Here is a 144,179-nt window from a genome sequence, read left to right on the forward strand (position 1 = left end):
AAGGCTTCTATTAAATGTTCAAAGAAACCAGTCAGTACCTCTTAATTCACCATAGAGGGGATACAGTAATAAAACAATTTACTTTTTTCAGAATTTCTGCTAAGTATTAAAAGTGTGAAGACCTATTCAATTAGTATTTGCTTTACCAATAACCCGTAGTACAAGCACACGTATAAGCAGATAATTATGAGAGTCAAGAGTTATGTTAAAATTAAAGATACTGACAGTTATTACTTGCTCACAAAGCATTGTAGTTGCTGTACAGTTTATGCTGTATGTGGTGTACCCAATGTGATTCCTGGAGGACATAATATTCTGTTATCCTATGGGAGTGCACTGGTACCACACCTATTGAAAGTACGTTTTGCTGTGGAATAGTTGTATCAGATGTCTGTACCAGAAAACAAATCTCCACTGTGACACCCTCATGTTCTTGGTATGATATTAGCTATTATTACAGGAATACTCTTCACATGGAGGAGGAAGCATAGTGAGATTTTCTTTTTCATCATTTCCAACATTGTACACAACTTTCTTGCACTTTTATGTTATCACATTTTTTTCCCTTCATAATCGAAAAGAGAGAGGGAAAAAAAAATGTAAGCGAGCTTCATAAAAACTGAAAACTCTACTTGCATCATTTGTTATTTTCAAAATGTTACTCTCTATCCAAATACTGTTCTATTTCTTCCAACCAATTTTGAATTTCTCAGGTTATTACATATTATTTACTGTACCTTGTCCACCAATACTTCTGTTGTTACCAGATAGTTTGTAATGTGGCACTACCTTTGTGCCACTGCTATTGGCTAGTGTACTCTTGCAGATACGAAAATCGACTGGACTAGAATGTCCTGTCAGTATAGGACAAATTCAGACAATATGGAACTTTTTACACTAAATTTGCAATATAATGTCACCCTTGTCTCACACAGATTGTAACAGCCATTGGGGTGCCTGTCTGGCCAGCTTCTGTAGCTTTCACTTTCAGGTTTGTTTTTTGCTTGGGCCGTATACTGACAACTAGTCATTCCAGTGATTGACACCACGTCAAAGACTGGAACCAAGATTCACAGAAATAGAATTCTATGGTTGTTATTCAAAGTGTAATTAATTTTGCTCACTGACATGTTTTGAATTCAATTTTAAAATTGTTTGGGTGTCAGACTGGAAAATTAGAGTTTTAAGACACCCCAACCTTAAAATTAACAGCTGTGATCGAGGTTATTTTCAACAGGTCCCTTCACTGCCTAGATCATCATGGATCAGTCCAATATAATATTATTACTAGACTTAACTTCCAAATGATACAAGTCATGCATTTACGAGAAGCCTTAACGTTGGGCTTTGTGTTTGTCTCATTTAAATGTATTTCTTGTCTCGTATCAAAGAGTGAAGCACTGTTAAAAACTGGTGCTTCTACCATATCACTCAGTTTAAATACACCGTGTCATGTACAGGCGATAATAAAATCATGGCATTTAAATTGCTGATCAAACAGAGAGCCAAATTCGTAAGTGCATGTTGCAATTACAGTGTCAGTATATATGTAGATCGGTAATGCATCACTTCAGATAAAGAAAAAATAACGATTTTTTCCGTTTATACGTAAGTAATACTTTAATAGTTCAGTTGTAATTTCTGTTGTCAGTAAAGATACCCCTAAGCAAACGATGTCAACTTTTTTTCAAGAGACGTCTTCACTGTTGTCCACACTTGATTTTCCGAATTATACCATCTTCGGCAAGTAAGGTAATTTGTTGACCTCCATTGAATCTTAAATAGTGTTTTAAAACGGGCAAATAAGTAAAGCACTCATAAAATAGTAAACAATTTATAGATCAGCTTGTCAAGCTTTCAAAACACACTCGAATTTAGGAATTTCATAGCAGAACTGTCACCGTTTTTTCTCGCTAGATTAGAAACACTTCTTTATGTTGATGTGTAGACATCTAGAACATCCAATATAAAATACTTATGAGGGCGCAGAACGAAAAACATTTTCATCCGTGTTTTGACACTTCGTTTTTTTGCCAAATTCAGATATGGCGGACACTCAATGATAGGATCTCTTGGCGGCACGCGCTAGAGCCATCTATCGGTAGGTCCGGTAGTTGAGCATCCCTCATTTCGCTAGCTTTAGACGCCTGTTCTACCTTCGACCATAGATACTAATAGACTGGGCAAGCAGTGCAGCGGCTACACATCTGGCGTGGCTGCAACATAGAATCACGTGACTGTTGGCAGAACGTCGGCGGGAGTTCAGGGCAGCATTCTGATTCCTGATTTCACTTCCAGTATTTCTCAGTGGATTTCCTGCTAACTTCACCACATTAAATGTAGCTTATGTAAACACAGCTAGAAGTGATAAATTATTGCGTAACCACTGTACAAATTTAGTTTTACAGCCATTACTTCACAATGAACTTTGTGATCTGCTGAAACACTTTCGATGTTCGGCAATATATTCGCCGCGAATATTTCAGTGTTACCAATTATGAGATGCATTCTCTACTAACAATACGCGTTATGCACTGCATAAAATGTAAATATTGCGTGTGTGTGTTTTAGTGCCTTGGTTGTAGAAAGTGTTATAGACTTCATGAATCGGCATAAACAACGAAACCTGTAACGTAAACAAACGTGTTCACATCGAATGTAACGAACTCAATTGTGTCGTTCACCCACAAAACGTAAAGCAGTTTCATTTGAAAGCTCTTTTTTGGTTTAAACAGTTTGTTTCGTAGATGTATCAAATAAGATATCTACAAAATCAGTACCTACTTACATGAATACTTGTTCCACAGATCATGAATACGATACTTCGCAACGATGTGTCAGTTTAATGAAAGGTAGACCTATCATTACATGACAATTCTTCCAATCACTTATTTATACCTAAAAAATCGTCTACTGAGTAGGAGCTGTCATTCATAGATTCTTTTAGTTTGATTTTAAATGCTGGTTGGCTATCTGTCAGGCTGTTATTGCTTTTTGGTAAATGACCAAAGATTTTTGTAGCAGCATATTATTTATCCCATACATTACAGCTTATTATCTGGAAACTAACATAGGCCATACAACTACCTTTTTGCAAATGGTATTCAGTATTTGTTTCTGATATTCGTATGTTTTGTAACTGGTAAGTACAAAATAAAACTAAACCCTGATGAGAAATCAAACCCCTAACTTGTTTTTGCAAATTGTTCTTTAAAATAATACCAGCATAATTCACCCCTTTTTGTACCAAAGTCAGATTTAATCCAGGATAGTAAAAATCATCATTTCCTCTTATGTAGTAGCAATGCACATTGCCATTGCTTTTAGAGTAGGAAGGGTTATTGGTAATAAATATCACACACACACACATATATAGGTGTGTCTGTGTATGTGCGGGTGTGTGTGTGTGTGTGTGTGCGCGCGAGTGTATACCTGTCCTTTTTTCCCCCCTATGGTAAGTCTTTCCGCTCCCAGGATTGGAATGACTCCTTACCCTCTCCCTTAAAACCCACATCCTTTCGTCTTTTCCTCTCTTTCCCTCTTTCGTGACGAAGCAACCGTTGGTTGCGAAAGCTTGAATTTTGTGTGTATGTTTGTGTGTCTATCGACATGCCAGCGCTTTCGTTTGGTAAGTCACATCATCTTTATATATATATATATATATATATATATATATATATAGGCAACAGATGCGTGTGTGCGCAGTAGGCTTGAAATCTTTTCGTTTCACTGCCTGTATCAACATCTGCCTGCGCCCTTCATCCTTTGGAAACCTATACGAAAGAGAAAAAGCAGCTTTGTAGCTTACCATTTCGAGAAATATATACGATTGCAATGTGCGCCTGGAAACACACACAGCACTTCAAACCGCCAATTTACGTAACTGTGGCGTAACTGTACCATCAGTTTTCCCTACACACCCAAAACATATGCAAAAGGGATGTTAATTCAAAGAATTAAATTCTTAGTTTTCAAGTTCACATTTCAGTATAATACGTACGTATTGTCGATAATCGAAGTGTTGAGTAACTCACTTTGTCTTCATCATGTACCAAATTAAATGCTAACACTACATTAACTGGCGTAAAGTATAGGCCTAAACAGTACACTGTGTAGATTTGCCATTCTATGTACCGTATTTCAGTAAATATTGGTGGTAATGAACAATGTTTCCCAGTAGAGTAACGTAACTGAAATGTCCCAGTACGTATTACAAACAAAATGTATTTATGGGGCTTTGGAGGGAGGGTATAGCTAACTTAGTTTTCAGTTTCTATTATTTAGCTCTCACTCCGAAAGTAATGGAATACACGTGTGAAATAAATTATATCAGTTATGTGAATATTTAAGGCAGTAGTTTGTGAACATCTCACTTTGTCTGGTCTACTGTGTTGTACAACATTTTTATTGCACTGTCTTTGCTAGTTAATGGCAGTTATGTTTTAGGAGTAATTGATACAGCTCTAGTTTTACTTATATATGTTGATTTTGGGAGTATTCCTTCAGGTCATTCGAATACATTAATTTCACTTTCCACCTGATTAGGTCCTTACACATAGCTTTTGCCTAGGAATGATTCCATGCTGTATATAGAATTTAAGAGGGGAGGTGCTGGAACACTGAAGTGTTTCTGCAGCTGCACAGTATGTTATAAAGAGATAATCTGGTTCTACACATTGTCATGTAGAAACAAATTTATGAAACTCCTTTTTGATGAGCATCAGCCTCTGCACACAAGAGAATATTTGAGAAGAAAATTCAGGTTCACTGTTTAGATTATGAGACTGCTGAAGCTAAGTCACAGAATTTAACACTTGGGCTGTGTTAAATATAACTCTGTATTTGGGTTAAGCACAGCAAATGAACATTTATTTTGTATGATGCACTATTCATTGACATTCTCCATTGAAAGATATCATTGATTAAAAAGCTTTGGTAGTACCTTCCTGTTAACATTATCCACAACTGTGGAACATTGAATATGCACCAACCACTAATGCAAAATTAGATATAACACACAATTTTATATCATTAACTGTTGGACCGGTAACTTGTTAACTGACAGCACCCATAGCGATACAGTGTGATAGTTAAACAAGACACCCCAGCAGAAATATTTTACATGTTCAAAGTTTATATTTTTTCAATATGTGTGTATTAATTGTAGCTTCGAACATGGGAGGCATTTCAAGTTGTCTGCTGAACACAACAACGGTTTTTGTTAGAGTAATGAGTATTTTATGAACAAGATAAATAGTTGCTGGAAAAATAGAATTTATATTTCTGGAAAGGACTAAGAATAGGAGTAATTAGTGGGCTGTAACATGCTGTTCATGACAAAGACTGTAACACCTTCAACCATCTGTTAAAAACAGTTCTTAATGTTTTCCATCCGTTTATTTCATTTAGGGAGACAAGAAGAGAAAACCACCATTGCAGAAGGAGAGCTCTTCCTTTCCATCTTCAGTTTTGGCTGCCGTCAGCAGAGTGCAGGATGAAGTAGTTCCTGCTCTTGTTCCTGAGTACACTGCAGGACCACCAGAACGTAGTCAGACATCCTCTGAAAGTGAGGAACTGAAGACGAAGTGTGAACACCTCATAAGAAAAACTGATCAGTACAAAAAACAAATTAAAGCTCTTCAGCAGTCTAAGCGACGACTTAAGAAGAAAGTGGCTTCTTTGAGTGCTATCATTAAGGTACTGAAGGACATGCATCTTGTGGATGAAAGTTCACTAAATATACTAGAAAGCATACCTGGAATGCAGAGAGACTTGCTGCAGCGACAAACTGCGAAAGCTGGGGCACAGGCTGTACCTAGGTCATACAGCCCAGAACTGCGCTCCTTTGCCTTAACACTGCATTTTTATTCCCACAGGGCGTATAATTATGTTAGGTGCTGTTTTAATACATGTTTGCCACACCCCAGAACATTAACAAAGTGGTACCAGTGTGTGGGTAGGTGTAGGTGGGTAGGTGTAGACAGGACACAACAAACTTTCGATAGGAAATTGAAAAAGAATGTAGGAAAGTCATCGAAAAGGAAGAAAGTTTTGTTGTTAACCAGTTCTCATGCCAGACGTGTAGGCCAACTTCTGCAGGAGGAATTAGGACCAGAATACCAGGTCACAAATTTTTTCAAACCAAGTCCTAGTCTGGATCAGGTGACAGAGGATTTAGGTTCACTCTGTAAAGGATTTACCAGGGAAGACACCGTGGTTATTGTGGGAGGGCCAGGGAACAGCATCGACAGAGATCCTGGGTGCAGTATAGAGTGTGACCTGGTAAAGATTGCGTCGGCATCGAGACACACCAATGTTGAATTTGTATCTGTCCTGAGACGCCATGACCGGCCTCATTTGAACTCTTCTGTTGGGAGAGTTAATTTGGAGTTGGAACGGCTGCTTGGGTCGGGTGCGGGGGCTCATATTGGTGTGGTTCCTGTTGATTATCTCAGTAGGTGGGACTATACCAGGCACGGCCTACATCTCAACAGGAAAGGGAAGGGGAAACTGGCTGGGGTAATAGCAGGAAATTTAAGGGGGGAGGCACTGCCATGAATGGTAAAATACCAGTGGTTACAGGTGTTGGAGCAGCACCTTTTTTAGGATCGGTAAGACAGAAAGATGTCAAGTTCTACGAGAGGTCAGGATTGAAACAAATCTTCAGTTTAGGAAAGAAATTAAACAGCACAATTCTAGCACATTGGATCACCAATCACAGCTACCAATTATAAATTTTCACCAATCATCAGAAATTTTATCTCCACCGAGTTGTATCTCAGTCCTAGGTAATTGCATTGATGAATTAAAGTCACCCAACCCAGTTGACATAATCTGCCTCTCTGAACACCATGTGACCACTGGTATAGGAACTAGGCCTGAGCACAATGAGAAACTCAGACAGGAGAGTACTGCAAATGTTAGAATAAGGAAAGGTTCTCATAAAAGTATAATTAAAAATAATGTAAGTATATTTCATCAAAATATTGGGAGTTTAAAGAATAAAGTAGATGAGCTTCTGGTTTGTTTAGAAGATTTAGAAGCTGAGAATGAAATAGATATACTATGCCCGTCTGAGCGTCACATTGTTACTGATATGGATAAGGTAAATGTAAGTGGTATAAGCTCTCTGCACATGTAATGAGAGAAAATATGGAGAAAGGAGGAGTTGCCATATATGTCAAAAGTTATCATTGTGCAAAAAGTATAGAAACAAAAAAGTTTTGTGTAGAGAAACATATAGAAGCATGTGCCTGTGAGCTTAAATTAAATAAAGGCACATTTATAATTGTAACTGTATATAGGTCCCCATCAGGAAATTTTCATCTATTTCTGAAAAATTTGGACTCCTTGTTGTGCTATCTGTCAGACAGGGGGAAGCAAATTATTATTTGTGGGGACTTCAATGTAGATTCTCTGAAAGAGGGTAATAGGAAAAATGACCTTGAAGTATTACTTGGTTCTTTCAATTTGACACCCGTTATTGATTTTCCTACTCGGGTGGTAGAGGATAGCAGCTCACTGATAGATAACTTCTTTATAGACCAAGATAAGTTTAACCAGATAAATGCTCAGCCTGTTGAGAATGGTCTTTTTGATCATGGTGCACAGCTAGTTACAATATATGACATAGCTCCATTCAGCAATACTAAAGTCCTCCAAAGTAGTACGTTTAGTCAACGATTTAACAATTGCAAATTTCAAGGAAAGCCTACAGCAGTTAGACTGGGATGAGGTGTACCGTGAACCTGATGCCAATTTAAAATATAATTTATTTCATGACATTTTTGTAAATGCATTTGAAAACTGCTTCCCCAAGAAAATAGTTAAATATACTCGTAAAAACCTTGTAACAAACCATGGCTTACTAAGGGTATAAAAATATCTTGTAACCGGAAAAGGGAAATGTATCTGACAGCAAGAAAGAGTAGTGACCCAGAAACTATCAAAAATTATAAAAACTACTGTGTTATATTAAGAAAAGTTATTAAAAAATCCAGGAGTATGTGTATCATGTCTGAAATCAGCAACTCTGATAATAAAATTAAAACAATTTGGAATATTATTAAAAGAGAAACAGGTCAACCAAGAGCAGAGGAAGACAGTATGACCATCAAATTGAATGAAAGCTTTACGAACAAAAAGTCAGAAGTTGAAAATATTTTTAATAATCATTTTCTAAATGTTGTGGATATAGTAGGATCCAGGTGTTCATTAGAAGATGCTAGGCTGTTAATGGAAGAGGCCATACCTATGCAATTTGATACAATTGAAATCTCACCCACTTCTCCCTCTGAAATTAGGAAAATAATAAACTTGCTTAAAAGCAAAAACTCACATGGAATTGATGGCATTTCCAGCAAAATACTAAAAGCTTGTTCTCAACAGATAAGTAAGATTCTCAGCCACCTGTGTAATAGCTCTCTGGAACAGGGCATTTTCCCTGATAGACTGAAATATGCTATTATACCTTTGCCTAAAAAGGGGGATAGATCTGATGTCAACAATTACCGTCCAATCTCCCTTCTAACAGCTTTATCCAAAATTTTTGAGAAAGTAATGTATTCAAGAGTAGCTTCACATATCTGTAAAAATGAAGTACTAACAAAGTGTCAGTTTGGTTTCCAGAAAGGTTTTTCAACAGAAAATGCCATATATGCTTTCACCAGTCAAATTTTGAATGATCTGAATAACCGACCACCACCCATTGGGATTTTTTGTGATCTCTCAAAGGCTTTTGATTGTGTAAATCATGAAATTCTGCTAGACAAGCTCAAGTATTGTGGCATGAGTGGGACAGTGCACAAATGGTTTAATTCGTACCTAACTGGAAGAGTGCAGAAAGTTGAAATAAGTAGTTCTCTTAACATGCAAAAATCAGCACATTCCTCAAACTGGGGAACTATCAAGAATGGGGTTCCACAAGGGTCAGTCTTGGGTCCTTTGTTGTTCTTATTATACACTCCTGGAAATTGAAATAAGAACACCGTGAATTCATTGTCCCAGGAAGGGGAAACTTTATTGACACATTCCTGGGGTCAGATACATCACATGATCACACTGACAGAACCACAGGCACATAGACACAGGCAACAGAGCATGCACAATGTTGGCACTAGTACAGTGTATATCCACCTTTCGCAGCAATGCAGGCTGCTATTCTCCCATGGAGATGATCGTAGAGATGCTGGATGTAGTCCTGTGGAACGGCTTGCCATGCCATTTCCACCTGGCGCCTCAGTTGGACCAGCGTTTGTGCTGGACGTGCAGACCGCGTGAGACGACGCTTCATCCAGTCCCAAACATGCTCAATGGGGGACAGATCCGGAGATCTTGCTGGCCAGGGTAGTTGACTTACACCTTCTAGAGCACGTTGGGTGGCACGGGATACATGCGGACGTGCATTGTCCTATTGGAACAGCAAGTTCCCTTGCCGGTCTAGGAATGGTAGAACGATGGGTTCGATGGGTTCGATGACGGTTTGGATGTACCGTGCACTATTCAGTGTCCCCTCGACGATCACCAGTGGTGTACGGCCAGTGTAGGAGATCGCTCCCCACACCATGATGCCGGGTGTTGGCCCTGTGTGCCTCGGTCGTATGCAGTCCTGATTGTGGCGCTCACCTGCACGGCGCCAAACACGCATACGACCATCATTGGCACCAAGGCAGAAGCGACTCTCATCGCTGAAGACGACACGTCTCCATTCGTCCCTCCATTCACGCCTGTCGCGACACCACTGGAGGCGGGCTGCACGATGTTGGGGCGTGAGTGGAAGACGGCCTAACGCTGTGCGGGACCGTAGCCCAGCTTCATGGAGACGGTTGCGAATGGTCCTCGCCGATACCCCAGGAGCAACAGTGTCCCTAATTTGCTGGGAAGTGGCGGTGCGGTCCCCTACGGCACTGCGTAGGATCCTACGGTCTTGGCGTGCATCCGTGCGTCGCTGCGGTCCGGTCCCAGGTCGACGGGCACGTGCACCTTCCGCCGACCACTGGCGACAACATCGATGTACTGTGGAGACCTCACGCCCCACGTGTTGAGCAATTCGGCGGTACGTCCACCCGGCCTCCCGCATGCCCACTATACGCCCTCGCTCAAAGTCCGTCAACTGCACATACGGTTCACGTCCACGCTGTCGCGGCATGCTACCAGTGTTAAAGACTGCGATGGAGCTCCGTATGCCACGGCAAACTGGCTGCCACTGACGGCGGCGGTGCACAAATGCTGCGCAGCTAGCGCCATTCGACGGCCAACACCGCGGTTCCTGGTGTGTCCGCTGTGCCGTGCGTGTGATCATTACTTGTACAGCCCTCTCGCAGTGTCCAGAGCAAGTATGGTGGGTCTGACACACCGGTGTCAATGTGTTATTTTTTCCATTTCCAGGAGTGTATATTAATGACTTGCCATTCTATATTCATGAAGAGGCAAAGTTAGTTCTCTTTGCTGATGATACAAGTATAGTAATCACACCTGAGAAACAAGAATTAACTGATGAAATTGTCAATACTGTCTTTCAGAAAATTACCAAGTGGTTCCTTGAAAACGGACTCTCACTGAATTTTGATAAGACACAGTACATACAGTTCTGTACAGTGAATGGTATGACGCCATTAATAAATATAGACCTTAATCAGAAGCATATAGCTAAGGTAGAATATTCCAAATTTTTAGGTATGTCCATCGATGAGAGATTAAATTGGAAGAAACACATTGATGATCTGCTGAAACGTTTGAGTTCAGCTACTTATGCAATAAGGGTCATTGCAAATTTTGGTGATAAACATCTTAGTAAATTAGCTTACTACACCTATTTTCACTCATTGCTTTCATATGGCATCATATTTTGGGGTAATTCATCACTGAGGAATAAAGCATTTATTGCACAAAAGCATGTAATCAGAATAATAGCTGGAGTCCACCCAAGATCATCCTGCAGACATTTATTTAAGGATCTAGGGATATTCACAGTAGCTTCTCAGTATATATACTCTGTTATGAAATTTGTTATTAACAACCAAACCCAATTCAAAAGTAATAGCAGTGTGCATAACTACAATACTAGGAGAAAGGACGATCTTCACTATTCAAGATTAAATCTAACTTTGGCACAGAAAGGGGTGAATTATACTGGCACTAAAGTCTTTGGTCACTTACCAAATAGTATCAAAAGTCTGACAGATAACCAACAAGTATTTAAGAAGAAATTAAAAGAATTCCTGAATGACAACTCCTTCTACTCCATAGAGGAATTTTTAGATATAAATTAAGAAAAAAAAGAAAAAAAAAACAAAAATATTAAAAAAATAAAAAAAATAAAAATAAAAAATTAAGAAAAACAAAAAACACAAAAAAATAAAGTTGCTATATTAACTTAAGTATGTTGTTAAATTAACCTAATTATGTCATGTACTGGAAAATTCGACTCGTTCCACATCATTACGAAATATCGTATTCATGATCCATGGAACTAGTATTAATCTAATCTAATCTGGGTGGAGCACCTGGCTTCACATCCGAGGCGTTTAAGGTAATCACATCAGAAGCTAGTCACCGTGAAACAAAGTTTCCAACTATATGTAGCTTGGTAGTTGATGAAATTGCCATCAGGCAACATGTAGAATTTGATGGTACATGCTATTACGGTTATGTTGACATGGGGTCATCTGTAGACACAGATAATTTGCCCATTGCCAAAGAAGCATTTGTGCTCATGCTTGTGGCTATTAATGCTTCTTGGAAGTTCCCAGTTGGGTATTTCCTGACTGCTGGTATAACTGGTGAGCAAAAAGCCGAGATAGTTAAACAGTGCATTGATCTTGCCAATTCAAGTGGTGTGAAAGTTGTTTCGCTCACATGTAATGGTTCAGCTAGCAATTTGTCAATGGCTAGATGTTTAGGCTGCAATCTCAATTGTGAAACTTTGAAAAGTACTTTTTCAGTTGAAGGGAATGATCATGAAATGTCATTTTTCCTAGACCCTCCACATATGTTGAAACTTGTGCGCAACGCTTTAGGAGATAAAAAATTTCTTTGGGATGAGCAAGGTGGTGTCATTTCTTGGCACTTTTTGGAACTGTTACATAAATTACAGGTCAAGGAAGGGCTCCACATAGGCAACAAGATCACTGCCAGTCACCTTAATTTTTTTTAAAAATAAAATGAAGGTGAAACTGGCTACTCAGCTGCTTAGCAATTCTGTGGCAGATGCCATACAGTACTGTTGTGATATGAAACTCCCAGGTTTTGAACAGGCATCTACAACAGTAAAATTTATACACATTTTCAACTGTCTCTTTGATGTCTGCAATTCCAGAACACTTTTACAAAGTGGTTTCAAGCAGGCATTAAATATAGCAAATTTTAGTGCTGTAGAGGGATTTCTTTTAAAGGCACAGAGGTACATCAAGGAACTCACTGTTGGTCCAAATCCTCAAGCAATGAGAGTTGTTGACTCAAATAGAAAGACAGGGTTTGTTGGATTCCTGGTGTGTATATCCTGTGTTTTACACATATATAGCAAAGTAGTGGGGACACAAACTCATGCTCCTCTATTGAAGTTTCTGCCTCTTTACAAATGTTCTCAGGACCACTTGGAAATGTTTTTTAGTGCCATCCGAAGTCGTGGTGGTTGGAATAACAACCCCACTGCTCGCCAGTTTGTTGCAGCATACGAGAGGCTACTAATTCATAGTGAGATCCGTGGATCAGAAAGAGGGAATTGTATAACTTTGGAAGATATTCCCATTCTTACTTTCAGCAGTTCCAATGTTGAAGATCACATAAATAACACTTCGGAACGGTGGCAGTTACTAAGCACGGAAAATAGTGCAGCGACAACTGACAACGACCACGATTACTTTATGTGTGTGATGTGTGTCTGAGGTGCTTAGTGAATTCATATTCAAGCCAGTGTTTAAGGAGTTAGCAGACCACATGAAAAATCAGCATCCCTTGGACAATCATATGATACTGCTGATTAAAGCAATTGCCACACGATACCTGCTGACACGGCAAAAACATGCAGTCAAGAGAATAAGTGATGTACTGCATAAAAATAAAATCAGGACAACCTATACAAAACTGGTACTCTTTTAAGGTCAGTAACTGATATTTGTACACAGATGTCTAGTGTGTGAGGCATCTTGTACAAAGCACTCATTATATTGAGGCAAACTGGGAATGTAACCTTATTGTAATTAATAAATGATGCACATTCTTCCTTTTCCGTTATGTCTATGTTGTTATAACCAGCTACAAAATGTTTGTGATGTCTGTATCTTAAAACTATTAGTACTAGCATATTCAGTGTATCTATGAAAATTGGTTCTTGGTGTGTGATGGAGTCAGACAATTATAATTTTATGTGTGTGTGTGTGTAATACCTTTCAAATATATCTTCCTCAAACCAACATTTGGAACTACATTATATGTAGAGTGTTTCCAAGTGATTGATACTCCACCAAACCAGTATGCAGTACTGGTTCTGCAATAGCTTGTGATCTGTGTGCTTCCAAATGGGACATACATTTCTTTTTGAAATATTTAGCCATTGTTTGGCAGAGTATGCTGTAATATGTTCTAGCCAGTGTTGTCAATGAAGTTTCCACGAGTGACAACATATTAATGAGAAATAGAATTGCCTCATTTTTGTCACATTGAAATACATTCCTATCATTGTATGGTATGTTATGGTTTTTGCTTGTGTGTCATTACAAATTATATTTTTTGGTGATCTAGGCCAATAGTGGTTTACTCTCAAAAAATGAGAGGTAGTAGTGTTCGCAGGTGGGCGTTATTGGTTTTTCACTGCTTCATTGGGCACTAAATTTTCTAGCAGTCTCTCCCCTAATCCATTGAAATGTAACCCATGTGTTGTACAGAAACTACAGCCCACAACGTTTATATCTGTAGTAAGACGTATTTTATAAATGATTGCATATTTTCTTATGTTTATTTGCTTGACTACTTTCCTGGTTTATGCAAGACCACTGTGATAAATCATATGTATGAGGAATGGTAAATAGTATTACATTTGTATCAGTCAGGAGACTGAGACATTTCTTTCATTCTCAACAAGCAATGATGTGGACTTTGTTACAATTTCATATAATATTTTTTTTACATAGAACTGTGTTATTTTTAAATTCCACAATCTTTTGAAAAAGGCAGTTAACTGAAAAGTCACATTGTAATAATTTTTCTGTGTACCTGTAACAAGCAGTTCAACAAAGTGGATAACAACAGATCAAGAAAAGCTTTTTTGCTGGAATAAAATTCTGAATATAGTACCTAATATTTATGCTTTATTTCATTCCCAGTTCCCATACTTTTTATGAATGAATAAGGAATATATAGCCTATATTTTTTATTAGGATAATGATTCCAAAAGCAAATCCTAGTTTCAATGTTAGTAAAACTTTGTCATTGGCAAGCAATGAAGCTTCTGCTTATTGATTGAGACATTCCACACTTCTCAAACTATGATGTAAAGTTTTGCTCCATGATCTGTCTCAATCCCTTCATCATTTCATTTTGTACCACTGTAAATACCTGTCAGCTTGACAAGAGAGGCTTGCATTTAAAAGAATGAAAGTTATAAAATAGGGAATGACATAAACAAAGCTCAATGAAGAATGGTTTATGCCTAAGCTACCTAAAAACACTGGGACATTGTTGCCCTGTTAACAAATCTCTTCCATACCAAAATAAGAAATTGGAACCTAAGGTAAGTAAGCAATAAGTAGAACTCCTTACTAATATTAAAATGAGTCCCATAGCAGGTGAAAATTGGAACACTGTTATACTGCCTTGGCTAACAGACATGTCATTTAAGTGCTGCTGCTGCAGTTGATTTGTTAGTTACTAAAAAAGTGCCCCAGCCTCATATTAGAGCTGCAGCATATCACTTAAGAGAAGAAATGTGGGTATGTATTGAAGTGTGTATGAACTGTATGGCAAAGAGTTTTGTTTTCTTCCTCAGGGTCAATGTTATCCAAACTGAAAGTACCTGTTTTGTGTATAACAAACACCTAATTTATATTTCTTGGGATTCTCCGCAATTATATTCCACTTGACAACGGAATGAAGGTGTGCACAATGTGACAGGTTGTTGGCTAAACATTAACTCACATTGAGTTATTTTATCAGACTTATTTATCTGCTGCTTCATTGTTTAAATAATTAACAACAAAGACAGATCATTTGGTTACCTCTTCAGATATAGATGGTGGTCAGAACCGCAATCAGTCTGTTACACATTAGTAAATAGCTGCTACAATACATCATTCTGAACTCAAACAACTGAAAAGTTTTGGTTTGTATGTCACGAAAATCGGAAAAGACGTCGTCACTTTTCGTAAATCTGGCATTGCTTCGTCCAATCAGATGATCGTAAGAATAAGTAAAGAAAGAACCCTAGTTTGTGATACACGTTGATTACTGAATTAACAAAATTGTATCGTTTACATTGAAGACTAGCTATTCGTAATATTACATTAAAAACTATTTTTAATCAGAAGAAACGCGGAATTTCGCCTTTACGAGGTTTTATTTTAAACAAAAACCTTGAAACCACCAATCTGATGACGTTACATGCGTATATGGTGCAATTAGCGACTTTAATACACGCAGCGCTATAGCACACTGGCAATGTTTTGGTCAGAGTGTCATGGCAGCGAGCCACGCCCCCATGGCTTCAAAACGTAGTACGGCTGGGATACGTAGGGGAGTGTCTCCCGACAGTACGCACTTGGCTGTTTTGACGTTTACTGACCGGAAGTTGGTCTCACGTGACGAGGCATCCTGTTCGAAGACGCCATTCATGTTGATGTTTATTGTGCTGATAACCAATGTTTACACAGACACAGTAAAATTGGCTTCACTTCTATAAAGAGTGATAACCACTTAGTTCTAAGACACAGGCACTGCTTGCGATTATGGGAGTAACTTTCTGAGCAGTATGTGATCCGTTTACACTTAATTCTTCTTTCTGTTTGTCACAGAAAAATTATTTCACTGGAATAAAAAAACGATAGATCACAGTATTTTTGGGCCATGTAGTATTATCCATTACGTTATAGCTACGCTCAGAGTCAACACTTTCAAGCTTTTCAGCTGTCAAGTTGTAATGTTTAGGGAAGTTTTTTTTGTTTTGCTGGAAGCTAATGACTGTTCATGTGTAGCCATGATCTTTTTTCACCATACAGCATTCCTTATGCAGGTTCTCAACAGGGCTGGAACTATACTGTGGCTACTTAAAAGCCGCTTTTCGTCGTCCAAAATATTAAAAATACTTCATATTCCCCGGTTTGGTCCCCCTGCATGTGAATGCGAAATAAACCGAGGTAGCAAACTTACGAACATATTTAACGCACATTTCGTTATAACAACTAAGATCCACAGAAAAAAAAACCGACACTAATCGACTGAATATTTCGGCGTATCTGTACGCACATATATCAATTACGTAAATTTCAATATGGGCCTACTGCGGAACTTTTATACTATTCTGTTTATTGAACATGAAGGACTAAAACATAAGATAGAAATTACTTCAAGCTTAACTAATTCCTTCAGTCTTCACGGTTGCAACTGCATGAAAACCGTCCTCGCAGCCAAGTCACATGACTTCCGGCAGCCAAACGTCAAAACAGCCAAGTGCGTACTGTCGGGAGACACTCCCGGATACGTAGCGCCATCTCCCCTTATTCGTACCTCCATGGTCATGACCAGTCTTCCAATATCTATGGTCGAAGCCCTCTACCTAAAGGTGCGTTTACACTGCGATTTGTATCGGCACATGTATGAGATACATGTATATACGACTTTGCGACATGTATCGCGACTTGTATGAGTTGACAAGTATCAACCTCATACATGTATGAGCGTGCATTTACACTGGTTGATATGTATCACTGTGCGATAGCTTCCGACGACGATTTGGAAGTTTTCACATTTTTATGTGCTGATACACTTGCTCTTTTGGAAAATGATAGGAAGAAAAGGCGGAGGAAGCGTAGATGGTGGCACAGAGAGTTTCTCGCGAATTAACGCCATATTTTAGAAATTATGTTAGGATGAGTATGGAGGATTTCCGCGGTTTGTTATCACTTGTGGCTCTTCTTGTGTCCAAAACCAACACAAACTTTCGGGAAGCGATTCCACCAGAGGATCAGTTGGCAGTAACACTCCGTTTTTTAGCCACTGGGGATTCCTCGTAAAACGAAGATTTCATGACAAAACATTTGCATTGTCGCGCGATTGCTAATGCCGACGTCTCACACACGATTGTCGGCATCCGTTGTCAACATTATCACGCGAGGCCGCCGGAATAACAGCAAAACATTGATATACGTGCCAGATGCATGAAAAAATTATTTAATGTATGACATACTCTGATATATATAAAACTTTTACCTTCACTTCTTGGGATAAAACTTGCACAATGGCCTCGCAAACACGAAGAATAATGTTGCATATGGCACTTTTTGATATTTTATGCAGATACATTAACGTCGAAACGACAGTTGGCACCTTCAAAACTCAAACAGCCGCCAAAGAGCCTGGTACTACGCATACGCTAATCGTCGAAATAAGCGGCAGTCGACAAGACGACAGGAAATGATAGTACTGCGAGTGCGCGAGTTCTTCAAATGTCGCTCATACATGTCGCGTATATGGCCAAAAAGCGATATACAAAATGTATACGCGACATGTATGAGCTCGAGGGCCCGCATACAAATTCCGTGAATTTTTGTATGAGGTGATGTATCGCGACATGTCAAATTGACATGTCGCTCATACATGTCGCGATACATGTATCCCAGTGTAAACGTACCTTAATATTTCCTAACACCCACACATGAAATATCGCTGCTGTCACAAATCCGCCAACAGCCCTACTACCCATCCCAACTGTCGCAAGCTGTCTTTCCCACGCTGTTTGCCGTGAGTCTTTCTTGCCTTTCTGTCCTTAAAATGTACTACCCTGCGATTGCCTTTCTGTCTGCTATCTCCTCGATGGGATCGTGTTAGTGGGTGCTGCTTACATCTAATACTTTCCCCTCTTCGGGGAAGTGTGAGGGGGAGTTTGTAGCCTTTCGGCTTTTACTCCCCTGTGTACTTGTGTGTGTGATTATTTCTGTACTTTTTTGATGTCTGTGATTTGTGATGTTTGTTCTGTGTGGGTCTGGTACTTGCCTGAGGTTTGGCGAGATAATTGTAGCATTTTGGGTAGGAGTAGGATTTGGGAATGGGTATTGGGATTTTTCTCTTCGACTTAGTCGTCGAAGATCGTCATGGGGCGATTGTGTTTATCGCGGGACATGTCATACCGACCTAGGGAGTGGATGAGAGCATTTCCCGACCTGGAAGTACCTTCATAGAAGGCCCTTGCCAGGTCTTGAAAACGCTCTCTCAGTAGTGGGATTTCCGCAGCGGCATGCAAATCGTCGATAGGGAATCCAAGGGGTAAACGCAGTGCCCTCCTGAGGGCGCGGTTCTGCAGCCTCTGGAGTTTGTCCAGGTGCTGCTTCGCCGCGTATCCCCAGACAGGGCACGCGTATTCCATGACTGGCCGGATCAGGGCCTGGTACACGTTCACTCCTACCGAGCAGGAAAGGGAGCTGGATGAGTTGAGGATTGGGTACAGGATGGACATTCTGGCACAGACCTTCCTATGGACCTCGTCTATGTGGGGTTTCCACGTAAGACGAGAGTCCAAGGTTACGCCAAGGTACTTGGCGGTTCTGCGCCAGGGGAGTTGGGTTCCGTTTAGGTGAAGGTGGAGGGGGGGCCGTTGAGGAGGTTCGCGCCTTCCGAGCCTACGGGTGATCAGCATCGCCTGCGTCTTTTCAGAATTGATGGTGATTCGCCAGCGACGGGCCCAAGTTTCTGTGTCATCTAAAACCCTTTGTAGCCTACGGATGACCAGGTCCTTGTTCGCGTTTCTTGTGTAGAAGGCTGTATCGTCAGCGTACTGTGCAGTGTGCACCAGGGGGGCCGTTGGAGTGTCCGCAGTGTACAGACTGTACAAAACGGGCCCCAGGACCGATCCCTGTGGCACCCCAGCACGAATACGCCTTCTGGTGGAGGTGGACGTTTCTACTTTGACAGAGAAAGTTCTGTTCGAGAGATAGCTTTTAATCTGTTTAACTATACTCCCGGGGAACCCTTGGGTGTACAACTTGTAGAGTAGCCCTCTATGCCATACTGAGTCAAAGGCCTTGGCTACGTCAAGTAGCACTATCCCGCAGTAGCCTCTGTGGTTGAAGCCCTCTGTGGCTGCTTCAACCACTCTCATGATCTGTTGTGGGGCAGAGTGGTTCTGCCGGAATCCGAATTGGAAATCCGGCAGAATTTGCTCTCTGGTGATGTGTTCTTGTATGGGTCTTAGCAGGAGGCGCTCGTAGATCTTGCTGAGAGTTGGCAAGAGGCTAATCGGCCTGTAGTGCTGCGGGAACAGAGGGTCTTTCCCTGGTTTGTGTATTGCGACCACTTCCGCGTGTTTCCAGCAAGCTGGGAACTCGCGGGTACGAGTAATCTCGTTGAAGACGTTCGCGAGGTGTTCGATCGCCGTGGGTGGGAGGTTTTTGACCAACTGGTTGGTGACATTGTCATGTCCTGGCGCCTTTTTGGAGGGGAGGTACCTAATTTCTTTTGCCACGTCTTCGGGGGCAAAAACTGTGGGTTCGTCTTCTGGGTCCTCCTCAGCATTGAGGAAGACAGCCAGTTGACGACGGACCACTCTTTCATGCTCATCATCCTGTGGTTCAGCCGCTTGGAACTGCTTCTCGAAAGTGTCGGCGAGGGCGTTGGCCTTTTCAGCATGGCTGTAGGCCATACCCCGCTCGCCATGCAGTGGCGGCATCCTAGCGCGTCTTCTTGTGAATTGTTTGGTTGCTTGCCAAAGTGTGTGATCGTCTACTTTGAGGGCTGAGAGGCGGTTTTGCCATTGCTGGTTTCTGTGCTCATTGAGCGCTACCTTCAATTCTCTCTGTAGACGATTGAGCAGCCTCCTTGTGGCCTGGTTTCTGGTTATCTTCCACTCTTTTGCCACTCTGTTCTTATGTCGAATTTGAGCTAGCAAGTGTTCCGGGAGCTGTATTTGCGGCGGCGGGCCATCCCTTTGTGGAGGGGTGGCTTCTTCCGCTGCCTGCAAGATGGTGCCTGTTAGGTCTTGTAGCGCTTGTTCTACTGTTTCGGCAGTAGGTGGCGGGGCGCGAGCGATATCAGAGGCGACAGTTTCTCGGTATCGCTCCCAGTTTGTACGTTTGTAAGACGTCTGGTACCGTGGGAGTGCTACCCATTCTCCCACGTCGACCTCTAGGATCACTGGGTTGTGGTCGGAGGACATTCTGTTGATCGTCCTCGCGGTCACAAACCCCGTAATCCTCCTAGTGAGAGCTATGTCCAACACGTCGGGCCTGCTTCCATTTTTTGGAAAATGTGTGGGCTCGACTGGACCCCAGGTTTCGAAGTGGTGGTTGCGTGCTAGTTGTTGCAATCTGGCGCCTGCTCTGGAGGTTACTCTAGAATTCCAATCAGGATGTTTGGCATTGAAGTCGCCCCCTATTATGAGTTTGCCTTCAATTTGCCCTAGAGTAGCTATGTCTCCCTCATCTATCTGGTCTTGTGGGGGTCGGTAGATTGCAACGATTGTTAGGGGTCCAGTGGCAGTGGCTACTTCCACCGCCACTGCTTCGATTTTATTGGTAGCTGGTAAGAATACCTGGTGGTGGGGGATCCCTCTTTTTATGTATATGGCCACTCCTCCGCCTTGGGTTGGCCTGTCTTTGCGATAGCTAACATAGTTGGGGACTGTCGCTTTTATTCCCGGTTTTAAGTGGGTTTCCCCCATCATGCATATGTCGATGGAGAACTCCTTCATGAGTTCTCTGAACTCGACCTCTTGGTTAACAATGCCGTCTGCGTTAAAGACGCACATTGTCAGGCCATGGATGTTTGGTCGTCTATCCATGATGGGGTTTTGAAACTACTGAGGAAGTCGCAGAGGGGAGCGACTGCTGGACTGTTGCCTGGAGGGCAACGAGGATCTGTGTGTTCTGCTTCTGGGCTTCCCTGAATTCCTTCATCATTTCCATGACGAGGTTCATGGTCTGCACCATTACGCCTAACAACTGATCCATGGGGGGGGAGTGTGTGTGGGGTTCCCTAGAGCTTCCTCCGTCTTGGTGGACCTGGCCGTTGGTGCTGTGTATATCCCGGTGTTGTTCTGTTTGTTGTGTCTGGTGTTGTGGTGATTGGGCCACGCTTTCATGGTTCCTCAGGGGAGAAACCACTTCCGCATATGTCGCCCTCGGTGTGTCCGGCCTTGGTTTTACCCAGGCCTTGTCTGTGTGTGTTGTTGTATTTTGTTTTCTTGTGTGAGTGGTTGGGTTTGTGGTGTTCTGTTTGCGTGTGTGGGGGGCGGCCTTTGCGCCCTTTGCCTGCTGTGAGTGTCTTTTGTGGACCTCACAACCTTGGTAACCCGCTGTGTGGTTTTTGCCACACAGCGCGCACCTTATTTGTGGGTCCGTGTGCTGGAGTGTGCATGTCCTGGTGTCGTGGGCCTCAGCGCACTTCCTGCATCTCACTGGCATGTTGCAGTGCGCAGCGATGTGGTTCAGGCCCTGACACCTGAAGCACTGCACCGTCTTGTTTTTACGGCGCAGCGGCTCCGTGGTGACAGGGACTGCCAGGACCATCGTGATCTCCCTCTTGTTTTGAGGTACGTCAGGGAGTGTTACCTGGTACAGCGGCCACTTACTGTTTATGCTGCCCATTTGCTGTACTACCTTGACGACATACCCCCGGGCAGTCAAGTCTGTTTTGATTGCCTGGGGGGATACTCGTCTTGGTAGGTCTCTGATTACTATGTTTCTGTTTCGTGTCTTGGTTGTTGGGAAGGTGTAGTGAGGTATGCTTCTTGTGCTGAACAGTGCTTTGACTGTGTTGTAGTGTTCAAGTGTGTGTACTGTGACTTTTATTTTGTCTCCTCCGGCGGGTTTTGCCTGGAAACTGCCTCCCCCGATTTCTGTCTTGAGCAACTCAAAGAGCTCCTCGTAGTTTTGAGGAAACTCTGCGACAATCGGGGGGAGGTGGTGGGCGACTTGACTCTGTGTTTGCGTTGTGTTTTCTGTTAACGCTGGCTCCTCAGCAATCACCTGGAATCTGTTTGGGGTGGGTTCCACTCCCCGGGCTGGCGGAGGCCTCGGCTGGCGAAACATTTTCCTCGCCAGCACGAAACCATCCGAATCCTGCCCAGTTACACGGTTCCCTTCCAGTTCCGGTGTTTCCTGGTCCCCTCCCAGAACGACGACAGGTGCTGTCGGGGGCGCAGGCTCCTCGGAGGGTGTGGACGTGGTTAGGGTGGGGGTGGTGGATTGCTTCTTCCCCTTGGAGTGCTTCTCCTTCCTATCCTTCTTAACACGCCGCTGCTTTGTTGTGGTGGACTTGTGTGGGGGGGATTTAAGGTATTTGGAACGGGTGGAGGACTGAGACGAGGGGGTGGGTTTGGGGAGGATTTTGGTCGGCAGACGGGGCATCTGCTTGCCATTCTTCATGGATGTGAGGAATTCGGGAAGTGTGCCGGTGGCGTGGGCAAGCAGGAGCGGAGATAGGACGAGGTTAGGAGGGGCAGGATTGCAAGTACTGACTATATATTTTGATGTTGGTGTGTTGTGTAAGACTGCTGTGTTTCTTGCCATGTCCGGGGCGGGAAGTGGGGCTGCTGCCAGGGGGGTGCCAGTTACAGCCTTCGTTGACACCGTTAGGTGGCCCGGCTGCATTGCTGGCCCTACTTTCCTAGTGGACGCGGAGGTCTGATCGGCGGCGGCGGAAATCTTCTCTGCGGTTCCGCGGCCGGCTGCCAGGTCCTGGCCCACGTTTTCCCTAACCTTGGGGGGGGCAGAGCATGGCTCTGCGGCAGCTGGGGCGCTCGAAACGGCCGGAGACGCGGCCCGCGGCAACAACAAGACGCGCCTTTTGTCGACAGCGGAAGACCGCTTCGACCCCAAGGCATCACCTGCACCAGACATATCCGCAGCGGCGAAAAGCACGACAATGCTGCTCTAATTACTACCTGAGGTTGCTTTGCCCTCAGATGATGTTGAGCGCCAAACTGTGTTTTAACAAAAACTCAGTTGGCCGCTCCTGCGTCCTTGGTATGCGTAAGTTTCAAAGCTTTACGCACCCTCGAGACGTAACCCGCAAGCAGGTCCCTATGGCTCGGTGTAGTATCGTATGCGCTCCTGCAGCTCCGCACGCGATCACTGCACAGTACGACTGTCACCGAGCGACTTGTTAGTGGGTGATCGCACCCAGATGTACGGACAGTATCACATTCCTGTATCCTGTGACTCTTTGATTAGCTTACTAACTCAGTTTATTCGTAGATGTGGCAGTAGAACTTTTTGCATTGGTCACCAAGTGAGTACGGGCGCTAAAAAAAAAAAAAAAAATATAAAACTTTTCGGAGCTGCCAGCAATATCTGCGTGTAAAGGTGTATAACAACATCTTTGATGCTCGTGGTCTGTAAACAAATGCGGAGAGCTGAAATTGCATGTGGTGTTTTGATCTGTGTTGGAAGTCAGAATAGAGTCAAGATTGTTTGATGATATAGTGCAGTAAGATTTGATGCAGTTATGGTACTGTCATGTAGTGTACGGCTGCGACCGGTGTTGTCGGTACGTGTCATGCTAGGGGAATTCCAAATGTAGCAAAATCAATCTTTTAAGTGCAACGTACTTGTGATTTCAGGCTGCTGTTGGCCGAGCTGTCAGACTCGCACCGCAACATCAAATTACAACATTGCAGATCAGATGGAAGTCGTACACACCCATGAACACCGTAATAATGTTCGTGCCTCAACAAGAGGTAAGACCATTAATTGTGAATCCAGTTTTTGGATTGTGGTTCTTTCTTTCTGTTCTTACGTGGTGCCTCTGTCTCTCATTTCACCAAATATCTAACAAACTTTTCGTGTATTTCTCCAGTTGCATGCCCAGCAAAGTCGATCTATGATATAGAAATGTTTCGGAGAAGGCATGCAGCATGCATTGATGAGTTGCAGGTGTATCGCCATACGATAACTTTGTGTAACGCGGCGGACTTGGGTATGATTTTCTTATGAAGTAGTCTGCACAATTCGGTCGTGAAATCAGGGTTTGCAACACACAGTGCACACAAATGTATACTAGATAAAAACATCTCTCGGCGGATATTAACGAGCGATATTTTGACTGGCAGACATTAATGTAGAGCGGTCGGAAATATCTCAAGATGAAAACGTTCTTTATATTTCAACAGTGTTGTTACGTATAATTTATTATAGCACACATAGATATGTTTGCTGTACTGGAAAGTACGGAGGTTTTCTCTGTGTCCTAGTTCCAGCAGCATATTCATATAAACTGAAATGAGTGTATGTACACTACCTGATCATAGCCTTCGAGATACACCTATGTAATGTGGAGTTTACCGATAGATGTCATGAGAGGCAAACCTGCCAATATAAAAGGAGATGGAGAGTATTGTGTTGTCATGAGAAAAGCAGTAACAGTGTAGTGGAACAGTCAGGAGAGCTCAGTGACATGGACTATTCAATGTATGTCACCTGAGTAACAAATCAGTTAAGGACATTTCAACCCTTTGAAAGTTGTCCAAGTCAACTTGTTGGTGATGTGACTGTGAAGTGGAAACATGAGGGAACAGCAGCAGCTAAACAAATAGCAGGCAGAGCTGTTGTAAAAAATCACAAAAATCGGGAAGGATTCACTCGTGAGTTCTAAAGTGGTGCTGGCAGTACAGTTGGCACAATTGCTGTGTGTAGAAAGTAAAAAAGAAGGGGATACAATGGTAGAGCAGCTACTCATAAACCACTCATTTCTATCGCCAGTGCTAGGCGACACTTGATCTTTTGTAAAAATGGATGCCACTGGATGGTGAATGACTGGATCTGCGTGGTTTGCAGTGATGAGTCAGGTATACCTTGTGGCAGTTTAGTGGGAGTGTTTTGGTTTGGTGAATGCCTTGATAAACATGTATGGCACTTTAGTGCCAACAGTGAAGTGTAGAGGAGATGTTGTTAAGGTAAGGGGTGGTGCTCATTATTTGGGTGTAGTCCCTCTTTGTGCTTAAGAAAACACTAAATGTGGAAGGACAGGAACACATTTAACAGCAATGTGTACTGTTACACTAGAGCAGGGGTGCTGAATCTCTTTAAGGCTTGAGATCTACTACAAGTAATTTGGTCCGTTTACAGATCTACTGGCTTCAAAACTCATAAAGGCTTAAGCATATAACAACACTGTAGCCAAAATTAACCATTTTAGTTACACAAAACACATAATAGACAATTTTCCAACTATTAAAACTTGTAGACATACTACTAAATTTTCAAGATATTACACATGTGAAAAAAATTAAAATGTATGTCGTAAATCTTGAAAACAGTGTTGTGATGTACTTGGCTTTGCATATCATTGGCAAGTTTATTAGAATCTGGTGAATAATTTGTCAGAGCCAACCCTACACAGTCCGAAAGAAGAGGATGTCAGTCAGTTTAATTCCATAGTTACAGTTTACTATGTTCATCATTGAAAACACTGCCTTACATAGACAAATTGATCCAAAAAATGATAAAACATAGAATACCATTTTTATAATGTGAGAGTATCTTTTTACACTCACCAATTTCTCAAAGTTATCTTCATTGTGTTCTGACTTTATGAAAATGTCACTCTGAAATCGTGTTATTTCCTCCTTTCAGGTTCAGTCACACTGGGGGGGGGGGGGGGGGGGAAGGAAGGAAGGAAGGAAGGAATACTAATTTTACTTACAATATCATCCACATCCCTTTTTGGAAAGGTTGAGCTATGGAAGCTAGAACAGGTTCCATTGCATCGAAATCTGAAAATTGGTTTTCCTCAGTGCTGTCAGGTTGTCCATATAATTCTTTGCAGCTTCTTGATCCAATGAAGGTTTGTGACTGTTTTTGAGAAAAGCATTTCACATTTAATTTCTATAACAATGCAGGAGGAATGACTGTTGCTTGTGAAATGCAGATGGAGGAAAAAAGAGGTGGAATCAATGTTGTCATATCTATCGCCTACAGAGGCTGTGCGGACACTCATTGTCAACAAACTGGTATTTTACAAAGCAGTTCATTTCAACAGATTTTGGACAAAGGTTTTGAATGATTGGCTCTTAATGCCATGGTAATGGACTGGTCAATTGTGATTGTGATCAATGGGTCGAGCGCCCTAGCAGTAGAGGAACAGTTGAGAGAGATTGATTCTTTGTATCAGCATGTAAATGCACTGTGTCATAAAGCAGCGTCTTTGCGACACTGGTTTGTGGACAATAACATTCCTAAAATGCTCTAGTCTCCCGAGAGTCCCAACTTGAACTGAGTGGAATACTTTTGGGATGAATCACAACATCGACTTTGCTCCAGACCCCATCGTCCTACAACATTACCCTCTCTGGATTCAACTCTTGAGAAAGGATGGGTTGCCATTCCTCCAGACACATTCAGACACCCCTTTGAAAGTGTCCTCCATATAGTTCAAGCCATCATAAAGCTGAAGGGTGGACACGTCCCATGTGTACTAATGGGTGTCCCAGTACTTTTGAACAGATGGTGTATGAGTTTCTGGCAGTCATTTTTTCTTCAGAGGTATCTTTTTAATTCTCTAATGATCTTCTTCAGTAGCAACAAAATGTTCTGAACAGAACTAGTTGCCCCACTAGTTTATAATATGTGATATAATTCTGTAAAAAGTGTAAAATAAATTATTACAACATACACTTCATGCACTCACTTCCTTACAAACCATTTCAAATAAATTGCTTGATACGGTTTGCCACTAGGCAATGGCCTCCATACCTGGGAGAAAGGGCAGGCACAACCCCTCCTCCCTCCCCCATTTCTGCCCCCTCTGAGGGTTTTTTTAAGTCTCCTTTTGTATTCCAAAATGTTAAAAATACTCTATACCTCCAGGTCTTGCTCACCCCCCCCCCCTCCCCTCCCCCAGTGTACCATATGGACACCCTTGCTACTAGGTATTAGATTTCACAGCTTGTCCACATGGTAACTTAGCTTCTAAATATACACCCAAAGGAAGTTGTGTTTTTAAACTAAAATCTGTGTTTTGTGTTTTATTTCATTCAAGCAAAAAATCTGTTTCCTCTATACCAGTAAGATGCTTACAGTGGTGGATTAAAGAAATGTTATGGGGGGGGGGGGGTGCCTTGGAGAGAAAGAGAACCTGGGGTGTCCCCAGAAAACAAAGAAAAGAAGGTCTTTAAAATGTAGTATTTCAAGCTTTTTGAGACTTAAAAAACATATCAAAGACGTAGGAAAGATGTGCTTTATTTTGGGGATACATACGTCTAAAATTTTTTCAAAAGTTGGACATCAGAGTCGTTACATAGGCATTTACATTTACATAATTGTTAACAGGAAAGTATCAAGTTACATTAGCATTTTGTAAACACAAATACTTCACTTTAAATCAATATTAGTAAAGCTGTAAATAAATCCATAATTCTTTTTACGTTTTCAATTTTTAAACTGTTTAGGGTGATACCCATTCTGAAATAAATAATAGTATGAGTAATAGTCATTACAAACTTATATAAGAGATATAAAACAATAATTTTGAATATAATATGATATATTTCTGTGTAGTGAGTGGTTTAAATTTTGGTAGAAGTTACGTTAACAATTTTTGTATTAGCTCTCCATTTGTAAAGTACATATTTGATCCGTTTTATGCATATTAGCAGGTGGTTTATTGTTCTTACAGTTCTTATGAAAGCGCAAAATCTAATATAGTTTTGTAATTATTAATTACTCTATCTTTCCTCATCAGCTGGCTTGACAACATCTAGACCTCAGAAAGCATACATCTTCTCCTCGTTCCACCCTTTGCAATAAATCTGTCTATGTCTAGAATGAAATTTTCACTCTACAGCAGAGTGTGCGCTGATATGAAACTTCCTGGCAGATTAAAACTGTGTGCTGGACCGAGACTCGAACTTGGGACCTTTGCCTTTCGCGGGCAAGTGCTCTACCAACTGAGCTACCCATGCACGACTCACGCCCCTTCCTCACAGCACACTTGCCCGCGAAAGGCAAAGGTCCCGAGTTCGAGTCTCGGTCCGGCACACAGTTTTAATCTGCCAGGAAGTTTCATATCAGCACACACTCCGCTGTAGAGTGAAAATTTCATTCTAGAAACAACACCCAGCCTGTGGCTAAGCCATGTCTCTGCAATATCCTTTCTTCCAGGAGTGCTAGTTCTGCAAGGTTCGCAGGAGAGCTTCTGTGAAGTTTGGAAGGTAGGAGATGAGGTACTGGCGGAATTAAAGCTGTGAGGACGGGGCGTGAGTCGTGCTTGGGTAGCTCAGTTGGTAGAGCACTTGCCCGTGAAAGGCAAAGGTCCTGAGTTCAAGTCTCGGTCCAGTACACAGTTTTAATCTGCCACGAAGTTTCAAATCTGTCTATGATTTTTTCTTTGTTAATAACAATGTCCCTACATACGTACAGTAAAGCAAGCCCAGTTAAGTGGTTTTGCCCACAATGATTTCTTAACCAAGTCTTAATCAATTTCCATGTAGAGAAAGATCTTTTGGTTGTTGAAGTTGAGACAGGAAGACAAGAACGGATCAACATTGAAGTTGTGATCAAGGGGAAAATGTCTGTAGTACAAAACTGCAAACTCTCAACTGCAGAGCTTGGTAGAAGTGTTTTCTTTGCATCTTCCCTTTTCCATTTTGTCATCCACAACTTGACTTCTGTACCTCAAATTAGAGATACAGTCACTTTCAACCTTTCCAAACAGTTTATAATACTTTCTAGCCAGTGTTTCGGTATCACTAATCACTGACTCCATGGATCTTGTCGACAAAGAACAGACTTTGGTAGAAGCGTGTTCAGGTTGAAGAGAATTAGAATGTTTTTAGAGAATGTGCTTTCAAGATCATTGCTAATTGTGTTGAGAATGGTGATGAAGACATTAACCCTAAAATAACTTTCTGGACTCGATGGAGCAGCATTAGATCTGTTAATTTGGCAAGATGTATGTCTGGGTGTTTGGATGGTGCTTCCAACAATATCTGCGATTCTCTTGGCTTCATCATAAAGGAGACTGAACTCTGCAACTGCATTAGCTCGCTTTGTTTTAAAGACTGGTAAAGTGTCGTTTATGGTATCAGCTGCTTCTGTAACATCAATAGTTTCTTTTTGGTAAAATCTACTGAGAGGTAATGTTTGACAGAGCACATCAGCAAGGCACACTAGAGTTAAGATAAATTCTCCATTACTGATAGCATATAAAAGCATCGTAGCTGTTACACTAGAAGTATCACTTGAAAAATGTGACCATTGTGACATTTCCTCAAGGCGCTACAAGATTTTTTCAATTTTTTTAAGAAACGACACTGCAGATAACTGCCTTTCTAACCATCTTGCTTCACACATAGAGACAAGCTGACTGCTTGTATGCTTAACGAGTACAGCATTTCTTTTTGGAGAGGCTGTAAAAAATGAAACAGCCACCTTAACGATACCAATTGAATTTCTCACTTGTTGCACACCAGAACACATATAAACAGATAAATTCAAAGAATGTTTGAAACTTGGGGCTCTTTCAGCTGTAATACATTCTTTCTTTATTGTGGCAACTGCTCCGACAATCTCGGAACTCGTGACTGAGCAGCCATCGGTTGCAGTACAAGTACATTTACCAAGATCGAGAGTAAGATGTCTCGTAGTGTTAATCACAGTTTTACCTAAATGTATTCCAGTCATTCTGGTATCTTTATTCTCTTCATCTGCTCTACCTTTGTTACATTTATTAGAGAAGCGTCTTCAAAAGACTCAAGTTGGTCATTTTCATCGTCAGATGTTGAGGAGAAATCTTCGTTTTTATTACTTTTGAATCCAGCTTTGAAGTTTTATTTCTACAGATTTGTCTGTGGCTCCCGTGGATTGATGAAACCTATGAAATCTTCTCTGATCACATCTTTATAAACATATCTTTAAAAAATTGACATCTGATTTTTTTTTTTTTTTGATTCTGTTTGCTACCTGAGAAATAATTTCTTCACCACAGCATTCAATCAACTCATTTTGAACAGTTTTACTTAAAAATGTGCATCTTTTATTACCAGAGCTATACTGTGCTTCTAATTCAATTTCCCCACATTCTTTGGTGCGAAATTTCATCAACTCTTTAAAGTTGTCTTTATTTGATAGTTCGGAATCATTAGAAAAAACAGAGCCACCATCTACATGTCTTCTAAAAGGCATGTTCTACCTTCCAAGAAATATGACGTTTTGCAAAGGAAATGACAACAGTTTTTATTTTTTTTTCCATTCTCTTTAGTCGGTAGGTGTCAACTTGATTTTCAACTGATTTATTTGGATTGTGGTAAGAAACCAAAAAGTCATTGGCGCGTCCTAAAGCTTGCGGATGATATACTGCTCTACTTTGGTTTTCCAGGTCACCATCTTTACATAATAACTTATCAAATTTTGTCAGAGGTACAGCCACTAATGTGTTTAACTTCATTCCCACATGATACCCACCCTTAAGAGCAGGTACAAAGAAATGACACACTTTGCAAAATAGACCTTCTTTGGATGGAGACAAAACTAACCATGCTTTATATTTATCTAAGTGCTCACTTTTCAGAAACCTTCTTTCAGTCTTCCCACCCTTATTATGAGTAGAATGTGGGTAACTGTATTCAGCAGGAGGTTCCCAGTGGTTTTGCAGTATAGTGGCAAGCACACTATCAGGTGGTTTAGTCGCAATATGTCGACCGATGTCATTTTCGTAATGTACCTCTGAAACGGAAGTGTTATCTGCAGGTGATGAAGTTGAAGCGCAGCTCATCTGATCACCTGGATCATTCAAAGTGGCAAGCATTGGCGGTGTTGAGTCCTCAATCTCATTATGCTCATCTGAATAGATTGCACCAATGCATTGCACCAAAGTCATAAGTGATATGTCTTGAACCCTCCTGCCTCACAAACGTACATGGCTGCTCACTCTGCTAATAGACTTTTAGCCTAAATGCGCATCAAAGACTTAATACTATCTACATATACGTCCATACTCTGCGAGTCACTGTGTGGTGTGTGGCAGAGGGTACTCCGGGGTACCATACGTTAAGGTTTCTTCCTATTCCATTCCCGGATGGAAAGAATGACCGTTTAAATGCCTCTGTATGAGCTCTTAGTCTCTTACTTACCTAATTTTGTCTTTGCGAGATATATATGTAGGGGGATATGCATCGCATCTGCCAAGATTTTGCGTCTGGAATTTTTCAAGATGGTTCTGGCGTGATATAAGTCTTTCTTCGGGTGTTTGCCAATTCTGACCTCTCCACACGTCACTAACGCTCTCTCGCCAGTCAAACAAGCCTGTTACCATCCGTGCTGGCTTTCTTTGTGGTTGCTATATGTCTCCCATTAGTCCCGCCTGATAGGAGCCTCGCACATTTGCTCCGTATTACTGGCCGAAATGTCTGTGGGTCTGTTCTACTTCCCTTTTTGTGTGTCAGTGTGACTTGTGCTCCTTTCCATTCACTGGGGATAACGCCTTGTTCAAGAGACTTGTGGTAAATTATGGTCAAGAAAGGGGCTAAATCAGTCACAAATTCTGTGACAGGAATTCCATCAGGGCCTGGAGCTTTGTTGTGTTTTATAGATTTAAGCTGTTTTTCGACATTATTTTAATCTAGCTCTTGCTGAGATCTTTAATTCTGTACTGAGTAATTTTATATAGAACCTAAGGTTCGTGCAACGTACCGCAAAAGAGTACACTGGCTGGCTGGTGTGAAATGTTTGGCCAGCTTGATTGACTATAATCTACATTGCTTCTTCCACTTGTTACCTAAAGTAGCAAAATAAATATTAAAACACAGCAAGAGTATTTATCCATTAATTAAAAAGATTCTCATCAGTTGCATAAGTGGTTGCAAATTTGTGATAATTTTTTTATAGATTGTAGTGATGGAATAAAGCTTTGTGTCAGACGTCACATCTGACACAGCTTTACATCATAATTTAGTAGATGTGGAAGTCCTCAAAGACCCTTCTGTTTGTGAATTTCTAGTTAGTTGACTGAAATAAGGGTGATTATTTAGAAAATTGCAAGAAGCACATCTAAGCTGTGGTAATAACTGTTGTCTTGTAGCGGAACCATTTGACAGATTCGAAGGTGTATTTACCATTTTAAAAATACATACACGCTGCATATAAAAAGATACACTTGTGTTCATTTCCATTTGACACTGACATTTCAGGTTCTACTGCATCAAAGTACCTTACCTGTTAGTAGTCAAACATTTTGGTTTTAGATCACGGTGCACAGGAAATGAGCATGTTTTCGAAAAAAATAAATTACCACATTTAAGTGATATATTATAATTAGGCCTAAAGGTCACACATTGGATGATTTCACATGGAAGGTGAGATTTAAACGTGTCCTGATAGGTAAATTGCCATGATACTGACAGAATGATGAAGCAAAAATCCAGTTCTGTTTCTGTGTAAATTTGCTACCATGAGTTGTTTCTTTTCGTTTGTTAATTGTACAATTTCATTTTATAGATTAATATGGAAATTGTAGTGTATTGTATTTATAGCTATCGGCAATAAAAAAGTTAAGCAGGCAGTTCTTTGCAGGGCCTGCAACTTGGCATGCAAGCACAATGCCAGTTGTTTGCTACTTTAGGAACAACTTGCGGAAACAACAACCTTTCATAATAATACATTGTTGAGACTTCATATTCAAATATGACAATCCGATGTATCCTCAGAAATGGTCAATCTGCCTGCAAATCTCAAATGAGACTGACCACTGGCAATTTTATCATCAGAATGCCCCCTCCCCCAGCTGAAAATAACTTCCGAGGCAAAGGTACTTGCCGTAGATGTCATTGATACCAAGTTTAACAGTTTGTAAAAAATACAAGGAAACAGAAAAGATAAGGCTATTCTTTGCAATATCGTACAATTTCCACAAAAGGACTCCTTAAAACAAGTACTTCTGCCCATGAAAATATATTACTTGTCACTGTCTCGAACATAAAATTAATTTGGTTTGATTCGTTGATCACAATGATGGGTGGCCATAAAAATACTTTATGCCCAATAAGTTAAGTAACATACATAGAAAAACTGTCTACTTTCCAATTTAAGTAGACAGCCGCAGCATATGAAAACAAGTTAACAACTATTGAAGAAAATATAAAAAATGCTTCTTCCTATAAAAATTGTAGTGTAATCTCAAATAGCTTGACTTTAAGAACTCAGTTGCAAAATTAAGTAATACATATACATGAACAAGCAACTTTTGCCCATATAACACCTCACGAACCATAATCTTACGCTGTAATAAACTCACCTGTTGTCTTCTGTTTTTTAGAGAAAAAAGATGTTATCTTTGAAGCTTGTTTCATGGTACACAGATGACAGAAATGAAACAGTCTACACCAGTAAAAGGAACTGTTCATATAAGCTATTCAGCCCAAGATGAAATGTCTAAGAGCACAACACTGACGATAAGGGATGCACGCCAGGTAGCAACGGACGGGCTTAGTGCAGTGCACGCCACTGGTCGGGGGTACGGAAGTCAAGAAATCCTAGCGGGCAATTCCCAGAGAAGCGGGGCAGTATAGCTGTGCTGCAGATGGCTAGGCTGTTCTGGCTGGGGGTTAGAATCCACCCATGGGCATGGATGTTGGTGTTACCCTGTGATTCTACTTTGAATAATAAAGTTGTATAGGTTAAGTCACAAGCAGTACATGGACACAAACTTTGACCTGAAATAGATCCTAGAAATGATCAGAAATATAGAGATTAGAGAAAAGCAGATAAGAACAACAAACTGTTACACTCTATATCTGGCTAAAATGGGGTACCACTTGAAAGGCCAAATTTTAATTTTAAATAAAAAACGTTCCCAGAGTGTACAGCAGGGTGAAAACATAACATGATGAAACTCTAGCTACTCCAAAAAATACAAACTTTTTTCACTTAGGTAAAGCAAAGTAAAGGGGGCACTCCCGCCCTGCGTCCCCCTTTAATCCACCAGTGGATGCTTAGGCTATTATATCATCATCACAGTTCTTGCTGATGGAGTTTGCTTGTGACAGTGGCTTAATGTCACAGTGAGCCTTCTTGCTGACCACTTCATTACCTGATATAACAGTTCATGTTCGTGTTGTAATATGATGAATATTTTTACCAGTCTTTGGAGTCTGTGCTGTGGTAGGAAGCTTGAGCTGCTATGTATTCTTCAGGCACTTCCTTTGGTCTCCTTGTCACACATCCCATTTACATCAACAAGCACAAGTTCTTGCTTTGGCAGACATGCTAAGTGCTCAGCTACAGATGATAATGTTCTGGTGTAGTGTTGAGAAATTATTGAAAGATTTAAAGAATTAAGTGAATGTGGGCTAGACCGAGCGAGGTGGCACAGTGGTTAGACACTGGACTCGCATTCGGGAGGACGACGGTTCAATCCCGCGTCCGGCCATCCTGATTTAGGTTTTCCGTGATTTCCCTAAATCGCTCCAGGCAAATGCCAGGATGGTTCCTCTGAAAGGGCACGGCCGACTTCCTTCCCCATCCTTCCCTAATCCGATGAGACCGATGACCGCGCTGTCTGGTCTCCTTCCCCAAACAACCAACCAACCAACTGAATGTGGGCTAAAAGAATTTCGGGGCAGTTTTTTGTTAAAAATCTTCATTGACTCAGGCGGAAGGTAGACTCGAGGTATAGGTGCTAATGTACTGGTTAAACCTGGCAAGAAGTGGACTACTTTGTATAGAATGTGTTACATAAACATTGTGAATGATCATCTGCTATATGATTTTCTTCTATACTACTACTTGTGCATGACAGGATATGTTCTTTAAAGTCTAGACTGATTCAGTATTTCTGTACTGCTCATAAGTTGGCAACTAATCAATTTGTGAATCCATGGTAGTTTGATGTAACAAGTGACAGATTAGAAAATAGACATTTCACTTCAGAGGTGGAGTGAACTGCTGCTTCATGATAGAAGAAAGTTTTACATATCAGTTATGGCTTGTCAGCCCAGAAGTTTTAAATGAAGTTAATACTGGCCATGAAAGCCTAAATTGTATGATCAAAAAGATAGTGTTTTAATACTTAACTTTGAATGGAGGTTGTGAAAATAGATTGATTTCTAGCAGATCATGATGTCTGGGTTATGATGGAAGGTGTTAATTTTGTTGGGAGTTCTTATTTCAACTGTATCTTACTTGACATACATTTACTTCATTTACTGTGATAAGTATTTGGTCAATTTTTGGGGATACAGTAGCTGCTGCTTTTTTCCCAAATACGTAGTGGAATTTGCTTCTATGTGACAATATTCCTTTACTTTTTGCTAAGAAACATACTGTCTGCTTGCTGCTCTCTCATTGGCTGCATATAACCAGCAGTTGATACATCCCCCTTGGGCCCATCATATCTAACAGCGAGCACTGACAGTGTTGCTACATAAAACACTCAATGCAACAGTAGCCCTAATCTAGACTTGTAACATATACTTCTGTCTTCTGAATGAGAAAATTATTGTTTGTTTGCAAGACAAGCACCTCACCAAGTATTGATACTAATGTATTTGATATTGTAGGCATGGATTGTTGAAAGAATGGGGAAGTTTCATAGGATCTTGGAGCCTGGACTGAATATCTTATTACCAATTGTGGATAAAGTTAAATATGTTCAGAGTCTAAAAGAAATAGCAATTGATGTCCCCAAGCAAAGTGCAATCACTTCAGGTAAGCTACTTTCAATTGCGAATACATGACAACAGCAATGAATCTACTTTGTTATACACATTTGCATGAAGTTTTGGCATTAGAACTGCAGTTTTCTTTCACCTTTTGGTATTTGATTGTAATATGTTTGAAGTAAGAAATATTAAAATTTTTGATAACTACTGTGCAGGTATTTGTTTGGCACACTTTTACTTGTTCAAATGACTATCATAGCAATAGAAATAGAAATATAATTAACTTAAGGGGTAGGACATCAAACGAGCCAACTTGGGCAGGAGGGACACCACAGGACATTTTAATTTCGACTGTCTATACTTTTACAAATAAGTTCATAAAACTTTGTCAGCATGACCAGGAAGGATTCAGGATTCACACTCATAGCAGTGGAAGTTCAAAAACATAACAAAATATTTTTTTACATGTGAAATTTCATCATTTTTTTCACTTACTATTGGTTGCATTTGTTGCTATAGGTACATTTTTCTTCATAAGTAAGAGCGTTTCTGTGATTAATTTTGCACAGCATACAAACCATACTTACAGGTCTATGAAACTATAGAATTTTCCAAATCTATTGAAAACTGTAGTAAAAATTGGGATAATTGACTATAAAATTTGAGTTTTTTCTAAACGTGAAGATTGAAATGTAACAGCTCATTCATTTTTTTCATAAATTAAATAAATTGAAGAGTCTCATACACCTGTAAGTATGGTTTGTATGCTGTGCAAAATTCATCGAAGACTTTATATTACTTGAAGAAAAGTGTATCTATAGCAACAAATGCAGCCAATAGTAAGTGAAAAAATGATGAAATTTCACAAGTAAAAAAAAATATTTTGTTATGTTTTTGAACTTCCACTGCTATGAGTGTTAATCCTGAATTCTCCCTGGTCATGCTGACAAAGTTTTATGAATTTATTTGTAAAAGTATAGACAGTGGAAATTAAAATGTCCTGTCGTCCCTCTCCTGCTCCAAGTCAGCACATTTGATGTCCTACCCCCCATAAATTAAGATGAGGCAGAATTGCTGATTCAACCTCTCCACCTTTCTTCCCTGAGGGACATAGAAATTACGAAACTTAGATATAGTACTTTCTAATGTTAAATATTTCTGTTGGCAGTACTTGGTATTTCACCTTTTGACAGCCAGTTGCGGCAGTCCTAAGTTAATTTGTATATTTTCATATACATACTGCATATTTGATCCCTTTTTGTGTGCTTCTTCCAGACAATGTGACATTAAATATTGATGGCGTGCTTTACTTAAGAATTATTGATGCCTACCTGGCAAGTTATGGTGTTGAAGATCCAGAATTTGCAATTACCCAGCTAGCTCAGACAACAATGAGGTGTGTTTGCATCAGTTCCTGTATCTTTCATGTACACATATTCATAGAACTTCTCTGTTGTAATTCTGATAGTTAACAGTTATTTACTTTCCATGACGTGGACTATTTAATGATATATAATGTGGAATATATAAGATGTATTTGAAATAACATCTGCTTCCATAACCCATAAAAATTCAGTAAATTACAAATAATCTCTAGACTAAGTATTGTGTTCTTGTTGCTAAGCATCTTGCACTAATGTCTTGAGGGTCTGTTGATGATGACGATGATGATGATAACTCTTCTCTTCTGAGCAGGGTCCCCCCAGGCGTTTCACCACTCTTTGGCAGGTTTGTGCTTGGCTAACACAGGGACCGAGCCTTTGTGGCATCTTTTCCCTTCTGTGCTGCATGTGTATCCTCTTGCTATTCGTTTTCCTTTTCCTCTCCCTTGGGGAACATGTCTAAGATACTTTTGGCAATTTGTTCTGCATTTTCAGTAGCCGACATCAGAACAGTCTCACCACAGTTTTTCATTCCTTTTTTCTTTCCTCATTCACCTTTTCCTATCCTTCCTTCACTTCGGTGTTTGAGGTTCCTCTTTTTCTTCTTCTTCCCTGTGTGCTCCTGAAGGCTGGTCCATGCTTTTGACACATAATGGGTGACTGCGTAATGCATAATTCCCAGCCCCAGGTCAACAGGTAGGGTTCACACATGCCGCCTGGTACAGGCCAGGCCCACAGAGGGGTGATTGCCTGAGGTGCTACCTTCCCAAACTGCCGATTGGTCCCTCTGTCAGATGCTTGGGTGGCATGACCTGAGGTGTGAATAGTCACCTAAGGTGGGTGAGCCTCCCTCTGAGGGGGGGGGGGGGAGGGGGGGCCGTCAAAAGGAGTGCATCATTGGAGATACATGCAATCATGGGGGATTTGCTCACAATGAGCCAAACATTTTCTTCAGAGTCAATGTGTACCAAACATAAACGGAATGAAGGTCCGGATTCAAAGACCCTCCCAGCTGCACCATGGTTCCTCGTAGTTTCGTATACTGAAGATGAAGATGGTCTGTCCTTTGCAATGGTAAATCCGTTACTTATTCAGAAAGGTGTTGATGTGATTGCTGGCCCTCTGAAATCCTGCTCTCGTTTACGCCGTTTCACTTTGCTTATTCTCAAGCACAGCAACTGCTTACTGCTTTGCTCCTCCACGGCTATCCTGTTCATGTTGAGGTCCATAGAACTCTGAGTACTTCCTGTGGTGTTATTTACACTAGGCTGCTTGATGGTCTGACTGAAGCAGAAATCCAAACGTACCTCTCTGATCATTGTGTCATTGCAGTGCATTGGGCGATGAAAAAGGTAGATGTATTCTTAGTGCCCACTCACACTTTTTTTCTGCTTTTGATAGAGTGGTACTTCCTTCCAGGATAAAAGCAGTTTATGAAGTTATCACAGTTCGACCGTACATTGTGAACTCGATGCACTGCTATCAGTATCATCATTTGAACCGCGCTAGAGTGCCCTGTCGACAACCAACCGAATGTGTAACTGTGCTAGAGATGCTCACAAGGACGATTTTCTGTCTCTTGCTCCCCGCTGTGTCAATTGCAATAGTGACCATCCTGCCTCCTCTTGTGATTGTCCCATGTATTTCAATGAACAGGCTGCCCAGGAGATCCGGGTAAAGGAAAAAGTGCCTTACCTGGTCGCTCACAAATTATTGTCTGGTTGCCAATCGTGCATTCTGCAATCTGGCACTTGCAGTATGGTTCTTGCTACATCTTGCTCCATGAAGGACATGACCACACAAATATGTGACCTCAAATTCAGCACCATGGTTGAAAAAACACTCAGTGTCATGGTAACAGCCCCGTCTCCTCCCCCAGCTGTGCGGCAAACCACCTAACTCTCATCTCACTGGGTGAAGTCACCTGCAGGGTGGAAAGGACAAAAGGAATACTCCCATGAAGACTTCCTATGTCCCTCCAGCTAACCAACATCCGAGTCTTCCTCTGCCAACTGGAAAGGCTCCAGGAAGTCAAACAAAGGCAATTGGTCTTCTCTTTCGCGGACTTGGAGATCCTCTTCGACTGTGTCGCCATGTGGTACACTCCCCTGGCCTAGCTCTGTGTTGCCGGTGTGCACCACCAACTGTTTGGCTGTCCTGGGCTCCATAGACCAGCAGAAGGGGAATTCAAACACCTCTGTAGATCCCAAGGGGTGAGATCCAGCTTCTGTGCCCTATAGCAGGGAGTCTTCGAAGTGTGGCACATGGCAGCCACCAAGGTGACGCCCCTCAATTTTTTCCCTCCTCCTCTTTCACTGTCATGACTCTCCTCCAATGGAACGTTTGCAGCCTTCGATCCAACAAAGAAGACTTATGGGTGCTCTTAGAATCACAACATCCATTTGTTCTCTGCCTCCAGGGAACAAAATTGCATCCTCACGACCACTCTGAACTCTCACATTTCTTCCTGGTCCACTTTGACCCCCCACCACCACTTGGATTTTCTACTTGGATTTTATTTACTAGTTCTTTTAACAGTTCCACTCCATGTTCCATTGTGTGGGCCAACCCCCAATGGCTCTCTGGGGCCAAGGTCCATGCCCAGTTTCTAGCCTGACAGCAACAGAAGATGTCATAGGGGGGTCCTGTTGCTATTTCCAACACCTCGGGCCGCCATTTTGCCGAGATTTTGAGCTCCTCTCACTATCACCCTGCCGTCCTCTATCGGAAACAAGCAGAGGAGGCTCGGATGATACCCTTCTCTTCTCAGAATAATGAGTGCTACAATACAACATTTACTATGAGGGACCTAGATCATGCTTTCACTTCATCCCCATCCTCTGCCTCAGGGCCAGACGATGCGCACATTCAGACGTTGCAACACCTTTCTCTTGAGGGGAAGCACTTTTTCCTTCATTTGTACAACCGCATCTGGGCAGAGGACATATTTCCCAGAAACCACCTTCCTTCTAGTTATTGCCCCATTTCTCTCAACAGCTGTGTTTGCAAGGTGATGGTACGTAAGATTCATGCCTGGCTGATATGGTGACTCGAGTCTCCCAATTTACTAAGCATTGCATGATGTGGATTTCAAGTGTGCTGTTGTGCAGTTGACCATCTGATCGCTTTATCAACCTATGTCATGAATGGTTTTCTGTGGAAGTCCCAAACTGGGTCCGTGTTTTTTGATTTGGAGAAAGCCTACAACCGTCCTGAGCGTCATCATCTCTGCTATCGCCATTAACCCTAGAGTGGCCTGTCTCCCGCCGTGTGTCTCTGGCTCCCTTTTTGTCGATGATTTTGCCATCTATTGCAGTTCTCCACGGACTTGTCTCATTGAGGGGCATCTTCAGCCATGTCTCGATCCTCTTTACTCATGGAGCATCTACAAAGGCTTTTGTTTTTCCATTGACATAACCATTTGTATGAATTTATGGCAGCGCAATTGGTTTCTTCCACTGTTGTTACGTCTTGGGCCTATTGCTCTTCCGTTTGTTGAAACTACGAAATTCCTGGGGCTCAGACTCAGTAAGGAACTTTCTTGGTCCTGTCACATGTCTTATCTGGCAGCACACTATATGCGGTCCCTCATTGTCCTATTTGTTCTCGGTGGCACTTCCTGGGAGCAGATCGAACCACCCTCCTCCGTTTGTGTCAGTCCCTTGTCCGTTTGAAACTAGACTACGGGTGTTTTGTTTATGCATCTGGATGTCCATCCCTCATACGTTGTCTCAATTCTATCCACCATCATGGCATCCGTTTGGCCATTGGTGCCTTTTACACTAGCCCGGTTGACACTCTGTATGTAGAAGCTGCCAAACTACCACTGTCACACTGGCATGATGTTCTCCTCAACAGATATGTGTACCGTTTGTGTGCCATGCATGGCAACGCATCCTATGCTTCCTTCGATGACTCCTTTGCACCAGTATGGTGCATGTACCTCTTCTCTGTTACCTCCTGGAGTTCACTTTCGGCTCTTGCACCGGCAGCTTAACTTCACACTACCTGCAACTTTCCCAATGAGTGTGAACGCTTCACCAATTTGGCTTCATGCAGTGGCCCATGTTCACCTTGGCCTTCATTCGCTTCTAGGGACACTACTCCAGCCTCACTCTATCGCCTTCAGTTTCACGAACTTCACATAGAACTTGGTGATAGTATCTTTGTGTACACTGATGGCTCTCTGACTGACCATGGTGTCAGGTGTGCCTTCGTCCTTGGCTTCGGCTTCCGGAACATTGATCAATATTTACAGCAGTGCTCTTTGGCCTCCATCAGTCCTTCTAGTAGATCTGAATACACAGACTTTTTACTTGTGTCATCTACTGCAACTTTCTCAGTGCCCTTCAGAGTTCCTGTGTGCTGTACCCAGTCCATCACTAAGTGCAGAGGGTCCAAGAAAGCTTCCACTTGCCCGCTGTTAAGGGACCTCTATGATGTTCCCACTTACATCGATCTGATGGGAAATGAGGCCGCTGACACTGCAGTCAAGGCTGCAGTCCTCCTACCTTAGACCACTAGCTCTTCCATCCCTTTGGATGATCTCTGAGTTGCTGTCTGTTGGCAGGTGATGTCACTTTGGCATTGCCACTGGTCTTCTCTTCATAGAAACAAGATTCACGGAATTAAACCTCTCCCAGCAGCTTGGCTGACCTCATCTCAGCCCTCTTGCCAAGAGAGGTTGCGTATTGGTTAATGTCTTGTCATTTTAGTCATCACTATTTGTTAAGTGGTGATCCTCCCGTCACTTTTTGCTCATTGTCATCAGCCTTTGACGGTTCGCTATTTGTTGACTGAATGCCCTTGTTTTAACTACTTATGTTCTAATGTATGTTTGCTGTTGGAGTTATCAGTTGTTTTACCTAATGACGCTCGGGCTGTCAACCATGTTTTACTTTTTATCATTGTAGCAATATGGTGAAGGACATTTAATCTTTGGTTCAGGACCTTAGTTTCTCTATGGCGTATTTTATAGACCTTTCTCCATGTCCCTGTTTTTAGCTGTCTTCTCATCTGTCGATTGGGATTAACGTGTAGTCGCTTTTAACTCCTCTCTTTGTCTTCGTGTTCTACAGTTTTGACGTGGGCGCATGTGACGCTAGTTGTTTTTGCGCCCCAAAACAAAACTGGGCAGGGTCTCAAACCTGGACTACTGTGCTTCTCTGTTTAGTAACAGATTCATTCTCCAAACAACCCTTAAATGTGGATAAGCCATTCTTTACCATATCCTTTCTCCGATGGGTGATGGTCTGGAAAGAATTCAGAAGAGGCATCTTGGTGTTTGTCTTGTGTCGGAAACCACTGTGATGAATTCCAGGCTTATGAGACCAAGTCCAGTTCTTTCCCTCTGCCCATCAGTTAATGCTCCATTTGTAATAATTTCCCTGTTACAAGTCATTATACTGTTAAAGACAAATTCACGGTACTTACTTTGAGGGGTGCGACTCGATTCATAGTAAAACACAAAAACTGGTAATAATTCTTTTCACTGAAATCCATCTCCATAGCTCAGTGGTTAACACGTCTGACTGCTATGTGGAGCGGTCGGGTTCGTTTGTTGTTACTGCAAGGGATTTTTACTTGGTGGAAGGACTATAGTGCGATGCTCTCAGCCTAATGAGACCAAATGAAGAGCTACTTGAATGTGAAGTAGCAGCTCCAAGGTCAAGAAGGCTGATGATGTCCAGGTGAAGAGAGTGCTGACCCCATGCCCCCCCACCACCCACCCCCCATACCGCATCCAGATTACACCATTGGTCGAGGATGACATGGCAGTTGGTTGGTTCCAATTGGTCCGTCTGGGCCATGCCAGGATGTGGTCCTTTGCTTTTCACTAAAGAAATAACCTGTAGTTCCAAAAGCTATGTGTATCTACTTCATCTCATGTTACTGTTACACTTTGTACAATATGGATATCATTTAGTTGGAAAACGATAAGACATGATAAAATTTGCACTTGTCAGTGAACATGTGATAACATACATTAGTTTATTTGGTGGAATATCAGTGTGATCATTAGACAGCATAGCAAGAACTTGCTTGTCCCCTGTGAAACATGGTGCTGTCATTCTTTACTAACTACTACTTCTTGTCTCTCTTTGTCTGCCTGTTTCTCTCTATCTTGCTCTGTTTTCAGTATTTTTTAGCTGTGCTGTTTCTTCTGGAACCATAGCCTTAATTGAAAAAATTGAATATATTATGTATTAATCTTAGCTAAGTGTAAACAGGATATATAAAAGCAGCAGCTTGTAACAGTTGGTTATAAATTTTGTGCCTTAGAAATGATGGGATGAGGAAGATGGGGAGCTCAAAGATAATAAGATGACAGAGGAAAAGACATTTGAAAGTCATACTAAAAGATGTATAATTATTATAATTTGTAAAGTTCTGGGTGGACTACAAATACTAGAAGGGGTAGGGTACTATGTAGCTGAGGCATTTTTGAGTGATCAACAGGAATGTACAAAAGATTTAAATCCTTGTCCAACAGTACTGACTGTGATTTTTTTCTCAGTAGTTGTGCAGCTTCTCTTCTGTCTCTGGCTTCTTTCTGTAATCTGATTTTGTTACAAGTATTTAAGTAAGGAACAGAAACTGTAGACGTTACATTGTGATATTTTTACATTTATTGGCTTAGTAATTTAGTGATCATCAGCATGTATTCAACAATTTAAGCAGTAAGTATATCACATACTGTAGCCCGTTTCATGTAAGGTGGTGCTACCGCGCATAGAGGCAGAGCGATAGGGAGGTGTGGAGGGGATGAGGTTTGCGTGTGCGTGGAAGCAGTGTGTGTTGCCGAACTGTGTTGCTGTGGACAACAGTCACGTTCATTCACTTTAGGTACATTGTATTATACGTTTAGTCCGCCCTTATGGTCTCGCGGTAGCATTCTCGCTTCCCGAGCACAGGGTCCCAGGTTCGATTCCCGGCGGGGTCAGGGATTTTCCCTGCCTCGAGATGACTGGGGTGTCGTCTTCATCATCATCATCATTCATCCCCATTATGGTCGGAGGAAGGCAACGGCAAACCACCTCCATTAGGACCTTGCCTAGTAAGGCGGTGTGGGTCTCCCGCATCGTTCCCCTACGCTCTGTAAAGAAGCATGAGACTTCATTTCCATTTTTTTCATTATACGTTTAAATCTATCATTTAAAAAAGCACACATTAAATGTGAACTATCTTCACTACTCAACAGTGTGGTTCAGAATCATTGTTAAGCATGTTTGTTAACTCCATTGCTGCCACTAAACTTGTCTGTCTCAAAAGTAAAAACAACTTATTCTGATCAAAGTGAGGTCTTTTCAATGGTGCCAATAAAAATCAGATTTGAGTTATCCATTTCGGCATATGACCTCTTGAAAATGAGCCAAAATTGACTAATTACATTTTTGAGCAGACTTTAACCTTAGATAACTCAGTTGTTTGAGCAATCTGGGTGCCACTTGTAGAGCTTTTCGCCATGCTGACACACTGTAAATGAGTAAAGAATCCGCTTCAGAAAGTTATTCTTTCAGTAGATACAAGCTGATAAAGCACAGTCAAAATTTGTTACAAGAAGAATTATGAACCACTTTTACAGCACATTATGATGAATTGCCATAATTTGACCTTTAGTTGTAGAACTAAGCTATTGTAGCCTGAAAGTTGAAGACTCACAAAGTTTCAGCATGACAAGTACTTTAGATCCTGAGGAATGATAACACAAAGTTGATGATTTATTCCTTTATATTGCGATGTCAAAAAACTAGCCTTTACAGAAACGTTGCTAGTGCCCCAACCTTGCTATTTATGGAGCTGTAATATGGGAGTGCTTCATGTAAGTTATGCATGTACATCCTGTAAAAATTTCGTCAGTATTGGAGAGGGTCAAGTGGGGACTCTTAGGCCACTTGACATGGAATGACCCAGTGGCAAATTATTTGCTGTACACTTTCATTATCATGTTCTGACTGATAAATAATATGATGTTGGTTTTGGTAACATAGTCACTGCAAATAGTAAACTGTTCAGGCAAATAATATACGAGGGTTATTCCAAAAGTAAGGTCCGATTCGCCGTAACTATTGAAATTTGGCGCCAATGACAAAACACGCATGCGCGCCGACTCCCGGCAAGCCTTGCGCGTCAAACGCCGCCATTCGCTTTGTTACTGTTGCTGAGTGTAGTTCACAGTGTCACTTTACAATGTTTAAGACAATTGATCAGCCCGCCGATTGTGAAGTAAGGGCAGTGATACATTTTTTGTCTGCAAGAAACAATTCAGCGGCGGAAATCCGTCGGCAGATTACTGAAGTGTACGGTCCTAACATAATGAGCGACAGTAAAGTGCGCAAGTGGGTGCGAGCTTTTAATGAAGGACGGGATAATGTGCACAATGAACCACGGTGTGGCCGACCATCAGTGATTTCAGACGATTTGGTCAATGCGGTTGACAAAAAAATTCGTGAAGATCGCCGATTCACTATTACAGACGTAGACATGCATTTTCCGAATGTGAGTAGAACAACTTTGTACAGAATTGTGTCTGAACATTTGAAGTTTCACAAATTGTGTGCCCGTTGGGTTCCCAGGCTGCTTACTGAGCCCCAACGAATGAAAAGAATGGCTTTTGCTCTTGATTTTTTGGAGCGATATGATAAGGAAGGTGACAGTCTTTTAGACAATGTTGTCACAGGGGATGAGACATGGGTTTCTCACATCACTCCAGAGTCTAAACGTCAGTCAATGCAATGGCGTCACACGTCATCGCCAGTCAAGGTCAAGGCAAAGCAGACAATCTCAACACGTAAGGTTATGGCGACTGTGTTCTGGGATAGACGTGGAGTATTGTTAGTCGACTTTATGGAGAGAGGAACAACGATTAATAAAGCCGCCTACTGCGCTACCCTGACTAAACTTCGACGTGCAATCCAGAATAAGCGACGTGGTCTTTTGTCGTCTGGAATCTTGTTGTTGCATGACAATGCCAGACCCCACACTGCAAATGAAACGCAAGCTCTGATCAAGAAATTTGGATGGGAACAGATGGACCATCCTCCTTACAGTCCGGACCTGGCGCCAAGTGATTTCCACCTGTTCCGTTACTTAAAGGAGTTTCTCGGCGGCAAGCCCTTCGACACAGATGATGAAGTGAAAGAAGCAGTTAAGGACTGGTTATCGTCACAGGCGGCCGATTTCTATGACATGGGCATTCAAAAGCTTGTTGAACGATGTGACAAATGTTTAAATAAGTATGGAAGTTATGTAGAAAAATAGATAAAGATGTAAGGAATGTAAATAAAACAATTGTTTTGAAAAAACATTTTAGTTTTGATTTTTTTTTTATAACCGGACCTTACTTTTGGAATAACCCTCGTACTATATTATGATTGCAAGTTGATAGTTAAATGCAGACTGAACTGATCTTGTTGTTGTTGTTGTTGTTGTTGTTGTTGTTGTGGTATTCAGTCCTAAGACTGGTTTGATGCAGCTTTCCATGCTACTCTATCCTGTGCAAGCTTGTTCATCTCCCAGTACCTACTGCAGCCTACATCCTTCTGAATCTGCTTAGTGTATTCATTTCTTGGTCTCCCTCTACGATTTTTACCCTCCACGCTGCCCTCCGGTACTAAATTGGTGATCCCTTGATGCCTCAGAACATGTCCTTTTAGTCAAGTTGTGCCGCAAACTCCTCTTCTCCCCAATTCTATTCAATACCTTCTCATTAGTTATGTGATCTACCCATCTAATTTTCAGCATTCTTCTGTAGCACCACATTTCGAAAGCTTCTATTCTCTACTTGTCTAAACTATTTATCGTCCATGTTTCACTTTCATACATGGCTACACTCCATACAAATACTTTCAAAAACGACTTCCTGACACTTATATCTACACTCGATGTTAACAAATTTCTCTTCTTCAGAAACGCATTCCTTGCCATTGCCAGTCTACATTTTATATCCTCTCTACTTCGACCATCATCAGTTATTTTGCTCCCCAAATAGCAGAACTCCTTTACTACTTTAAGTGTCTCATTTCCTAATCTGATTATTCCCTCAGCGCCACCCGACTTAATTCGACTGCATTCCATTATCCTCGCTTTGATTTTGTTGATGTTCATCTGATATCCTCCTTTCAAGACACTGTCCATTCCGTTCAATTGCTCTTCCAAATCCTTTGCTGTCTCTGACAGAATTACTATGTCATCGGTGAACCTCAAAGTTTTTATTTTTCTCCATGGATTTTAATACTTACTCCGAACTTTTCTTTTGTTTCCTTTACTGCTTGCTCAATATACAGATTGAATAGCATCGGGGAGAGGCTACAACCCTGTCTCACTCCCTTCCCAACCACTGCTTCCCTTTCATGTCCCTCAACTCTTATAACTGCCATCTGGTTTCTGTACAAATTGTAAATAGCCTTTCGCTCCCTGTATTTTACCCCTGCCACCTTTAGAATTTGAAAGAGAGTATTCCAGTCAACATCTTCCAAAGGTCTCTTTAATTTTCCTGTAGGCAGTATCTATCTTACCCCTAGTGAGATAAGCCTCTACATCCTTACATTTGTCGTCTAGCCATGCCTGCTTACCTATTTTGCACTTCCTGTCGATCTCATTTTTGAGACGTTTGTATTCCTTTTTGCCTGCTTCATTTACTGCATTTTTATATTTTCTCCTTTCATCAATTGAATTCAATATATCTTCTGTTACCCAAGAATTTCTACTAGCCCTCGCCTTTTTACCTACTTGATCCTCTGCTGCCTTCACTACTTCATCCCTCAAAGTTACCCATTCTTCTTCTACTATATTTCTTTCCCCCATTCCTGTCATTTGTTCCCTTATGCTCTCCCTGAAACTCCGTACAACCTCTGGTTTAGTCAGTTTATCCAGGTCCCATCTCCTTAAATTCCCAACTTTTTGCAGTTTCTTCAGTTTTAATCTAAAGTTCATAACCAGTAGTTTGTGGTCAGAGTCCACATCTGCCCCTGGAAATGTCTTACAATTTAAAACCCGGTTCCGAAATCTCTGTCTTACCGTTATATAATCTATCTGATACCTTCTAGTATTTCCAGGATTCTTCCATGTATACAACCTTCTTTTATGATTCTTGTACCAAGTGTTAGCTATGATTAAGTTATGCTCTGTGCAAAATTCTACCAGGCGGCTTCCTCTTTCATTTCTTAGCCCCAATCCGTATTCACCTACTACATTTCCTTCTCTTCCTTTTCCTGCTATCGAATTCCAGTCACCCATGACTATTAAATTTTTGTCTCTCTTCACTATCTGAATAATTATAACCAGACGCTTGTCTGGCCTCTCAACAGATATCCCTCTGTTGTGGTTGCATCTACGGTATGGCTATCTGTATAATATGTATAATCTCATTATACATTTCATCAATTTCTTCGTTATCTGCAGAGCTAGTTGGCATATAAACGTGTACTACTGTAGTAGGTGTGGGCTTTGTGTCTATCTTAGCCACAATAATGCGTTCACTATGCTGTTTGTAGTAGCTTACCCACACTCCTATTTTTTTATTCATTATCAAACCTACTCCTGCATTGCCCCTATTAGATTTTGTATTTATAACCCTGTATTCACCTGACCAGAAATCTTGTTCCTCCTGCCACCGAACTTCAGTAATTCCCACTATATCTAACTTTAACCTATCCGTTTCCCTTTTTGAATTTTCTAACCTACCTGCCCGATTAATGGATCTGACATTCCACGCTCCAATTCGTAGAATGCCAGTTTTCTTTCTCCTGATAACGACATCCTCCTGAGTAGTCCCCGCCCAGAAATCCGAATGGGGGACTATTTTACCTCCGGAATATTTTACCCAAGAGGACGCCATCATCATTTAATCATACAGTAAAGCTGCATGCCCTCGGGAAAAATTACGGCTGTAGTTTCCCCTTGCTTTCAGCCGTTCGCAGTACCAGGACAGCAAGGCCGTTTTGATTTGTTTTACAAGGCCAGATCAGTCAATCTTCCAGACTGTTGCCCCTGCAACTACTGAAAAGGCTGCTGCCCCTCTTCAGGAACCACACGCTTGTCTGGCCTCTCAACAGATACCCCTCCGTTGTGGTTGCATCTACGGTATGGCTATCTGTATTGTTGAGGCACGCAAGCCTCCTCACCATCGGCAAGGTCCATGGAACTGATAGCAACACGATAATGTTGATAAATTGACTGTACATTATAGTGTCATATTGGTGTTAATAATGTGGATATTGGGTGCTAACTGATTTCAATACCAATTACTTTTCAATTCAAACTTGTGCATGATTCACAAGGAAATCTGCATTTCAACAGCCAACCCGGACTGACTGAAGCATTGTCCTGCAGACTTGCTTATAAATGTGTGTGAGAATAAAACTGATAAAAGGTATTTACATTTTAGTGATTAACACACAGGAGACAAAAGCAGAGGACAAAAATGTTATAACAAGCAAAAGAGCAAGCATCTTTAACTGTGACCTGCAAAAGATAAAAGTGTAACCACTATTTGATGTAAATGATTTATAGTTCCCAGTGGATTCACAGAGCCCACCAAAAGTTGCTGAAAATGTAATTTTCTAAATCTAATACTAGCATATCAACAACTTCTTCTAATAGAAGTAGATGTTTTTGGATTCAGAAAAACATGGTCTACAGGGCCATTGTACTGAAATGTGGAAGTAGCCTTTACTTAAGGTTTGAACATTCTGCAACCCGAGAAGTTTAATTACAAATGACCTGTGATGTAAAGATTTTTGGAAGAATGATGGCTTTTAAATGGCCTATACGAGCTTATAAACAAACAGTTTCTCTCCCTAGAACTTTCAACTCGGTGTGTCCCTTACTAATCATAAATATGAATATTTATTTATAAGTCTTATTTCCAGGTAAACTAGTTAGACAATTGTAATCAGTAATTGGGAAATTACACTGTGAGTCATGAAGTTTTAAGAATTACTGCTTGTATAAGAATTTAGCTATTTTGCATAAATGTAAGTATCTGTGTTCTCTACAAAATGATGTTACATAAAGAAGGAAAAAAAATGTTAATTTCGGGAGTGTTACTAGAACAAGTAGGAAGCTTCCACCTTCCTCTGCTCCACTTGCCAAGATTTTGGTGCTGCAATCAATGGACTAAAATGTGTCCTCACACTTTGGCCCACCCTGGGTGATGGATTATGTAGGCCAAAATTGGTGAGAGAATCAAGAACAATGAGGGGAAAGTGATGTGCGGAAGGGTATCTGACAGGTGGAAAGATTAGGCAGCAAGAGAACAGGATAGGAATAAGTGTGCCTGACCAGTCGCAGGTAGGGGAAGTTTCATGTAGCACATGCACGTGATGCAGTGACAGCTGAAGTAGGTTGAAGGGGGAGCACTGACCATTTATTCAGCAGCAACAAACACAGTATAATTGCTAACTAAAGCACACAAGAACTAATGATTAATTATTGGAATTAAACAGGCTTTGTTAAATCAATGAGAACCAATAAAAAGGTATTTTTGATATGTATACAAGTACATAATTTTTTTTAACCTCTTTCGGGTGAAGAGTAACACACGCAGTTCGTTGACATCAGTTTGCTTAAGATTGTACCTTAGTGCTCCATAACTGTTGCATGGATGTGTAGAAATATAATTAGTGTACTGCACTGATTACAGAAAACTACCAGTAATATGTGATTTGTGGTCAAATAAATGAAATAATGACATGCATTTCACCACAGAAATTCTCTCATGTCATTTCCAAATTACAAATCATGTTATAAAATTATGAGGAGGGAGAGCGGCTGGCTAGTACTTACCTTCATGGTGCAAAATTTCAGCTCTGCAATAGACATATTAAAAGTAGACAAGACTTTTCCTAGCTTTTTAATCAATTTGTACCAACTACTAGAGATACACTAAGTCAGAAAACACATCATATTTCTTCTCTCTTATCTCAACATCTAATAAGTTTATTATTTCCAGTGACTGGGCCACTCACTTTAAAACTGCACACTGCCAGACTATATAGCACTGGACTTTACACACATCTATCTCCCTGAGTCCAGAAGCCCTTGTACATCCTGATTGTAAATTTTGAGGTCTATGGGAGATCCCTTTCTACCTTTGTTTCTTTAGCCAGCAGCTCTTGCTCTTGTTCATCACTTAAGGCCTTTTTGTTGAATCAGACATATTTGGCATGTCTGTCCCTCCAATGAGGTTGCAGGACAAGGCACATTTGAAACAATATCCACTTTTCCCATTCATGGCTCTGATTATGGTCTAGTCTCTGCTTTCTTATATTTCTGTCATCAAGACTTCCACAGTTATATTGACATATTCATCTTATTCATATCCTGATATGTCAGGTATGTACCTACCACATCTCCAGTGTCTGTTTTGCCAGTAATTTACAGACATTTGTCTATTATCATCCAGTCCATAATATTCCTCTCTGTACGATCTGTCTTTACTGTTGTGCTCTCTTGTTTCAGAGTGAAAAGAAATATTAGAGGCACCCATACCATATTCCTGTAATTGGTCAAGAAACTTCCTTGCTTGCTAAGCTGCTTTGATGATGGCTCCGATCAGTCTCTCTTTTATACAGAGTACAGCAAAACATCATCCCTAATTTAAAGTTTAAATATAAAAGAGATGAACCAAAATAAAGAAACGATATCAAAATGAATGATAGCTATAGTGTAGAAATTTTTCATTTTTTAAGCATTGTGTCAACCATATGGTGTCCTCGACTATCAGTCATTGTTGAACGCGACTTCAGAAATTCTGCATTACTCTAATGGCCATTTCTTGAGAAGGCCATTTCTTGAGGAACAAGACCAATTCCTTCTTGCATTATATTTCTTAGGTCTCAACCAGAAGTTGCTCCCATGGAAGAAAATTGCAGGTTGTAAGCTCCAGTAGTTGTGTTATTCAGTGGACGTCACCATGTGAAGAAATTAGGCATCCAGAAAACATGTCTCAGTACTTGGAGAAACTCTGAGCTGTGTGAGTGGTGGCTCCATCCTGCTGGAACCATGACATTAAGTCATGTTAAGTGTTTATTGATGAAGACGCCTGCCGTGAAAGCCTACATGGAATGATGACATGACATTTAGTCTTGGTGCAAAAAATGTGTTGATCATGTGAGTGTATGGTTTACTGTTACAGTAGCACCATCCTCTTCAAAAAACTAAGGACTAGTTTTCCCAACTCTTCCAATCATGCACCAGGTGCAATCCTTATGTTGTGGTTTTCCCTGAAAATCATGGGAGGATCCTGTCCACTGCAGTATTGGAAATTGTCATGATTAACAGGTCCCGATAAGTGAAAGTGTGCTTCGTCACTGTAAAGGACCACAGCATCTCCAGGCACTTTTCAAGGATGTTTGCACATGGCCTCATGTAATATCATAATCATATTCAAACAATTGTACAAATGATATTATAAGTCTTGTTACAAAATTCAGTGTACACACCAGTCAGATAACTGAAGAGCTCTAGCATGTTTTTGAGCAGATCTCTTTGGAGAATGCCTTTGTGCATTAATGTTTTCTGGAGTTCGAACAATGTGTGGCTTTTTACCATCTCACCACTTGCTTTAAGGTTTGACACCTAGAAGCCAACGGTCTTCCTATCTGGAACTATCCCCTAAGGGGAAATATGGAAGTCTCCAGAAAGTGCGCTACGCAGTGACAACAGAATAACCATTTACCAGAAACAATTCCATAGCATAAGCACATTCTTCACCTGTCCATGGAATCACTTGAATTCATTGCAGATCATGATTTGCACTACGTGAATGTTAGTTCAGTATAGTCAGTATCCTATTAAATCCTTGTTATTGTTTTGACATCACTGTATTAACCGGTTATTACAGCAATGCATATAAACAAAACTTCCCACTCCATAGACATCATTCATGTTAATACAGTTTCTTTATTTTATCCGTCTGTTGTTTATTTGAACTCTAAATTAGGGAGGATGTTTTGTACACACTGTTCATATGGTGGCAAGTAGTTTATTGCCCATAATCCTAAAATACATTCTTCAAAGGAGGTGTTAAGGTATTGATTTCATTCAAGCTCTCCCCCTAGGAATTTCTTACACATGCCATCTTGTGCTTGGTTATATGGCCATTTACTGACTGAACTTACTATAGCATCTTGTTACTCTTGGACCAGTACTTATATAGAAAGACTGTTTTGAAATTTGTGTACATTGTCTATTATTTTTTAGCCCCTCTCCCAAGCCTGCAGCTTCATCTTCCAAGAATGTGGCACATATGTGATTTTTTTGTGACTCTGGCCAGCTGTTCGAAACACCTAGAAATACTACTGGGTGTAATTTTCTTTTCTTCTTCTTCTTCTTCTTCTTCTTCTCCCTTTTGTAAATATCAATGTAATTTTGCTGAGGAACCGCACTTGTGGGTCCAGCTGCATTACTTTGTTTACTACTGTGTGTTCAGTTATCTTGTTCCTGATTACAGATTGTGTCTTTGGATTTGAATTTCAAGCTTTTTGCTGCTTGCTTGGTACTTTTCTGTTCCATAATGATTACTCTCTTCTTCTGTTTCATGACCTTAGATTTTGTGTTATCTTCCAGTTCTTGGTGTCTTCTGTCTTGTTCTTTGCTTAAATTTTGGTCCACCACCTCCTGTCTCTGCCGCCTACCTCATCAGGATTTTTCTTTGCTTTGCTTTATTTCCTGAATACTTACTTCGTACTTTCCAACTACTTCCTTCTGGCATTCTTTTAGCTCATTAATGTTTTTCTTGTGACTTTGTTTTAATTTTTCCTGGCTTTGTTTTATTTCATTAACACTTTTCTCCCGACTCACCAACACCTCATCAGTTGCCTCTTCCTTTATTTGCTTCACATGTGCCTTTCTCTTCCTTTTGACCTTGTTTGTGCTGACATACTACAATTTATTGCTTTGAAAATGTCTATCAAACTCGTATCCAGTTTATTATCAATTGAAAACTCTGTCTGGCTTTTCTGGTTTCATTTCTGAGTTGAGTTTATGTATTGGAATTTCTAAGTTATTGACTGCTTCTCCCTGTCCTGTCCTGACTATTTCATGTTAATTGAGCTACAATAGTCACAATATTTTAACCCTGTACCACTGTTTAGGTAAAATTTCAGTACACACAAATCACTGACCTATATATTTTTCTACACTTTTCACTGTAACCATCCTGGAATTCCTACTGCAGCCACACAGTGCAAACCATACTTGAAAATGTTGTTGATGGTTATTAACAATTACTTATTTTTGGCTTTGAAAATTCAGCTAGCTGTTTGACAGTAGTGTCAGTGTCGTCGTAACTGCTGTCTGCGTCACTTCTGCTGTGCAGCGAGCTACGTTAATTTAAGTATTAACTGTATTTTTCTTACTTGTCACTTCTTCTTCCGTGTGTTTTTGCTTTTAGTAAGCTTTAATTGTTGAGTGCTAGCAATAGTGTTCAATAGATTTTGTGTTTGTTTTGAATACAGTCAGAAAGAGTCCCTTTAGTCAACCATAGTGCCAGTAGTGCTAGTTTTTGTTTTCAATACAGTCCCGAGACAGGTAGTGCTATTTTCATTGTTTTCTACAAGACGTGTCTAGTAACCACAGTTTAGTCAACTATCGGCCGCCTTTAGTGAATTAGCAGTCTAGTTAAAAGTTGATTAACTCTCTACAGTAAATTGATTTCTTAGGATGGATAGGATGTGTGACTGCTGTGTACGGACGCAGGAGGAGCTGGCCACTGTTCGCGAACAGCTGAACGTGTTGATGGCCGCGGTCAGCCGTCTTCAGGCTGCTGCCTTGGAGTGTAGCAGCAGTGAGGAGTCTGGTGCGTCACATGGTACACCCCAGGTGTTACATGCTTCACCCACTGTCCCTGCTGTCGAGACATCTTCGCGGGTACCAGGCGCGGTTGGGCCACCCTCTCCCCAAGGGGAGTGGCGGGTTCAGCGGTGTTCGCAGCTCACGAGGTGGAGGATCAGTGTGGAAGCTGGCCGTGTGGCATCGCCCGCTCTGCCTGTGAGTGGACATGTGGCCGCTCCTTCAGCAAGGTCCGAGCAGGCACACGGGGGGAGGGGTTTATTAGTTATTGGGAGCTCCAATGTTAGGCGGGTGATGGAGCCCCTTAGGGAAGTAGCAGAAAGGTCGGGGAAGAAGGCCAGTGTTCGCTCTGTCTGCTTGCCGGGGGATCTCATCCGAGATGTGGAGGAGGCCCTGCCGGCGGTGATTGAGAGCACTGGGTGCACCCGACTGCAAATTTTTGCTCGTGTCGGCACCAATGACTCCTGCCGTCTGGGTTCTGAGGTCATCCTCAGTTCGTACAGGCGGTTGGCGGAGTTGGTGAAGGCGGAAAGCCTCCCTTGCGGGGTGGAATCTGAACTAACTATCTGTAGTATTGTTCCCAGAACCGATTGTGGTCCTCTGGTTGGGAGCCGAGTAGAAGGCTTAAACCAGAGGCTCAGACGATTCTGCGGAGATCTGGGGTGCAAATTTCTCGACCTCCGCTGTTGGGTGGAGAAATGTAGGGTCCCCCTGAATCGGTCAGGCATGCACTACATGCAGGAAGCGGCTACAAGGGTAGGGGAGTATGTGTGGAGTGCACATGTGGGTTTTTTAGGTTAGAGAATTCCCTCCCTAGGCCCAACAAGACGCCTCTTGAGATGCGGTAAGGTAGGAGTAGGCAAAATGCAACAGGGAATAACAATATTAATGTGCTAATAGTAAACTGCAGGAGCGTCTATAGAAAGGTCCCAGAACTGCTCTCATTAATAAATGGTCACAATGCCCACATAGTACTAGGGACAGAAAGTTGGCTGAAACCAGACGTAAACAGTAATGAAATCCTAAAGTCAGATTGGAATGTATACCACAGAGACATCTGGACAGTGAAGGGGGAGGCGTGTTTATAGCGATAAGAAGTGCAATAGTATCGAAGGAAATTGACGGAGATCCGAAATATGAAATAATTTGGGTGAAGGTCACAGTTAAAGCAGGCTCAGACATGGTAATTGGGTGTATCTATAGGCCCCCTGGCTCAGCAATTGTTGTGGCTGAGCACCTGAAAGATAATTTGGAAAATATTTTGAGTAGATTCCCACACAATGTTATAGTTCTGGGTGGAGATTTTAATTTGCTGGATATAGACTGGCAGGCTCAAACGTTCATAACGGGTGGCAGGGACAAAGAATCCAGTGAAACTTTTTTAAGTGCTTTATCTGAAAACTACCTTGAGCAGTTAAACAGAGAACCGACTCGTGGCGATAACATATTAGACCTTCTGGTGACAAACAGACCCAAACTATTTGAAACAGTTGACGCAGAACAGGGAATCAGCGATCATAAAGCGGTTACTGGATCGATGATTTCAGCCGTAAATAGAAATATCAAAAATGGTAGGAAGATTTTTCTGTTTAGCAAAAGTGACAAAAAGCAGATTTCAGAGTACCTGACGGCTCAACACAAAAGTTTTGTCTCAAGTACAGATAGTGTTGAGGATCAGTAGACAAAGTTCAAAACCATCGTACAATATGCGTTAGATGAGTATGTGCCAAGCAAGATCGTAAGAGATGGAAAAGAGCCACCGTGGTACAACAACAGAGTTAGAAAACTGCTGCGGAAGCAAAGGGAACTTCACAGCAAACATAAACATAGCCAAAGCCTTGCAGACAAACAAAAATTACGTGAAGCGAAATGTAGTGTGAGGAGGGCTATGCGAGATGCGTTCAATGAATTCGAAAGTAAAGTTCTATGTACTGACTTGGCAGAAAATCCTAAGAAATTTTGGTCTTATGTGAAAGCAGTAGGAGGATCAAAACAAAATGTCCAGACACTCTGAAACAGAGGATGACAGACTAAAGGCCGAAATACTAAATGTCTTTTTCCAAAGCTATTCCACAGAGGAAGACTGCACTGTAGTTCCTTCTCTACATTGTCGCACAGATTACAAAATGGTAGATATCAAAATAGATGACAGAGGGATAGAGAAACAATTAAAATCGCTCAAAAGAGGAAAGGCCGCTGGACCTGATAGGATACCAGTTCGATTTTACACAGAGTACGCAAAGGAACTTGGCCCCCTTCTTGCAGCCGTGTACCGTAGGTCTCTAGAAGAGCGTAGCGTTCCAAAGGATTGGAAAAGGGCACGGGTCATCCCCGTTTTCAAGAAGGGATGTCGAACAGATGTGCAGAACTATAGACCTATGTCTCTAATGTCGATCAGTTGTAGAATTTTGGAACACATATTATGTTCGAGTATAATGACTTTTCTGGAGACTAGAAATCTACTCTGTAGGAATCAGCATGGGTTTCGAAAAAGACGTTCGTGTGAAACCCAGCTCGCGCTATTTGTCCACAAGACTCAGAGGGCCATAGACATGGGTTCACAGGTAGATGCCGTGTTTCTTGACTTCCGCAAGGCATTCGATGCAGTTCCCCACAGTCTTTTAATGAACAAAGTAAGAGCATATGGACTATCAGACCAATTGTGTGTTTGGACTGAAGAGTTCCTAGATAACAGAACGCAGTATGTCATTCTCAATGGAGAGAAGTCTTCCGTGTGGATGACATAGGAAGTTCACTGAGGCTTTTTGCGGATGATGCTGTGGTATATCAAGAGGTTGTAACAATGGAAAATTGTACTGAAATGCAGGAGGATCTGCAGCAAATTGACACATGGTGCAGGGAATGGCAATTGAATCTCAATGTAGACAAGTGTAATGTGCTGCGAATACATAGAAAGAAAGATCCCTTATCATGTAGCTACAATATAGCAGGTCAGCAACTGGAAGCAGTTAATGCCATAAATTATCTGGGAGTATGCATTAGGAGTGATTTAAAATGGAATGATCATATGAAGTTGATCGTCGGTAAAGCAGATGCCAGACTGAGATTCATTGGAAGAATCCTAAGGAAATACAATCCGAAAACAAAGGAAGTAGATTACAGTACGCTTGTTCGCCCGCTACTTGAATACTGCTCAGCAGTGTGGGATCCGTACCAGATAGGGTTGATAGAAGAGATATAGAAGATCCAACAGAGAGCAGCACGCTTCGTTACAGGATCATTTAGTAATCGTGAAAGCGTAACGGATATGATAGATAAACTCCAGTGGAAGACTGCAGGAGAGATGCTCAGTAGCTCGGTACGGACTTTTGTTGAAGTTTCGAGAACATACCCTCACCGAAGAGTCAAGCAGTATATTGCTCCGTCCTATGTATATCTCGCGAAGAGACCATGAGGATAAAATCAGAGAGATTAGAGCCCACACAGAGGCATACCGTCAATCCTTCTTTCCACGAACAATACGAGACTGGAATAGAAGGGAGAACCGATAGAGGTACTCAAGGCGCCCTCCGCCACACACCGTCAGGTGGCTTGTGGAGTATGGATGTAGATGTAGATGTATTTGATGAAATGTGTTGTGATGGTTAAATCCTTGGGAAACTGCTTCTTCTTGTCACTGGATCGATGCACATAATCAATCCATGTGCTGTTGATAACTGTTGCAGTTCCTATCATTGCCACTATTGTTGACTGACTCAAAATTTATTATTCTTTTTTCTTCACTGAAGGTTAAGGTCATGGCATTGTAAGCCACGTGTAAGCCTCCTATCCATTTTTACTATTATGGTTTGTTAATATTCAGGTATATGACTTAGTCACGAATAATGAGTTCCCTACTGCAGGTCACATTTTTTACTAATAGTGACCATGTGGCTTAAAAAATATGTTCACAGTTAGTTTTCCTATTTTAAACCTTACATTAGCAATTATGGGAAAAAGTGATATTAGAACACTTTTTACATTGAATTTCACCATTGTTTGAGTTCATTTTCATATAGTAATGTGACATCACACACACAAAATTTATATGACGCAACTCTATCTGTAGATACAAGTCTGTGTTGGTAGGCTTCCTATAAATGGCTTCTCCCAATGAACCATCTACAGTTCTCCTGACCAACACAACGAGGAAGGGAAGACCCCCATAATTTTCCACCCCCATAGTGAAACAAAAGTATTTGACTAAAGTGAATTCAGGTCTTCTAAAAAGTCATTCAGATTCTCGCTCTCGTGATGCCAAACAACGAAAGTGTCATCTGGGTATCTGAAAAAAACTCACAGGTTTCAAAGCCACTGACTCCAGGGCATGGTCCTCAAAGTCTTCCATAAACAAATAGACAACAATACATGAGAACAGACTTCCCATCACAACTCTGTCTGTCTACTTGCAGTATTGGTCATTGTATAAAAAGCAAGTGGGAGTCAACACGTTTAAAAAGATTCATTAATTCAGCAATAAATCTTACCTCAGTCTACTGTAACGAATCAGACAGAGGAACGTTAGTGAATAGAGATACCACATCAACACTTACTAGAATATCAGAGGCATTCAACCATCTAAGCTCAGGATCATTTTAGTTTCCGTAAAGGATGATCTTGGTTTGCGTAAGACCCCGGTCTTCATACGGTCTTTCCTGTCTCAGTTGGTGACATGCTGTCCGATCAATTTCAGCAGAAGACTGTTCCTCAGGGCAGTGTTTTGAGTGTTACCCTCTTTGCCATAGCCATCAACAGTATCACATCTATGGTAAGGAGTCCTATACAGTGCTCCTTATTTGTAGATGATTTTGCTATATTCTGTTCCTCCTCCAGTGCTGCAACGCCGAGCCTTCAGTTGCAACTTACAGTGCGGAGGTTAGAGGAGTGGGCTGAAAAGATGGGATTCCAGTTTTCTGCAGATAATTGTGTGTGTGTGTGTGTGTGTGTGTGTGTGTGTGTGTTCATTTTAATCATTCTCATTGCTTTTTTAATTTTCCTGCCTTAAATATGGGGGACACCATCCTACATTTTAGAGACACAGTGTGGTTTCTGGGCCTCATTTTTGACTCCCAATTGTCGTGGTTACCATACCTGAGAGACCTGAAAGCCAGAACCCTGAAGGCACTGATCATCATCAAGTGCCTTAGCCACAGGTCTTGGGGAGCAGATAGGGTGCATCTCCTTCAGTTTTATCAGACTTTGTGTGTTTGCGGCTGGACTATGGTTGCATGGTGTGGGGACAGCGAGGCCCTCTTACTTGCGGATCATTGACGCCGTCCATCATTAGGGGATTCGGCTGGCCATGGGTGCGTATCGGACCAGTCCCATACCTAGTATCTGTGCAGAGACGGGGGAACCGCCACTTACCACCTGGTGCCAGCTCCTCGTCGTGCGTCAAGTATGTAAGTTCCTTGCAACTCCAACTTCATCTGCACACCATACTGTTGCTAATTCACCTCTGAAATGCCTGTTTTCCAGCTGTCCACGAGCCATGACGCCATTTGAGATCCGCATGCAGCATGTGCTGGGGTGTCTCTGTGTGGAGCCAGTATGACCCCAAATTCAGGATTTTATCCATCTGCCGCCCTGATTACTGGAGAGGCCCAGAGTGTTTTTAGATTTGGTGTGGTACAGGAGAGATAGCACTCCTGATTCCATTTTTAATGCTGTTTTTACAGATGGATCTAAGCAGGGGGCTCTGTTGGTTGCTCTGTCATTTTCGCGGATTGTGTCATGAAGGCTTCCAGAAATTACCATCTTCAATGCAGAATGAGATGCAATCCTGCGAGCCCTGGAGAAAATGAGTCGTTCTCCCGGCATTAGAGTTCTTGTCTGCTCAGTTTCTCCAAGCATCCTTTACTCTTTTCAACATTTGTACCCAGCAGATACAGTAACAGTAACCCAGAATATCCAGGATGCCCTCCTACAACTACGATGACTGGGGAAGGAGTTGTCTTTCTGCTGGGTACCTGGGCACACTGGAATTGCGAGGAATGAAAGGGCGGATCGAGCAGCCAAGGAGGCATGTCGTGATCCTCTGGTATTCTGCTGTGCTATTCCCCTGCATGCTATCACCTCGCTCTTTAGATACAAAGTCATGTGTCAGTGGGAAGACGAGTGGCTGGCAGTGACCGATAACAAGCTCCATGTCATCAAGCCCACAACTCAGCTGTGGAGTACTTCCTTCCAGCTATGTTGGTGAGATGTGGTCCTTCTGACTCGTCTTTGCATAGGCAACAGCCCTACAGCACATGGATTATTACTCTGCCGAGAGGACCCTCCAATGTTTGGTGCTTGTGGCGTACAGATCACGATGTGCCACATTTTATTGGACTGCATTTTATTTGCTGACCAGCGGACTGCAGCGGATTTGCTGTCTATTTTATGTAATGATTAAATGAATGTGGTTAGGGTTTTAAAGTTTTGTGTATTGTCCAACATTTTTAACAAGATTTTAGGGAGATGTTCGTAATGTGCAAAGGGCGGCTGGCTCACCTTAGTTTTTTTTAAGTAGTCAGCCAGTCACATTTCCCTGTTCTTTTCTTTTACTTCTTCTGTGTTTTTTTTTTCCTCTGTGTTTTAATTCCCTCATTAGCTCTCTTCCCTCCTGATTAGTTTTAGTGAATGTGATGCAGAGTGACTGTGTGGTCATTTAGAGTACATGCGTGTACAGCAGTTTTAGTTCATCTTCACATTCATTTGTTTTCATAAGTGTAAGGGCATTGATGACCTTGCCATTGGGCACCCTGTCAGATCCAAACACACAGTCAGATCTATGTCAAATATTTCTTTGCCTAAAAGTGGAATGACATCTGGTGTGCTGCTGATCACAGTAGCAAACTCCACACAATCAAGGAGTCTACTGCACTTTGGCTATCTTCCTTCTCCTCCTCTCAAAAGGAGTCCACTGTTTTATGCCATCTATGCATTGGTCATACCAGGCTCGCCCATTGTTGCTTCCTGTGCAACAAACCACCCCCACAATGTGGTTGTGGAGCCAGAGTGATGGTATCCCACACATTGGTGGAATGTTGCCTTCTTTTGGCCCTTCATGCTAAATATAGTCTTCCAGATTCCTTAATATTAAAAGACGGTTCATGGAGGTTTGAACTGGTCCTCAGTTTCGTCGGTGAACGTGGTTTTTGTTTCCTGATGTAAAGTTTTGCTTTACTCCTGGAGCAGGGGCAGTGTGGTTGTGGTTGGGACCCCTCTTCATGTCTTCTTGGTCTGAGACTCCATGACTACCACTCCACAGAAAGAGTGCTCTTTCGTTTCCAGTTTTTAGATTTGGTCTCGCCTTTCATGCCTTTTACTGTGTGTGTTTTAACTTCATTATTTCATAATTTGAAGCTCCTGACTGGATCCGTCCACTTTTAGCAGACCCCCATTCTTCCGTGAGTAAATTCGGAGTCGTGGGACTGATGACATCACCGTTTGGTCCCATAAACCCTCTCAATTAACAATTAATCAATCTCACCCATTGGTTATTAATTTCACTATCAATAACTTTTGACATCGGTCATCTTTGTTTGCGATGGAACTAGTGTGTGTGTGTGTGTGTGTGTGTGTGTGTGTGTGTGTGTGTGAAAACAGAAGTTTTAAATTGCCTTGCACAGCACTTACTTTCTGTAGTTTAGCCTTGTAAATGGCAGGGTGTGCCCCTGTCAAAGTATTGGTGATTGTTGATGATGTCACATGGCTGCATTCCCTTAAGTTGAACAATGTGTAAACAGATTGTTTATTGACAGTAAAGGGTCCAAACATGCTGTGTACTGAGGGATGTAAATAGTTTCCAGCCTTGAACCCTGGAGCAGACCTCCGTTTGCCATACATAACAAGCTTGATTTCAATAGCTGCTTCGCAACCTGGACTTTCTGTATACTCCCCTCCACCATCAGCTTTTCTGAACTGTGCAGATGGGAGTTATCCTTACAACACATTCTCCTCTTCCCAAATTATCCCAGCCTGAACCTACAGTAACCTACTGTCCCCACACCCTCCACCCCCCAGTTTCCACCCACTCTGTCCTATCACCTACAACCCGCTCACATGCACTCATTCTCATTGTGCGCTGCTCTCTGCCAATGCAATCACCCTCATTTGCCATACAATTAACATAGCCACCTAAGATCCTTTAATACACCTTAACAGTTATCTCTTTTTTTTCTTTTTTTTTTCCAAGGCTATAAGACTTACTGGAAATTATAATAAGACCATCCAAATCAATGAATAAGACAAACCACACTTCATATTGCGAAGAATACAGTCTAGATGTGAATTTCACTTTATTTTCTCTTTGATACAGAACAGTGTTCAGTTAGACTTGCGTGATCACATTAGTTGGTAATTTTTAAATTGAATTCTTCTTGTTGGCTGCCCCCATGTCCGAATGGTTCATGTCACTGCCTTTGGTGTGGAAGGACCTGCGTTTGATTCCTGGTACCTTCTCAGATTTTTCTTAAGTAGAGAGTCTGTAGTCATTGCAGTCCTGTCACAATAGTTACCCTCTTTAATATCCACCATTACTTAGCAGATGAAAATTTTCCAAGATCTCAGTATGCTGTCATTGTGCTCTGTGTAGTACCTCTAATTAGTATTAGTACACTTGTAATTGTTGTTACACACTGTAATTAAGTGTGCCAAAAATTTTCTGTTATTGGAAGTCTGTAAGGCTTACTGTGATTAGACAAGTCAGATTGGTCACACGCTCAGGTAGCTAAGAAGTAGTCTGGAGCTTTTATAGTACAAAGGAAAAATGGCAGATAATGTCTTCATATCACAGATAAAGCAGAAAAGCAGCTGTGGATATGTGGTTCCTGTACCAGGCCATTCATATTAATTCATAGCAGCCAACTATTACAGATTGTGTTAAAGATTTATCACCTTAATTACGGGTTACGGGAAGCTACAAAAAATAATGGAAATAGACATTTTACAGTCAGTTGTTGAAAAAAAAAAGAAAAAAGTAGTGTTTACATTTTTCTAATCGCATGCTAGTGAAATGTTTTATAGGTTGTAGTGATTTCCTTCCTGAATACACAGGAAACCTGCCTACGAAAGTTTTGACCACCACGACTTGTTAAAGCCATGTTTAGACTTAGTTTGAAACATGTTTTGCAACATTGTCCTCAGCTAGTACTGGATTACTGATATTCGCAACATATGGTCAACATCTTGAAAGTGTTCCATGGCTGTGTCGGTACAGATCAAAGGAACATTGTTTCTGGCATGCTACCACTAAGTACAATAGCGTTTGTTTTTGCTCTGTCTGTAGTATTGTGGGTTGTCTTTACGTGCGTTCCTTTATGAAGTGGAGTGAACATGAAACAAAATTTATGAACTTGTCATGCTCTGTGAGGCAGGGAGTGCTTCTGGAATTTTTGAAGTCGTAGTTATAAAAATATTAAACAGAAGCATCTCTCCCTACAAAAAAAAAAACGTTGTGTTGCTTTGCAACAACAGCGGTGTTGTACGTAAAAATATTTACTCATTTCTCCACACTGCAACAACAACTATGACAACAGGATGCATTATCTGATTCTGGAAGAATTTGTTGTCAAGAAGTTACATGAGCTGCCACCATACAAAAGGGTTGTGACAAAAAAGATGTATGATGCTTTCTATGAGGCAAAAATGGATGTGTGTAGTAGGCAGCACTCAGTAGTAAACGTTGTTGTGACGGGGGGATCATCAGCTGGAGATTCCCTGTCACATTCATTGGAAGTGTGAGTGGTATTGAGGCTGGAGTAGTTTTCTTAATTGAAGATAGTAATTTGGGTTGATTTTAATAAGAAAATAAAAATAAATATGTGATCAGTTAAATATATCTTCTTTATTTAGGGCTGAAAATGTCTGAAATATAGTGTTTGAAAGCTAAATAAGAGTTCTAATCTTTAAAATTTTCTGGGGGGGGGGGGGGGGGGAGATGGGGCACAGATCTCCTTCCATATTTGCCATGTGATTACCGAAAGCCTCTTTTCAAGGTTTCAGCTATGTTAATTTTTCACTGAAGCTGATAGTTCCCTGTCAACAAGCCATGTCTGCAGAGGAATTGGAGAAACATATCAGCAGACTAAATATTTAATTTGTGTCAAACATGAGACACCACAAGGAGGAGAATGTAAAAAGAGCTTTTCCTTTTCTCTGTTTCCCCCACATGTTAAATTACACCTGCTATTAATTACTTTAATGTATACCTAGTGAAGTGTCTAATGGTCACTAATGCTCATTTCATCATCATCATCATCATCATCAGCAGCAGCAGCAGCTATTTGTATTGACTTCTGGAAGCAGACTTCCTCTTGCCCACCTTAAATTAGATTGTTGTCAGTCTCTTTCATCTCTTGATATCCAGCCATGACCTTCCTTGATGCATCTACCACCCATTTGCTCGACTACACATCCTTCACAGGTCCATTCCATCTTCATTACTGTCGAAATTAAGCCTTACACTCCAGATTGTTCCCTGATTTGTTTGTTTTTCCTGCCAGTTATGATAATTACCATCAAGAATATTTCCATTGCTTGTGAAAAACTCTCAATTTATGAATGGTTTTCGTATCAAAATTCAGTCTCACTGTAATAAACCAAAATTAGTAATACACATTAACTGTAAGCTTTCCTTTCTGGACCCACAGAATGTATCCTGAAAACTCTATAAAGTTTATGAAAACCATACCAGACCATGTTTACACCTCTGTGTCTTCCTTTAGCTGTGCATCAGGATATTGTAAACTGCCCAAAATTCAAAACCTTGTCAACTGGTTATTTGGCTTCATTGTTAATTCATACATTTTAAACAAGGGATGTGGCACAGTGGTATGACAATGAAATCACTTTCAGGAGAACCCCATCTTGCCGTCCAGATCTATGTTCTACACAATTATGTAAATGACAGCATGCTTCCTTTGATAAGAACACAGCCAATTTCCTTCTATATGCTTCCCCAGTCTGCGTTTGCCTTCCCTGTATAATGATGGCATCATAGACAAGACACTAAACTGTGATCTTCCTTCCTTTGCTCTAATTTATTTTCAATTTGTCGTTTACACATTTTTTTTTTTTACAATAAATTTTCAGGGTGTATTTCAAAATTTCTTTGTTAAGTTCTTCAGTTTGTTATTGACGTTTATCTGTACTATCACTAAATTAATACTTATTATTTATTTTGACCCACATTGGGTCGCTGAGAGTAGTTTTATTGGGACAGAAATTCATACGTGACTCCTCTTGCTATTCGTAATGTTTTAGTTTTGTGATTAAGTCTTGTGGAAGCTATAGTAATCAGTTTTTTGTCTTGTCTGTCTCGTGTCTTGTGAAGTAAAACAATTACAGAATTGTTAGATTATTGAATTTTCTCACTTGTATACCTTCTGTGATTTTTAAAAAAATTCCTTTTTATTTCATTCCTCGTCCATTTTTACACATTTGAATCCTCATCATCGGAGTGCACTTCTCTTTTCTCCACATCACAAATGGTTTTATACGCCTCATCTGGCATTGTGTCTGGAATTTTATTATTTTCACAATTAATTATTTATTGTCTTGATTCATGTCTTCACTGTACAAACACTTAAAGAAATTATGATTACATTTTTCCCCTGTGATGTTAGTTACTGTGCTGCCTGTCATGAGTAGTGGTGCTATCAAACATGTTTCTGTTTATACTTTTTCACCCTTGTGCTTTTCAATTGGTTTCTCTTACAAAATTTTCATTATATCTTCTCAAACCCTTTGTTACTTTTCTGAATAGTTTTGTTAAATTCAACATGTACTATAATGTTTGTTACTATCTGCTTGAGTTCTCATCTTGGTTTTGATAGCTGCCTCATTCTGCTTCAGGGTTTCTGTTCTTTTGCCCCTTTTTTGTATCTGTAGCATCTTTTGCTCTTTGTATAAGTACCTGTGATAATTAATTGCCCTTTTCATTCACAGTTGTATAATAGTCGTTATCTGAGATGATGAATTTGTTGCTTAATGCATTAACCAAATAAGTTTTATATCAATGACTGATCATTTCAGAGCATTCTCTGTGTTTAGGTTCTTATTTTCACATGTTACTTATTAGTTAACAAGCCTATAGGGTATAAATGTTTACATCAGGTAACTATTGCCAATTTATTTGGTGGTGTTACACTAGTATAAGTATAAATTTTACACTGTACTGTTTTTCATTTATCCTGTTGGTATTATCCACAGCATGAAAGTTGTTCACTACAGTATTTGTATTACTCGCAAGGGAACACTCTCAAATGTCAATAAACGATCTTGATAAACTATATAGGTGTGTAGAGAGGGCAAAATATTGCAGTACATATTTTTTTGTTTGTGCCCAGTTTTACTTTTAAGCAGTAAAACACACCCCGAAAAGTGATTTGGCATATTAGATTTGAAGGGAATATCATTGTTTGAATGATATATAAAAATGGCTCTCATATAAAAGTTTAAATGTGGTTAAAGTTTTTGAAGACTATATAATCTAATTTCGTAATAATTTGAAATTTTGCAAAATGCTCCACCACCATTAATTTTGAAAAATGAAATCTTTCATTAAAACATGAATTAAAGAAGCTTTCAAGCTATGTACTTCCATGTGTAATAACACTGGTTTCTGAAATACGATTTTTGGAAAATATACTTTACGCGTTGTGCTGTTAGAGTATTTTCAATGTACCTAATGAAAATATCCAAACATTCATTATTAGTCTAGTTATTTATTTCTCTTAGATTCGTTTTATATTTTAAATTGTTATTTTACATTCATTGTTTTGTTTTTTTGTTTCACAGTTTACCGTTTCACTCTCATTTATTTCACTAATTGAAAAAGTACACAACTCATCATTATGATAAAAAATCATTACGGTAATGATAATCTGTAAATAAATGCTCGAAACATAATGCTTTATTACACTATGCACATAAAATGAATGAAATTTCTTCACATAACACAGTATAAAACAGAATTCAGCAGGATTTCAAATTTTCGAGGGTGATCCTCTGTGTATCATAATTTGTATTGGGAATATTTTAGCATATTGGTAAGCTGTGGTGAAAAGAATTGATTACGCAATAGTGACTGCAGCTTAAATATATTGTTTCTCAACTGGAGATTGACATCAAAATCATTCAACAGAACTAGATCTGAATATTTTCTCACAAAGTTCTTCCAACAACGAAAGCCACGTATATCTGGGTCATTCCATGTCAACTCACCTAAACTTCCCTGCTTGACCATCGCAGATTTCATTGAAATTTTATGTGAACATATGCACATGTCCCCAATGTACATTGGTAAAGTTTAACGTTCATCGATTTTGCACAAAGAGAGTGTCAATTTCTGATGATGTTGAGCTGTTAAACCTTGGACAGTAGTTTTGTGATAGAAATTAAATTTGGCCATCTTGTACAACTTCATGTGTTCTCTTATGTACAGTAATGAAAATAATTTTATTATTGATATTCAGTGAGAAATTTTTGGGCAAAATCGCCTGAAAATGTTGATGCCTAAGAAAGTTTCAAAGAGAGACAGGAACTGTCGATGACATGCCTCACTCAGGTCGCCGAAGGGCTACTACTGCAGTGGATAACCGCTACTTACGGATTATGGCTTGGTGTAACCCTGACAGCAATGCCACCATGTTGAATAATGCTTTTCATGCAGCCACAGAACATTGTGTCAAGACTCAAAGTGTGCGCAATAGGCTGCATGATGCGCAACTTCACTCCCGACATCCACGGCGAGGTCCATCTTTGCAAACACGACACCATGCAGCACAGTACAGATGGGCCCAACAACATGCCGAATGGACACTCAGGATTGGCATCACGTTCTCTTCACCGATGAGTGTTGCACATGCCTTCAACCAGACAATTGTTGGAGACATGTGTTGTGGACTGGCAAGACAGCCAATCCACTATGACAGGAAGCCGAAAGGCACGCGTTAAGCTCACGCAGGCTGGCGTGAGGTCTGGAACAGGTCAAGTAATGGAGACTGGCAAATAAAGTACATAGCTTCTGGAATACTTAACTTTAATCCATAATTGGTGAACATCGGTCTGACAGTACATGCATCACAAGATAAATAGCAAATGATAATGGCGCCTTGCTAGGTCGTAGCAAATGACGTAGCTGAAGGCTATGCTAAATATTGTCTCGGCAAATGAGAGTGTAATTTGTCAGTGAACCATCGCTAGCAAAGTCGGCTGTACAACTGGGGCGAGTGCTAGGGCGTCTCTCTAGACCTGCCGTGTGGCGGCACTCGGTCTGCAATCACTGATAGTGGCTACACGCGCGTCCGACATATACTAACGGACCACGGCCGATTTAAAGGCTACCACCTAGCAAGTGTGGTGTCTGCGGTGACACCACATTCCTCCCCCGCAAATCAGCGTACGGTTGTGTTATAAGGCTTCCGCCCGCCGTGGGGAGGACCCCATGTTGACGTATGCGACGAGGTGGGGAGCCTAACAGGCGAGGCTGTGCCACCCGCACCCTGCCATTCAGTCCGAGGGGAGCTAGGAAACGCCTGAAAACCTACTCCAGGGTGCACGCCAACATGCAGTTTATGCGCCCATAGAGAGAGAGGAGGGGCCGAAGGGTCGACCTCCATCGGGTCGGGGCACCCGACGGGTGAAGATGACAGATGGTCCAGAGCGGGCAAGAGTTCCATGGCGGAGGACATCTGGTCACGGGAAGCGATCGGCGGCGCGTGACCCAGGGAGGCGCCCGGCGGCTGCAGCGAGGCGTCCACTGCGGGCGTTGCCGGCGGGAGAACAGGCGGCGGCGCGTCGCCATGGGGCAAAATGGAAGGCAGCGTAGGTAACACCTGGGGCTGAGGCGAGCCAGTAGATGGGTCCCCAGGGCGCTGACCGGACGGCACCGTCGCTGAAAGCAGACGGGGAGCGGCAGAACCCGTGCGACGACCGTGGCTGATGGAGATGCTGACGCACCTCACCAGAGGCCCCCAAAACCAGATACATAGTGCGGCCGAGGCAGCGAAGAATGCGCCCTTCGAGCCAACGCCGTGAACCTCGATAGTTACGATAGTAGACTGCACAGGAACCTGATGTGGTGGATGTAGCAAAGACATCAAGGTTCGATGAGGACGACCATGGAGCAACTCAGCCAGCGAGCGAATATCTCGGGGCTGAGAGCGATAGGAGGACAAAAAGAGCAACAACGCGTCCTCCCGAGAAAGCGACTCTTTCAACTTCAACATCTGGGACTTGAAAGTCAGGACCAATCGTTCAGCGGCACTGTTTGACTGAGGCGAAAACAGTGTGGATGTCAGATGTTGAATACCATTGGCCTTGCAGAATGGCTGAAATTCTGCGGACCTGAATTGTGGGCCACTGTCGGAAACAATAGTCTGTGGCAGACCTTAAATGCAAAAGATAGCAGATAACGCTTGGATGGTGGCAGATGACGTCGTGGAAGACATCCGGACAACAAAAGGGAAATTACTGAATGAATCGACCAGAACCAGCCATCGAGCATTCCAGAATGGACCAGCAAATTCGATGTGTAAGTGTTGACAAGGGGAAGTGGCTTTTGGCCATGCAAATAATTTCTGCGGTGGCGCGGATTGTTGTTCGGCACATGTCATGCAAGAAGAGCACATATGCGTAATCGCAGCATCAATTCCGAACCAAGTACAGTGCTGAGGAGCAAGTTGTTTCGTTCGCACTATACCCCCAATGTCCTTGGTGGAGAAGCCGTAAGACAGAGGACTGTAACGAACGTGGGACCACGACCCTGGACTGATCATTATCAGAGCGCAACAGCAAAACACCACGTCGATCAACAAGTCTCTCCTTGTGAGCGAAAAATCGGCGAACCAGTGGATCCTCGATCCGTGACTTTGACAAGGGCCATTGCGTAGCAACAAAACGCAGAATGGTAGCAAGGACAGGGTCAGCAGCTGTGGCTGTAGCTACACGACGAAAATCAATCTAAAACGATTCGACCATGTCATCGGTTTCCGAATCAATGAACATGCAAGCAAGTTCGGAGGAATCGAATGCTCTACCCTCAGCAACAGGCAAACGGGACAACGCATCGGCGTTTCCATGCTTAACACTGGACCGATACAAGATATCGTAGCGGTACTGCGAGAGGAAAATAGACCAGCGAATGAATTTCTGCACTGTACGTGGAGGTACAGGCTTGTTCGGATGAAAAAGGGATGTCAAAGGTTTGTGGTCGATGATGATAGTAAAGTGATGACCATACAAGAAATCATGAAACTTTGTAACACCAAATACGAGAGCCAATGCTTCTTTCTCGATTTGTGAATAATTTCGTTGTGCAGACGAGAGCAATTTGGACGCAAAGGCAATAGGGCGATCGCGCGAACCATCTTTGTGCGCAAGCACAGCACCGATCCCGAAATCCGATGCATCCACCTTCAACAAAAGGGACTTCCGGGGATCGAATGGCGGAAGGCAAGTATTGGAAAGCAACGCCGATTTCAACTGGCGAAAGGCGCGTTCGCATTCCGTCGTCCAGACGAACGGAACACCTTTACTGCATAAGCGATGAAGCGGAGCTGAAATGGAAGAGGTGTGGCGCACATAGCGATGATAATAATTTATTTTTCCCAGCACACTCTGTAGCTGCTTCAAATTCTGCGGCGAAGGCAAGTCTTGTATGGCACGGAGGTGCTCTGGACTGGGATGTATGCCTTGGGCATTGAGTACATGGCCCAGATAGGGTAAGTCACGAGCAAAAAACACACATTTGTCCTTCCGCAAGCAAAGACCATTTTGTCGCAAGACCTGAAATAATGTTCTGAGATTGGCTAAATGTTCTTCTGCCGTCTTTCCAGAGATCACAATATCGTCCAGATAGTTTGCTGCACTAGGGACCGACGCACAAACAGTTTGTAGATATTGCTGAAACAATGCAGGGGCGGATGCACACTCAAAGGGCAGTTGTTTGAATCGATACAAACCAAGATGCATGTTAACCACCAAAACGCGCTGGGAGTCTTCATTCACCGGTATTTGCAAGTACGCATCTGCTAGGTCCAACTTCGAAAAATATTTACCCGGGCACAATTTGTCAAAAAGATCTTCCGGGTGGGGTAAAGGAAAAGTTGCAGTCACTAGTTGGGGATTCACTGTTGCCTTGAAGTCCATGCAAAGTATCAATTTTCCGGAAGGCTTTTGCAAAATTACTAAGGGTGATGCCCAGAGAGAAGCCTGCACACGTTCAATTACACCTTGTGATTCCAAATCGTGTAATGTTCTTGCGACCTCATCACGCAATGCGTGGGGAACATTGCGCGCTCTGAAAAATTTCGGTTGCGCATTTTCTTTCAGTTCCAAATGTGCTTTATAGTTCTTAGCGCAACCGAGGCCCGGTGCAAAAATGTCTGCAAATTCTTCACATAGACGAGAAACACTGGCTGAAGGCACAGTCTGGTTCACTGATAGGACCTGATTGACTATAGACAAGTTAAACAACTGAAACAAATCGAAAACAAACAAGTTCACTGCAGAAGAAGAACGAAGGACGTAAAATGACACAAGTTTTGTTTGTCCTTTGTATGTTGCAAGAAGGCTGCACTGTCCTAACACAGGGAGCCTGTGACCTGAATATGTAGTTAGCTTAACATTTGCAGCACGCAACGGAGGTGTGCCCAGCTGTTTGTACGTGTCGTGATTGATCAGTGAAACTGCAGCTCCGGTATCGAGCTGGAATGGGATCACTTTGCCGTTAATGTCCAAATCTACAAAAAGTTTATTGTCCTGCTGACAACAAGAGCGACTTTCTCGTGCAACGTGAACTGACACTGGTACAGAATCACTTGCGACTTGACGGGATTTCCGGCGATGTCGACGCACACTATTTGTGGGACAAACACAGTCACTGTTAGAGTGGCACTGGGCGGAGTGGAATGAACTACATGAATTTCCATGGGCGAAGGTTCACGAGCCTGAGTATTCTGGGTTCGATTCCGATTCCGGCGCGAAGCAAAGGGCCTGGAATGGTTGGAGTGTCCGTTCTGAGCTTGTTCTGGCAAACACTTTCAACATGTCCTTTTTTATTACAGAAAAAGCAAATAGCTTGGTGTGACAGGCAAGTCTCACGCAAATGTCTAGTAGCACACCGCAGGCATGATTTCACTGCATTTGCTTGCCGACGCGGGACACGTGGCTGAGAGCCAGGCGGCTTTGGCGCGGCCGGGTGCGAGGACTGTTTACTGTTCCGTGCAGCTCGCCCAGGGGGCTGGTTAACCTGACACACGAGTGGCGAAGTTTCAAATGATTCCTGAGCAAAGTCAAGAGTGTCCTGCCAATCAAATGTCCATCTCTTGTTGAAGGGAGGGATTGACGAGTTTCAAAATCTGTTCCCTTATACGAACATCAGAAACGTTCTGTGCAATCGCATCACGCACCATAGTATCTGAATAAGGGAGTCCACATTGACACTCAAAAGCACAATCCCTAGTAAGGCCTTGCAAGGTTGCAACCCACTCCCGATTAGTCTGACCGGCCGTACGTTTTGTACGAAAGAACGTATACCGTTTGGCAACTACATTGACTGATTCTTTGAAATATGCATCTAATGCAGACAAAATTTCTTCGTAGGACAGAGTTGCTACGTCGCGTCGGGGAAATAATTTCACTATCACACGGTACGTGGTCACTCCGACACACGATAATAAGAAAGGCTGCCGCTCGTTACCTTGAATTCTGTAGGCGGCGAGATGGAACCCAAATTGGCGTGACCACTCCGTGCAGCTTTCCAGTGCAGCATCAAAAGGACGAAAAGGTGGTGCAACTGCATGTTGTGGCTGCGGTAGCGGTGGAGCGGCGGCCGCCGCATCGTTTTGCAGCGCATGTTGACCCTGGACGAGCTGTCCAAGGGCATCCAGTAAGGCCTGCGTCTGCTGATTCTGTAAGCGATAAAATTCAGACAGTACATCCGGAGATTGTGGCGAAGCTATGACACAAGTAAATCAGGGCAGTATAGATACGAACGTGATTTGGGCTCGTCGCCAAACTGTTGTGGACTGGCAAGACAGCCAATCCACTATGACAGGAAGCCGAAAGGCATGCGTTAAGCTCACGCAGGCTGGCGTGAGGTCTAGAACAGGTCAAGCAATGAAGACTAGCAAATAAAGTACGTAGCTTATGGAATACTTAACTTTAATCCATAATTGGTGAACATCGGTATGAGGTACATGCATCACAAGATAAATAGCAAATGATAATGGCGCCTTGCTAGGCTGTAGCAAATGACGTAGCTGAAGGCTATGCTAAATATCGTCTTGGCAAATGAGAGCGTAATTTGTCAGTGAACCATCGCTAGCAAAGTCGGCTGTACAACTGGGGCGAGTGCTAGGACATCTCTCTAGACCTGCCGTGTGGCAGCGCTCGGTCTGCAATCGCTGATAGTGGCGACACGCGGGTCTGACATATACTAATGGACCGTGGCCGATTTAAAGGCTACCACCTAGCAAGTGTGGTGTCTGGCGGTGACACCACAACATGTTTGGAGGTAACCCAGTCAGGCTGAATGGCGTGGACTCACTGTCCAGTGAGTGCAGCAGGGTGGAGGTTCCCTGCTGTTTTGGGGTGGCATTATGTGGGCCGACATATGCCGCTGGTGGTCATGGATGGTGCCGTAATGGCTGTATGATACGTGAATGCCATCCTCCGACCAATAGTGCAACCGTATCGGCAGCATATTGGTGATGCATTCGTCTTCACGGATGACAATTGATGTCCCCATCGTGCACATCTTCTGAATGACTTCCTTCAGGATAATGACATTGCTCAACTAGAGTGGTCAGCATGTTATCCAGACATAAACCCTATCGGAAATGCTTGGGATAGATTGAAAAGGACTGTTTATGTACGATGTGACCCACCAATCACTCTGAGGGAGCTACGCCAAATCGCCGCTGAGGAGTGGGACAATCTGGACCAACAGTGCCGTGATGAACTTGTGGATAGTATGCCATGAAAAATATAGGCATGCATCAATGCAAGAGGACGTGCTACTAGGTATTAGAGGTATCAGTGTGTAAAGCAATCTGGACCACCATATCTGAATGTCTCCCTGTATGGTGGCACAACATGCAATGTGTGGTTTTCATGAGCAGTAAAAAGGGCGGAAATGATGTTTATGTTGATCTCTATTCCAATTTTCTGTACAGCTTCTGGAACTCTCAGAACTGAGGTGATGCAAAACTTTTTTTGATGTGTGTATTTTACCATTACATGTCAGGCATGACTCATCCCAGTCAGCGCTCATTTCCATTCAGGTTCATACCAGCACTTGATGTACCGCTGTCATACATATACGTATTGAGAATCAAAATGATATGAAAATAGCTCTCATTTTATACTTCTGGTTTTATTTTCATTTCATTTGATAACTAAACTAGGTTTTCAAACAAGATTCACAGGTCTTTTGAGAGAACTGAAGGTACCCTAGATCATGGTAACAGAGAAAAATAGCGAAACAAATCCTGTTGCTTTAATTCGCTCATAACTTATTATGGACTTTGCTGCTCACTATGAATATAACAAACATTCCCCATGTGCTTTATGTATTTGTACCTCAGTACTTATTATTGTCTGTGTCCTATGTGATATTCATGTCTTAACTTCATTAGCTGTGAGGGTAACATTTCTGCATCGTGATACAATTAATAATAATGCTTCAGTGGAAATACGTCACCTACTAATCCCTAAATGCGTGGTCGACTCTCACATTGCCTATTACCTTCCTATTCCCTATCACCATATACAAGTTGTAGACTTCTGTGGTCGATCCAAAACTGTTTCAACATCATTTTAACTGAATACAGTTTTAACTTTGGCTTCTTATATCTCATTGAGTCACGATAGATATGAAATTTTCACAACAACTATTTAGCAAGATACAGGTAAGGCTTTCCAATATGAAATATCATTCACTTACTGCTTCCGAAATTTCTACAAAATCAGTTCAAATTTGATTTCCATAAAAATTACAAAAATAGATCACATTCAAGTTTATTTTAGGAAATTTGTTTTCCAAAATTGTTTTCAAACTAATCATAGTTAGAAAGAGCATGCAGAAAATAACATTAGATTTTCCAATGTGTGCTAACAATACCTGAAAATGGCGGACATATTTGAGGGAATGTACCATGACAACAGGATACATTGCAACAATCTGTTGTCCATATTTCGTTGCATGTGGTTTCTATTTTTAAATTGACAAGTAATGTCTCTCTATATTGTGATGCCCCATGATGACATTGTCACTACCCATTCAAGAACATGAACTGGCAACCCAATAGGGGTCATGAAAATATATCTGGGAGTGGGTTTCTTCATCCAGTTTCCCAAGCCAGTAATCTGGTTTCTTAATTTAAGCTACAAAGATACATATTTGGTTATAATAGAGGGAAACATTCCACGTAGGAAAAATATATATCTAAAAACAAAGATGATGTGACTTACCAAATGAAAGTGCTGGCAGGTCGACAGACACACAAACGAACACAAACATACACACAAAATTCAAGCTTTCGCAACAAACTGTTGCCTCACACACACACACACACACACACACACACACACACACACACACACACACACACACACATATCCATCCACACATATACAGACACAAGCAGACATATTTAAATATGTCTGCTTGTGTCTGTATATGTGTGGATGGATATGTGTGTGTGTGCGAGTTTATACCCGTCCTTTTTTCCCCCTAAGGTAAGTCTTTCCGCTCCCGGGATTGGAATGACTCCTTACCCTCTCCCTTAAAACCCACATCCTTTCGTCTTTCCCTCTCCTTCCCTCTTTCCTGATGAGGCAACAGTTTGTTGCGAAAGCTTGAATTTTGTGTGTATGTTTGTGTTCGTTTGTGTGTCTGTCGACCTGCCAGCACTTTCATTTGGTAAGTCACATCATCTTTGTTTTTAGATATAAGATACATATTTGTTTTCAAGATGCTGCTCAGTGGTTTTATTGGGCAGAGTTGCAACCTGTAATACATCCCTTCATAGCTCATTATGTCAACAAGAGAATGTTGCAAACTGTTCATTGTTGCACTATTTTATTTTATTTGTTGGTGGCCTTTGTAGGCTAATATGAGTGCCACCAAACCCATCACATGGAGAGTTTCTGTGGCTGGCGACAAAAATGTTCCATTCTGTATTAGTGTTGAAATTGTTGTGGCTACACAGATTGACAGAATTTGTACAATTTTTATATTGTGCACCTGGGATGTTGCTGAAATAATATAATTTAGGGAGTTTTGTTTGAGTCAATAAAAGTCAGTCAATTTTTGAATAAACACATGTACAGGTAATGTATCATTCTGCAAGTGATTGAAATAATGCAACAATGAACAGTTTGCAACATGTCTTGTTTACATAATAAGCTACGAAGGGATGTATTGTAGGTTGCGAATTTTCCTAATGGAACCCTTGAGCAGCATCTTAAAAACAAACTAACAATTCTTAATATATCTTTGGACCTCCCCCCAAGAACCATGGACCTTGCCGTTGGTAGGGAGGCTTGCGTGCCTCAGTGATACAGATAGCTGTACCGTAGGTGCAACCACAACGGAGGGGTATCTGTTGAGAGGCCAGACAAACGTGTGGTTCCTGAAGAGGGGCAGCAGCCTTTTCAGTAGTTGCAGGGGCAACAGTCTGGATGATTGACTGATATGGCCTTGTAACACTAACCAAAACGGCCTTGCTGTGCGAACGGCTGAAAGCAAGGGGAAACTACAGCTGTAATTTTTCCCGAAGGCATGCAGCTTTACTGTATGGTTAAATGATGATAGCGTCCTCTTGGGTAAAATATTCCGGAGGTAAAATAGTCCCCCATTCGGATCTCCAGGCGAGGACTACTCAGGAGGACGTTGTCATCAGGAGAAAGAAAACTGGTGTCCTACGGATCAGAGTGTGGAATGTCAGATCCCTTAATCGGGCAGGTAGGTTAGAAAATTTAAAAAGGGAAATGGATAGGTTAAAGTTAGATATAGTGAGAATTAGTGAAGTTTGGTGGCAGGATGGACAAGACTTTTGGTCAGGCGAATACAGGGTTATAAATACAAAATCAAATAGGGGTAGTGCAGGAGTTGGTTTAATAATGAATAAAAAAAAATAGGAGTGCGGGTAAGCTACTACTAACAGCAAAGTGAACGCCTTATTGTGGGCAAGATAGACATGAAGCCTACACCTACTACAATAGTACAAGTTTATATGCCAACTAGCTCTGCAGATGAAGAAGAAATTGAAGAAATGTATGATGAAATAAAAGAAATTATTCGGATAGTGAAGGGAGACGAAAATTTAATAGTCATGGGTGACTGAAATTCAGTAGTAGGAAAAGGGAGAGAAGGAAATGTAGTAGGTGAATATGGATTGGGGGTAAGAAATGAAAGAGGAATCCGCATGGTAGAATTTTGCACAGAGCATAACTTAATCATAGCTAACACTTGGTTCAAAAATCATAAAAGAAGGTTGTATACACGGAAGAAGCCTGGAGATACTGACAGGTTTCAGATAGATTTTCTAATGGTAAGACAGAGATTTAGGAACCAGGTTTTAAATTGTAAGATGTTTCCAGGAGCAGATGTGGACTCAGACCACAACCTATTGGTTATGAACTGTAGATTAAAACTGAAGAAACTGCAAAAAGTTGGGAATTTAAGGAGATGGGACCTGGATAAACTGACTAAACCAGAGATTGTACAGAGTTTCAGGGAGAGCATAAGGGAACAATTGACAGGAATGGGGGAAAGAAATACAGTAGAAGAAGAATGGATAGGTTTGAGAGATGAAGTAGTGAAGGCAGCAGAGGATCAAGTAGGTAAAAAGACGAGGGCTAGTAGAAATCCTTGGGTAACAGAAGACATATTGAATTTAATTGATGAAAGGAGAAAATATAAAAATGCAGTAAATGAAGCAGGCAAAAAGGAATACAAACGTCTCAAAAATGAGATCGACAGGAAGTGCAAAATGGGTAAGCAGGCATGGCTAGAGGACAAATGTAAGGATGTAGAGGCTTATCTCACTAGGGGTAAGATAGATACTGCCTACAGGAAAATTAAAGAGACCTTTGGAGAAAAGAGAACCACTTGCATGATTATCAATAGCTCAGATGGAAACCCAGTTCTAAGCAAAGAAGGGAAAGCAGAAAAGTGGAAGGAGTATATAGAGGGCCTATACAAGGGCAATGTACTTGAGGGCAATGTTCTGGAAATGGAAGAGGATGTAGATGAAGATGAAATGGGAGATCCGATACTGCATGAAGAATTTGACAGAGCACTGAAAGACCTGAGTCGAAACAAGGTCCCAGGAGTAGACAACATTCCATTAGAACTACTGATGGCCTTGGGAGAGCCGAGCCATTCCTGACAAAACTCTACCATCTGGTGAGCAAGATGTATGAGACAGGTGAAATACCCTCAGACTTCAAGAAGAATATAGTAATTCCAATCCCAAAGAAAGCAGGTGCTGACAGATGTGAAAATTACCGAACAATCAGTTTAATAAGTCACGGATGCAAAATACTAACGCGAATTCTTTACAGACGAATCGAAAAAATGCTAGAAGCCGACCTCAGGGAAGATCAGTTTGGATTCCGTAGAAATATTGGAACACGTGAGGCAATACTGACCCTACGACTTATCTTAGAAGCTAGATTAAGGAAAGGCAAACCTACATTTCTAGCATTTGTAAACTTAGAGAAAGCTTTTGACAATGTTGACTGGAATACTCTCTTTCAAATTCTGAAGGTGGCAGGGGTAAAATACAGGGAGCGAAAGGCTATTTACAATTTGTACAGAAACCAGATGGCAGTTATAAGAGTCGAGGGGCATGAAAGGGAAGCAGTGGTTGGGAAGAGAGTGAGACAGGGTTGTACCCGCTCTCCGATGTTATTCAATCTGTATATTGAGCAAGCAGTGAAGGAAACAAAAGAAAAATTCGGAGTAGGGTATTAAAATCCATGGAGAAGAAATAAAAACTTTGAGGTTTGCCAATGACATTGTAATTCTGTCAGAAAGAGCAAAGGACTTAGAAGAGCAGTTGAACGGAATGGATAGTGTCTTGAAAGGAGGATATAAGATGAACATCAACAAAGGCAAAACGGGATAATGGAATGTAGTTGAATTAAGTCGGGTGATGCTGAGGGAATTAGATTAGGAAATGAGACACTTAAAGTAGTAAAGGAGTTTTGCTATTTAGGGAGCAAAATAACTGATGATGGTCGAAGTAGAGAGGATATAAAATGTAGACTGGCAATGGCAAGGAAAGCCTTTCTGAAGAAGAGAAATTTGTTAACATCGAGTATAGATTTAAGTGCCAGGAAGACGTTTTTGAAAGTATTTGTATGGAAGTGAAACATGGCGATAACTAGTTTGGACAAGAAGAGAATAGAAGCTTGTGAAATGTGGTGCTACAGAAGAATGCTGAAGATTAGATAGGTAGATCATATAACTAATGAGGAAGTATTGAATAGGATTGGGGAGAAGAGGAATTTGTGGCACAACTTGACTAGAAGAAGGGATCGGTTGGTAGGACATGTTCTGAAGCATCAAAGGATCACCAATTTAGTATTGGAGGGCAGCGTGGAGGGTAAAAATCATAGAGGGAGACCAAGAGATGAATACACTAAACAGATACAGAAGGATGTAGCTTGCAGTAGGTACTGGGAGATGAAGAAGTTTGCACAGGATAGAGTATCATGGAGAGCTGCATCAAACCAGTCTTAGGACTGAAGACCACAACATCAATATCTTTGGAATCTGTATTGAGAAACCAGATCACAGGCTTGGAAACCTGGATGAAGAAACCCACCCTCAGCTATATTTGGAGTTGCCAGTTCATGTTCTTGAACAGGTTGTGACGATGTCCTTGTGGGCCAACACAACATAATGAGATATTACTTGTCAGTTTAAACACATGCAACGAAACATGGACAACAGGTTTCTGCAAGGTTGCCTTTTGTCATGATACATTCCCTCAAACAAGTCTGCCATTTTCAGGTATTGTTAGCACACATACTGGAAAATCGAATGCTATTTTCTGGATATTTGAAAACGTGTGCTTTCTAATTGTGATTAGTCTGAAATAATTTATGGAAAATAAATTTCCTAAAAACAAAGAGGTGTCAAGGTGCTTTGTTATCACTGTCATACCTTTAGACCATGAGATATAAGAAACAACACTTTGAAACTCTTTCAGATGCCAATTTTTTTTGGGCGATTTTTGCCTAAAATTTTCTGGCTGAATGTCATTCATAAAATTATTTTCATTATTATTCATAAGAGAACGCATAAAATTGTATAAGAGGGCCAAATTGCATTTCTTTCAATGGCATACCGTCTGAGGTATAACAGTTGAAAGTTGCCAGTAATTGATGCTCGCCCAGCCCAAAGTTGCACATGGAGTCAAACAAATAAGTATGTCTTGACCAGTATTGCTTTGAAAAACATTAAACTGTACCATTGTTCATCAGAAACATGTACGAACATTCACATAAAATTTCATCAAAATCCATGATAGTCAAGCAAGAAAATATTCCAAAATTAAATGGTCTAACGTGGAATGACTACTCCCTGACTGTACCTGTGCCATTGAATCCTTTGGAATTACCAAACGAAAAAGTTCCTTAACCTCAGGTACGCAGCTCTTATGGTTCTTTCACATTAACAGCCTTATCAGCCTTATGACTCTAGCAATAATACAGATTCCTCCCTCCCTAAGAAAGAAAAGGTCTTTCAAATAACTTTTGACGTGATCGGATGTTTGTGTACCAGATTTTGATGCTGTCGCAATGACATGTAGTGCTTGAAAAAGAGATTCTCAAATTCTCATTCCAGACTCACTGTTAGTTTCTTTTAAAACTATGAGTAGGTGGGTGGTCAGTGTGAAAAAAACCATGTTGACCCTCGTACCCAGTGAAAAGAAAGTTGTTCATCCCATTATCCCAAAGGATTTGAAGGCACAGGTGCAGACATGGTACATATAAGCTTTTTGATGTTGCGAGAACCTTGTGAGAAGATATTCAGATCTAGTTCTGTTGAAAGATTCTGATGTTGATCTTCATTTGAAAAACAGTATAATTAAGCTGCAGTCACTAGTGCATAATTAATTCTTTTTGCCACAGCTTACCAGTGTACTGAAATACGCCTGATACAAATCGGGATATTTAGAGGATGATGTACAATGGTTTGAAATTCTGCTGAATTTTGTTTTATGTTTGTTTTCCCTGTCATGTATATTATGTGAAGAAATCTTGCTCATTTTATGTGCAAGATGTATATAAACATTATGTTTTAAACATTTATTTACAGATTATCTTTATTGTAATGATTTTGTATCATAATAATGAGCTGCTTATTATTTCCAATTAACAAAATAAACTTATTTGAAACAGTAAACTAAAAAAAAAAAGAAAAGAAAAAAGAATGTAAAAATCACAATTTATAACATAATACAAATGTAACTTAAATAAATAATTGATGTTTAGATATTTTAATTAGGTATGTTGAAAATACTCCAACAGCACATTGCATGAAGCATATTTTCCAAAAATAGTATTTCAGAAAGCAGCTTTATTACACTTGGACGTATGTAGCTTCAAAGCTTCTTTTTGTAACAAAAGCTTTCATTTTCCAAAATTATTTGATGGTGGTGGGGTATTTTGCAAAATTTCAAATTACTACATAATCTGAGTATACAGTTTTCAAGAGTGTTAATTACATCTCAACTTTTATGTGAGAAACATTTTTCATATTTAATATTTTGAAGATATTCCCTCCAAACCTAATATGCCAAATTATTTTTTGGGGTATATTTTACTCTACTCCTTAAATGTGAAACTGAACATGAACAAAAAAAATATGTATTGCATTATTTTGTCCCCTCTACACACCCACCAAGATTCATCAAGATCATTTGACACTTGGGAATGTTCCCTTGTCAGCAGGACAAAATGGTAACCTGACCATTTTTGGAACAAACTTGGTCACGTGACTAGGTGCAGCCATGTCCAGTTTAAAGTAGTGCCCATTCTCATCTCACAGTGTGAATACGCAAAGTAGTGCTTAGGATATGAATACCTTCACAAGAAGCAGCAACAACTTGCTGTTAAAGTCATTAATTTTACTGGCAGTGAGAATGAGAAAGGTTTGATACTGCCAAACTGAGAGATAGGGCGACAGCAGGTGCAAGCAAATGTCGACAAGCAAAAGTTAAGTTAGCCAGCGGTGTGCAAAAATCAGAGGGGGGGGGGGGGGGGACAATGCTTAGTGGATGTGGATTCTAGTATCTGCCTCAAAACAGAATAGATAAAATGTACACAATAAATATTTCCTTGATGGTAGAGGTAAATGTGTTATTAGACAGAAATTTCTGTGGTACAGGCAAATACCATCTTGGCAAAAACTTCACAGCTTTTGTCACATAGAACTGGACTTCAAGGTTAAGACAAAAACTCTGAGAAAAACTGTTCCATCTTTGGGATTTGAACATACTTATGAAGAGAATATACTGTATACATTCAATTTTTTGCAGAAAATGAAGCATCAGAATAACAACACTTAGTAGTTTTATTTAGTAAAATTATGGATTCATACACTTTACATTCGTAAAGTTCTACATGTTGTAGAGTGGTAGTGTATGAAGATTATCATCAAACAACAGTGCCAGAAAATGTATCATTGTGGTGAGTGCTGAGTTTAATTTTGTATTTGCTTCTTTACTAAGGCTGTAACAGGAAAATGTTAGAATTTTATGTTGAAATTGACAGAGAAAAATTAAAAATCAACAGGGACAAGGAAATTCACACTTTGGCATTAATTAAGGAACACTAACCTTCTTCTCTTCATTCTGTTCACAAGGTTTTCTAAGAAAATGATTCCCTTCGTACTGCTTCCATTCTATCCACACACAAATCCTATAGAACTGGTGTGGAATCTTGCGAAGAATAAGAACTGGATTCATATAACATCAAGCATCTAGCATTCTGACTTAAAAAAATAACAGCTGCTATTTCCGCTGCTAATAAATAAACATTGTCACCATGCCTGGTGCAAGTCTTTTGGCATAATGCTACTTCTCTTACTTGTTATCAGTTTTGCAACATTCATATTTAAGCAGCTTCCCAGTTGGCCTCACAAGCCAAAAATGCTAACCACTAGATGATGTGGTTCATTTGTGTTTGCTGCTGTGACATTAGAAGACTTGAAAGGCCATGCATCTTACCAAAAAAGTGTGTGATGACTACTTGAGGAGGGATACTTTGACAGATGAGGAAAGTGAAAATGCTATAAAATCAGTCAGCATAGATCCGTACAAAGAGAGAATCATGTGCCACTGAAACAGTAGATGACTAATCAACAGACAAAGCTATGGAAAATAATGCTGGGGAAAGTAGTTTTATGGTACTGCCAGCAAAGGGTCATGAGCAGCCAAGATGAGATGTGCTGTATGTTCTGTTTTTGTTCTTGTTCTAAATAGGTACTTCATTTAGCGGTGCATACAGACGTGTAGCATATGACAGCACATTACATGTAAGAGTTCTAGAGTGTACACTAGTATTACCTTTCCTCTGCACTTCTCAGGTATGCCATTCTGTCCAGCTAAGATGTTTCCTTTGCCAGGTAATATTTAGTTTTTGTTGTTGCTGTTGTAGACTTTAATATGACCCAATTTAAAAATAAGGGACTCATTATAAACAGTGCAAGAATTTATTTATTTAAAACAATGGTAGAGAGAAAAACAACAATAAGGCTGATACTGGAAAAAAGTGTGGGCTTGTACACTTGCAGATCATTCAAAAGGGAAAAGGAATTTCTGGAAATACATGGTTGTGCAAGAAATATTACCAGTACCGTATTATTCTTTAAGCTACAACACTTCGGGTATCAGTTTTCACATTGTGTACCCAAGTCCTTGAGTTCATGAAATCATGTCAAGTAATTTCAAGAGTTGCACAAAGGGTGAAATTTGTATGACTGTACTCAGAAGTGGAAAGTGTTAAAAGTGACACACACATTTTTGCCCTTGCTCCAGTGTTCTTAGCCTTATTTGTCCACAGACAACACAACAGTTGTCTCACCAATTTTAATGTAATAGGATTGTTTTTGGGAGAGTAAGTAAGCAAATGTTCGTAGTATCGGCACACCAGAAAATGTTGAGGCCAAGTTAGTGAACCTTACTCTTACTCTGTCCAAGTAAATCAACAAGAAGGACCAATGATGCATTTTCATATTTGCATCAGTCTGTGTAATGCATTTTTTATTCCAGACTTAATTAATTTGGCAATGTATATGGAATGAAGACAGTAGGTTGCAAATGTGAGAATTGAGGAACAATCTGTGTTATAGAATGAATGGTTTTTTAATTAAACTTACATTTATGTGAGACATGTTGTAAACAAACAGAATATTTAGCTATGTGTCATGGAACATTTGTGAATAGCACACATGAAAAAAAATCTATGAAAATTTAGCCATACTGAGAAACAGACCTTTATTTCCCAGCTCGTGCAGCCATGCTCCCATTGTACAGACAGTGATTCATGCAAGAAAGAGCATGCCCACTTTCTGTTGCCAGTATTTATAGTCTTGGTGTAATCTTAAGTGGTGTAGATCTTGGGATTAGCCTTTCACTAACTGTTGCGTTCTTCCATACTCTCAGCAATATCTAACCTCCAAAAAATTCTCCTACCACTACAATTGTGTCAGTGTCAGACTTATCGTTGTACTGCAGGTGTTTCTGCTTAAACTTGTTTAAATATATTAGGATAGACAAGACTGTTACATACAAGAAACAGTTAGGAGAATTTTAATGTAATTTAGATGTACACTTCAGCACAGATGAAATTTCACACAGTCTTTCCATTATAGGAGCCACTAATCCATAAAGCCACTAATCCACTATACCAGATCTAATCCACAATGCCAGATTATCGGTGTAAATAACTCTGTTATACTCGGGAAAATATCTGAATTGAAAAAGCATTTAAGAGAGAGAGAAGTTCGCTTACTACAGTGTGTAGTATGTTAAAACAGAACTAAATGATGGGAATGCACAAAGTATCTGCCATGCTTGTGTCAAAAGCAGAGAAAATAGATCGAATTTTAAATATGCTCAGGAGATAAAAAGACAAAGAGAGAACAGGTGTTGTTAACTAGCCATGAGAGTTGTAGAGATTTGTTGCAAGAGGCTTACCAGGTTATCAACAGCACATAAGTGGTTGGCTGCCCATAGTGTCAACACCAGGCTTGTATGATCTCAAGTCTGGTACCCACAAATACCAATTCTCATTGCATGACATAATTAATGGCAATGGAGGTCAGAGCACACTGTTATCTAACATGGTGGCAGACTACTGCAACAATGTTCATCTTGACAAAGAGCAAATAAGCTATGAACAAGGAAAAAAAGGGCTACAACTGAGCAACAAATGAGTTGAGTGAGGAGGAGTGTGGTATCTCTGGCCATTTTATAACCTGGGTAGTATCCTCCACAGCTAAAAACATAGCCTTCACTGGCAACCAAGTAGGGAAACTGCACTGGTGAACTTCTGTCATATCTTTATGGCAGGGGTGAGGACTGCTTTTAGCTCTTGGGTTGCTGTCTTCAAGTGGTGCCAGCAAGATGACAAGTAGGAAACCATTTTCTTCCACAACCAAATGGACCATTAACAAACAGAGAAAGCTTTATCTAATGCTCAACATTGTATGGGGAATTTTGTAAATGTGCTTTTTGGAATTTGTGTAATTATTATGATGTCACTGACATAGTCCAATACTTTCACAACACACTGTAAATTTCAGAATTTCAACAATATGCTGAAAAGGATAGGTTGCTACACTGTAAAGATGACATGTTGAGTTGCAGGCAGGCACAACGAAAAGACTGGGAGCACACTGCCAGAGTGGTCACATCAAAGAAGTCCAACATGCTTCCAATCCCTGCTTAAATCCTGAGGCTGTTCTTAGAACTTCTTCCCTGAATCCATTTCTGTCCTCACCCCTATGAAACAATTCGCACCCACTTTCTACATGTTCCCTGAAATCTACAAACCCAACACTTCTGGATGCCCCATTGTAGCTGATTAGTGTGCTCATATTGGAAGAATTTCGGACTTCATTGAGCAACACCTTCAACCAATTGCCCAAAATCTAGCCTCCCACATCAAATATACCAAACACTTCCTTCACTGACTCTCCACTGTCTCCACCCCTTTACCCCCTGGATCTCTACTCATCAGTGTTGACGTCCCTTCCCTATACACCAACATCCCTCATACCAATGGTCTTGCTGCTATTGAATACCACCTCTCCCAACATCCGCCAGACTCGAAATCCACTATCTCACCCCACGTTCACCTACCGAGCGAGGTGGCGCAGTGGTTAGCACACTGGACTCGCATTCGGGAGGACGACGGTTCAATCCCGTCTCCGGCCATCCTGATTTAGGTTTTCCGTGATTTCCCTAAATCGCTTCAGGCAAATGCCGGGATGGTTCCTTTGAAAGGGCATGGCCGATTTCCTTCCCCATCCTTCCCTCACCCGAGCTTGCGCTCCGTCTCTACTGACCTCGTTGTCGACGGGACGTTAAACACTAATCTCCTCCTCCTCCTCCTCCTCCTTCTCTCCCATGTTCACCTTACTAACTCCATCCTAATGTGCAACTACTTTTCCTGTAAAGGGAAGGTATACAAATAAACCTGTGCCACAGCCATTAACACACTGCTATATCATCCTCTGGGGCACCTGTTCTGGGCCATCTAGAGGAAACCTTACTAGCTTCCAAAACCACCCAACCCCAAACCCCTGGTATGGTTCAGGTTCGTTGATGATATCTTAAAGTACTGAACTAAGGATCACGTCAATATATACTCATTCCTTCACTACCTCAACACTTCGATTCCCATCCACCTCTCCTGGGCCTCCTTGAACTAGTGTAGGATGTTGACCTCCTCCTGTCCTATAGTCCCATCCACACCATTGTCCACATACACCCACCAACCACCAACAGTACCTGCATTACAACAGCTGCCATCCCTTCCACACCAAAATGTCCATCCCATACAGCCTGACCATCCGGGAACAGTGTATGTTTTATGACAAGAATGCCTCTGCCCAGCATACCAAAGTTCTCATAAAGACCTTCACAGACAGGCACTATCCCTTGATCTATTCCGCAAACAGATTTTGTGCACCATATCCCCACATATCCCCAATCCTCTCACTAACTTCAAGAACCATTTACAAAGAAGTGCCCCTTTTGCCACCCAGTACCATTCCAAACTGGAACAGCTGAATCACATCCTTCATCAGGGCTTTTAGTATCTATTACCATGCCCTGAAATGATGGGCATCCACACAAGATCCTTTCCACCCCTGCTTAAGTGGTGGTCTGTTACCTACCCAACCTCCACATCTTAATGGATACCTATGCCACTCCCAAACCCAACCTCTTGCCACTGGAATCATACCTCTGTGGGAGACCCAGGTGCAAAGACTACTCAGCCCATCTACATCTACATCTACATTGATACTCCGCAAGCCACCCAACGGTGTATGGCGGAGGGCACTTTACGTGCCACTGTCATTACCTCCCTTTCCTGTTCCAGTCGCGTATGGTTCGCGGGAAGAACGACTGTCTGAAAGCCTCCGTGCGCGCTCTAATCTCTCTAATTTTACATTCGTGATCTCCTCGGGAGGTATAAGTAGGGGGAAGCAATATATTCGATACCTCATCCAGAAACGCACCCTCTCGAAACCTGGCGAGCAAGCTACACCGCGATGCAGAGCGCCTCTCTTGCAGAGTCTGCCACTTGGGTTTATTAAACATCTCCGTAACACTATCACGGTTACCAAATAACCCGGTGACGAAACGCGCCGCTCTTCTTTGGATCTTCTCTATCTCCTCCGTCAACCCGACCTGGTACAGATCCCACACTGATGAGCAATACTCAAGTATAGGTCGAACGAGTGTTTTGTAAGCCACCTCCTTTGTTGATGGCATTCCCTATTCCAGTCCTGTTACAGGCTTATCATACTCCATCAGAGGCCAGGCCACCGGTGAAAGTGGCCATGTCATATACTAGCTCTGCTGCAATCGTTGCACAGCTTATTATAGTAGCATGATTATCAACCAGCTGTCGGCCAGGATGAATGGTTACTGTCAAACTGTGGCAAAGAGCAAAGTGAACCGCCCTGTGGCACAACATGCTGTGGAACTTAACAAGCTTGATGTAGATGGCTGCTTCACAACCTGAGCTATTTAGATCCTCCCTTCTACCACCAGCTTATTTAAACTGTGCAGATGGGAGTTGTCCTTATAATACATTTTCTACTCCTGAAATCGTACTGGCCTCACCTACAGTACCCTACTGTCTCCACAGTTCACCTAATAATTTTCACCCTGGCGGTGCCATCACCTCCTTCCAACTCATGCCCCTCACCCTCATTGTGCTCTGCTTTCTGCTGATGAACCCACGAGTTTTTTCTTCTTCTCTGTTCTCCTTTTCTGCTCCCCATGCCCCCTCTTCCCTCCCCCACAGCCTTATTCGGCAACCATGTAGTCCCTGTGTCCTCCACCAAGCAGTGCTGACTTCTCTCCCATACCCTAACCAGCTATTACTCCCTCTTCTCTGCTCCACTCCAGATTTCACATAGCACCATTACATTTTGGCCGAAGTGGCTGTAGATAGTTGTCGTGTGTGTGTGTGTGTGTGTGTGTGTGTGTGTGTGTGTGTGTGTGTGGTGTTAACCAGTATCGTTGAAATGGCTCTACACTTGCAAACAGATAAATCAGCAGCAGCATCGACAGCAGCAAAACTGTTTGTTTGAATTTCTGGTGGTGCAGTGGGCTTCTTCCACCATCTTTACATCTTGGGTGGGTTGCTCTTCCATTAGCTGAAACTATGAAAGTCCTGGGGCTCATGCTTGATAGAAAACTTTCTTGGTGCTCCCACATGTCTTACCTGGCCACATGCTGTTCCTGGGCTCTCAATGCCCTGTGTGTCCTAAGTTGTACTTCCTGGGGAGCAGATCAGACCACCCTCCTCTATATGTACCAACCCCTTGTCTGTCCGAAACTAGGCTTTGGGTGTTTTGTTTATTCACCTGCATGTCCATTCATCTTACACTGTGTTAATACAGTCCACCGTTGTGGAATCCATTTGGCCATTGGCACCTGCTTCACTAGCCTGGTTGAGGGCCTGCTGAACTACCGCTGTCATACCGGCATGATGTTCTCCTCAGCAGATATGGATGCTGTTTGTCTGCCATGCCTGGCCATCCATCTTCAACCTCCTCCTTCGATGACTCTTTTGGTCACCGGTATGGCACGCGTCCCTCTTCTCTGTTACCTCATGGAGTTCACTTTCAGCTCTCGCAGCTTAACTTCTCACTACCTGCCACTTTCCTTCATCACCTTGGCTTCATGCGGCAGCCTGTGTTCACCTTGGCCTTCGTTCGCTTCCTAAGGACACCACTCCGGCCTTGCTCTATCACCTTCAGTTTCATAACCTCTGCATGGAACTTCGCGGTAGTACCTTTGAGTACGATGATGGATCTTGGATTGACCATAGTGTTGGGTGTGCCTTCATCATTGGCACCGACATTTTTCTGTATCGGCTTCCGGAACAGTGCTCAATATTTATAGCAGAACCCTTCAGCCTCCATCAGGCCTTCCAGTACATCCAGCAACACAGGCTTTTTAATTGTCATATGCTCTGATTCTCTCAGTGCCCTGCAGAGCCTCTGTGTGCTGGACACAGTCCATCTCTTTGTGCAATGGGTCCAAGAAAGCTTCCACTGGCTCACTGTTGAGGTAGCCAGTGTGATGTTCAAGTGGGTTCCAGGTCACATTGGTTTGATGGAAAATGAGGCCACTGCTGCTGCTGCCAAGGCTACGGTCCTCCTACCTTGGACCACTAGCTCTTCAATCCTTTTGGATGATCTCTGAGTTGCCATGTGTTGTCTGGTGGTGTCACTTTGGCACTGCCACCGGTCTTCTCTTCACAGAAACAGGATCCAGGGAATCAAACCTCTCCCAGTGGTGTAGCCAACCTCCTCTTGCCTTGAAGAGATCATTTGAACTAGGTTGATATTGGTCATTGTCTTATCATTTTAGCTATAACTATTTGTGAAGTGTTTATCCTTCGCCACTTTGTGCACATTGTCATCAACGTTTGACAGTTCTCCATTTGGTGACTAAATGCCCCTTTTTAACCATGTATGTTCTAATGTATGTTTGCTGTTGGAATATTGGGTTGTTTTAGCGAATAACAGATGGGCTGTTAACTGCGTTTCACTTTTTATCTGTCGTAGCAATATGGCAAATGACATTTAATCTTTAGTTTGGGACTTTTGCAGTCTCTGTGGCATATTTTGTGGACCTTTCTCAATGAGAGAGTCCGTGTTCTTAGCTGGCTTTCCTTCCAATGATTGGGCTTAATGTATAGTAGCTTTTAAATTTTTACTTCTTGATGATCTAAGGTTACGACATGGGAGCTTATGACCTTAATTGTTTTTGCACCCTAAAAGACACAAAAAGCAGCAGGAAACCCATAAATTCGGAGTTGTGTCATTTCATTTTTGAAGCTCTATTTACTTATCTCATGAACAGCATATAGATGCTACTTCAGTAAATTTTGAGGCAAATCATCAAACAAAAAATTATATATGTATGTTTGAAGCTTGGTACCCACTAGGGGATATTGCTATGCTGTAGGAATTAATTTTCATGTGGATTACGTGCTAAATGTACCCATAACAAATATTTAAGGCATACAACAAAATTACATTTCATACACCATGCTGTAGAAAATAGTAAACTGACACTGTAAAACAGAAAAAGTCAGCCTTAAATGTGGAGTTTGGTAGAGTAAGGTGTAGGTTTGTTGCATTCATTTATTTATCCATCCGTAGACACTAAATATGTCGAAACACTTGTCCTACTGGAATCATGCATGTTTGTGTGTAAAATTTATTGTATGAAGTATTCATATGCTGCATGAATTATTTTGATATGGATTAAATACGACAGGCTTTCCCGGAAGGAAGGGTCAGTATGCAGAGATATGACAGGAACGATCTGTCAGAACAGAAAAGTCTAGTAAATATAGGATCTGAAATGCCTATTTTAGAAGCTCTGACCACTCGTTGCTCTTCACAACTATAAAACACATCTCTTCTACTGAGCAAGTGTTTGTTTTTGGAGCCCATGTTTACTAGACAATTTTTTGTTGATTTGGTCCATAACACCGTCTTGCAAAATATTGAAAGCAAAGAGCTTGCAGAAGAAGAGATTTTTTTCAGAGTATCGAAGATGCATTAGTGTTTATAGCTCTTAAGGTATCTGTTTTAGAGTGCATGGTTACTAGACATTTTTAATTTGAATGACAGTTCCTGTCATATCTCTGGCTATTGACCATTCCTTTTGGGAGACACTGTATAATATATGTGTGTGTGTGTGTGTGTGTGTGTGTGTGTGTGTGCGTGCACGCGCGCATATATATTCTACATGCGAACATCCTTGATGTCAGTATGACAGAAGTGTGTTTGCTAGCATAAATTTTGATTTTTATGAAATTATTTGACATTTAAGTACCACAACATTTCATTTTTCCTCTAAATGCCACTCTTGTATGCACAGCTATAAAATTTGTTACTTCTCTGGGTGGGAGAGAGAAAGCCAACTCCTTTTTTCCCCATATACATTCTCATCAGTATTTTTTCTCATTGCTTGTGTGTCAGACATCCATGCCCTATTTCTTCTATTTAGTTTTGTCCGTCGTATTCTTTACATTCCTTTTATTTTGTCTTTAGCTCTATCCACATACTTTAGCTTACCTTCGTATGTCTTCTGTTTCATGTAGGCAACAACTTATGATCAATTAGTATTTTATTAAATACTCAGCATAGTTCCTAGTCTTCATTTTTAATCGCATATATAGGTTTAAACATGTCAAACGTTTGAAAAGGTGCATTACAATTATGGTTCTTTACTTGAATTGCATGAGTAATAACAGATTTGACATTTCCTTGTACAGTTATGAGTTGCTGTACTTTTATTTCCACTGTGATCATCATCCTTAGGTTGTGTAATATGTATATTTGTGTTTTTCTAATTACATGACTGACAGCTATATGCCTTAAGATTTAATGTAAACTTTCATAAAACCGTATAATAATTTATTTGTTGTGTAAACTGGAAAATGATAAATTTAGTGATCACCAATATTTTTTTCACAGATCTGAGCTTGGAAAGATATCACTGGATAATGTTTTTATGGAAAGAGAGAATCTAAATGTGAGCATAGTTGAATCTATCAACAAAGCCAGTGAAGCTTGGGGAATAACATGCCTCAGATATGAAATCCGTAAGTAAAGCATCTAAATGACAATTTGCAGTAATGAGATTATTGTTGTGAGCTTTCATACTATGATCCAAATACACAGGTGACATCAAACTTCCTAGTCGAGTGCAGGAAGCAATGCAAATGCAAGTAGAAGCTGAGAGGAAGAAAAGAGCTGCAATACTGGAATCCGAGGGAATGAGAGAAGCTGACATTAATGTTGCTGAGGGTCAAAAACGAGCAAGAATTCTGGCTTCAGGTAATATTTATTAGATAATTAGAAGAGGAGTATTATTCCACATGGGAAAAATAAATTAAAAATGTATTTAAAAAATGCTGTGACTCACCAAACGAGAAAGCGCTGGTAGATAGACACAATAATAAAAACACAAACAAATTTCAAGCTTTCGCAACCCACGGTTGCTTCATCAGGAAAGAGGGAAGGAGGGGGAAAGATGAAAGGATGTGGGTTTTAAGGGAGAGGGTAAGGAGTCATTCCAATCCCGGGAGCGGAAAGACTTACCTTAAGGGGAACCCCACCCCCCCCCCCCCCCCCCCCCCCACACACACACACACACACACACACACACACGTCTGCTTGTGCCTGTATATGTGCAGATGGACAGGTATACACTCGCGCCCCCCCCCCCCCCCCCACACACACACACACATCCATCCGCACATATACAGTCACAAGCAGACGTGTGTGTGTGTGTTTTTGTGTGTGTGTGTGTGTGTGTGTGTGTGTGTGTGTGTGTGTGTGTGTTTTTGTGTGTGTGTGTGTGTGTGTGTGTGTGTGTGTGTGTGTCATTTCTATGGGATTGAAAATTGAGTGGTGGGTTCAAGAGAACAGTAGACAAGGCCACCTGTAAGATGCTGGATATGATAACTAATTTTTATTAGAATCATATATTTGTTTTTTTGTCTGTGTTTGTTTCTTAATTATTTTGTACTTTAATTAAACATGAATTTACAGCAGCTGAGCTAGAAATAAGTGAAACCAAAACACAAATTATAAAACACAATTGAATCCGGAGCATTATATTCAGAAACAGACAACTGTGTTAAAGGAAAAGTGTAATCTTTACAGGTGTTTGATGGTAAGACATGAGGCAAGAGAAGGTAGTGCTTGTTGCTTTCCTACACATTGAGTTCCTTCTGATGGTTGGTGTGGAGAATTTTTTGCTTTGCTGCAGAATCTGTGCCTCTTACTTTTTGTTGTAGAGTTCCCTCATTTCTTCCTCCTTTTAATAAAATATTTTTTTACAAAAGTTGAATGGAACATACTTCTCTCTAAACTGTTCTCCTTGTTTAGAGTGTGTGGTAGCTGAAATTAAAAAAAAACTAAATATGTACTGTTGTTTTGAACAATTCCACTAAAAATCTGTTGAATTTATTGTTTGGACTGGTCAAGGAAGTTGATGGAGTATCTGCTGAATGACAGAAAACTGAGATCAACAGTTAAGGACACAGCACTCAGCCCCATCAGAAGCTCTAGACAGGGATCACTAGCTTTTAGTGGTCAGTTTGGAAGAGAAGAAACACAAAGAGGAGGTAGGTCAACAGGAAAGAAGGCTCAGGACCTCTAAGTTGAAGGAGGGGAAAAAAAAGAATATGAAATAATAATTAGTAAATTAACAAGAGGTGACCACATGACAGTGGAAGAAGAGTAGGAAAGATTCAACTTAACATTAAATAAGACAGTTGAAACAGTCTGTGGAACAACCAACAACTGTGGGAGAAAACCAAAGAAGATTCCATGGTGAAACTAAAGGGGCAAGGAAGCACCACAGCTGAAAAGTTGTGTTTTCATGAAATGGTTCCAATTGAGATCAGAGGAAGTGAAGAAAAGGCAGAAAACTAAAAAGAAGCAAGCCAGAGAAATTGTAGTAGAAGAGAAAGGGAAGTCACTGAAAATGGACAAAAATAGAGGGTAGCAAAGTAAATAAGATAGTGCTGTATAGTATGATCAGATATGAAAGGAGAAACAGCACTGAGAACAAACAATGGAAAGTCCACGTTAGGATATCAACACTATTAAGAAAAATATAGATTTCCGATCACTGTAAATCTGGATATTTAGTTGCAGATGGGCACAACGAAAATAATATTATGCACTGAGCTTTCGGCCAAAGCATTCCTCAGAAAGCTCACACGCACACGACTGTTATCTCAGCTGCACTGGCCAGAATTCTACAATCACATGGAATGAAAGCAGCATTCTGAGTTGGATTGGGGGATACAAATGGAGTGAAAAAAGTCAGTATTGTCTGGCATTTCAGGAGCAGCATCAGGAGGCTGTGGGTGTGGGAGGGAGGGAGAGGGGAGGAATGGGGAGTGGAAAAGAAGAGGAGCAGAGAAGGGGAAAAGACCAGTGGGTGCATAGTCAGAGAGCAGAGAACAATGAGGGTAAGGAGACGTGAATTGGGAAAGGTGATAGGACAGAGGGTGCGGAAACTGTTGGGTAGAGGGTGTGGGTGTGGTAGGTTACTCTATTTGAGGCTGGGATAATTTCAGGAGTGGAGAGTGTGTTGTAAGAATAACTACCATCTGCAAAACTCAGAAAAGTTGGTGGTGGAGGGGAGGATCCGGATGGCCTGGGTTATGAAGCAGCCATTGAAATCAGACATGTTAAGTTCAACTGCATGTTGTACCATTGTGCAATGGGTGGCCAAAATTTGACAGTAGCCATTCGTCCTGGTGGACAGCTGGTTGGTAGTCACGCCAGCATAGTAAGCTGTGCAACAATTGCAGGAGAAGTGGATTATGGCGTGGCTGCTTTCACAGGTGGTCTGGCCTCTGGTGAGGTATGATGATCCTGTGACAGGGTTTGAATAGGAATTGCTGGGTGGGTAGTTTGGACAGGCCCTCCACCCAGGTCTTCACATGAATATGATCTCTGTATAAGTTGTTGGGATTGGAGATGGTATATGGATGGACTGAGATGATGTGGCAGTTGGGTGGGTGACAGAACACCACTTTAGGAGGGCTGGGAAGATTCTTGAGTAGGATTTCCTGTTCAGAGCATGATGATAGGTAATCAAAGCACTGATGAAGGATGTGTTTCAGTTTTTCCAATCTGGAGTGGTATTGGGTGATGAAGAGGACTCTCCTTTGTAACTGGTTCTTGGCGATAGTGGGAGGATTGGGGGTGTGGAGGGATATGACATGGAATACTTGTTTGCAGACTGGGTCAAGAGGATTGTGCATGTCTGTGAAGGTCTTCGTGAGAACTTCAAACATAACTGGGCAAGGGAGTTCTTGTCACTGCAAATATGCTGTCCCTGTATGGCCAGACTGTATAGGAGGGATTTTTTGGTGTGGAAGGGATGGCAGCTGTTGAAATGTAGGTGCTGTTATTGGTTGGTGGGTCTAATGTGGACAGAGATGTTGATGGAGCCCTCTGAGAGGAGGAGATCAATGTCCAGGAAAGGGGTACACTGGATTGAGGTGGTCAGGTGAAGTGGATGAGCGATGAGGCGTTGAGGTTGTGAAGGAATGAGAATAGGGTATCTCAGCCCTGAGTCCAGGTCATGAATATATATCAGTGAATCTGAACCAGACTGAGCATTTCGGGTTTCCAGAGATTCCTATAGATGGCTCATGAGCAGGTGCGATGGAGCATGCCGTAGGATGTTGCCATGTGGGTGCCCTTGGCTGTGTCATAGATTTGTTTGTATATCTGCACTTCAAAGGAAAAGAAGTGATGTGTTAGGTTGAAGTTAGTAAGCTGTATGAGGAGTCTGAGAGACATTGGAGGAGGTAGCATATAATATCTGAAAGACCACGAGTATGAGGGATGTTGGTGTATAGGGAAGTGGTGTCAGCTGTGATGAGTAGGAATCCAGGAGGTAAATGGGTGGCAATGGTGGAGAGATGGAAGTGTTTGCTATCTTTGACGTGGGAGGTCAGATTTTGGGTAATTGGTTGAAGGTGTTGCTTAATGAGGACTGAAATTCTTTCAGAGGGAACACAGTAAGCAGCTGTGATGTGGTGTCCAGAATTGTTGCGTTTTTGGATTTTGGGGAGCATGTAGAAGGCGGGTGTGCAGTGTGTCGTTGAGCATAAGGAGGGAAATGGATTCAGGGAGAGGTTCTGCAAAGGACGAAAGGATTTAAGCAAGGATTGGAGGTTATGTTGGACTTTTGGGATGGGATCACTCTGGCAGAGTTTATAGTTGGATGACTTGGACCTTTACCAGATGCCTTCTGCCAGACAGTCACTGTGATTTCTAATGACAGTGGTACAACATTTGCCTATAGGTCGAGTGATCATTTGGAAAAAACACATCTTACAGACAGCTACTATTGTCACAGTTTGCACGAGCTATTATTGAAGTTTAACACTGTTGGCGAGAATAATTAAAAGTTCAGTCAGTCATTAAAAAACAGTCCCTGTACATTGAAGCGTATGGCTGTCCTTTCTTCTGCTGAAAGACGTATTCTTAGCATGGGATCTGGGGAAGGATGCTGAGGCCAAGCTGGACGTGAATTCCTGGAAGGCTACCAGGGGCTGATTATGTGGGAGAGTAATGATTGGATGGTAGTATGAACTGGGAAAGGGAGGGTTCAGTGTTGGGGCTATTGGTGGCAAAGAAGTGTTTCCATTGCTGGGAAAACAGTAGTAGTACTTTGACAAGTCCGGCATTATTAAGTTTGGATGTAGGGCTGAAGATTGTAGTGTAACCACTACCAGTAAACACATGCATTTGGTAGCTGCACCCCATCAAATCTGGCTAAAATGTGGGTGTCAAAAGTAGACTGTTGTCAATGGTGTGGTCTAGATTGTTGAATGAACTAATGTTTATGTCCAGATGAATCTCATCTATTTTAATTTGTGCAGAGACAAACAGCTAGCCACATACTTCACTTTATGTCCTATAATGTGATTGTCTGGGTGCAGTAACCTAACACTGAAGTGACACTAAAGTTTATGTATGGCAGACAACTGTTTAACACAATCACAGCATTATATTCATAGTACACTGTTTTTCATATCTAACAGTCAAACCGGAAAAAAATGTGATGCACACAGTAATTATCATTTGGAAAAAACACATCTTACAGACAGCTACTATTGTCACATTTTGCATGAGTTATTATTGAAGTTTAACGCTGTTGGTGAGAATAATTAAAAGTTCAGTCAGTCATTAAAAAACAGTCCCTGTACATTGAAGCGAATTCCCTGATATGAAATTTATCTAAGTCGCAGTACATTTTCTGACTTCTAAACTATACTAAATCATCTGCAGTACATGGTCTCATATATTTGAACAGATTTTGCTCATTTCATAACTTTCTGCAGATTGACTTAAAATGGCTGCCAACACCACTCTCTTAACAGCCTAAAGTGGAATGATTTTTGTGGACCCAGTCATCATCAAACTTTTTATACCTTGACAATCATTAAAACTAAAGTTAGCTGTTGTTTGCAAGATTTTCATAAATGACAATTAAGAATTTACATTTCTGAGGAATTCAATAGAAGAAGTTTCTTTCTAAAAAGAACTTTTAGACACAACAAAGATTTTCTTTAAGTAACAATGTTTTTATTAAAGAAGCTAATTATTCTGAAACTAAATGAGTGCAAGAATTGATAACATATTTTCGTCATTATCTATATAAATGCTATAATTATTTGTACGCCTTTTTCATCTCCTCTACCAGGAAGTTAGTAATCAAGTATATGTGTACAAATGAACAATGCCAGTGAAATTAAAACTTATTGATGTTTTGTAATTAGCACAGTTTTCAGGCAGACTAGCTAACTCATTAACTCCCAGTAAGCAAAGTAATGTAATAGACACTAAAGTTAACTTGTATAACCCCAGAGTCAGTATTTGAGATTTTAGGTACTGTGCACATGTCCTAAAAACAACACTATTGAAGATATCAGTAAATTAAAGAAAAAATAATATAAATTTGGTAGGAACAAAAACATAACAGCCTGATGGGATTTTTCTGCTTTGTTACAAGGTGAGGCTTTGGATAGGACTGAAACTTCTGTGGGGCTGAAGATTGTAGTGGAAATGTTAACAACATTGTTCTGGGATTGTTTTGGCTCTGGATTTAATGCATTGTTGGTAGGGAGTTTTGGGGCATGCCGCAATGACTAAAGTGTAGCTATGCTAGGGTGTGTGCTATGAGGGGTTCATGAGGAGGAACACTGTGAGTAGGATAGGGGTTGGATAGTGGTGATCCAAGGTGGTAGTAGGATGTCAGCAGGCTGCATAACTTATGCAGGTGATGTCAGAATATGGATGAAATGGTTAAAAAGGATAACATAGTGAAATACTACAATACATTAAAAGAGATGTGGAAGAAAAATTTTGTAGACCTAAATGCCAAAAAGACATTGAAGCAGAACAAGACACTGGGGAAAAAATTTGTGAAGAAGTAATGACAAAAGACCATACAGGTCAGGAGGTGGAAAATGTATTAAAGAGAAGGAAAAATGGTAAAGCTCCAGACCTGTAGAGAGTGACGCTTGAAGTGATAAGAGTAAAAAGAACATTAGGTGATCAATGTCTGTATAGGATGATGACAGTGCTTTCAATCATCAAAAAAGATCCCTGTGGCCTGGAAGAAGAGAGTAGGAAGGAGACAGTAATAAATTCCAAAATTACCACCACTGAGCAGTAACATACAAGGAGATCATTGAAACGCAAATAAGAAACACATTGCATCCTGACTCTAGACAGAAGTAATATGATATCAGGCTAGAAATATCAACTATGCACTGTAGCCATTAGGCTATTACACAAGAATGACTTTCTCAGACAGAGAGAAGATATTTGACAGCACATATGGCAACAAAATGTGAAAGAGACATAGGTAATTGGGGAAACAATTGTTAGAGTTAAAAATGTGAGTGATGACTATGCTAGCTGTGTGAATGTAGGACTGGACAGAATTGCATGTTTTGAACTGGAAAATGCCTCAACACAAAGAAGGGTGAAAAAATGAATGACAGTGAAAGTTTGAGTCAGATCTGGAGGCATGCTTAGATAGCCTAACGACAGAGGTGACTGGTTTGCTTACAAGTCTGACACAAATTTTCAATAGTAATGACACAGTGCAGATTTAGCATTTATAGCTAGATTTTACTGAGCTCATTTCGTATCATTGCATCTTCATTTTTCAATGGATCTAATTGAATTGACTTATCTTTTGTTTATTCATATAAATTTCCCAGATTTTGGACCAGCACTTTGTTAGTTCACACACTAGATGATATATTACTATTCGCATCTGTGGATTCTAGATTGGACTGCACAACTCTTGCTAATTTGACAAATGCACAAAGTATACTGGGACTGATTTTTGTTTTCAGTCCTTTTCTTGTATTTGTTCATTTTCAGTGTCTAATGACTTACTCAGGCTTCTGTGGTGCTGATAGTCATAAGCCACAGAAGAGAAACATGTTTGATATGGCATCTGACAAATCACCATCCCAGGTATTTTTTCAAATGTTCTATGTTGCAGATGAACACTGTAGTTTACTTTAATAGGCCTAAGAAAGAGAGGGAATACCTTTGGATTCAGTCTCTTTCTCTCAGTATGTGTCCGTAGAATGTACTTCACAAGCACACTAACCATGCTGGTCTACCATTGCATGAAATGTTTTAAGTGTTGGCATATGTGAGACTTGATAATGAAAGGTATTTGTCCCACATCTCATTTAAGGAAGAACAGAATGTACTTTAGCAGATGTAACAGGTAAGGAAGGAAACATGATTTGATTGGATACCGTATTGTGACATCCACTAATCGAATTCATTAATACAATATTTGGCATGGATTGTAGGTGGGAACAGTGATTTAGTATGTGATTTGCTTAGATACTGTGTTCTCATTGTGCAGATATGTAGCAGTCTTTCAGTTTGAGAGTAAGCAATTTGTGTTGAGAGTTGACAAGTAGTATCATATATAAATCTTGTGACAGCCAGAGCGAGAGCACCAGCAGCAGCGAGTACTGTTTGTATAAAGCGTTTATTTTGCATTTTGTTTACGACCTTCCACTAAGGAAGGGATTCTATTTGTGTTTATCTGCTCTGCATAGTAACTAACAGTTCTTGATAAAACTTTACGTAGTTTTCGTGTTAGATTTCTTAGTGTTTTCTTGATCGTTTAGAACAGAAAGCGCCCTAAAACCGTCTTTTGTTTGTTTTGCGGCCGTTAGCCACTAGTCACTTGAATCAGCAGTTGTCTTGTGACAGCCAGAGCGAGAGCACCAGCAGCAGCGAGTACTGTTTGTATAAAGCGTTTTTGTACTTATTTGCTGCGCTTAGCTTTTAAATAGTTTTTCTGGGAAAACCTAGCGTAGTTTTCGCGTCTCGCATTTCAGTGAGTGTTTCTTGATTATCAGAGTAGCTCATCAGAAGATTATCTTGGGAATTTGTCACCGTATAGAGTAGGGTAAACATAGTCATGTGTAGGGACTGTGGTTGTTGTGAGCGGACGCAAGGAGAATTGGCCACTCTTCGGGGGCAGGTGGAGGCTTTGTCTGTTAGGCTCATCGAGCTCGAGGCGCAGGCGTCGGCTCGTAGTGGCATTGGGGCAACTGTGGTGAGACCTATGCCTACTTCGGTGGCCTTGGAATCACATGGAACCCCTGATGTCGCTGCGTCTTCCGGCAGTGAGCATCTTACCGGTCAGCCATCACTCCAGGGTGAATGGCGGACAGTGGTGGGCTCGCGCGTGCCTGGCCGAAAGGCGAAGGTGGGATCTGGCCGCGTGGCAGCTGCCTTACCCCTTTCCAACAGGTACGGGGTGCTTCCTAGTGGTGATGACATCGTTTCCGAGCCACCACAGGATGCCTCGCCTGTTGGGCCAGTGGCCGATTCTCCGGCAAGGTCCCGACAGTCACAGAGGGCGGGCCTATTAGTTATAGGGAGCTCCAACGTTAGGCGGGTTATGGAGCCCCTCAGCAAAATAGCGGGTAGGTAGGGGAAGAATGCCAGTGTGCACTCGGTGTGCTTGCCGGGGGGTCTCGTCCGTAATGTGGAGGAGGCCCTTCCGGCAGCTATTGAACGCACTGGGTGTGACCGGCTGCAGATAGTAGCACATGTCGGAACGAATGACGCCTGCCGCTTGGGTTCTGAGGCCATCCTTGGTTCCTTCCGGCGGCTGGCTGATTTGGTGAAGACAACCAGCATCGCACGCGGAGTGCAAGCTGAGCTTAATATCTGCAGCATAGTGCCCAGAGTCGATCGCGGTCCTCTGGTTTGGAGCCGTGTGGAAGGTCTAAACCAGAGGCTCAGACGACTCTGTGCGACTATAATGGTTGCAAATTCATCGACCTCCGTTATTGGGTGGAGAACTGTAGGGCCCCCCTAGACAGGTCAGGCGTGCACTACACACCGGAAGCAGCTACTAGGGTAGCAGAGTACGTGTGGCGTGGCGTGCACACGGGGGTTTTTTAGGTTAGAGGGACCCCCCCTTGGGCGAAACGATAAAATACCTGACGGCTTACCAGAGAGGACATTATCATCGTTGATAAAGAACGTCCGTCCTCAGAGACCAAAAACAGGAAAAGTTAACGTAATATTGGTAAACTGCAGGAGTATCCAGGGCAAGGTTCCTGAATTAGTATCTCTTATTGAAGGAAATAGTGCGCATATAGTATTAGGAACGGAAAGTTGGTTAAAACCGGAAGTGAACAGTAACTAAATCCTAGACACAGAATGGAATATATACCGCAAGGATAGGATAAACGCCAATGGTGGAGGAGTATTTATAGCAGTAAAGAATTCAATAATATCCAGTGAAGTTATTAGCGAATGCGAATGTGAAATAATCTGGGTTAAGTTAAGTATCAAAGGTGGGTCAGATATGATAGTCGGATGCTTCTATAGACCACCTGCATCAGCAACCGTAGTAGTTGAGCGCCTCAGAGAGAACCTGCAGAACGTCGTGAAGAAGTTTCGTGATCATACTATTGTAATAGGGGGAGACTTCAATCTACCAGGTATAGAATGGGATAGTCACACAATCAGAACTGGAGCCAGGGACAGAGACTCTTGTGACATTATCCTGACTGCCTTGTCCGAGAATTACTTCGAGCAGATAGTTAGAGAACCAACTCGTGAAGCTAACGTTTTAGACCTCATAGCAACAAATAGACCGGAACTTTTCGACTCCGTGAATGTAGAAGAGGGTATCAGTGATCATAAGTCAGTGGTTGCATCAATGACTACAAGTGTAATAAGAAATGCCAAGAAAGGAAGGAAAATATATTTGCTTAACAAGAGTGATAGGGCACAAATCGCAGAATATCTGAGTGACCACCATCAAACGTTCATTTCTGAGGAAGAGGATGTGGAACAAAAATGGAAAAAATTCAGAAACATCGTCCAGTACGCCTTAGATAAGTTCGTACCGACTAAGGTCCAAAGCGAGGGGAAAGATCCACCGTGGTATAACAATCATGTACGAAAGGTACTACGGAAACAAAGAAAGCTTCATCATAGGTTTAAGAGTAGTCGAATCATAGCTGATAAGGAAAAGCTGAACGAAGCGAAAAAGAGCGTAAAGAGAGCAATGAGAGAAGCATTCAACGAATTCGAACATAAAACATTGGCAAACAATCTAAACAAGAACCCTAAAAAGTTTTGGTCATATGTAAAATCGGTAAGCGGATCTAAATCCCCTACTCAGTCACTCGTTGACCACGATGGCACCGAAACAGAGGACGACCGAAGAAAGGCAGAAATACTGAATTCAGTGTTCCGAAACTGTTTCACTGCGGAAAATCGTAACACGGTCCCTGACTTCAGCCGTCGCACGGACGCCAAAATGGAAAATATTGAAATAAACGATATCGGAATTGAAAAACAACTGCTATCACTTAGTAGCGGAAAAGCATCTGGACCAGACAAGATACCCTTAAGATTCTACAGTGATTATGCTAAAGAACTTGCCCCCTTTCTATCAGCAATTTATCGTAGATCGCTGGAAGAACGTAAAGTACCTAGCGACTGGAAGAAAGCGCAGGTCGTTCCCATTTTCAAGAAGGGTCATAAATCAGATGCGAATAATTATAGGCCTATTTCACTTACGTCAATCTGTTGTAGAATAATGGAACATGTTTTGTGTTCTCGTATTATGACGTTCTTAGATAATACAAATCTCCTTCATCATAACCAACATGGATTCCGCAAACAGAGATCATGTGAAACTCAGCTCGCCCTATTTGCCCAAGAAATTCACAGTGCCGTAGACACTGGCGAGCAGATTGATGCCGTATTCCTGGACTTCAGGAAGGCATTTGATATGGTTCCGCACTTACGTTTAGTGAAAAAAATACGAGCTTACGGAATATCGGACCAGGTTTGTGATTGGATTCAGGATTTCCTAGAAGAAAGAACACAACATGTCATTCTTAACGGTTCAAAATCTGCAGATGTAGAGGTAATTTCGGGAGTACCGCAGGGAAGCGTGATAGGACCTTTATTGTTTACAATATACATAAATGACTTAGTTGACAACATCGGTAGCTCCGTGAGGCTATTTGCAGATGACACGGTTGTCTACAAGAAAGTAGCAACATCAGAAGACTCGTACGTACTCCAGGAGGACCTGCAGAGGATTAATGCATGGTGCGACAGCTGGCAGCTTTCCCTAAACGTAGATAAATGTAATATAATGCGCATACATAGGGGCAGAAATCCATTCCAGTACGATTATGCCATAGGTGGTAAATCATTGGAAGCGGTAACGACCGTAAAATACTTAGGAGTTACTATCCGGAGCGATCTGAAGTGGAATGATCACATAAAACAAATAGTGGGAAAAGCAGGCGCCAGGTTGAGATTCATAGGAAGAATTCTAAGAAAATGTGACTCATCGACGAAAGAAGTAGCTTACAAAACGCTTGTTCGTCCGATTCTTGAGTATTGCTCATCAGTATGGGACCCTTACCAGGTTGGATTAATAGAAGAGATAGACATGATCCAGCGAAAAGCAGCGCGATTCGTCATGGGGACATTTAGTCAGCGCGAGAGCGTTACGGAGATGCTGAACAAGCTCCAGTGGCGGACACTTCAAGAAGGGCGTTACGCAATACGGAGAGGTTTATTATCGAAATTACGAGAGAGCACATTCCGGGAAGAGATGGGCAACATATTACTACCGCCCACATATATCTCGCGTAATGATCACAACGAAAAGATCCGAGAAATTAGAGCAAATACGGAGACTTACAAGCAGTCGTTCTTCCCACGCACAATTCGTGAATGGAACAGGGAAGGGGGGATCAGATAGTGGTACAATAAGTACCCTCCGCCACACACCGTAAGGTGGCTCGCGGAGTATAGATGTAGATGTAGATATATAGTTTTTTTCCAAAACACATTCCCTGTGAAATGGATGGGTCGAAACAAGGGGATTCTGTTGGTTGCTCAGTTGTTTTTCCATATCGTGTCCTCAAGGTCCGACTGCCTCAGACTTTTACTGTCTTTGATGCAGAATTGTTTGCGATCTTGCGGGCACTGGAGCACATGAGACATTCTTCCTCTCCTAAATTTCTTGTCTGTTCCGATTCACTCAGTGCCCTTCACTCATTGCAACGTTTGTATGCGGCAGACAAAATTGTCCAGACCATCCAGGATGCCCTCCTCCGACTACAGCGACTGGGGAAAGTTGTAGCTTTCTGCTGGGTTCCGGGGCATGTTGGCATTGCTGGGAATGAAAGGGCAGATCTCGCAGCCAAGGAGGCGTGTCTCGCCCCACAAGTATCTCAGTGTGCTATCCCCTTGCACGCACTCACCTCGCTGTTGAGCTCACGGGTCATGCGTCGGTGGGAGGATGGGTGGCTGGAAGTGACTGACAATAAGCTCCGTATAGTCAAGCCCCCAACGCGTGTGTGGTGTACTTCCTTTCAGCCCCATCGACGGGACGAGGTTCTCCTCACTCGGCTTCGAATAGGCCACAGCCCTATGACGCATGGCTTCCTGCTCCGGCGGGAGGACCCTCCAGTGTGTGGTGCTTGCGGCGTCCAGATCACTGTGCGCCACGTTTTATTGGATTGCGTTTTATTTTCTGACCAGCGGGTCGTGGCTGACTTGCCAGCAGACCTGCCGTCTCTTTTAGGCAACACTCGGACGAATGTTGCTAAGGTTTTAAAGTTCTGTGCCCTGTCAAATGTTTTTACAAAGATTTTAGGGAGAGGATTTTAATTTGCTCACTGTGTGACAAGCTCGCCCATATTTTATGTAAGTGGCCAGCCAATAACAATTTCCTGTGACATTCTTGTTGCTATATTTCCCCTTTCCTTAGGTTTTACTTTCTTAGGTAGCATTTTCCTTCTTTCCCTGCTTTGTTTGAGTGTGTGCTGTAGTTTTCTTAGGTCTGTCCACACTCGTTCCTTTTAATGTGTGTCAGGGCGCTGATGACCTCAATGTTGAGCGCCCATAAGCCCCAACACACCACCACACCACACATTCCCTGTGACATTTCTTAAAAGCATGTTGTTCTGCATTTAAATAACTTTCTTATCATTATGGGTAATACAGTCTGTTGGTGTTAGGTGTTTTATCAATCAGAGGAACTTAATATTGAAGTGCAAATGCCAAATTATTTTATTAGTCTGTATTGATGAGACAAAATAGAAATTTTATTGCTTTGTGCTGACAAGAGACCCCAGCCTCCCATCCTTACCACCACCACCACCACCACCACCACCTCCTCCTCCACCTCCTCCTCCTCCTCCTCCTCCTCTTTTTTCAATCCTTTGACCCACTGAAGGCATAAAATTACAGATGACGATTATTGTTGTAGCCTTAGTGCACCAAAGAGGTTTGATGTAGTCTTCATGCTAATCTATCCTGTGCGATCCTCTTCACCTCTGCCTCCATGCTACATCAATTTGAATCTGCATACTGTATCTACACCTAGCTTTCCTTCAATTTTTACCACCCCCTCCCCCCCCCCCCCTCCCACTTTCTCCACTTTCTCCATATCAAACTGACCATTCCTTGATGTCTCAAGACGAAAAAAATTACAAATACCTAACAGAAAGAGTGGCATTTGTCTAATTTGTAAGATATTACAGTGTAATAAACAAGAAAACAAACAATTTAATTGCATCAATGTGATTTTGGTTGTCATCTTTCTTCTGTATTAGGAGGAAAGATCAAGAAAGACTTTTCTTCCTCCCTCCAGAAATGTTTATTTTGCCTGTTCATTATTTACATACTTGTATTTAGAGTAGTAGGCTTACATCATATCCAGTGATCCTGATTTAGATTTTTAGTTTTTCTTCAGTTCATGCAGAAGCCATGAGGGTTCCTTCAGGTAGGCCAAGGTCAGTTTCCTTCACTAACGACGTTGAGATCAACTTCCTTCCTTCAAGGTTTGCTGGATTTCCCCCCAAAGAAATCACCTTCTATTTGAATGAACTTATTACAACATTTTAACAAGTTGTCAGGACTTGACAGAGATCAGACTTTCCCAGTCCTCTTAGAATTGCCTCACACTAGCGTTACTGTAGCACCAGTACTCAAATCCTTTGCTCCTTAGCCTTAGTGACAAGAACAGAGACGTATAATAGAGAATGAAATAGAGGTCTATAAAGTGGCTGTGCTACACAGGTTACATTGTGTTGTTCCCAAATGTTCCACAATTTAATTTGCAGTGTGAAGCTGTATATTGTCAAGGTGAGGTTCTCTCTTTCCTGATGAGGACAAATTGTTTCTTCGCAGTGTATCTGCTAACTGTTACCACATGAATGCACATTATTATTTTCCTGCAGTTACAGTGTGAAGGGTAAAACAATATCCTGCTAAATTATCATATACAGCCAAATAATTTGGTGTCAGTCATTTTTCATGCATGTGGAACAACTTTCAACATTTTTGGTCTATTTGAATCTGTTAAGCTCAAAATTTGTGATGACCTGTTTTCCTCCTTAATGGTAATGGTGCAGCCATAACTCATCATTGTCGATAACTGAAAAATTCTCAATCATCCCACTCCACACGTAAGTGGAGAGGTGACACAACTGTTGGCATGTTCCCATTAACTCAAACTTTTATTGATTAGTTAGTAGATGTTACACACAATGGGTATGAAACTGAGTCGTCATAAAGATGGTCATGGATGATGCTGGGGACACTGCAATGTGCTTATTGCTAAATTGTTGTCAGTATAAGTGTAACATTTTCTAGCTATCAAGGACAACCAAAGTACCTGATTCAAACTGATTTCTGTGACAGTATGAGGTTCTGTGACAGTATGAGGGATAGCCAGGAAGTTACATAAATTAATTTTTTGTTTGTTTGCAGGTATGTCTCTGCACTCTTGCTAAGCAATGAAATCCTGGTGCCACATTACTGTAGCACACCACTAGATGAGCCAAAATAAAATGGTGCAACCATATACATTTTAACAATGGGCCACACCATTTTGTTTTGGAATCTTTAGTGGAATGCTATGGTACTCTGGCACCAGGATTTTATTCATACCAAGACTGCAGACACAGTCCAGTAAACAAACAAAAAATTGGAAATATGCTTCTTGGGTTTGCCGCCAGATCGTATTGTGAAACTCGCACAATATTTCATCAATGCAACTGCTAGACATCATCAGGTGGTGGTAGCTGCTGCTGTCACTGCTGCAAGGTGTGACTGATGATAATCGTGTGGCAGTGTTGAAATTTATCATGCTGGGAGCAGACAATATGCGTGTGCAGAAAGATGCTCGTAGTTGGAGGAAAGAGTTGCCTGGACACAGGACATCATATGCTTTATGAACAGACTGAAATTTTACCTCCAGCGTCATCTTTCAGGGACTGTGTTGTTAAGGAGGCCATACATATCCGTACGGCAGAAAATCTTATCAACAGGGATGCAGGTTTTCAACTAAGCGCTGCCTGGAATCCAGCACTGGCTGCCATTAAGTCAAAACAGGGAAAACAAGAACTTCCAATTCATCACGTGACGCAACGCGCTACTGAGATTTAATTCAGCCTTTAACCACTGGAGCATCTGGCAGCACAGTCTTTGCCCATAGCCCACATGTGGCTGGCCTTTCTGCGGCTCCCAGCAGGGGCACCAGGAGCGCCGCTTTCCTCCAACTATGAGTGTCTTCCCGTGCATGCATATTGCCTGCTCCTGGCATGATAAATTTCAATGCCGCCATATGATTATCATCATTAGCACCTTGCAGCAATGACAGCCGTAGCTACCACCACCTGATGATGTCGAGCAGTTGCATTGTTGAAATATTGTGCGAGCTACACAACTGGCGGCAAACCCAAGAAGCGTAATTGCAACAGATCTGTCGGGGAAAACATGAAAAGTCACAAACAAAAAATTGATTACATAACTTTTTTCTGAGATAATAATTGAAACTTTATGGGTACACCTTATAGAGGTCAAAGTATTAGGTGCAGTTGACTAATGCTGGATAACTGTCCATCTCTGAAGTCCTTTTAACAGTTTAATACTGTAACTTCATGTTAATGTACCTTTACATATGAATGCTTTAGCTTTCTATATATTTCTGATACAGTATGCTTTTATCTCACTTCCATTGTATGGTATACGAAAAGTAGGCAATCAGTAATGCAGAATATTGATGTGAACTCTTTTCAGATCTACATTTAACTATTCAGTCTGTCTCTCTTGTTCAATGGGCTCTAATACATGCTACTTAACACAGAATATTTGTTGCAGTACCCCCACAAGACTTGCTAGATCTGGATTACTCTCTTTCAACAAAGAATAAGGAATGTTTTTTATTGTGGTTGACCATGGACCAGAATAGTTGGCTGTGCAGATTATTACAGTTAATAGGGGAAGTAATTAGCATATTCTACTGAGAATGGAGCTTTGCCGCTTGTTTCCTTATTTCTTATTTTGGAGAATGGACAAACCTGTGAGTGGTGGTTGTTATGTTACTCAATGCATCAAATTTTAATCAAATGTGAGTTTTCTTCGCTCAAGAAGCTGCTCATATATTACATAGAAATCTTTACTATATATCAGTGGGACAAAAAATTTAGAACTAATTGTAGTGTTGTCTATGGGTCTAGTATCAACTAGGACTTGAAAGAAGTTAATTGTGATTTTTAACAGTAAAGACCATGACCACTATTTGTGTATTCAGTGAGCAACTGTAAATATCTGTTGTTTTACTTTGTTCTTTGTCTAGTTCTTTAATTTGCTTTTAAGATGACTTGTACACAGTCCTCAGGACTTGAATGATTGAATTATTCATATAACTATTGTTAACAACAGTTTGTTATTATTTGTTGTAATTGTCATTCTTGTCTCTCAATTTATTTAAATGGTTAAAGACATCTCCATCTGCTTCCTACTCTAGAATTCATAGAAGCAGTCAGTCCCTTGTCACCTGTTGTATAGTTTATTCCCTTTCATCTCTTCTATAAGGAAGTTTAATAAAAATGTGGAGCTTTGTTTGTCTTTGAGTATGAGAGGGAGTATGTGATGTAACATGACTATTTTCTTGTTACAGAGGCCGATAGACAGGAACAAATAAACAAAGCAGCTGGAGAGGCACAAGCTATGTTAGCTGTGGCAGATGCGAGGGCCAAAGGATTACAACTTGTTGCAAAATCTCTTGCTTCAAAGGTGTGTTTTCCAGATGCCTTTCGATGTGGTACAGATGTGATTTAAAAATTGTAAATAAACATTGAATTTCTACAGATAACTTTCTTCATTTTTCCAAAGTTTTTCTGTTATGGTGACAAGGCTAAGATTAGCAGAATGTTAGAACTCTTTAAAAGTGTATTTGCAGATATGTTCCACCAACAACTGTGTACAAAAGTGCCATATGTGTAATGCAAGATAATTGTTACAAATCTTAAAAATTTTGAATGTAGTACACACTTGTCGTAAAGACCATGTGTAAATGCTACGAGTAAGCAACTATTTCCTTCATGAGGTATATGAATTGTATCATATTTCCCATTTTCTCTCCACTGTTCTTCATTATTACTCAATTGCTACAAGCTTAATATGACAGTTGAACTGTGAAATCCTCTAACAGTTGCCAGTATTCCTCATTCCCCAGTCTTGCCCACCAGCTCACATGCCTGAAATCTCTCCATCGTAATGACTGTACTATCACTGTCCTCTTCAGAATACAAAGCTCTTCCTCCCATAGCATCACCCTTTTGTCTCCTAATCTCCTCACTCATTTTCCATAAACGTATCGAGGATTCTCATGTAAAATGGTATCCCATCTGAAATACATTTAGTAGATTCATTGCAGTAAATAATACCCAACATGTGAATGTGTACTAACATTCTGTTTGGCCCCTTCAGAAGAGAATGTCCTATGACTGAAACTTCATAAATCTGATTGGTGATCATTTTATTGGTGGGATATTCAGTGACCACAAACCTGAAGTGTTGGCAGAAGAGCCAACACCGTGTTGCTAGAGGAGGCCGACTGGCGTGAGGTCTGGAACATTACAAGGAAATGAGAACTTAGAAAAACGGACGCAGTTGCTGTAATACTTAACTTTAATCCATAATTGTAGAACATCGCTCTTGTGTATACATGCTTCATAAGATAAATATCAAATGCTATGGTGCCTTGCTAGGTCGTAGCAAATGACGTAGCTGAAGGCTATGCTAACTATCGTCTCGGCAAATGAGAGCGTATGTGTCAGTGTAGCATCGCTAGCAAAGTCGGCTGTACAACTGGGGCGAGTGCTATGAAATCTCTCTAGACCTGCCGTGTGGTGGCGCTCGGTCTGCAATCACTGACAGTGGCGACACGCGGGTCCGATGTATACTAATGGACCGCGGCCGATTTAAATGCTACCACCTAGCAAGTGTGGTGTCTGACGGTGACACCACAAAACCTTTATGTTAGACTGATATCTTTTCGAAGGATTAAAATAACTGCTTAAGGCTGCCACAAATGAATGTTCACGCAGTCCAAATGGTCTCGCAACAAGCCAAAGCCTGCTGTGTCTGGGTAAATTAACACTAGAAGGACCATACCAGTCAATTTGACAGATGAGCGTTTAACTATTTAATAAATAGTGTATGTTTTAATTTGTGGGCCTTATTTTTCATAACTTTTATTGCACCTTTGTGGTTTATAATTTCTTAAAAGACAAACATCTACCACAAAAACTGAAAGAATTATAAACATTTTTATCTTAAAGGACTGCGGCCGGTCATTCTGACCGGTAAGATATTTTTTACGTTTCAGGTCTGTAAAGGCAAAACAGTAGATTTTTTCACATACTTAGCTCATTTTATTTCATTGTTATGATCTCGTTCCCGCTCTCTCTCTTTACACTTTACTTTATTTAGGGGAAGAGTTGACATACTTTAGTTGCTGTTCTCTGTCAATAAACTGTTGTGGTCTGCAGAAGTTTAGCACTCCTCCTCATTATTATGCCGCACCAGTGTTTCCATTCAGATGAAGGATTACTGAACTACCTGAAGAAGATTCTGAAGGAGAAGATATTTTTGAATGCTATGAGTTTGATGATAAAGATGACAAAGATTTTAAGATAACACAGAATATCAATCCCACAAAAAAGAATAAGGCGAATCCTCAAAGTCAGAAGATGAATATTCAGAACCTGTACAACAACATACAAATAAACCAGTGCTTACACATTTGATTTCAGCGGCACTACAAATTGCTACTTGCAGAATGAGGGGAAAAAAAACCACAAAAAATCATATCCATCTCAGCATGTGGAAGCTGGAAATGCAGAGGCTGCATTTGACAGAACAGTGTAGACTCGAACTGCACCAGGACATGCACCTGGAAGATTACAACGTGTTGGTGGAAACTCCTGTGCCAACTTGTAACGCTAAGAAACTTATAGTCGCAGGCAGTTACTCGAGTGCATAGACAATAATATTGTATAGAACGTAAAAAAAACTTTACAGAAATTGCACCCTGAGAACTTCTCCAGGATGACCAATGGGTGCTTGATATTACCCAGTTAGAAGCTGCCATAGCTATGATGTATGCACATGAAGTGTATGGAGGAAAGAATTTCCCCCTTAAACTTCTGTGGTCTCAAGTGTGGAGGCTAGCATTTTTTTCTCGCACTATGAGAAGAAATGAGTTTATAGACATCGTGTGGTTTTTAAGATCTGATGACAAGCACACTCATGCCGGAAGACTCAAGACTGATGACTTCACAGCAACTATCCCAGTCGGGAATTCGTTTGAAGCTAACTGTATCCAGAACTATAAACCAGGTCCATTTATAACCGTAGATGAGCAACTCTACCCATGCAAAGCTCAGTGCCAGTATGTACAATACACGATTAATAAACCAGATAAATTATGTTTGAAGTTCTGGCTTGCAGCAGATGCCAGTAGTAAATATATGGTGAATGGATTTCCTTACTTGGGCAAACAAAATGAAAGACCCACTAACATACCTGTGGCAGAGCATGTTGTTACACGTCTTGTGCAATCTTACACTCTTGAAAGGAAGAAATGTAACATGTGACAATTTCATCAAAGCCAAATATCTGAAGTGGGAGAACACAACCATGGTGGGTATGCTGAAGAAAACCCGAAGAGAAGCGAAGTCTACTGCCAGATCTTTGCACGATACTGTCTTATACGCATCTTGTGATAGCAATTACTTCCTATCAGGGGAAGACCAAGAAAAATGTTCTTCTATTCAGCAGAATGCACCAGTCAGTTGTAGTGGATAAATGAACAATGAAGAAACTTTCTGAAACTGTGAGCTTCCTACCGTTCCACTAAATTCGGAGTTGATATTCCGGACCAGATGTCTTGCCTGTACACTGTCAAATTTGGGTCCTGTAGATGGCCTGTGCACATTTTTTCACCGTCCTAGACCTTGCTGGAATAAATGCCTGGATCCTTTACAGTGAGACAACAGGAGAAAAAGATAGCTGGCAAATGTTTCTTTTCATATTAGAAGGAGAACTCTCCTCTGTGTGTGTACGATCACGGAAAAGACCTGTTCATACATTCTTTTTGGCCATTGAAATTTGTAAGGTACTGTTGCGGAAGGCCTGCAAGAGAGGAGGATGCAAAAGCTTGAACAAAACTAAAAATCTGAGTGTGTATTGCAAGAAATTCGTATGTGTTTTATGTGCTGGAAGTGTTCAGTATGTGTGTGCAAAGTGTTTTGGTCAAGATGGTGGCTGTAATTGAAAAGATGTCATAGGCGGGAAAAAGTTATTTTCTCTTACGGGTGCAGCAGTTTGTGCCCATCTTTCTTCATTTTTCATACTAAATGTATGTTTGTGACCTGTTTTGGGGCTTTGACTGAGCATAAAAGTCACACAGACAAAACATGTTATTGCTTAATTATATGCTTATTTGCATTTGTAAGTTTAGTTTAAATTGATTTTGGTTTTATAATGCATTTTTTACTGTGATCTTTTTTATTTAATTAAATAGACTTTTTTGGAATTTTTTAAGCATAATGCATTTCTACGATAAGCATAATGCACTACTAACCTAAAAAGACACCATATTGAAGTAACATAAGAAGTAAAACTGAAAACAAAGGAAAAAAACTTCAACAGTCAAAATGACCGGTAGCAGTCCTTCTAGATAGTTCACTAATGCTGGTCCTGCTAGTGTTAAAGTTGACTGGCATGGCATGGCTTGGCTGGTCTGGTCAAATTATTAGCTAGTCAAAAAACTACCATGCCAATCCTCTGAGCCTATGCTCAGCCTTCCCCCGTGTGGAGAATTCGCTGTGCCAAGCCATGGCGTACCACCTGAGATTCCCCACACATGATGGAAGTTGGCTCAGCATGGTGCCATTTGGCCTGCCAGATTGTTTATGTATGGCAGCATGTAGAATGCAGTGGCTTAAAGTAACAATCACAGCTGCCTAACAGAGGTGTGATGTTGGTCGATAACAAAGACATTTAATATATTCTGGGTGGTATTTTACTTTAATTCTTGTATACTGAAATTTAATCCATTTTATGGTTAACATATCAGCTCCTTGTACAGAGCATCAACTTTAAAAAATGACCGCAAGCAAATGGAAACCAAATGTTAGTTAAAATAGCCAAGCGGAAGAAATGACCTGGCTGTCTTTCGGGGAATGGGGGTGGGGGGTGTTGCAACATGATGCTATTGGTGAACTTGTTGCTGAGAAGCTATCATCCTTGCTAGTGTCAGTTGCCCTTTACAGCCATAATGTGATAAATGACACAGAGATGTAGAATCTTAACTTCTTGTCTAGGATAGTTACAGGGAAGGCAATTGGTGCTCTGTCAACCACAAATGAATAATCAGTCATGGCAATATTTTACGTGTGTATCAGTTCACTTAAAAATTTGCAGCTTCCTGGCTGGAACAATCATCCTTGGATGGAACAATCATCCTTGGAAAATAAGGGAAAGGCAAACACTCACCTATAATGAACTGATGTGCGGAGCATAGAAACACACAACAGGAAACACTAGTCACACTAGCATTTTCCAGTAAACATGCATATATTCACACACACAGGCTGTTAATTATCGATTATTGAAACCAGTTGCCTGGGCTGAAGAAGGTGGGGACAGGGTAGGTAAGGACACAAGGAGGGGGTAGTGGGAAAGAGGCAAATCTTTTGACAGGTGACACGGGCAGCACAAGGCGAAAGGAGTACAGAGGGCAGAAGATGAAAGAAATATAGAAAAAGGGAGAGGGGATGGTGTGGACATGGAAATTGTCTCTCCAGCAAATCCAGCAGTCTTGTAATCCTCCTGGAATGAAGCTCCGCTCACCTGTTTCCAATGCCTCATCTTCCCTTTTCTCTTCTGTCTTGTGTCCACACCACTCCTTCCCCATCCATATTGTGCACTGCCTTTTCCCACCACTATCTTTTTCCTCATGCGAGCATTCTCTCTCTCTCTCTCTCTCTCTCTCTCTCTCTCTCTCTCTCTCTCTCTCTCTCTCTCTCTCTCTTTCTCTCCGGGTATTCTGTCAAAAGACCTGCCTCTTCTTTGCTACCCCCTTTCCACCTTCTTCAGGCCAGATAACTGCTTTTAATTATCAGTAATCAATAATCATTTTCGCCAAGTTTGTGTGTGGTTGTGTATGCAAATGTGTGTACTTTTACCAGAAAAAGAGCAAGAGTTCAAAAGCTGGTGTGGTTACTGTTTCCTGTTATATGTTTCTATGCTCTACACATCAGTCTACCATAGGTGAGTGATTGCCTTTCCCTTACTTTATGTATAGTTCACTTAATAGTGTTGAATAGGGAAAAAATGTGATGAGCAGACATGTTTCACAAACATTTTTTGTTGTTTGATAAAAATTACTTGCCTATAGCATTAATGCTATATTTTTTAAAATAGTGGACTGATGTTAATATTATTGCATATATTCCTACATTCATGTAGTCTTCCAGGCAACGGAGAATCATTTGACAGATACAGGATTTATCTGACCATAAGGAAGTGAAATAGCACTAGGAAATTTCAGTTCATCATAGGTACAGTCTAAGTACAGCCACTTGCAATCTGCCTAACTCTGTTTGGTTTTCTTTCCTTTATTTAAATGGAAATGGGAATGACAGCTAGAGTAATCTCCTCATTCATAGGTATGCGTGTGCAGTAAAAAGCTTCACACTTCATGGCCACAGACCACTACAAAGCGGCACCAAAGAGGAGTCCAGCTGATTAATGAACATACCTCTTATTAGGAAAACTGAGAATAGGCTCAGGCCTAATGGACTGCTTGTAGATAACAGCCTTTGCTGTGCAGAAAATGTGTTGACTGGAGGGGAATAACAGGGAGAAATTTGATCTGCTACTTACTGTAAAACCATATTAATTCTTTCTAAGCTTTTAAATATGTGCAACTTCTACAGGATGGACAGAATGCAGCCACATTCAGTGTTGCTGAGCAGTATGTGGAGGCTTTCCAGAAATTGGCCAAGACAAACAACACACTAATTTTACCAAGCAACGCTGGTGATATTGCTGGTGCTGTTTCTCAGGTTAGTGAAAATAATGTACATTGTTTCATACACAATGTTTGTGTTGCAAAAAGTTTTTCCAATGAAGAGGATCACTGCCAGGCAAGCAGTGCAGTATAAAGCTTTTGTTACTTTATCTGTGATCAGTATAAGATTCTCTTTACAAAAATATGCAAATTTAGAACTTGTTGGTGTTGCAACAAATTACATTTAATAACTTAGTATATCACAATCCCACAAGATTCTCTGTTCAGAGTTCTATGAAAATTTATGATGCTCACATTAGTGCCATTTGATAACAAGTTGAATGGTAGAAAAAAAATGTCTCAACTCATGATTTACCTGCACACCAGAGTACTTTACTAAGCATTGCCTTCCTCTACTCTATGAAGAGAAGTATCATCCAATTATATGAGGACTAACAGTTTAATGTGGACTCCAACCATTACCTTTCCTGATAGTAATATTAAAATATTTGCTTCTTTGTTTTAGAGTTTATTTACTGATGTTAGAAAAAAAATAAAAAGGCGTAAATCGTTTGGAATCAGATAAGGAAGCAACAGTAAGGCATTAAAGATGCAGTGAACAAAATAGCTAGCTTTGGAAAATAACCTATTGGGTGCCAATAATTTTATCCTGTGTGACATGATCCTTTTATGAAATTACAATTAAATCAATTTTCAACTGTCCCCGTTGATGTATATCAATGACCGTCAGCAGATAATGGTATTGATTTAATTGTAATTTCATTCTAGAGAGCTGCATGGTCACCACTGGCATCTGTTCTTTCAGACATGTCCGAAAAAACAGATGCCATCTTCATATCGTGATCCTGTTCTTGTTCTAGGATGAGTTACTTTGTCTGCTTTTTTGTATCAGGCAGTTTATTGTTTCAACATGTTTGATTTTTATAGAGCACAAGACTAATAGTAGCAGACTGTCAGTTGCATCAGACAGTGGCTGATTTATCTCCTTTGGATGTCCTTTATCATTGTAAGATTTCATCCTCGCAACAGCTCTTTCCTCCCTGAGAAAGAATCTAACAGTTCTGAAAGCCAAGATATTTTTTGCTGATTTTATGTGTACATTGGCAGATCTTGAAATTTCACCTTGTGAAGATGAGGACTGGTCAGTCATCTGTGTCCGTGTAGTTTTATGGTCAAGTAAATTTTCATTTTGAGACGAGAAACATATTATTTGATAAAATAATACAATAAGTGGCAATAATGAATACCACAGTAGGCAGTTCATTTGAAGAGGAATGGGCTTCTCTAGAAAGGGCTGTTACAGAAGTTGGACAGATACAGGTACAATAAAAATAACATGAAGAATCCTTCAGACAAAAGGAATACTCAAATTGATCAACAAACAAAGTAAGTAAAAAGCGGCTCAGGAAAATAAGGGAATACAGCAGTTTAAGTCACTTAGAAATGATGTGAAGTATGAGCCAGCTAAAGTGAAATGGTTCAGGAAATAAGTGAAGAAATCGAAAAAGAAATGGTTGCCTATCAAACAGGTTCAGCATTTGGGAATGTCAAAACAACCTTCAGCAAAATTAAAGGCCTAACATAACATTCGAGATGTATTTGAGGGGGAAGAACTGTCTGATGTCCTGGTAGAACAAGAAATAGCAGTCAATGTGGAAGATATAGGGGATTCAGTATTAGACTAAGAGTTTAACATAGCTTTGGAAAACTTGAGATCAGAAGGCATAGATAACATTCCTTAGGAATTTCAAAAATCGCTGGGGGAACTGGCAACTATTGAAGTTGGTGTGTAGAATCTATGAGACTAGAGGCATACCATCAGATTGTTGGAAAAATTAGCATCTTCACAATCATGAAGACAGGAAGGGCGGATAAGTACAGAAACTACCATATAATCAACTTACCAGCTCTTGCATTGAAGTTGCAGACAAGAATAATATGCAGAAGAATGGAACAGAAAACTGGAATATATGTTAGATGACAACCATTTTGGCTTTAGTAATGGTAGTTCTGTTGCACTTGATAATTGAAGGAAAACTTAGGAAAAGCCATGACACAATCATTTGTCAACCCAGATAATCTAAAAGGGTGCATGATGTTAGAAATTCTCAAGAAAATAGTCGTAAACTACAGGAAAAAGACAAGTAATACACCGTATGTACAAAAACCAGGAGGGAACAATAAGAATGAAAGACTAACGAAGAAGTCAGATTAAAAAGGGTGTAAGACAGGGGTGCAGTCTTTTGCATCTACTGTTCAATCTAGAAATCAAAGAAACAATGAAAGAAATAAAAGAAAGGTTCAGGAATTGAAATAAAATTGAAAGAATATCAACCATAACTGATGACATTGCTGGGAAAAACAATAACAGAATCTGTTAAATGTCATGAACAGTCTAATAAGTGCGGACTACGGATTGATAATAAACCGAAGAAAGACTAAAGTAATAAGTAGTAGCAGGAATGAGATTAGTGCTGAAATTAACATCAAAAACAGGGACTATGAACTAAATGAAGTGAAGGAATTCTGCTGGCTTGAAAACAAAATAGCACATTATGGTCAAGCACGTAGGACATATAAAGCAAACTAGCATGTGCAAAGATGACATTTGTGACCAAATGAAGTCTACTACTGTCAAACATAGGCCGTAATTTGAAGAAGAAATTTCCAAGAATCTACGTTTGGAGCATGGCACTCTATGGAAGTAAATCATGGACTGTGAAAAACCTGGAAAAGAACAGAATTAAACGTGTTTGAGATGTGCTGCTATAAAGGTATGCTGAAAATTAAGTAGACTGATAAGAAATGAGGAGCTTTTCTACTAAATCGACAAGGAAAAGAAGATACAGAGAACATTGACAAGAAGAATTTACGGAATGGTAGGACAAATGGTAAGACATCAAGGAGTAACTTCCATGGTACGAGACAGAACTGTAGGATGTAAAACAGTATGGGAAGACAGACAGTAGAATACACCCAACAAATAGTTGAGGGCATAGGGTGCAAGTGCTACTCTGAGATGAAGAGATGGGCACAAGAGAGCAAATTGTGGTGGGCCACATAAAACCACTTGGAAGAGTGATTAAAAAGGAAGGCTTAGAATTAATATTCTGGCTTGGTCCTCGGTAATCTGTGCATAGCAAAATGAAATAATACAAAAAAGTTCTGTGGAGGCAAAATTTTTACTCCGTGATAACAGGATGAAGATAAAAACAAGCTTCTTAGACAATAGAACGAAGGGAACATAAAACCATCTTCTTCAAATATTCAGTAACTGCATAGCAACTGGTTAAGTGCTGGATGTAAATACAAACCTTCTATCAGGTGCCAAACTGTATAACATTGAACCAATTGTTCTCAGGAGGATTCAGGAATACATTTAGATAAGAGATCTAAGAGAGGCTGTTAAAAAATCAAAAACATTTGTATTTAGATTACTTGTGTTTGCTTTTGTTAAAACTGAATTTGTGCTGTTGTAACTGAAAGCTGTATATGGATGCAAAAAGTTCTTGAACAGCTACTTTTTTAATAGATGATTTGTCACTTACAGCAAACAGAAGTGATTCTTTGTAACTTCTTATAACCCTTAATTTACAGGCAATGGCAGTATTCCAGCATCTCACTAAGCAGTCAACTTTGTCTGTGGAGTCCTGTGAAAACTCAAATGTCACTGATGACAGCAGAGGGGACTGTAGAGCAGAGTACTACAGTGACGAAGAAAAGGAACCTACAAAGACTGAGAATAAGAGATGAAGTAAATGTAAACATTAAAATTTGTAAACCACAATAAACGCTTCATTTTGTATGTTGTTTATGATGTTGCTCCAGTGTTTTAATGACAGTACACTAACCCATTGTTAATGGTGTTATCAGTGACCTTAGATTTGCTTGTACAATGGACTTATGTAGGTGTTAGATTCTTAGTTTAGTAATGTTTTAATAATACCTGATAATGTCTCTAACAATTAAAAAAAGGCAGTTATTTTCTGCAGCCAGGCATCACACTTTACATAGATTTCATTGAAAAGCTTCAGAATTTAATTCAGGGCTATTGTTGATGCTCATCAAGGAGTAAAGTTAAAGTCCCACATACTTGCCCTAGCTAGCCCAGTCAGGTCCAACCAACCATGGTGTCATCAGTCATAGTATGGTGGGGCATGTGATCAGCACACCGCTCTCCCAGTTGTTGAGTTTATTAATCTTGGAACTTCTACTACTCAGTCACGTAGCTCATCACTTGGCCTCATGAGGCTGAGTGCATCCTATACCAGTCTTCCCACCAAGGAGAAATCCGTGATCATACTGGGAATTGAACACGGGTTCCTCACATGGCAGACAGCCACAATGAACACTTAGCTGTGTGGCTGGACTTGTCAATGAGTGCCATTCACATAAGGAACCAAAGGTTTCTGGAAACATGATATTGTAGTAAATGTAGCAAAAAAGGTCACACAAATACAAATTTACCAAAATTTCCATAGTTAAATAGTTGTGTTTTATTTAAATACAGTTCAGATTGCTTTTTCGTGTGTAAAACTTTTCAACCCAGGTAAGTCTTTTTTCTAAGTGTTTGTCGTTATTCCAGTCAGGCTGGCACCTGACACATATCCACATGTTGCATAAAGAACCTGCAACTCACTAAAATACTGTAAACATGGAGATTACTAGCTGTCATTGGTGCTGATAACATTTATGTAAGAAAACAATAATTTAAACATGTCTAAATAAAAATAGTTGATCACTATTTGCTGTACAAAGTCCTTCAAGGTGCTTCTATTTTTAGCAATAATTAATTTATGATAGAACTGCTGTCAAATGCAGAAATGCCTTAAAGTGCTGGGTGAAGCAATGGTTCTATGGTAATGAATGAGTCTACATTGATGAACAGCCCACTGAGTACCCTCATACCCCTAAACTTCTCTCCTGTGGATTGGACATCAGTATGAGCTGATACTAGTCATTTGCGAGAGGAGGGAGGAGAGATGGGCATGACATTCTACCCTGGAAGCAGCAGCTAACTAAGCTATATTACTAAAAAATAAAAACAATTGATGTGACAGGAAGAAATACCCTTCATTAAAATTTAAAATTTTCCCAAATCAGAACTTGGCAACCAGAAAAATATGATTTTGAGAAATGGATAAAAACTTGCTGTCCTAGACCAAGATCTCATAGTAATAAATACACTCTTCATTATTTCAATACTATTAAAAAATGCAGATACTTATTTGTTATTCCTGTAAATAGTGTTACATACATGGTTACTGTCTAAAATGTGCACAGCAGAATCAAATACTTCGCTCCATTGTCACAATACAGTCACAGTGGTCATAATGCTACCCATGTTATATTTTGTGAGCCACAACTGTGCCTTGGATGCTATTTTTATTTGTTTATTTTGCTTGCATTCTTGCAACATGTTCAAATATTAAATCTGCATTGATTTTATGTTGTGTTTGTTGGTGGTTTGTCATATTAATCTATCTGCAGTAGACTTCTCATAAGTGTGAGGTAACTCCACAAATCTGAATATATTTCTTTTACAGAGCCATGATATTCATAAATTATAATTACATGCTTTTCTTTTCTCTTTGAAATATTTTCTAATTAGTAGCAAGTTTTTCGCATGATTATATGCAGAGAACAAGATACAACTGCAAGATTTGTTATTTACTCTTGTGAAACAAAAATTCATAATTCTTAAGTAAGAGATGACTGACATCCAGTGATGATATGCTCAAAGTTATGTGGTATGTGTGAATAATATTTGCATTCAGTGTATTTAACATATTTTGCCTCGATGTATTTCCAATAATTTCAGATTCAGGATTATGAGTTATTTACTAGTTTTAAAATAAAAACACGGAATTCCCTAATTTTTCCAGTAAATCTTATCCCCTCATAGTTTACTGACAGCAGGATACATAGAGTGAGTTTTCTCTGACAGTGTACAGTATGAATAGCATCAGTATGAACAGACCATTTCCACTGCCAACCAGATCTCCAGGTTCATTAAAAATTACGTGTCATTAATTTATGGCTCCATTACAATATTTTTAAATTTCATTTAACATCATGATTCTAATAAAGTGCAATGAGGCTCTTGACAGTGCAGCTCTCTTCTTCTCGCAGTCACCGGCCATTGGCTACAATATTGTGCTGATGGGTCCTGAAAAACTTGCTTCAGTAGAGAAGTATGATGCCACATTGTAATGTTCCTGTAAGCTCCACATGAAATAAAAAGGGGCAAAAATTGTGTGAATATTGAAATAAAACTAATGGAGCTCTGCCCAAACTCTTTGTCTTTAAATATGTCTGCTTGGGTCTGTATATGTGTGGATGGATATGTGTGTGTGTGCGAGTTTATACCCGTCCTTTTTTCCCCCTAAGGTAAGTCTTTCCGTTCCCGGGATTGGAATGACTCCTTATCCTCTCCCTAAAACCCACATCCTTTCGTCTTTCCCTCTCCTTCCCTCTTTCCTGATGAGGCAACAGTTTGTTGCGAAAGCTTGAATTTTGTGTGTTTGTTTGTGTGTCTATCGATGTGCCAGCGCTTTCGTTTGGTAAGTCACATCATCTTTGGTTTTAGATATATTTTTCCCACGTGGAATGTTTCCCTATTAATTTACATTGAAGTATAAATTTATATGTGTTTACGCGATGTCACTCAAGCAGGAAGGAAATCAGTGTTATCATCAACTATTGTAACAGTAAAATATGTATAATGATGTAACTTCTCATTGGTTGCCCGTATTGCCTTATATGTTACTGAGTGCTCTTAAAAATCATTCTCCAATGGCTGATATGCTTTTTTTCCTCTCTTGTACCAGTCCCTTTATCTCAGAGTAGCACTTGGAACCTACCTCCTCTATTATTTGCGGGATGTGTTTCAATCCCTGTCTTTCTCTACAGTTTTTGCCCTCTACAGCTCCCTCTAGTACCATGGAAGTCATTCCCTGACATCTTAACAGATGTCCTATCTTTCTGTTCCATCCCTTGTCAGTGTTTTCCACATATTCCTTTCCTCTCCGATTCTGCACAGAACCTCCTCATTCCTTACCTTATGAATCCACCTAATTTTCAACATTCGTCTGTAGCTCCACCTCACAAATGCTTTGATTATCTTCTGTTCTGGTTTTCCCACAATCCATGTAATGTATTAAAGTGAGTTTTTATAGTTTACCCTAATTATGTGCCCAATTTGACCATGAGCCAATGAATTTCATAAGACTATCTTGAGAAACTACTTCCTTAAAAGATACCTTTGGCTGCATTTATCTAAATGATTAACCACAGCAAACAGCTCACATTTCAACTCTATCTTTTTCGGACATCTATGTACAAACACCATTTTCCCATTTTCAAAAGTATCAATGGTGGGGATTGCCGCATCTGTAATTTTGATGCATAGCAAATTATCTAAATTTTTACCATATGAACTTAAAAGGATGATCTGATGATCTCAGGAAACCCTGAAACTTTTTTCAGTATCGTTACCCATTATGGAGCTCCAGAGATTCAAAGTTACTGTGCTTATGTATGTAAAATATGCATGTAGTGTTTGGTCTGAAGCATAAATGTAATTTTAACTGGAGTAGTGAACACATGGAGAGATTCTGAGGCTGTCAGATGGGTTTCTGAGGTCACTAAAGTGTTTTTAGTTGGCATTTTTCTTTTATCAATAAGACTTTGACACACTATCACTGTATAATGGGCACTTCACACCCATAAGTGCTGCCTTTACCTGGAAATTATTTGATAGTGCCACCTGGCCGCGTAAGCACCTTACAAAGAATTATTTTGTCATGTGAAAATCTTTGTACTTGCAAATTGAACACTGCAGTTCTGGGTATGCTATAAGTATAGCCTAAAATATTGTCCATTTTCATTTAAAGTAGTGTAAAGTGAACTTGTGACAGATGGGAGTTATGCACTCCATATAATTACAGGAAACATATTTTATGTGGTGCGCTCACTTTATGCTGCACATTTGTTGTACCCCTGTAAAACTTCTTGTTGTTGTTGTTCCTTAGATCAATTTGTATGTGGACAAAATGAAAGGCAAGAATTACGCTAAATCTGGAAAGACTGTAACTTCAGTAAAATACTGCTAATAACATTTTAATTTTATAAGATTCGTACCATAAGCTAGGCATTTTCGGTGAATTGCATTTGATCAGCGAAGTATCCAGGAAAAATGCAAAGCTGACAATTTTGTATTGACCTTATATAATACATACTTACTTATAGTTTATGTGTGTCAGAGTATATGAATGTGTCTAAATATGTAAATAAACTGTTGACTCACATATAGGATTTATTTTATATAAGCAGCACACCTGCTGTAACAGGGAAAAGAAGGGAACCAGTGGAAAAATACTCCTGTTAGAGCTCAAAAAGAGTGTGATAGGAAAGTGGAGAACCAGTTACCTCAACCATCATTCTACCTTCCTCCCCAAGAATTTTGGCATATGATTATATTCGTGCTTTTTTATGCTAAAGGAGAGTAGCAGAGAGACAGTGACAGTGGAAGAGAGAAGAGACAGTACCAGTGGGAGATAAAGAGAGAGGATAGATTGATGGTGGCAGAGTGAAAAAGACAGTGGAAGAGAGGGTGGATGAAGATAATAGCAATGGAAACCAAAGAAAGTGGTCACTGAGAGACAGTGATAGTAAAAGAGAAATGGATGGTGATGAGCAGTGGCAGCAAAAGAGAAAGGAGACGGAAAGGGAAAACAAGAGATGAGTGGAGATGATATGTAGACTTGGAGGGTCTGGACTGCTGCCCCTCCCACTGGCAAACCTTAATACTTAGGTGCAGGGGAGGACACATTTAATTTTGAACACATGGCTACAGTTGTACCCCAGAATTTTTGAGCTGCAGATATGTGGTGGAGAAAATGGCAGAGAGGAAAAGAAAGACAAAAGATACAGTGTAAGTGAGGGAGGAGACAGTGGCAGTGGGATGTACTGTAAATACAGGAGACTGTGACTGGTAGAGACGAGACTGTGGCGGAGGGAAGTGCCCAATTTCCTCCATCCCGTGTACACACATGTTAAAGTTTGCGGGACTAGGGAGTATGAAAACTTAACTACAAGGAGAGACTAGGGAAAAGGATTTAGAATGTTCTGTGTTAAAAGTGCCCAAATATGTTCGCATGCCAAAATTTTTGGTGATGTAAGTGGATTTAGGCATCTGGTTTTGCATTTTTCTGTCAGTCTTTTAAAGAGGAACATATTGGCCTTTTTTTCTTTTGCTGCCGCAGGAGCATTTTTCCCCTTGTTTAATCCTTTTCTTTTATTTAAAAAAAAAACTTTAACATAAATGCTAAACACTTCTGCCATGTGAATATTAATCAAAAAAGAAAAAAAAATAAAGAAACTTTAACTTTTAACTACTAGCTTCCCCCTTTAGACAAAGTTCACTCGATTAATGCCAACCAAATTTTGGAGTGAAAATGAGATTGTACGTCTTCACTTACCATACAAATGCTACGTATACACAGCCTTTTTGTATTGTCACAACAAAGAAGTCTATTTAAAACAAGTTAAAAAAAGCAAATGAACATCAGTTTTTCCCCTTCACATTGTGATTCATGGCAATTCTTGCTGGCCATCTCTCAACATAATATTATGGGTTTCTGAGGTCACCAAAGTGTTTTTAGTTGGCATTTTTCTTTTATCAATTAGACTTTGACACACTATCCCTGTATAATGGGCACTTCACACCCATACGTGATGCCTTGACCTGTAAATTATTTGATAGTGCCACCTGGCCACGTAAGCACCTTACAAAGAATTATTTTGTCATGTGAAATTCTTTGTACTTGCAAATTGACCACTGCACTTCCGGTATGCTATTCCTATTATCAAAGTTTTTTGTGTTAGGCACTGCACAAGATTTATTTCTGTGGTTCTAAATGGTTGCTACTACCACTGACAGACAGATGTCTCTGCTCCCAATCAGGGAAGTGTTATCGCATCCTGAGGTGGTAACTTGAGAATGCAGCAACTGGATGGCAATAATGGACACATCTATTAAAATATTTTCACAGTAAATATAGTTTCATACAAGCAATAATGTGAATACAACTTCATGATGTTCCTCTTCTTTTGTAATGTTAAATGGATGTGCCTGTGAGATAATAAATGTGTGTAGCATGCATATGGTAGAAGCCGACCTCGGCAAAGATCAATTTGGATTCCGCAGAAATGATGGAACACGTGAGGCAATACTGACCTTATGACTTATCTTAGAAGAAAGATTAAGGAAAGGCAAACCTACATTTCTAGCATTTGTAGACTTAGAGAAAGCTTTTGACAATGTTGACTGGAATACTCTCTTTCAAATTCTAAAGGTGGCAGGGGTAAAATACAGGGAGCGAAAGGCTATTTACAATTTGTACAGAAACCAGATGGCAGTTATAAGAGTCGAAGGGCATGAAAAGGAAGCATTGGTTGGGAAGGGAATGAGACAGGGTTGTAGCCTCTCCCCGATGTTATTCAATCTGTATATTGAGCAAGCAGTAAAGGAAACAATAGAAAAACTTGGAGTAGGTATTAAAGTCCATGGAGAAGAAATAAAAACATTGAGGTTCGCCGATGACATTGTAATTCTGTCAGAGACAGCAAAGGACTTGGAAGAGCAGTTGAACGGAATGGACAGGGTCATGAAAGGAGGGTATAAGATGAACATCAACAAAAGCAAAATGAGGATCATGGAATGTAGTCGAATTCAGTCGGGTGATGCTGAGGGAATTAGAGTAGGAAATGAGACACTTAAAGTAGTAAAGGAGTTTTGCTATTTAGGGAGCAAAATAACAGATGATGGTCAAAGTAGAAAGGATATAAAATGTAGACTGGCAATGGCAAGGAAAGCGTTTCTGAAGAAGATAAACTTGTTAACATTGAGTATAGATTTAAGTGTCAGGAAGTCGTTTCTGAAAGTATTTGTGTGGAGTGTAGCCGTGTATGGAAGTGAAACATGGACGATAAATAGTTTGGACAAGAAGAGAATAGAAGCTTTCGAAATGTAGTGCTACAGAAGAATGCTAAAGATTAGGTGGGTATATCACATAACTAATGAGGAGGTATTGAATAGAATTGGGGAGAAGAGGAGTTTGTGGCACAATTTGACAAGAAGAAGGGACCAGTTGGTAGGACATGTTCTGAGGCATCAAGGGATCACAAATTTAGCGTTGGAGGGCAGTGTGGAGGGTAAAAATCGTAGAGAGAGGCCAAGAGATGAATACACTAAGCAGATTCAGCAGGATGTAGGTTGCAGTAAGTACTGGAAGATGAAGAAGCTTGCACAGGATAGAGTAGCATGGAGAGCTGCATCAAACCAGTCTCAGGACTGAAGACAACAACAACAACAACAGCATGCATATAAAATTACAATGAATTTAAATGTAAAAATAACAAACTTTGTAAAAATAACGAACTTTAGCTCCAGTTTCATATTTTTATGCCAAGGTCAAAGAAAAGTTACCATGAAGTAAAGAAAAATAAACGTGAAGCAAAGACTAAAATAGCCATCACCGAAAAATATTATCTAAAGCTACTTTCTACATTTACTTTGTGAAGTCTCAGAATATTATCAAGTCATATACTGACATCAGTTGTGCATAAATTTTACTTCTGTATTTTAGTAGTAAATAATGAATGTAACATAGTATAAGTTACAGCAAAACTAAAGACACTTCCTATGATTCACATATGTGCTACTACACTCCAAACTAACGCCTATGCAACAGTTACATCTGTTATTGGTGGGGACATCACACTGCCACATACAGATAAGTTAATTTTAAGGATATGGTTATAATAGAGGGAAACATTCCATGTAGGAAATATATATCTAAAAACAAAGATTATTTGACTTACCAAATGAAAGTGCTGGCACGTCGACAGACACACAAACACAAACATACACACAAAATTCAAGCTTTCGCAACAAACTGTTGCCTCATCAGGAAAGAGGGAAGGAGAGGGAAAGACGAAAGGATGTGGGTTTTAAGGGAGAGGGTAAGGAGTCATTCCAATCCCGGGAGTGGAAAGACTTACCTTAGGGGGAAAAAAGGACGGGTATACACTCGCACACACACACATATCCATCCACACATATACAGACACAAGCACACATATTTAAAGACAAAGAGTTTCGGCAGAGATGTCAGTCGAGGCAGAAGTGCAGAGGCAAAGATGTTGTTGAATGACAGGTGAGGTATGAGTGGCGGCAACTTGAAATTAGCGGAGATTGAGGCCTGGTGGATAACGGGAAGAGAGGATATATTGAAGAGCAAGTTCCCATCTCCGGAGTTCGGATAGGTTGGTGTTAGTGGGAAGTATCCAGATAACCCAGACGGTGTAACACTGTGCCAAGATGTGCCGGCCATGCACCAAGGCATGTTTAGCCACAGGGTGATCCTCATTACCAACAAATACTGTCTGCCTGTGTCCATTCATGCGAATGGACAGTTTGTTGCTGGTCATTCCCACATAGAATGTGTCATAGTGTAGGCAGGTCAGTTGGTAGATCACGTGGGTGCTTTCACACGTGGCTCTGCCTTTGATCGTGTACACCTTCTGGGTTACAGGACTGGAGTAGGTGGTGGTGGGAGGGTGCATGGGACAGGTTTTACACCGGGGGCGGTTACAAGGGTAGGAGCCAGAGGGTAGGAAAGGTGGTTTGGGGATTTCATAGGGATGAACTAAGAGGTTACGAAGGTTAGGTGGACGGTAGAAAGACACTCTTGGTGGAGTGGGGAGGATTTCATGAAGGATGGATCTCATTTCAGGGCAGGATTTGAGGAAGTCGTATCCCTGCTGGAGAGCAACATTCAGAATCTGATCCAGTCTCAGAAAGTATCCTGTCACAAGTGGGGCACTTTTGTGGTTCTTCTGTGGGAGATTCTGGGTTTGAGAGGATGAGGAAGTGGCTCTGGTTATTTGCTTCTGTACCAGGTCGGGAGGGTAGTTGCGGGATGCGAAAGCTGTTGTCAGGTTGTTGGTGTAATGCTTCAGGGATTCCGGACCGGTAATCCCATTCCTGATGTCAAGGCGGAGCTTCAAGGAATCCTCAGAACCTCAGGCCCACTACAAAATCTTTCACCTGACTCCATCAACCTCCTGACCCCACCGACACCCCGCACCCCTACCTTCTACCTTCTTCCTAAAATTCACAAACCCAATCATCCCAGCCGCCCCATTGTAGCTGGTTACCAAGCCCCCACAGAACGTATCTCTGGCTACGTAGATCAACACCTTCAACCCATTACGTGCAGTCTCCCATCCTTTATCAAAGACACCAACCACTTTCTCGAATGCCTGGAATCCTTACCCAATCTGTTACCCCCAGAAACCATCCTTGTAACCATTGATGCCACTTCCTTATACACAAATATCCCGCACGTCCAGGGCCTCGCTGCGATGGAGCACTTCCTTTCACGCCGATCACCTGCCACCCTACCTAAAACCTCTTTCCTCATTACCTTAGCCAGCTTCATCCTGACCCACAACTTCTTCACTTTTGAAGGCCAGACATACCAACAATTAAAGGGAACAGCCATGGGTACCAGGATGGCCCCTTCGTACGCCAACCTATTCATGGGTCGCTTAGAGGAAGCCTTCTTGGTTACCCAGGCCTGCCAACCCAAAGTTTGGTACAGATTTATTGATGACATCTTCATGATCTGGACTCACAGTGAAGAAGAACTCCAGAATTTCCTCTCCAACCTCAACTCCTTTGGTTCCATCAGATTCACCTGGTCCTACTCCAAATCCCATGCCACTTTCCTTGATGTTGACCTCCACCTGTCCAATGGCCAGCTTCACACGTCCGTCCACATCAAACCCACCAACAAGCAACAGTACCTCCATTACGACAGCTGCCACCCATTCCACATCAAACGGTCCCTTCCCTACAGCCTAGGTCTTCGTGGCAAACGAATCTGCTCCAGTCCGGAATCCCTGAAGCATTACACCAACAACCTGACAACAGCTTTCGCATCGCGCAACTACCCTCCCGACCTGGTACAAAAGTGCCCCACTTGTGACAGGATACTTTCTGAGACTGGATCAGATTCTGAATGTGGCTCTCCAGCAGGGATACGACTTCCTCAAATCCTGCCCTGAAATGAGATCCATCCTTCATGAAATCCTCCCCACTCCACCAAGAGTGTCTTTCCGCCATCCACCTAACCTTCGTAACCTGTTAGTTCATCCCTATGAAATCCCCAAACCACCTTCCCTACCCTCTGGCTCCTACCCTTGTAACCGCCCCCGGTGTAAAACCTGTCCCATGCACCCTCCCACCACCACCTACTCCAGTCCTGTAACCCGGAAGGTGTACACGATCAAAGGCAGAGCCACGTGTCAAAGCACCCACGTAATCTACCAACTGACCTGCCTACACTGTGACGCATTCTATGTGGGACTGACCAGCAACAAACTGTCCATTCGCATGAATGGACACAGGCAGACAGTGTTTGTTGGTAATGAGGATCACCCTGTGGCTAATCATGCCTTGGTGCATGGCCAGCACATCTTGGCACAGTGTTACACCGTCCGGGTTATCTGGATACTTCCCACTAACACCAACCTATCTGAACTCCGGAGACGGGAACTTGCTCTTCAATATATCCTCTCTTCCCGTTATCCACCAGGCCTCAATCTCCGCTAATTTCAAGTTGCCGCCACTCATACCTCACCTGTCATTCAACAACATCTTTGCCTCTGCACTTCTGCCTCGACTGACATCTCTGCCCAAACTCTTTGTCTTTAAATATGTGTGCTTGTGTCTGTATATGTGTGGATGGATATGTGTGTGTGTGTGTGTGTGTGCGAGTGTATACCCGTCCTTTTTTCCCCCTAAGGTAAGTCTTTCTGCTCCCGGAATTGGAATGACTCCTTACCCTCTCCCTTAAAACCCACATCCTTTCGTCTTTCCCTCTCCTTCCCTCTTTCCTGATGAGGCAACAGTTTGTTGCAAAAGCTTGAATTTTGTGTGTATGTTTGTGTTTGTTTGTGTGTCTGTCGACGTGCCAGCACTTTCATTTGGTAAGTCACATCATCTTTGTTTTTAGATATAAGTTAATTTTAACATATACTGGTATAAAACTACCTGAACTGATAATGGTGTGATCACCACCTAGTGGTGCATCAACTTTTCATCTTGGTATACGCCCTTGTAAGTACCTAAACGAGGTCACAAAAGGCCATTGATGTTGACAGCATTCGACACCCAACAAATTGTCTATCATGCAATCACAATACTGGCTGCTAACGGTGAGCACAATAATGAGGCTATGGAACATATTTGAATTGCTTAGTTGATGAGTATCTCACAACAGTTCTAGTAGTGTTTATACAAAGCAGAGCAATGGCAATGATAAAGAAAGCAAATCTTGCAGTATATTGATGATAACAACAGTTGCCGAAGATCGTCAGAAAGGAACCCAAGAAATTTTGCAGAATGAGAAATGAATGGCAGATGGAATACTAGCGTTTCTGAAAGATTATTCAATGGAATATGTTGTGTCATACACACTATCCTGTGCGGATAGTGTACGTGAGGAGTACAATATGATGATGATTACAATACATGCTTAACAAGTGAAAATGATATTGAAACAGGTGTTGAGCCATGTAGCTCACCATCCTTGCTGGACAAGGAGCCACAAGTCCTGTCTCCAGTGAAATGTGGTAAAGGACAATTGTCCAAGGAGGAGATATTAAACATAATTATGTACATAGAAGATCATCCATAGCGTAGTAAAAGAATAGTTATGAACATATTTTGAATATGTCCGCAGTAACAGGACTCTGTTATGCATTAGAAAAACTATGGATAGTTGAGGGAGGACAAGGTGCACTTGTTACAAAAACCAGTGTTTTTGCATTTCAAGGAAGCTTGATACAATTTACAGGATGTGCATGATAGTGATCTACTGTTGTTGTTGTTGTGGTCTTCAGTTCTGAGACTGGTTTGATGCAGCTCTCCATGCTACTCTATCATGTGCAAGCTTCTTCATCTCCCAGTACCTACTGCAACCTACATCCTTCTGAATCTGCTTAGTGTATTCATCTCTTGGTCTCCCCCTACGATTTTTACCCTCCACGCTGCCCTCCAATACTAAATTGGTGATCCTTTGATGCTTCAGAACATGTCCTACCAACCGATCCCTTCTTCTGGTCAAGTTGTGCCACAAACTTCTCTTCTCCCCAATCCTATTCAATACTTCCTCATTAGTTATGTGATCTACCCATCTAATCTTCAGCATTCTTCTGTAGCACCACATTTCAAAAGCTTCTATTCTCTTCTTGTCCAAACTATTTACCGTCCATGTTTCACTTCCATACATGGCTACACTCCATACAAATAATTTCAGAAATCACTTCCTGACACTTAAATCTATACTCGATGTTAACAAATTTCTCTTCTTCAGAAACGCTTTCCTTGCCATTGCCAGTCTACATTTTATATCCTCTCTACTTCGACCATCATCAGTTATTTTGCTCCCCAAATAGCAAAACTCCTTTACTACTTTAAGTGTCTGATATCCTAATCTAATACCCTCAACATCACCCGACTTAATTCGACTACATTCCATTATCCTCGTTTTGCCTTTGTTGATGTTCATCTTATATCCTCCCTTCAAGACACCATCCATTCCGTTCAACTGCTCTTCCAAGTCCTTTGCTGTCTCTGACAGAATTACAATGTCATCGGCGAACCTCAAAGTTTTTATTTCTTCTCCATGGATTTTAATACCTACTCCTGTAACAACAACAACTGTACATATAATGATTTTTTCCTTCTGATTTTCGATAAATTAGTGTAAGCAATGTTTTGAATTCATGTTTTTTTTTTTTTTTTTTTTTTTTTTTTTTTTTTTTTTTTTTTTTTTTTTTTTTTTTTCGTGACATTATGTTAAAGAAACTGTAAGCAACTTTCGAGGTGAATATTAATATTTATGTCAAATTTCAAGCAATGCTGTAACAGAACTGAATTGTAACCCATGTTGAATCTATTGTAATATGTTTAGAATTGTAATTGTGCGCCTGGTCCATACGTAGGCAATGTTTTAGGATATGTGGAATGTAAAACCTTTGGTGAATACCCTATCTGTAGGGGAGCGGTAAAGGATGGATGGCAGGCGAGCGCGGGAAAATGCACACAGGCGCGGCACGGCATAACGGGCTCAGTAATACAGTCGGAGTTGGGCATCGGTCTGAGGAACACATTCCGGATCGTGGAGGCTATCCTGGAAAAAGTGGTTTCATTGAGCCTCAGATGTGCCGTTTCCGACGACAATACAGCATGGCTATATTTTATAGTCACTGAATTGAAAAGGATTGCGACGCTAAGAAGAAGCAAAGTGCCGATACAGCAAGAGCCATAGCTGTGATTGTATGTGGGCTGTGCGCCTCGCCATCTCGCCGCTCGCCAACCGCCGCATCGACACGAACAGGTTGAATCTTTAGAATTGTATTCGTGTGGACCAGTGTTAATTTTGTTTCTGAATGTTCAATAACAGCTTAACTTTTACTAGAATTGTCCTATCAATTAATTATCCTAGTCCCTAACCTAGACGGGGTCCTTTCCACATGTTGTGCAATCCGAGTGTCCCGATATGAAGATTTAAAGTTTATGTTAATAAGAATTACCTGCAGACCTATTTATGCTAGAAAGATGTTTAAGGAGCTTTATTGTTAATGAAAATATAAGCAAAGAACAAAGGTCTGACAGAGTTGGAAGATAATTATGGAATTGGTTTAGTAATGAAGCTTAATTAATTTGAGACAAAAATAATGGTAGTTAAATGAGGAAGTAATAAGACAAAAAGAGTAGTAACTCATATATTGTAAATCTTGAGTGCTTAATGCTTCCAATAGTTAAGTTTCAACACAGTGATCATAACAGTTTCAGGGCCCCCCCCTTCACTCTTTTCTTTTCTATTCATTTAAATTCTGAAGTGTACTGAACTGATTTGACCAGCAAAGTTAAAGTCAATATAAAACCTAAATTTATCAGTGTTTTACCCTTCTTAAAATTGACATTGTATGTGTGTTTCAAAAGTGATATTTCTAGGGTACCTATGCCCGATTTCAGTCGGATCAATAGACAAAACGCAGTTTGTAGTAATCATTATAGTGTAATGTTGTGTATTTATAGCTTGTCCAAATTAGTACAGAAAGGGAAAATATTAGTTCAGTAGATTTTTCTGGTCCTAAAATTTACCATATAATGCAGTATTACTACGTGTTGTTATGCTTGTACGTAGGTCCACTGGTACAAGGAAAAACTCACTTAATGCCTAATTAGGCTGGCGACCGTATTATTAACAATTGGTAGCATCTGCTGTGTATGTTTCTTGCTCGCCCTAACGTGCATTTGCACTTTATACTTGCTTGACGTATCATTGTTGTTACTGAGTGGGTGTAAGTCTGATTTTGCCTCCATTCAGGTACACGCGGTCAACATATTTACTAAAATCCTTTCTTATAAGGTGAAGCCCGTCAACTTACCGTAGTACAGCCTTTAAAGAGTTAACGTACGCCCGAGTGTAGAATGTTACACTCCGAATTTTTCTTTCGTTTCCTTTACTGCTTGCTCAATATACAGATTGAATAACATCGGGGAGAGGCTGCAACCCTGTCTTACTCCCTTCCCAACCACTGCTTCCCTTTCATGTCCCTCGACTCTTATAACTGCCATCTGGTTTCTGTACAAATTGTAAATAGCCTTTCGCTCCCTGTATTTTACCCCTGCCACCTTTAGAATGTGAAAGAGAGTATTCCATTCAACATTGTCAAAAGCTTTCTCTAAGTCTACAAATGCTAGAAAGGTAGGTTTGCCTTTCCTTAATCTTTCTTCTAAGATAAGTTGTAAGGTCAGTATTGCCTCACGTGTTCCAGTATTTCTACGGAATCCAAACTGATCTTCCCCGAGGTCGGCTTCTACTAGTTTTTCCATTTGTCTGCAAAGAATTCGTGTTAGTATTTTGCAGCTGTGACTTATTAAACTGATTGTTCTGTAATTTTCACATCTGTCAACACCTGCTTTCTTTGGGATTGGAATTATTATATTATTCTTGAAGTCTGAGGGTATTTCGCCTGTTTCATACATCTTGCTCACCAGATGGTAGAGTTTTGTCAGGACTGGCTCTCCCAAGGCCGTCAGTAGTTCCAATGGAATGTTGTCTACTCCGGGGGCCTTGTTTCAACTCAGGTCTTTCAGTGCTCTGTCAAACTGTTCACGCAGTATCGTATCTCCCATTTCATCTTCATCTACATCCTCTTCCATTTCCATAATATTCTCCTCAAGTACATCACCCTTGTATAGTCCCTCTATATACTCCTTCCACCTTTCTGCTTTCCCTTCTTTGCTTAGAACTGGGTTTCCATCTGAGCTCTTGATGTTCATGCAAGTGGTTCTCTTATCTCCAAAGGTCTCTTTTAATTTTCCTGTAGGCGGTATCTATCTTACCCCTAGTGAGATAAGCCTGTACATCCTTACATTTGTCCTCTAGCCATCCCTGCTTAGCCATTTTGCACTTCCTGTCTATCTCATTTTTGAGACATTTATATTCCTTTTTGCCTGCTTCATTTACTGCATTTTTATATTTTCTCCTTTCATCAATTAAATTCAATATTTCTTCTGTTACCCAAGGATTTCTACTAGACCTCGTCTTTTTACCTACTTGATCCTCTGCTGCCTTCACTACTTCATCCCTCAGAGCTACCCATTCTTCTTCTACTGTATTTGTTTCCCCAATTCTTGTCAATTGTTCCCTTATGCTCTCCCTGAAACTCTGTACAACCTCTGGTTCTTTCAGTTGATCCAAGTCCCATCTCCTTAAATTCCCACCTTTTTGCAGTTTCTTCAGTTTTAATCTACAGGTCATAACCAATAGATTGTGGTCAGAGTCCACATCTGCCCCTGGAAATGTCTTACAATTTAAAACCTGGTTCCTAATTCTCTGTCTTACCATTAGAAAATCTATCTGAAACCTGTCAGTATCTCCAGGCTTCTTCCATGTATACAGCCTTCTTTTATGATTCTTGAACCAAGTGTTAGCTATGATTAAGTTGTGCTCTGTGCAAAATTCTGCAAGGTGGCTTCCTCTTTCATTTCTTAGCCCCAATCCATATTCACCTACTACGTTTCCTTCTCTCCCTTTTCCTACACTCGAATTCCAGTCACCCATGACTATTAAATTTGCGTCACCCTTCACTATCTGAATAATTTCTTTTATTTCATCATACACTTATTCAATTTCTTCGTCATCTGCAGAGCTAGTTGGCATATAAACTTGTACTACTGTAGTAGGCGTGGGTTTCGTATGCGTTCACTATGCTGTTTGTAGTAGCTAACCCGCATTCCTATTTTCCTATTCATTATTAAACCTACTCCTGCATTACCCCTATTTGACTTTGTGTTTATAACCCTGTAGTCACCTGACCAGAAGTCTTGTTCCTCCTGCCACCGAACTTCACTAATTCCCACTATATCTAACTTTAACCTATCCATTTCCCTTTTTAAATTTTCTAACCTACCTGCCCGATTAAGGGATCTGACATTCCATGCTCCGATCCGTAGATCGCCAGTTTTCTTTCTCCTGATAACGACATCCTCTTGAGTAGTCCCCGCCTGAATGGGGGACTATTTTACCTCCGGAATATTTTACCCAAGAGGACGCCATCATCATTTAATCATACAGTAAAGCTGCATGCCCTCGGGAAAAATTACGGCCTTAGTTTCCCCTTGCTTTCAGCCGTTCGCAGTACCAGCACAGCAAGGCCGTTTTGGTTAGTGTTACAAGGCCAGATCAGTCAATCATCCAGACTGTTGCCCTTGCAACTACTGAAAAGGCTGTTGCCCCTCTTCAGGATCTACTAAATTATGCATATCAAATTGTGTGCGACATAGATTATAGTGATTTCATGGGAAGCAGTGGATTGTTGCATAATTTCAAACAGTGCTACAGAATTGGAAGACATAAGGTAATGAAATTTCAAACAAAACGTCAACTTTACAATGGGTAGCAAACTGCGGAATTGGTCCAAAAATGTGTGGATGACATAAATATAGTCATCCTGTCATTCAGTAAGAAATCTGTTTTCAACTCTGACCAATTGGGATTTGAAGAGGAAATGAATATGAAAGGAAATCTAGAAATTAGAGGTACCAAGAGAGTTGTATCAAGATCAGCTAACATCAGTGTCTTAACATATTTGTATATGAGGGCTGTTCAAAAAGTAAGGTGACTTTTCAAATTGCACAGGCAATGGGCATTCAATTATTGATCCTTTTTTTAAATTTTTTTTGTTATGTTGGTACACATGTCCTGAACATATGTTCACGGTTTCAAGTGTACAGCATACTTTGTTTTTGACAGATAGAAAGGTTAGACGTGTTTTAGTGTGCTCGGCGATTTCTAATTAGTATAAAAAATAGAGCAAAGAATTTATATCAAATTTAATTTTGAAAAATGGAATCAAGTGCTCTAAAACACTTGAAACGTTGACAGTGGCATATGGCAAGTCTGTTCACTAAGTAAAAAAAAAAGTTTACAAGTGGTACAAGCTCTTCCAAGATGGCCGAGAAGATGCCAATGACAAACCTTGCTCTGGACACCCCAGCACATCAACAACATGATAATGTAGAAGCTGTGAAGAAAATTGTTTAGGAAAATTGTCAGATTACTATAAGAGAAGTTGCTGAGAATGTTGGCATATCGGTCGGCACGTGTCATGCAATTTTTTCGGATGTTTTGGGCATGAGATGTGTGTCAGCGAAGTTTGTTCCAAAACTTCTCAATTTTGATCAGAAGAACCATCACATGAGCATTGCTCAGGAGCTTTTGAATGACATCAATGATGATCCTGATTTGCTCAAAATGATCATAACTGGTGATGAAACATGGGTTTACAGTTGTGATGTCGAAAGCAAAGCCCAGTCGTCCCAATGGAAGCATCCCAGAGAGCCAAGACTGAAAAAAGCATGCCAAGTTCGATCAAGTGTCAAAGTTTTGCTCACTGTTTCTCTCTCTCTTTTTTTTCCACTTACTGTGGCATAGTGCATCATGAATTTTTGCCTCAGTGTCGTACGGTCAAATAGAAGTATTACCTTGACATTATGCGCCATTTGCGAGAAGCAGTATGCAAAAAACACCTGGAATTGTGGAAAAACAATTCATGGCTTTTGCATCACGACAATACACCTGCTCATCCGTCATTGCTTGTGAGAGATTTTTGGCTGAAAACAAATTGACAATCATGCCTCATTCCCCATGCTCACCGGATTTGGCCCGCTGCAACTTTTTCCTGTTTCAAAAACTGAAGAGACCTATGAAAGGATGAAGATTTTCAATGACTGAGGAAATAAAAACTGCATCACTGGAAGTATTCGAAGCTGTACCAAAAAGTACTTATGAGAAGTGCTTCGAGGAGTGGAAGAAACGTTGGGCAAGTGTATTGTATCTGAGGAGGTTACTTTGAAGAGGACAACATGAATATTGATGAATAAATAAATATTTTTTCATAAAAATATAGAGTCATCTTACTTGTTGAACGCAATTCGTACAATTATGTTGAGTGCTAATCTGGATGGAAAATTGTCTGAAAAGTTATTCATTGTTCTGCGAGAAGTTGGAGGTGCTCCGGCCCCTATGATTCTTTCTCATGCATGATCTTGAAAGGGCAGTAGGTAATATTTATGGCACAGCAGACAAGAATGGGAAAAATAGGTGTAAGAGAACAACTATGGTATGAGCCTTACTTTTGGTGAACAGTTGATCAAAATAATTGCTTTTACTTGATTCCTGGTCTGTGTATGAAAATCATACTCCTTTACAGAAAACAATCCGTTGTGAAAAATGTGTTACATTGCAGTTCATACCACTGGTCAGATTCAGCCTCTGGATGTTTGTTTTTTCTGTGCCTACAAGATATATTATTGCACTATCTGCAGCTACGCCGTAAAGGATAGCCAGTTTCATGATAAGCTCCATGCCAAACTGTTTCACATTTGGATGCATGCCACCACATTCCATCAGTTCCCATCAACCCATTACACCAATACGATATTGTATGCTTTCTTTAAGAGTGGATACGTAGCTGAATGTCCTGCACAGTTTGTAGCTCCCAAGCAGCTCGCTTTTGATCTCAATGATGTGACCTTTTGTGACCACTGTGGTGTGCCATTTTTCATTCGGTGTTCATGGTACAAGTTAATGGTTTGTTTTGAACATTTCTCAGATGTTGAATATATCCATTTTTTGAAGTGTAATATGTACATTCCATAGAAGGTTGGCCTTTACAGGTTCCAGACACTCATTTTCTGTTGCTCCTGATGCATATCATGAGTCATTAGCAGTTAATATTTTTCCTGTCATAACTGTTAACACAACACTTTCAAATGAGCCTCAGTAAAGACTGAACTTGCGACCTCACACTCAAGGGGTTCCTTGTAAGTGTAGTGTCATCTTCTGAGGGTCTGGTATTTGATAATGTCCCCTTGACCAGTATTATATAGTTTTATGAGTTCTGCATGCGAGATGATTGCACTCGTTCAACCACTGTGTGCATTAGAAGAACAGAAAAGCAGTACTGTAAGACACTGGAGTTGCATTTCTAAGGTTATGAGCTCAGATTCCCATCCACCTGTCTAGAATTCCCAAAACTGATTAAGGTGGATGTTTTGATGGTGCATACAAAAATGATATTGCTGATCTGCTTCCTCATCCTTGTTCTGGCTGACGTGCTCTGTCTCTCATGACATTATCATTGGCTAGTCTTCCTTTTCCTTTTTGTATGAGATGACTTTACACAGCTTCTGTGTAAGAATCTGTCTGTCTGGAATCTTCTGACAGTAATAATTTTGTGTGGCTTAATGTCATGGTGCAAATCTTGAAATTAGACACCATTTCTGTGACCTTTGTGTCCCTAAGCCTTCCCACTAAACCGACCGGGGAAAGAGTACATACAGTTTAACATTTATTCCAAGCCATGTGTCATTCCTGCTGAATCTTCACATCGTTAAGAGGTGACGGCTACAATGGAAGCAGACAGAAAATTTTCTGTGTTTCAACCGGGATTTGATGCAGCAATCTCTCGATTTCCAGACATATGCTCAAAAACTGAATTGTAGGTTACCTTACTGTTTCTTGTCCTCTGGTTAACCATTGAGAGCTGAAGATTATCAGAAAATTTATCATGTTTCAACTGGGATTTGATCTTGTGATCTCTCGGTTTCCAGGCACAACTTTACTACCATTATGTCTTTGTGCCGGTCCAATTGTTTCAAGTAAGTTTCTGTTACATCATCACCAAACACTGAAGTGTAGGTTTCTTTATTGTTTATTGTCCTCTGTACAACCATTAAGTATATACTTTGGTATATACAGATTTTGCAGTTGTGTGAACTTTGCAGGGCATCAGAGAATATCAATACTGGGATCATAGTTAGGAAGGAATGGCTCAAGGAAAATCGCAACAGAATGCCTCTGTTCCTGAAGCATAGCCCAATACCTGTCTAAAGTGCAAAAGATACTACTAGACCTAGCAAATTATCTGAGAGTAGTGTACATGGCTTTCCTCAACTATTGTGTTTCAGCTGCTTTTGTAGAAAGTGTTCAAGTTGCTGCTTGGTATGATGTAAGATTTCCTTGTTACACTATTTGGAAATACTGTAAACCAATAATTTTATTTCTATTAGACAGTGAGAGCTGATAGTCTGTGCTATTTTGTCATAATGTTGCAGTGAGTGATTAGCCCAGGGGTACGGGGTTTCATTGCCACCATCGTGTTTCAGGAGGGAATTCCCCATTCTTAAGCACTTTTTATCAATTTAGTAAGGACATGTTCTAAATTTTGATGTAAAAAAAAGGGACATACAGATTGCCTAATCATTAGCAATTTGCTTTCTGCGGATTCACTCTCCTTGGAAGACTTTTAATATTTTCACATTAGGGCAACCTTCTTAGCAGCTGTCAGAAGCAAGGCAATATAGTCGTTGCAGGACCCTTACAATTGTTATGTTTATGGCACTAATGTCCATGCATGATTTTGGAAGGTTGGCAACTGAGCTGCCTTTTGAGAAGAATGAGATTTATTTCTTCTCTTGTTTCTTGTACTATGTTGACTGTGTCAACTGTGATTTGGCTGTACTCAGTAAAAAATTGTACTTTGTAGCCTGCATCATTTATTATTTGGATATACTTAATAAAAAACGGAAATTGCTTTCTTATAATACAAAAGCTCTAAGTCTTTATGTAAGGCCCAGTATCATGTAAGTACTCCTTGTGTAAATTTGCAGTTGTACACTTTCCACTCAGTAAGTATCTCAGCTGTGATTATGATTCATCACATAGCTGCAAGATATTTATAATAATATATTGAATGTTAAGTAAAAATATTGACACTGCTTTATCATTTTTTATAAACAGGAGTCGTCTGCAGGGGAAATAACATATGCGCCCAGCTTCTTCACCACCTTCTGTAGCGCTGCCCTTGCAAATTTGCTTCTCACTGAATTCATTTGAAGAAGTTTCATGCTCCTAAGTTAACTTGACAAAAATGAAACGTTTTGGTGATTTCTGAATATCTGCAAAACAGATACAAGATATCTTTTTGTGTAGTGTATGTTTTGCTTAAGAAATTATCCTAGTTCTTTGACGTCCATTGGAAGGTTGTTTATCCTTAACTAGATACAATTTAGTTTCTTAGGCATCAGATACATGATCATATCAACATTCTCATCTGCTAGCATCTATACTCTGTAAACCTCAGTGAGATACATGACAGAGGGTTCCTCTCATTGTACTGTTTTGTATTTGTAGTGAGGTGTTGTAAGGCTATATGAATGTGTGGTGTCTGTTCTTTCGGACATGTTGAACATGTGGAATCTGCAGCCTTGAAACATATTGTGTAAATTGAAGATGGAGGAGGGAGAAAGGAAAGGAAAGGAAAGGGAAGGGAAGGGACTATTAATGTCAACTGCATAGGGACTTTATACAGAATCAGTGATGATGAGTGAAAATGTGTGCCAGACTAGGATACGAGCCTGGGAGCTCCTGCTTAATAGGCAGCTGCGGTAACCACTGTGTCGACAAGACACAGTCTTTATTGCAATCATGTGGACTATTTCAACACACCTCTCAGCTGAGCACCTTCCCTTGCAACAGGTAACATTCACTCGTCGCTGCTGATTCCGCATAAAGTCCCTATGCAGTTGACATCAGTATTTCTTTCTTTTCCTTTCCCATTCCCTTTCCTTTCTTCCCCCCTGCCCCTTCCACCCTCAGTTTACATAATATTGTAAGGCTGTTTGTAGAACATTAGTTTCCCCCAGTCTGTTTATTCAAAGATCGACTGCAGTGACCTGTGTTCTGTTTCAAAAAAGGAAGTTCTATCGAAGACACTGTTAAAAGAGAGATTGTAAAAACAAGTAACAGTGGATTGCAATAACAAATATCACTAATTATAAGCACTGTTCTGTCCAGTATGTCATAATAACAGCTATTGAAGTTTACAATAATTTCTACAGTCAGAGCTCTTGGACGTTCTGGTCATACATATATTCAATGAACAGATCTAATCTGATACGGGTCAATCTGGTATTTAAACTGAAGACAACAGAAATACGACTGAAATATTTAGAAAATTATTTATTCATAGCTGTTATCATTTCAGCAATTGTGTTATATATTTCAGAATAAAAATCAAGTATCAGTTGCACAATTCGGAAATGTATTTCATTTTATCAGTTCTGACAGATTAATCTGTCATTTTCATAATGTGAATATTGGTTTATTAATAAGGCAAAGGTCCAGCTACTGGAGGATTGTAGAGAGCATATTTTAATCTTGAATACTATAACCTTCCTGGAGGCAAAGAACTGGCACTAAGTGAGGAAAAAAGACTCAAGGGAAACAA

The 144,179-nt window shown here is 40.9% G+C and overlaps 1 protein-coding gene across 1 annotated transcript; it reads left to right on the top strand.

Annotated features, from left to right (window-relative positions):
* The first annotated feature begins 23,510 nt into the window (after positions 1–23,510).
* On the top strand, positions 23,511–121,050 carry LOC124615621 (stomatin-like protein 2, mitochondrial). Its single transcript, XM_047143626.1, has 9 exons — positions 23,511–23,688; positions 23,762–23,878; positions 35,690–35,837; positions 37,067–37,187; positions 93,230–93,357; positions 93,437–93,592; positions 110,811–110,926; positions 117,142–117,270; positions 120,834–121,050. Exons 1-9 carry the CDS (start codon positions 23,647–23,649, stop codon positions 120,987–120,989), a joined length of 1,113 nt encoding a protein of 370 aa, XP_046999582.1. The 5' UTR covers positions 23,511–23,646; the 3' UTR covers positions 120,990–121,050.
* Positions 121,051–144,179: the final 23,129 nt, after the last annotated feature.

The sequence above is a fragment of the Schistocerca americana genome, chromosome 5 (genome assembly GCF_021461395.2).
Source record: "Schistocerca americana isolate TAMUIC-IGC-003095 chromosome 5, iqSchAmer2.1, whole genome shotgun sequence".
NCBI classification, from domain to species: Eukaryota; Metazoa; Arthropoda; class Insecta; order Orthoptera; family Acrididae; genus Schistocerca; species Schistocerca americana.

Bases quoted from the DNA above. Each gene is read 5' to 3' on its own strand.
- LOC124615621 (XM_047143626.1), top strand. From the start codon at position 23,647: ATGGTACTGTCATGTAGTGTACGGCTGCGACCGGTGTTGTCG. The intron at 23,879-35,689 runs GTAAGACCATTA...TTGATATTGTAG, and splicing joins TGTTCGTGCCTCAACAAGAG to GCATGGATTGTTGAAAGAAT. The intron at 93,593-110,810 runs GTAATATTTATT...TTCTTGTTACAG, and splicing joins AGCAAGAATTCTGGCTTCAG to AGGCCGATAGACAGGAACAA.